This window comes from Ctenopharyngodon idella, chromosome 3, assembly GCF_019924925.1.
Source record: "Ctenopharyngodon idella isolate HZGC_01 chromosome 3, HZGC01, whole genome shotgun sequence".
In the NCBI taxonomy this organism is placed as follows: Eukaryota; Metazoa; Chordata; class Actinopteri; order Cypriniformes; family Xenocyprididae; genus Ctenopharyngodon; species Ctenopharyngodon idella.
In genome coordinates this window covers 52,369,356-52,513,534 of record NC_067222.1, presented here as the reverse complement: position 1 = coordinate 52,513,534, position 144,179 = coordinate 52,369,356, and the positions used below count along the sequence as shown (strand labels likewise).

General features: G+C 40.3%; 2 protein-coding genes and 1 long non-coding RNA gene across 5 annotated transcripts; all 3 read left to right on the top strand.

The window, feature by feature from the left end:
- Positions 1-20,652: 20,652 nt before the first annotated feature.
- LOC127508819 (nuclear factor 7, ovary-like) lies at positions 20,653-30,622 on the top strand. Its single transcript, XM_051887196.1, has 6 exons — positions 20,653-21,255; positions 21,333-21,428; positions 23,185-23,415; positions 23,493-23,515; positions 23,597-23,715; positions 28,839-30,622. The coding sequence occupies exons 1-6, from the start codon at positions 20,860-20,862 to the stop codon at positions 29,333-29,335; spliced, it is 1,362 nt and encodes a 453-aa protein (XP_051743156.1). The 5' UTR covers positions 20,653-20,859; the 3' UTR covers positions 29,336-30,622.
- Positions 30,623-45,464: 14,842 nt separating this feature from the next.
- LOC127508937 (uncharacterized) lies at positions 45,465-48,587 on the top strand. Of its 3 annotated transcripts, XR_007929009.1 has the most exons (7): positions 45,465-45,634; positions 45,765-45,843; positions 45,927-46,132; positions 46,568-46,807; positions 46,885-47,039; positions 47,166-47,404; positions 48,173-48,587. It is a non-coding gene; the product is annotated as an uncharacterized LOC127508937 (long non-coding RNA). The 3 variants fall into 3 exon arrangements; XR_007929008.1 differs by having other exon boundaries at positions 45,466-45,843; XR_007929007.1 differs by having other exon boundaries at positions 45,468-46,132.
- Positions 48,588-56,070: 7,483 nt separating this feature from the next.
- Positions 56,071-118,665, top strand: LOC127508735 (NACHT, LRR and PYD domains-containing protein 3-like). The gene is made up of 11 exons (XM_051887039.1): positions 56,071-56,198; positions 63,522-63,593; positions 63,667-63,804; positions 64,456-64,503; positions 73,022-74,807; positions 74,984-75,157; positions 81,279-81,452; positions 83,069-83,239; positions 97,392-97,565; positions 102,200-102,246; positions 114,798-118,665. The coding sequence occupies exons 2-11, from the start codon at positions 63,563-63,565 to the stop codon at positions 115,394-115,396; spliced, it is 3,342 nt and encodes a 1,113-aa protein (XP_051742999.1). The 5' UTR covers positions 56,071-56,198; positions 63,522-63,562; the 3' UTR covers positions 115,397-118,665.
- Positions 118,666-144,179: the final 25,514 nt, after the last annotated feature.

Below are 144,179 nucleotides of genomic sequence, written 5' to 3'. Positions count from 1 at the left end.
GAAGAGGATTCATCCCTAAGGCATGCATTTTGTGAATCTGTAATCACATGGGAAAAACATTACTCAGACATTAATAGGAAAATGCTGAATGTAAAATATTACTTTTAATGAAATTAATAAGGCAGTGTAAATCTTTTTTTTTGGCAGAAGCAATTATAAGCAAAATATAAAGACGCTATTTGTTTCATCACACGCACAAATACATACACATGTGCACACACTTAAAGGGATAGTTCACCGAAAAATGAAAATTCTGTCATTTACTCACCCTCAAGATCCTGTGATAAACAACAAGCACACATTTTTACATGAGCAAACATGAAGTCATTCACTGCAATGTTGTTTTTATGCTTCTAAAAAGTAGCATAGACCAATACGATTCCCATGCTGGTTAACGCTGCTGGTGTGGTGCTGTGGTTTGAAACACGTCATAAATTGGTTATAAACAGGTCGAAGTTGGTCCAAGCTGTTTCAAGATGGTCATAAACTGATCAAAGCTGGTCCAAGAAGGAAATGAGCTGATCTAAGCAAATCCAAGCCTGGACCTGCTGGTCATTGGAAGATGAACTCAGACTCAGACTTGTGGCAAATATGTATGTACTTGTAAATATCACCATTTAGTACAGTAAAACATTATCCTCTCTGACGTAATCTGATCTCATAAAACATCTGAATTACAGTTTTTTCCAACTGCTTATACACAAAATCTGTTCATGTCACACGGTTTTGGACAAAAATCTGTTTTCAATTGCATAAAATACTTTTTTAAAACACTACACACAATTCTCTACCTAAAACACAACAATCTAACAGCAAGTGACTTGCTTTCATTTTCCAAACACAACCAATCAAAATGCTACACTTATTCATCAGGTCACACACACACACACACACACACACACACACACACACACACACACACACACCCGTTTGTCGGGCTAGAGGGACAATTTTTGAAAATTTTCGCAAATCAGACTAGGCACTGGGCTGTGGGGACACCGGGTTCCAGTGGTGCTAGAGCTACAAAAAACATATCAAAAATCATGAAAAAAAATCAGCGAACCTATACACGACTTAAAAATAAAAGATTTTCTTTGCACAACTGAGATATAAAAAAGGGCTCTTTTTTATATCTTTCTGGTGGTTTGTAAAGACTTTTCTGTAACACGGTCTATAAGGACAGTGTGGTGTACAAGGCCAGTGATGTCACCATACACACACACCGAGTATAACCTGCTTTGAAAGGACACAAGGATTATAAGACCAAAGTGACTGAGGCACACCATTATAATTATATGGAATATATTAAGAGTTCATTTTTGTTTTCTCTGTTGACCTCTGTTGTGCATTACAATTTGGCACATAAGTTGTAAATAACTCATCACATCGGGACATACTTTTCAGATAAGAGCATATCCACTAAGCATGGATAAGAGCAGGGAGAGCAGCAATAACCCCCCTAAGGGTAAACAGAACAGAACCAACATAATGTATTGCAGATATCATTAATGTTGGTATTAAATGTACAAAATAATTCAGGAATTTAGTCTGATTCAAGGGGAATTAGAATACCAAATCCTGACTGGACGAGAGGAGGAGCTGGGGATGGAGGAGGGTAAATGAGCTCTGGAGAACGCGATAGCAGCTGATAATACTGAGGAGCTATATTATATATGTATGCTGTGATAGACGTCAGATTCCTATAAGTAGATGTGATCAGCTGACAGTCAGCTGATGCAAGCTTGACTAACGTTACCTGCCAGAACTGACGCTATACGCTTGATTTATGCTTGCTCTTTTGTTGTTTTGTGGAAATTGCGAATAGGATCGCAACTTGCTGAGGTCTCATAGTATATTTAGCTCATTAGTTGATTTCATTATGTTTGCCTACTAAACTTAACTCATCTGCATTTAAGCTAAAAATGTTGAAATAAATAATCTAGGTTTGTCATTATTAACACACAACATTTGTTGAATCACTGAACTATATTTGATTTAGTCACCTCAAGAATCAATTCCTTAACAAAGGACAGCATTGTAAAAATTAAGGAAAATAAAAGTGAATCCTGACATTAAAAGGCCCAGGCTAACCACATAGCAGAACAAACAAAACAAAACACTGCCTGTGAGCAAAATAAATGAAGTTACCTAAACCATTTCTGAACAAGGTAAAGGCTCAGGCTGTCCAAAAGTGCATTTAGTGTTTAGCATTTGACTGCCTTTTAAAGGCCAAGCCTCTATTGCGTACAAAATCTCTAATGTTTCGAATGGATCTTGTCTCCAAGATAGGTTGTTCCTTTTCCTTGCACTTCAGGCACTGCTCACTGGTGACAGTGACACCGTTTTCAATAAAAGGCCTCATATGTTTCATCACAGCTTGTATCTCCTCAGACTTGATGAAACACGGAAACCTGAACAATTAAAAAAAGATTAAAAGATAAAAGATCCTGCGAGATGTACTTGCAGGTAGGGATGTTGCTGTTCAAAATTGCCAAACAAGCTGGAACTTGTGTAGACAAAATGTGTGTGAAAATAAATTGACTTTAGATCTGCTGAAAATCAAGTTTGATTGTTTTCATTAACATGACATTTCATTACACTGCTTGTTAAAAACAAAATACATGCAGCTTCTTTATATGCTTTATATGTCTAACCAAACATAATGTAAGTGTTGACTGCACATTAGCAAGTGTGCCTAGTGATGGACATGACACCGCATTTAAATAATGCCTTGAGTAACTGAGTCAGGGAGATGAGGTGAACCAGAAGTTACACAGGCAGCGTTCCCCTGGTCATCTAAAAAAATACTGCAAGGTATAAATGTATGGGCTTAAAGAGCCTGTCTGCCTACCAATCAAACACCATGGGCATGGAGGGGATACATGTAAAACTGCAGACAGCCAATAACTATACTCATGGCAAAGTTGTTGAACCGGATGAAGTCAGGAGAGCATGAATATGTGCAACAATACCTTGAGTGATTATTTTACTAGGAAATGATGTAGATTTTACACAGGCCATGTCTTCCCTGTTGTTTTAAAATGATCATGCAAACTACTGAACACATCAAAATACTAGCCACAAAGCATATGCGTCACAATTAGGGATGGAACGATTACCGGTTTCACGATAAACCACAGTAAAAGTTACTGAAGGTTAGTAATATCGTTTAAAATTTAATTATCATTAAAACTGTGTTTGATTATCACGATTTTGAAAACTTGCAGTAAATCCTATCCAGCCAGCATCAGTCTGATGCAGACGCAGCGCGCAACGTTTTTTAAATGAGAAGAAATGGCAGAAGGCTGTGACAGCGCCAGGAGATTTCAGCCTTCTAAAAGGACCAAATCTGAGGTGTGGTCATATTTTGGTTTTTACAAAAGTCCTGAGGGAAACTTAATAGAGTATGATCATCCTGTCTGCAGAACATGCAAGAAGAAAGTCGCTGCTATAATGGCAAACACTTCAAATCTGCAAACACAAGGCAAGTGGACTTTGACCTCAATACTAAAACTACATCTGGGAAATAATAATGTGAAGCTTCCACGAAGAAAAGTTTGCAGCAAATGGCTTTGAGCCAAAGACGAACTAACAGGTTCAGACAAGACTAGGGTGACATTTAAGGGATAATAATGTATATTCATTGTGCACTTATTACACAGATTTTCTTTACCACATAAATAATTACAGGGACATACTGAATTGAGATTAATGTTTTATATCTAACCTGCTTATAAATCCATTTTGTACAGTGTACAAAACAATCGTCCAGACAAGATGATCACAACAAGTTATAGTAATAATTATAGTATAGTAGTCAACATTTGAAGTGAATCAAAAAATTTAATCAAATTTGTCCTAAGAACTAAGTTGTCCTAAGAAGGTTTTAGGACAACTTTGATGAAAGGTTTTGATCCACTTCAAATGTTGAGTACTGTAGTATTAATAGTAAAGTCTGATTTCATTTTCAATACAACCAAAAACAGAGTGGCATTAATGAAACGAGAGAGCGTGTCCGTTGTGATACGTGGATGTGCGCTGTTATAATGCATTATTGCGTTATTGACGACGGTCATCATAAGGAAGGAAATGCCACAGAATAGAATCTTGCTTAAAGTGCATAGAGCTGCTTGATTTATTTGTCGTTTGTTGATTTTGAAATATAAAAGTTGTTGAAATGTTTTCAGTGTGTACATCTGTTCTTTTTGAACACTTTCATCTCATTTTAACAAAACCATAATAATATTGATAATCGTGATAATTTGGGTCACTATAATCATGATATGAAATTTTCATACCGTTCCATCTCTAGTCACAATAAAGACAGATGACACAAAGTTAAGCTTCTAACAAAGTTTCTAACCATCGTACTACTGGAAAATTCCTGACTAAAACATTTTTAATACACTCTAATGAACCCACAGATCCCAGCTCATTACATGAGATATGTTGGGCAAACTTTGGGTCCATCATTGAGATTATACCTTGAGCTGCAGACTCAGAGAGGTGAGGCGATCCAAAAGTCACAGAAGCCAACATTTCTTCATTGTCTAAAAACAAGACAATGGTATCAACTACACAGCAAGGAGGGTAGGCAATAAAAAGTTCATACATGTTTGAAATAACAGTAGGCTGTTATCTAAATGTATAACAAAAAGCCCATTTTAAATATTTCACCAATACAATTGCAAAATCCGCAACACAGAATACAACAATTTCAGTAGCCTTGGGAGCCAATTTTAACAGTACGTTGCAATGTGGAAACATTAGGGAGTTGCTGTGATCCAGTATCCATATCGTCTATGTCATCTATTAAATGACATTGTAAAAATGTTATCAAATGTTATTACACCAACCATATACACATACACCAAGTAGATTTAACAACATGTAAATGATGCATACCACCAAAATTGAACTTATGAACTGTGGGAAAAAAAAAAAAAAAAAAAAAAAAATTCAAAACATGAAATAAATAACACACCTTTACACAGACAAATTAAATCATGAATTAAAAAAAAAAAACATTTGGCTGTTTTACTTTCACACAACCTTTTCTACAAATCCTTCAGGAGAAATGAAAAGGGGGAAAGAAGTTACTTTTGAGATATAATGGCGACACATATCTATTCAGTTCCTGTGACTTATGTTAAGCTTGGCTAACTGTTTGGGCATCACTCATCACACACAGAAGAGAAAGATATGCTTCTACTTGGAACTCTTGTGATGATGGCAAAGACAATTCCTCTAAATGAAGTAAACCTTCATCTGGCATTTAAAAAACACAACATCTAGTTTCTGAACCTGTGTCCAAAGCCAAATTTAGATTTACCCTGCTTAACTTCTATTATCTGTAAAAAAGAAAAGAAAAATGGCAACATGGATCTCTACCAATCAAAGGCTTTGCTTAACACTAAAAGTTAAACTCCAGGTCCAGGGTAAATCAACCTATAGCCCTGTTGTTTGAAGACAGAGAGTGCTGTAGGTAGGAAGAAGAATGAGACCATTTTCTACAATACAGACCACTAGTGAAACAGCAGGTAACTAACTGATAGGGGCAAGGAAAATGATTATTCTCTTCTTCCTAGCCACAGCACTACATAACCTCTAACTGCAAGGAAATACGTTGATTAACCCTAATCTATTTAAGTAAAGCAAAAGTAAAAACAATTCTAAGAAACTAAAGTAATTTTGTGAAAAAAAAGGTAAAGATCTGTGTACGTGTGTGTGACACAGACAAACTCAAGGTATGCAAGGACACTGTCCTTCGGACTTGTAATGACATCCATGCTCAAACCCTGTGTCACGAATATGGCTCCTTCGGCCCTTCCTCCGGACCACCGGAGGGAGCCATCACCGGAATACTGATCAGTTCTCATTCGGACTACGTTTCCCATGGGCCCTCACTCCTGGGACTGATTGCACACACACCTGCACCGCATCACACTCACACTATATAAGACACACTCACACACACACACATCGCGAAGTCTTGATTTGCCGAGGTGATCATTTCTGAGCGTTTTTCTGTGGACTGTTTATCTGTTACCGACTGGACTGTTTATTCCCTGCGACCCTTTGCTGCCTACCCTGATCTTTGCCTGTTTCCTGGACTGTGATTGTTTGCCGCCTGCCCTGATCCTTGCCTGTACCCTGACTCTGTTTGTCTGCCGCCTGCCCCGACCATTGCCTGTTATTGTTTATGTCTCTGCCTTTGCCCTGTCTACTCTGTAAGTACTTTTAATAAACTAGCTGCAAATGGATCCACATTCTGTCGACCCAGCGGTGCATCAACATCAGCTTAACCGCTTAACTTCTCTTACCGAAGAACTGGTGAAAACGCTCCAAGGCCTCCGATTTAGCCCTGCTGAAATCGCCACACCGCCGCCCGTTGTTCCCGCCAATCCAGGCTTCGCGGCCTCCCCTGCGGTCAACCCTCGCCTAGCGCTCCCAGAAAAGTTCGACGGCAGTCCCGCCAGATGTAAGGGGTTCCTTCTCCAATGCTCCCTGTTCATCAACCAACAACCGTCTCTGTATCCCACCGAATCCAGTCGGATATCGTTTGTGTGTTCCCTGCTCACTGGCAAAGCACTGGATTGGGCCACCGCGGTGTGGAGAGATGACAGTCCTGCGTTCCCCACCTTCCAGGACTTCTTGCGAAGCTTTAAAGAGGTCTTCGAACATCCCGAAGGAGGCAAGAGCGTCGGCGATCAGCTATTGTCTCTCAGCCAAGGTAAACAAACAGCAGCTGAGTACGCGCTCAACTTTCGCACTCTCGCCGCTCAGACGAACTGGGTTGAGGACACATTAAAACTGCTTTTCCGAAGGGGTCTATCACTGGAATTACAAGCCGAACTCGCGTGCCGGGATGAGGGAAGCTCGCTCAACGCTTTCATCGAACTGGCCATTCACATTGACAATCTGCTACGCACCCGACGACCCGTTCGGCTATCCGCCTCAGCCGGACCCGCTTTGGAACCCATGCAACTCGGCTACACTCCGCTACTTCCCGAAGAGAGAGAAAGGAGACGACAACTACATCTGTGTCTCTACTGCGGCCAGGCCGGCCATATCAAGATTAACTGCCCCGTACGACCTCAGTCTTCCAATCCCAAAGCGGTGAGTTCTGCACCGCACTCCAACTGCTTTAAAATTCCCATTCAGATTACCGTAAATGGCCAACGTCTATCCACTCACGCCTTGCTGGATTCTGGAGCCGCCGGGAACTTCATGTCTGATGCTTTCATCAAAAGTCATAACATCTCACTAACAGACTGTAATTCCCTGTTGACAGTGGAGGCGCTAGATGGGAAGCCCATCGGCGGAGGCAAAGTGATCCATATCACAGACGAACTCGCTTTACAAGTAGGGGCCCTTCACCATGAGCTCATTCGCTTCTACGTTATCCACTCACCCAACAACCCCGTGATCCTTGGTCTGCCGTGGCTCAGAACCCATAACCCACACATTTCCTGGAAGGAGGGCCAGATTGTACAATGGGACGCCAACTGCCATGCAAACTGCTTGAAACAAATCACTCCCCTGCCAGTTCAAGCCGCTGCACTCCACGATTCTGACACCGAGAAATTAAACATACCCGAAGAATACTCCGATCTGGCTGTGGCCTTCAGTAAGAACAAGTCCACCGAACTTCCTCCTCATCGCTGTGCCATCGACCTGTTGCCTGGAACCACACCTCCCAAGGGCAGGATCTTTCCCCTGTCACAACCCGAGTCAGCAGCCATGAAAGCCTACATCGAGGAGGAACTAGCCAAAGGATTTATCCGCCCGTCCACATCACCGGCAGCCTCAGGATTCTTCTTCGTCAAGAAAAAGGACGGCGGATTAAGACCTTGTATCGACTACCGTGGACTCAATGACATCACCATCAAGTTCCGGTACCCCTTACCGCTAGTTCCTCCAGCCCTTGAACAACTCAGGCAGGCCACATACTTTACCAAGTTGGACCTTCGCTGTGCGTACAACCTGATTCGCATCCGAGAAGGGGACGAATGGAAGACAGCTTTTTCCACCACCACTGGTCACTACGAGACCCTCGTCATGCCGTTCGGGCTAGCCAACAGTCCCTCTGTCTTCCAGTCCTTTATTAACGACGTCTTCCGTGACATGCTTAATCGCTGGGTCATAGTCTACATAGATGACATCCTCATCTACTCCAACTCTCTCAAGGAACATGTTCAGCACGTACGGGCGGTACTCCAAAGACTGATACAACACAAACTTTATGCAAAAGCAGAGAAATGCGAATTTCACCAAACCTCCACAACCTTTCTGGGTTACATTATCAGCCGTGAGGGCGTGGCCATGGATGACAGTAAGGTGAGGGCGGTACAGGACTGGCCACAACCTCGCACACTGAAGGAGTTACAACGGTTCCTGGGGTTTGCCAACTTCTACAGGCGATTCATACGGAACTTCAGCGGTGTTGCAGCCCCGTTAACGTCCATGACCAAGCGGCAGTCCTCATGTCTCATCTGGTCCTCTGAGGCAATACAGGCTTTCCAAGAGCTAAAGGAGCGTTTCACGTCAGCACCCATTCTCCGTCACCCAGATCCTGAACTTCCCTTCATTGTAGAAGTGGACGCCTCCAGCACGGGCATAGGGGCCGTTCTTTCTCAGCGCCAAGGTAACCCAGAGAAGATGTACCCGTGTGCTTTTTATTCCCGGAAAATGTCGGCGGCTGAACGTAATTACGATGTGGGCAATCGGGAATTACTGGCTATGAAGGCAGCACTGGAGGAGTGGCGTCACTGGCTGGAGGGAGCAAAACATCCGTTCACCATTCTCACAGACCATAAAAACCTGGAATACCTGCGTTCCGCCAAGCGTCTAAATCCACGGCAAGCTAGGTGGGCCTTGTTCTTCACGCGCTTCCAGTTCTCTGTAACTTATAGACCAGGCTCTAAGAACACCAAGGCAGACGCGCTGTCACGGCAGCGGGAGGAGGTGGAACGGACAGAAATCGCAGAGAACATAATCCCTGACACCTTACTGCTGGCTCCAGTTCAATGGGACATTATCACAGAGATCACACATGCCAACGAACAGACCACTCCTCCTCCAACATGCCCGCCGGACCGCACCTACGTCCCAGCACAGCTTCGGGACAGACTACTTCATCACGTGCACGACTTCCCAAGCTCTGGTCATCCGGGTGTTACAGCCACTCTCCATCTGCTACAAAATCAGTTCTGGTGGGACTCCATGTTATCCGACACTACCCGCTTCATCACTAACTGTACACCCTGTCAAACCACCAAGGCTTCACACCAAGCGCCAGCTGGACTGTTACAACCATTACCCATTCCTCAACGTCCCTGGTCTCACATAGCCATTGATTTTGTCACGGATCTCCCAGAATCCCAGGGCCACACCACCATACTCACAGTCATCGACCGTTTCTCAAAAGCATGCAGACTCATACCACTGGCCAAGCTACCCACAGCATTCGAAACAGCTGAGCTTCTATGCAATTATGTGTTCCGTTTCTATGGACTACCTGAGGACATTGTATCAGACAGGGGCCCACAGTTTACATCTCGAGTCTGGTCATCCTTCTTCAAGAGTCTCAATATCAACGTCAGCCTCACTTCAGGGTACCATCCAGAATCCAATGGCCAAACAGAGCGCATGAACCAAGAATTAACACGATTCTTACGCACCTACTGCCAGCGCAACCAGACTGACTGGAGCCGTTATCTGCTCTGGGCGGAGTACGCCCAAAACTCCCTACAGAAACCTGCCACTGGTGTCACGCCCTTTCAGTGCATCTTGGGCTTCCAACCTCCATTATTTCCTTGGTCTGGTGAACCATCCAATCTACCGTCTGTTACTGAATGGATGCAAAGAAGCGAAGAAACCTGGGACCAAGCTCACCATCACCTACAACGCGCCGTAAGAAGGCAGGAGATGCAGGCCAATCGTCACCGACGTCCCAATCCCCAGTACGCCGTGGGACAATGGGTTTGGCTGTCCACCAGAGACCTCCGGCTAAGACTTCCATGCAGGAAACTCAGTCCCAGGTTTGTAGGGCCCTTTCAAATTATCAAACAAATCACCCCAGTATCATTTCGTTTAGACTTGCCTGCTAATTACCGTGTCTCTCCCACTTTTCATGTTTCGCTGCTGAAACCCTCCGGGGGTCCGAGAGGGGAGCCAGAGGGAGCCGAGGTCCGCTCCCCCCCACCCTTGATGATTGAAGGCGAGGAAGCCTATCAAGTACGAGAGCTGCTCGACTCCAGGCGCCGGGGTAGGAGACTACAATACTTAGCCGACTGGGAGGGGTACGGCCCGGAGGAGCGATCCTGGGTCAATGCGGATGATATCCTGGACCCCTCACTCACAGAGGAATTTCATCGGACGCACCCGGAGAGACCGGCCCCTCGACCACGTGGTAGACCCCGGCGTCCGCTTCCTCGCGTCTGGAGCCGCTCACAGGGGGGGGGCTCTGTCACGAATATGGCTCCTTCGGCCCTTCCTCCGGACCACCGGAGGGAGCCATCACCGGAATACTGATCAGTTCTCATTCGGACTACGTTTCCCATGGGCCCTCACTCCTGGGACTGATTGCACACACACCTGCACCGCATCACACTCACACTATATAAGACACACTCACACACACACACATCGCGAAGTCTTGATTTGCCGAGGTGATCATTTCTGAGCGTTTTTCTGTGGACTGTTTATCTGTTACCGATTGGACTGTTTATTCCCTGCGACCCTTTGCTGCCTACCCTGATCCTTGCCTGTACCCTGACTCTGTTTGTCTGCCGCCTGCCCCGACCATTGCCTGTTATTGTTTATGTCTCTGCCTTTGCCCTGTCTACTCTGTAAGTACTTTTAATAAACTAGCTGCAAATGGATCCACATTCTGTCGACCCATCATTACACCCTGAGTCCTCCACTGTTGAACTCCCAGTGTGGCACACTCAGAAAAACACCAGTGTTGGGGGGACACCGTGGTTAGAGAAGACCATCCATACTGAATAGAGGACATTTCCACCACAGCTGCAAAATGTGAGAAATCATTCCTCACTACCCCTGCTGTCATTTTATTGGAACAAAACATCTCTACAGGTGCGAAGGAACTACATGATGTTTGCTATAAAAATGAAAATGGCAACAGGAATCTCTACCTATCAAAGGCTTTGCGTAACACTAAAAGCTAAACTTCAGGGTAAATCAACTTATAGACCTGTTGTTTGAGGTTACCGAGTGCTGTCAATAGGAAGAACAAGAACATTTTTACACCACAGACTAAAAGCAAAACAGCAGGTAACACAATCTGATAGGGGAAGGAAACTCCATTTCAGTGTCATTTCCCTGCCCGGTTCAGTTAGCTTTAGCCTACAATTTCAATGCTGTACTGACAACATTCTCCTTCTTCTTCCTAGCCACAGCACTGCCACCCCTAACAGCAAGGGAAGGGTTTATTAACTCAATACCGTGGTCCTGCCTCTTTAATACCCTCACAGGTCTCTGTTCACCCTAAAAGATCGTTCAACACATTGAAGTAGAAACTTCACCCACTTTATTAACACTGAGGACCAGTGTTAACCCTCCACAGCAACATGGGGACTGGTCTTTTGATAATGATGAGGAAAATAATCATTTAGACCCCAAGGAAATTCTTAGGCCCATACAGGCCTCACCTCCTTCCTCAAAACCACAAAGATCAGCCCAACCTCCCAGAGTCCAGATCACTCTCCCTGATAATGCACCCACAACCCCTGCAGAAACATCAGACCATGAGGAGGTCGGTGATTCTCCACAGCATCAGGGGAATCAGGATGTAGAATTGGACTTCTCTGAGGAGGAAGTTAATAATGGGGAAAGCGAACAGTGAACAGTGTGTAGCCAGTACCTCATACCAGATTCTGGTCTACAATTGTCTTGAGTTACAGATTAACAGCTTCCCAGGGGCGAAACTGCAGCATGCAGCTAATTTAATCAAGAAGGCAACAACTGCAGTTGAGTCCGAAAAAATTATTCTGTCCTTTGGCTTCAACAACCGCCAACAGAGATACAGAATAGCGGCCATCACTGAACTGCAAAAGGCCCATCAAGCTGCTGCTAAGAGGCTGCCCAATATACAAGTGTTATTTCCATTTATCAATTTTGTGAAAACACTACAACTCTATGAGTAAATTATGATCAAACACTTGAACACTCACATCAAGAAAAAAAAATACCAGCTATATCCCACCACTCCCTGCGACAGTTTCTAGTCGAGAACGGTGGGACACACTGTAGGTCTCTTATGGACAAACCAATGCTACAACACTGGAGAGCTCATTTAAACTGTTAAGAGTTGTAAATCCCACACAGGAACCAAGTAAATTAATTGTGAACCTCTCAAAGAAGTTTCAATTATCCAAGGAACAGCGGGCAGTCTTACTCAGGGGCCTTTCTATCATCCCCACACCCAAGGGAGTAAAAACACGGAAAATCCAACTGGAAAAGATTTACAGGCCTATCACCACCGTATAAAATCAGAAACTTTCTTTGAGGGCAAAAAGAATCAAAAGCAAAAAGTACCTTTTTACAAGTGCCTCTGAATGGTCCCCACCTTTGTCCAGCCTCCCTAAACAAATCACACAATTAATCAGGGCAGATCAATATGCACACAAACAATTACATTGGGGTCTTGACATTACAGATAACCTCACTAAAGGAGAGAGAAAGGCACTCACAGAACTCCAAAGAAACAGGGACATTATCATAACCTGCTGATAAGGGGAATGCAGCTGTTATTATGGATAAAGATCAGTACATTTGGGAGGGACAGAGACAGTTGGCAGTAGAGGAGCACTACTGCACACTGGAAGAACCAATATATCCACAAACTAGAATTATGGTGGAAGAGATATTAAATGAAATGGTGGAGCAAAAATAATCAGTGGGGCTCAAAAGGAATATTTATTAGGTGACAGCCTACCTAGGCCTAGAAGATTTTATTTATTACCTAAAATCCACAAAGAGCCAGAAAAATGGAGCATCCCAGGAGAAATCCCACCAGGAAGACCTATAGTCTCAGACTGCAATAGTGACACATACTACACAGCAGAATATATAGAATACTTTTGAACCCCACATCCATACTCCACCCTAGTTATTTAAAAGACACATATGATTTCATATCTAAAATTAAAAAAACCTAATAATGCATTTCTCTTCACAATAGATAGATAGCATATATACAAATATTGAGCCTGAGGTCAGCTTAAAAGCTGGTCAAAAATTAATGAAAAAATACCCATAACTCGAGACCCAATACATATATTCTCAAATTATTAGAGATCAATCTCACAAGGAACGATTTTGACTCTAAATTTTACTTGCAAACTAAGGGGACAGCAATGGGCAAGAAATTTGCGCCCTCATATGACAATATTTTTATGGTGGACTGGGAAGAATCAGCTTTGGCCTCAGCTCCTAAAAAACCACATGCATACTACAGGTTCCTCGACGGCATATGGGGAGTTTGGATATACTAAGGAAGATTTCATCGCATTCACTAACCACCTGAACACACATCAAAAGTCAATTAAAATCAAATACACGTTTGACCCCATAGAGGTCAACTTTTTGGATGTGGTGTCCTACAAGGGCCCTGAATTTTTGAAAACTGGTTTCTTTTCACAGCCCTTAAACACAGGAGATACTTGCGCTCTTTCCTCAGGAGAATACACAAAACTTTTGAAAGACCACGGGCCCCTCCTGAGGAAAAGATAGCCCAGAGAGACAAAATCGTTCCTCTGGTAGCACACTTCTCGCCACAAAGCACACAGCTGAACCTTGAATTGAAAGGCAATTTCCAAAAACTCTTGGATTATTTAAAAAGGCACAGGTGTGGCGGTCCTCTGGGCCCGTTCTGCTTTATTGTGATTATTTGTTTGCTTTATTTATTAGTTTAGTTTGGGGGTTTTATGTTTTGCAGGCCTGTTTGTTAAGTTGGAATGTGTTTATTATTTTGTGTTACTTAGTCTTTATGTACTTTTCCTTAGCAGTGCTTTCCATGTTAAGTTGTAAACTTAATTTTTGTAAATAAATATTTTTGATTCACTTTCGTTCTCGTTGCCTCCCTCATTTGCCGCGGCTCTGAGCCGGCCGTGACACAGGCCAATGGCGGCCTACAGGAGGAACACCGTTTTATTCGATAAATTAGTACAGAGCAAAATATACACAGCACCTCCAAAAGGCCGGGTCAGTAAATGCAAATACTAGACCCCGGCCCAATTAGTGGTCAGTAGATTTTCCAAGAAAGTATTCCAGCTCCCCAGGTCTCTGCCCCATGAAACCCGCAACTGTGTGTACCTGTTCTACTGCACCAAATGTCACAAACAGTATGTTGGTCAAACCAAAAATGAATTTCAGGTACGCATATACCAGCACGCACACATCATCACACTTAAGATAGAGAAAAGAAGATATGTGGTGCAACACTTTTTGGTACACAGATTACAGGCCCCTAAAGTCACAGGTATACAGGCCAATCCATCCTGGACACTTAGAGACCATCTTAAGGCAGAAGCACAGTGGAACAAACGCTTGGACACGCATTTAGAGAATATCACATTACAAACATTTACACTTGAGCATAAATACATAAATATTACACAAGCACAATTACGGCACACATTAGAGATAATTCGGTCAGACAGGAGAAACAGTACATCACTAACCCCACACAGGCCCCTAAAACCTACCCAGTTGAACCCTGGGTAAAACAGCCCTACATAAAATAACCTGAGGCCAAACAGCCCACCTCAGTACAGCCCGGACACTAAGACGCTTTTATCATTGTCCTTGTTTTTCTAAATAAATAAACAAATAAATAGCACTTAAATTACACATAAATATACAATATATAACATTTTTATGTTCTCAGTTCAATCACGGATAGGTTAACCTTTTGACCTGTTAGTGTACTGTTTTGGGTGTTGGTCTAGGGCCTTGAAATTATACATGGGTGGCCAAAATTGTTCTGGCCACCTACCTATGACCCCCACCTAGGCTTACAAATTCATCATGACCCACCAGACCCCTTGGGGTTCTCCCAGGTGGTGTGCAGTCTTCATAGTTACACATTTGTGAGTTTTTTTCTGTGTGGGGCCAGACAGGCCTTAGTGATGTCCAGTTTGTGAACAAATCGTTCTTTTGAACCTGTTATTTTTAGTGAACCAGTCGAACCAGTTCACCAAGTCGGACTAAATCGTTCCAAACAGTTCGCGTCTCAAGTCAGCAGTGATCCACAATTTTTTAAAGTTACTTACTTTCGGACATGCCTGACAGTCCCTCTGACCCGAAATAAACTAATATCCCAGAGTATATAGTTACTCAAACACACAGAATGAACAGACATGCTGTGCTGAGAGAACTGATGAGAACGAGTAGCTGATACTGAGCATGCGTGTACAACTGAATGTACTGTTCTCGAGTCACCAGTACAGAACCAAGAACTGTTTCTTTCGGACACGTTCGATACTGAGAGCCGATGAGCTGGAAATACTGAGCATGCGTGGTAGAACCGCATCTGAACTGAACGGTTTCATTCGGACAACTGATGCTGTGCTGATCATACTATGAGCACGGGTGAACTGAGGACATGAATGAGGGGGTGAATTTGGCGAAATGTAAGTTTGTTATTAAATAAATAAAACATACTGGAAAATACAAATGCAACTAGTTTTATTAAACAACATTTTAACTTGAACATGCAACTGTTCATTCAAAACGTAAATTGATTTTACTATTGTGTATGTTATATTTTAAGCTTTATGAGCTGGATGGTTTCTGTAAAAAGTTGATGAAGACTAGTTTATTTACTTTATATCTTTAAGACATGTAAAACATTGTGTTTGCAAACCATGTGCCTGTATTATGTGCTTTTGCAAAACGTAAATGCAAGAAACTTATCCAAGATGATAAAAATGATGACTAATATTATTATTATTATTATTATTTAAATTAAGTTTAATGATTACAAATTACTTTATGTGAATGCATCTGAATGTATTTTCATCCACCAGGAAGACAGAAATGACGACATAAGAACCGGTGATCCAATATTTTTAACCGGTTCATTGAAATAAACTGTCCGAAAGAACCGGTTTATGAAAAAGAACCGGACTTCCCATCACTACTGTTTCAGTAAGTCCCTGTAAAGTCATTTTAAGAACATTTAATGGAAAAACCTATTTAACAACCACACGCAGCACCACCATCATCATTCAACATACCACAACAATTCTGGTCAGCACCACATCACACACAAGCGAATCGACACCACAAACACAGACACACACACACACACACACACACACACACACTTAAAGGCACAACAATTATTATCAAAAAAGTCTGCCCCAAATGTCACACCACACAACACACAATCAACACAAAAGAAACATTTCATAGATGCAGCACATGTAAAATACTACAAAAGCAAACCAGCCACATTACAAAATGTAACGGGACACTAATCTTCTCAACCGACAAACAGGAGCTTTCACTAGCAATCCCAAATACAGTTTTGACAAAATTCATTAAACAAAAAAGAGACATCTCATACCTCGATGCACAAGATATTAAGGAATATCTACTGACTTGCGGTCCAGTCACTGTCAAAGACGCATCTGATAACCATGTGATTGAAATAACGAAACACACCTGCACAACTGATGACACACCTGACATTAATAATGGGTTATGCAGAGTTACTGATCAGGTGTCATTGTCCACAAATGCCGACCAAACAAACCCTGGTGAAAAAAGGCATGCTGCACCGGAGAGACACACAGAACCAAAGCAAACACGGCCATCAGAACCACAGTATCATGACAAGACAAATAAAGTCTGCTTATTGTTCTGTACATTGTGATAATGATGGCATGTAAAGTCTTACTAATCCATTATTCTTTAGAATAAATACCTGCAGAACTGTTTTAAAAGTCATTATCATCTTGAAAGATGTGATTTCTCTTGTTTTGACATGTAAATGGACACCAAGCCCATAAGGAGTTAATTTTTTTTTTTTTTTTTTGTAAAGATACAGTTTTGTTTTGCTTTTTATTTTATTAAATTGTACTTCACCTACGTATATGGATGTTCATTGTTTTTCATGTTAACTGATAATTAAAAATCTGACTTCATTTTTAATAGTGTTAAAATGTTTTTATTTACAACTGTTAAAAAGATGTTACATACATAGTTCCGTAGACTAAAACACCCGTCAAAATAAGAGTCCCGCCTTAGTAAAGGAGATAGTGCAGATCTCATTTATATTTAACTTACAAAAAATATTAAAATGTATACAAAAACAAATGAGAAGATTAATCATAATAAAGTCTGTTACAATAAAGGATTAATATTTAATTTATACAGTGAAGAATATGCTGTGCTATTTTACATTTGTTTACTTTATTTGTGTACCTGAAAACTATTAAACCTACCTAAAAAGCACTGTTTATTTCATATTTCATTATTTCATTTTTGTTCTGTTGTATTTATCTTGGCCTGCTGAATGTTAAATGGATCCAATCCATGTTCATTATAAATTATTTGATGATACAGCAATAAACCTGCTAGTATAATTTAATGCAGGTGTTTTGAACTTTGCTAATTTAAAACATGATCTATTTTGATGACAACATTTCAAAACACAGTAAGTGACAAATATCGGTATCAGCCAATAATTGTTTGTTAAAATCAGTATCTGCCCTAAAAAAATCCTATTTGCGCTCCGAAGATGAACGGGTGTGGAACGACACGAGGGTGAGTAATTATTTTCATTTTGGGTGAACTAACCCTTTAAGATTGACTGAATTCTAAGGATTTTTGTTGGCTACTAGTAATTTCACAGTACAGATCTGAATGACCATGCCAATTTGACCTCTGAACTTTCACCTTCTGAACAAAGATATAGCAAAGTCATTTATAAACTATAAACTGAAAATAATAAGCTTTAAATTGATATAAAACACATGAGAATTTCAGTGCCCTTCTCAATGACCTCTTGTGTGTGTGTTTACATGGGTGCAAGCAATTCAATTTATGCAGGTTTGTTTCTCAGACACACGCAGAGATGGTGCGCTTATTTGATTTGCGATCGTGCCATGCTAATTCTATTCATTCATATCGTGCAAGCTTTACATCAATTACATACACATATTGAACAGTAGAACGTGTATGATATAGTATTTTAGTCGATATTACTCCTGTCAAGCTCTGATTTCAGACAGACGCAACAGCAGTGCAGTTATTTGATTTGCGCTCATTTCATTCGCTTCACACTCATATTATTGCGTAGTGATTTTAGAGGTTTATGTATCGCACTATGATCCCCTGCCTCACCTGTTATCCAGCAAACACGAGGAGTGACTGTTTCAGTCTCAGCCGAATATTATTCGGCAGAATTATTCGTTATTCGTTGTGAAGCCATTATCCGTGCCTTTCCAAATAAGGTATTCGGCTTCAGGCACACCCCTATTAACAATCATTAGGATATACTATATATGTACAGGCTTGGGAGGGTTACTTTAAAAATGTATTCCACTACAATAACAAATTACTTCATAAAAAAAGTATTCAGTAACTTAATCCAAGTACCATGTGAAGGTCTCATGTTACCCCTAATATCTCCTATTTCTTGTGTGCATACCCTGTTTATTTTGATTTATATTTGTTTGGTTTATTTGCATAAATGTTTGCTGTTTAAAAATGACTTTGGGTTATTTTTCCTAGTCTAAGGTGCACATTAGACAAAAGGAAAAGGACGCCAAGAGTTTTCTTTATTTATTTTATTTATAGTTTACCAACTTAATTTTCTTAACTTTTGTCTCTGTGTTCATGGCTGCAGCATGGTTACGGGGGTGGGGGTTTAAGAGGAAGTGTGGCCTTTCTGTTTCCTTTTTTTATGCAATGCAAAGGAATTATGGGTAGTGCAGGCATAGTCTACTTAACAGTACCAGCAGGGGGGTCATAGTTTCATTGTGTTTATTTGAATGTATGTATAAATGTATTGTTTTGTTTATTTCTTGTATTTATTTGGGTAGTATTGATTGTTAAAATTTATTTTGAATTTGATATTCAATTGTTGAGTTTATTTTATGTGTTTATGTATGTGTATGATTTTTCTATTTTCCCTGTGATTAAGATTTGGTTTGAAAGCGCTCACTGTGCTTGTCAGTAGTGATGGGAATCCGAGGCTTTCTGAAGCATTTGAGGCTTTCATCAAATTGTGCCGAAAAACGGTTCATTACTCGAAGCTTTTAACACAGTGCGCATTAGTGACATCTGGTGGTCAGACTTGTTTTCTTCACCATATCTAAATCATCGCGGAGCAGATCTGCGGTTTGAAAAAGCACGTGACCAAAGCTTCGTCTGTGTATACTGAATCACCATTGTCTTGAATCAGTTCTATCAAATCTAAACTAATCTCATCTAAATTATTTTGTGACAATGAGACCACAACTCATGGTCAACGGATTCACACATTGATCAATAATATAAAATATACAATGATGTGATCATAACTGACGTTAGTAGTTAAAAAAATATTTTGGGTGAGCTGTTTAACCCTTATGTTCTGTTCAAGGTCTGAGACCCCAGCAATAAAACATGATTAAATGCATTTTCCTTTATGTATCAGGCTAATGTTTTCAAACCAGCTGTCTCGATTTTCCGATACTGCATGACGTATGAAGCTTCAAACGTCATCAATCACGTGGTATTGTCATTTCGATACAAGCATCGGTACAGTGTGTGATACAATAGTGCTTTGAAGCTTCGGAGCATCGGAGCCCCAGTATCAACCGTCCCATCGCTACTTGTCAGAGTCAGTTCTGTTTGGGGCCTCCGTGAGTAGGGTCAACACTAGTGTCCCGGGTTTAATGTGTTTTTTTTTTTTTTTTTTGGTGAAATACAAGTTTTGAGTCAATAAACTCTTTATACTGACTTCAAGCAGTGTCTCCCCGCCTTTACTTTAATATTGTGGTATGTGGGGACATAACCAGAGTAATGTAAAATCTGATCAATTATCTATTGCAATATTATTATCGTTGTTGTTGTTTAGAGCTTAAAAATATAAAAGTGACATCAGATCTGAACAAGCTCGGATCAAACATTTCTGTGTATGTTTGTTCTGCTTTAATTTTAATGTTTAGCAATTTGGTTAATTTTAAAACCTATTAAAACTAAGCAATCATGTCTCTTTCCACAACTTGGGAATACACAGCCCTGAATATATATATATATATATATATAAAGGGCTATTCAGACATCTAGTGGCTACAGTATGGCAACAGAACCAGGAACTACTGTATAATCAAGCAGCGCTTAATATATGTTATTATGGAAAATAATTATTTATTTAGTTTTAAATGAAACGATTGTAATCCTGATAGTATCCCCCCTTTTTTCAACATGTAACTGTAATCTGATTACTACGTTTTTTGACGTAACATTGGGTTAATTATTGTCAATAGGTGTGTTCTCTCATGTGTTCATTTGGGTTAACCCTTGAGAGAGTTTCAATTAATTTGAATGCAATTTGTTGAGATTAACAAAGTAACTTTAATATTTGTGTGACCTTCTTTCAGCAAAGAACACTTCACACCAGGAAGAGGCTCTCATTTCCTGTCAAACCGACACATTTCTCAATGTCTTGACAAGTCAGCGATTATTACGAAATAAAGAAAGCTGCTTTAAAGAAGGATTTTTGAGAACTTTTTCTGAAACAGAAGATCCTTGTGATTCATGTGGTTATTTTTGAAACCATTTTTCAGAAAATAATAAAAATACAACGTTTGGTCTGCAGGAGCTCAAACAGTGAAAATGGCATCACTATCTGCAGAAGAACTTTCTTGTCCTGTGTGTTATGAAATCTTCAAGACTCCTGTCGTTTTGTTGTGTAGTCACAGTTTCTGTAAAGAGTGTCTTCAACAGTTCTGGAGAATCAAGAAAACTCAGGAGTGCCCTGTCTGCAGGAGAAGATCCTCAAATGAACATCCTCCAGTTAATCTTGTGTTAAAAAACTTGTGTGAGTCGTTCCTGAAGGAAAAAAATGAGAGGCGTTCATCAGGGTCTGAGGAGATCTGCAGTTTACACAGTGAGAAACTCAAACTCTTCTGTCTGGAGGACAAACAGCCTGTGTGTGTAGTGTGCAGAGATTCACAGAAACACATCAGTCACACATTCAGACCCATCAATGAAGTGGCTTCATCATATAAGGTAAGACTGATTTTTTATTTGAGAATAAAAGCTTGCCATAAACAAGCTCAAACTGTGTATTTCACTTTAATTTCTAGGAGGAGCTCAATACAGCACTGAAGTCCATACGTGGAAAACTTAAACACAAAGAAAACATTAAGGGAGAGTTTGAGAAAACTGTTCAACACATCAGGGTGAGGACTGATTCTTTTGACACGATTACATATTTCAATGCTTTTGCATTTTCTTGCAATTATATAGTTGTATATAATTTGCAGGCATCGGGGGTCACTATGAATATGCTGGGTATTGAAATCCCTTTTGAATGTGCACTTGCTTTTCACTTTCATTTTCAAAATCACACATACTCTTGTGTATAGGAAGCTGTGGTACTGACCGCCAATTTTACAAAATATTGAGTCAGTGACACTCAGGATCTGTTGTTCACCAAGAAGTTCATCGTCCTGTCAGTTATCTCTCCTTCCTCTCTTCTGCGATAAGTGAAATGCTGTATGGAGCAGAGCAGACAAAGTGGACAGCAGACAGTTAATATCTGAAGCCATTGTCCACCTGAACTAAATAGTATTTATTTTTAAAGCAAAATGACAGTAGGGGTTGTGCTGTAGTGGCCAAGTAATGTAATCGCTGTATGGCTGAACACTGTGCAATACTGTTACTGCAGCAAGCCTAGCCATGTCCCCTTTTTATGGTTGCTGCATAGAATACGTTATTCCTTGTTTGTGCCTTTCTGAATAAGGTATTTTGGAAAGTGAGTCCTATAACGTCTCAAGCACCACCATCCCATAAATATGAGACATATGTATTTTCATTCAGACTTAGTTGGCATGCTTTAGTTCTAACAATCATAAGATTAAATAAAAATGCTTTGAGTACACTTTTTTTAAACAATTCAAGTGTGAATGATTGAGGAGTGAAGAGTAAAGTGCGGGGTTGCTTGTGAGAACAGAAGTAGTATTTGTTCTGAGAAGATATTCATTCTTCCGTGTTGTTGTTTTTGGGGGGCTAAGACACCTCCTGATACCTGTGTTTAGGCTGTAAAATTACAGGCAATAAACTATGGCCCATTTGGGTGCTTGTGACTACCTTCGCCTCCTGACTATGTCTTCTGGGAGGTTAAAGGAACACTCCACTTTTTTTGAAAATAGGCTAATTTTCCAACTCCCCTAGAGTTAAACAGTTGAGTTTAACAGTTTTAGAATCCATTCAGCCGATCTCCGGGTCTAACGGTACCACTTTTAGCATAGCTTAGCATAGTTCATTGAATCTGATTAGACCGTTAGCATCTCACTCAAAAATGACCAAAGAGTTTCGATATTTTTCCTATTTAAAACTTGACTCTTCTGTAGTTACATTGTGTACTAAGACTGCAGAAAATGAAAAGTTGTGATTTTCTAGGCCGATATTGCTAGGAACTATACTCTCATTCTGGCGTAATAATCAAGGAACTTTGCTGCCATACCATGGGTGCAGCAGACGCAATGATATTACGCACCGAAACTCTTTGGTCATTTGCTAACGGTCTAATCAAATTCAACTATGCTAAGCTATGCTAAAAGTGGTACCGCCAGACCCGGAGATCGACTGAATGGTTTTGAAAATGGTGAAACTGAACTGTTTAACTCTAGGGGAGTTGGAAAATTAGCCTATTTTCAAAAAAAGTGGAGTGTTCCTTTAACATGCCATAACAATATATTATATATGAATGTATCTTCTTAAGCCATTGAAAATAAAGCCATACAATAAAACTGTTTGTGAAGAGAGGCTGATGAGATTAGTGTATTTTTTTCAGAGACTGCACATCTACAGTACTTGTACTTCAGAAAGTTAAAGTTGTAGTTTACTAACCCACATTTACTCATTCACTCTTCATGCTGCTCCAGAATCAGTTGTGTCTTTGAGATGACTGAAGTGAATGTGATTTGATTTCAGTCTCAAGCTGAGCACACAGAGCTTCAGATTAAACAGCAGTTTGAGAAGCTTCACCAGTTTCTCAGAGATGAAGAAGAAGCTACAATCACTGCACTGAGGGAGGAAGAGGAGCAGAAGAAGCGGATGATGAAGGAGAAGCTGGAGGAGATGAAAAGACACATCTCAGCTCTTTCACACACAATCAGAGACATGGAGGAGATGATGAAAGCCAATGACGTCTGCTTTCTGAAGGTCTGATTTCAGATCATTGGTTGATCATTGGTTCATTGATTGAGTTCTTGATGATAAATGGTGTGTTTGTTCTGCAGGAGTTTACAGTCTCAATGGAAAGGTGAGTGATCTGCTCCTGTCTCTGGTCTCTCTGGTTCTGATCCAAAGCCACTGCAGTTCTGACTCCTGAATGTTCTTCCAGAGTCCAGAGCTCACAACCGGATCCACAGATGGCTTCTGGAGCTTTGATTCATGTGCCACGTTATTTGGGCAACCTGCCGTTCAGAGTCTGGAAGAAAATGCAGGACATCGTCCAAAACAGTGAGTCTGGAGAAAATCTGTACTTTTACACACATACTGGAAATGGCGGATGGGTGAAAGTTTTTCCACAACTCAATAGTGCATACTAAATTATTTGAGTTTTTTAATAAGTGTATAAAGCCCAAGTGCTAACCTAACATTATATATATTAGGTTAGGTTGTTAGGTTAGCACTTGGGCTTTAAACTGAGACCATAACCCGGCCCGTACCCAAGATCGTTTGACCCGACCCGAACGGTCCTATTATAGTTTAACCTGAACCCGACCCAAACCTGAAATCTGTCGCTATAGAGATGTACCATTCTTGCTATCATAAGCCAAGACAGCTTTTATGACCTATATTGCACATAATCGCTTAGCTATTTATTGGTTGAACGACAAGATCATATCATACAACGTTTAAATAGACGGAAACATCAGGCTAAGTAGAAAAAACACCATTCCAGTCCATTTGACATGCTATCGCGCTTCATTTCATTCATATAGTTTGCACTCCTGACATACAGTCATGTAGCCTATCATATCTTTCAATGTTTTAAACAGGTAAATACACATATCGAATAATACAAAATGTGTATTATGTAGTGTTTTAGGTGACACCTTGCTGACGCCAAACAAATACCTAGCATGCTAAATATCTGGAGCTGTCGGCCAACTCGATATCCTGTGGTGTCACGTGTCGCAACGCAACAGCCAATGAAATATACACTGATGTCTATGGAAGCAGCAATAACAATCCATTCAAATAGCCTATAATTTGCCGACAGTTATTCATATCAGATACACACATTGTGTAAGTAACTATAAAGCTCACTCTATTCTTTTCTCAGTTCACCGGCCACATGTATTTCGGTACATATGGATGAATTCACGTGCTGTAGTTTATAAATCCGACCGACAGGACTCTCTGAACTAAAGCGCAAACAAACAAGGCAGCGCCCATCTCGCGTTATAGATTAAGATCAAGATCATGATGTAGGTTTTTAAATGACAAAACACTCACTTGCAAATATATGAGAATCGGAATATCAGATAGTTGATGACATGGTGAGAAAAGTGATACATCTGTCATACAGTGTGACCAGCTGACTGTGGTGTGTCACTTGACAAGCATGACGCGTCGTCATGAAAACAATAAAGGAAACGCTCTAATGGTGGCCTGAACTCTGGGAGGTCAGCCAGAATATTTTAAACTTATGTGTGAAAGGGCTCATTTCATTTTAATTAAATTTAATTCAGAGTTTCCTCCCAACATCCATCTTCAAATAGAGTCGTTGGGTGACAGAGTTGTCAGCTCATGTAGTGTGTAACCCCCTGTTGTGGACCATTTCCGTAGTGTCATGTAGTGTGAACAACACAACGGCTTCAAAACTCCACAGCAAGTCATTGTAGCATCTGGACAGGATCAGTTTAGCCAACCAACAGAATTTTGAGAATGCTTTTAGCGTCTTGAACTCTGCATGTAAATCACGAATCGGCCCCAGCAGGTCTGGATCAGATTGACCCATTGGCATCTTTGTTGTCTCATAGAAGCTAAGCAGAAGACATTCTCACCAGCTCCAGAGATTTCAAAAGAGTCACCTAAATCAACCCATGTTGGGCTAATGGCCATGTGGCCCACACAGACACTGGCCAAAATCCCAATACACATCACACACACATACAGACACACACAAACACGCATGGAGACTGTATTTACATTTAGCCTTAAAATATGACTATGCTGAAGTGTACCCCTTTTTGTATTCAGTGTGTATGCATGTATCCATATTATATAAGCTTAGTTACAACTGTAGTTGTGTCAGTTTTACCCTAAGACTTTATATTCAAGTGGGAAAACTGTATCTCGGTTTTTCAAACATAGACTTCTTGGAGTCAAAATGTTCCTCTCAGAATATCTCTACCAACTATGTATGTTATGTTACTATAAAATGTTTTATTATACTATTTTTAAAGTATGTTTGAAGAAAATGTACCCAGAACTGACACCTCCATAAATTATGCAAATTAAGTCGTAAAAAAAGACAAAGACGTTTTTCCCGCCTCAGAATTCACGCTGGCTATTGGCCAGTCCAACCCCGGAGGAGTGTAGCTGTGTTTTTCTATATAAAACCAACTCGAGCGCCCCGGTTGTCATGTCTTCCTCACCCGCCGTCCTCAACGGTTGTCTTCTTCATCCATCGCCAGAAGTTTTCACTCTTCATTACCTACGAGACGGACTCTTTCTTTCTCATTTTCTGGCCATCTTACTCTTAAGTTAAAACCTTGTTTGAAAATCCCGCCAAAGACCCTTCCTCGTGAAAAGGACCGATCCCTCCAGATTGCACGCACTGAAACTCCGCCAGAAAGGCAAAGTAACCACAGCACCTAAACCTATGCAAGTACAGAACCATTCCTTTCGACACGCTTTAAGCTCCATGTGTTTTAACTGGTTTTAACTGTCTGTAATTTGTCATTTCTTTGATCACCTCTGTTTTCTTGACTTTACTTTCGTTTTATTCTATGTATGTTTTCTTTGTTATATTTTAGTCATTTTCGTAGTTCGTATCTATTAAATCCATTATAGTTATACTTTTATTGTCTCTGTTGCTGCTCATTTATAAATCCAAGTCCCTTCAGCATTTGATTTTGCTTGTTATATGCTTTTGTAAGTAGTTAGATCTGAGATTTCTTCATGGCCAGAAGAAAATTATATATATATATATATATATCACCCATAATTTGAGCGAATTCGTTAAATTGTTACATCATGTAGTCTGAACAGCACAGCGATCTGCCGATGTTTAAAGTCCTGTAGTGTAAACATTATTCACCTTATTTTCTGTGACAACAAGGGTGACGCCATTGCATTCATTGTCATCTTACTTCCGGCTGAGAGGGACCTAAACTAGTCGCTAGCCATAATCCTATAGCTGTGACGGCAGATGATAACAGAAAGCAAATACGTTAAGTATTATGTTACGAACACAATGTGAAGCGGTCGGAGTGTTGCGGTGCACTTTACAATTTACACCCACCACCTTAAGACGAGGAGCACATAAGGCAATGGCTGAAGGCGCTAAACTTGAAGTGCCCAACCAAGCGGCCTTATGTGTGTTCATACCATTTCATGGACAGGAGGCCGACTGACAAACACTCACGATGTTCCGGTAAAGAAGTCACGCCGGGTGCTGAACAGGTTGTCAGATTCAGGTAAGCTAACTTAGCTAGCCATGTGCTTGTTAGTCTAACATTAGATTTGTGAAGTCCGTTCTATAAATACATTTGAGATTAGTAATGAGCAGTTCACAAAATACAACTAATTTTGCATTATTACCATTGCCACCTATATATTTCATATGTAAGATAGTACAATGGTACATATTTACGATAGTATTATGGTACATTATAGTCTAACAATAGCTTACATTATTCCTGTAAGTTAGAGATGACAGCAGGCCAGCTTGCTACATCTCTCATATTGATATTGAGCTAAGTATTAACACTAGAGTTAGAGATTGTGTATATACTGTCTTGTTTTTAATGCATCCCTCTCTCACACTGTTCTGTTAAAGTATGGGTGCAATCATATATTGATTTTCATGAAAATATGTTTATGGTTATATAATTTCCACAGATTCATCGATGAGCGTCAGTGATGCAGTGGACAACTGTGAAGATGATCACATCCACATGCCCCTGAACTGTGATGCAGAAATACAATAAAAATCCATCCGTCTCTGACCACAACTACACTTCAAAATCACATCTCAATCTGAAGCCACCTACATCTGATATGAGAACACAATGCGTTGAGCCGGCGCCATTGTACACAACTCTGCTGAGAAACAACCACCATTCATTCAGTCATTTGCCGAGCACCTTACTAATACATACACCAACAGCTTCCAGCTACACACATGGGATCTGCTCCTGATAACTCTGATGAAGCTGTGTCTTAATTTAATTCAGGGTTCCTGGAATACCTTCTTCCAGGTGATGAAGTAATTGCAGACAGAGGCTTCACCATTACCGATCTCCTCTATGAAAGGAAGGTGAAACTTGTCATTCCAGCATTCACCAAGAGAGGCATGCAACTCTCCGAAGAAGACACCAACACCAGGTGCATCGCCAATGTACGCGTCCATGTCGAGCGGGTCATATGACTGAAAAACTTCAAAATCCTTTCTTACAACAGTTCCAATTAACCTCACCCCTAAAATTGATAAAATTTAGAGAATTTGCCCTGTTTAACCTTCTAAACAACATAATTTCTGATGTAGAGGATGAATAAGTGTTGATTTGTAGGTTGATTTGATACATTTTACTGTGGCTTTGCTTTAAATAATGAATTGTATATAATAGTGTATGTAATTATTTTTATAAACCTTTACAATGTGACGAGATGTTATCTGTTGTGAAGTTTTTTTTTAATCTTTACAATGTGGCCAGATGTTAGCTGTCAGTAATTTCTTATAAAACCATATAATGTGAGCTCTGTGGATTCCCCTTAAAACTTAAAGGAATTAAGTCTTCTGATTTAAATGGAGTAAGTCATGTCAAGTTTGCAAATTAATTCTATCTTGGTTTATTACATATGAAAATTAAATGGTGAAATATTACCTCTATATTAAGGTCAGTAAAAGGTGTCTCTAGCTTCCTGATAACAACAAACACTCTTACAACTGATTTTATACAACTTATATTAAATTATTTTCTAAAACACAAATCACAAAGTTATCTTGTTTAACAAAACTGATTTAAAATAATTCCAGTCTTCATCTACAATCTCTACATGCTGCTCCATCAACTCCTGACAGTCATCATAGGTTTCCTCTGCCACTTCTTCATATCGTCTACCCACGTTAACAATGATGATGAATGGGACAATATGAGACCATCTGATCATCGTATAAAGTTTTCTCCATGCTCCCAATTTAAAACATTTACTGCATTAACATTTTTTGTCATTTCGCTAAAGTTATAGCTAGCTATAAACAAATTTCTACTTAACTTGCTACCGGATGTGCCGCATCAGTTTAGCAGAAGTCGGATGACAAAATGCGGAAGACTGTAGTAAGTATTAAAGTGAGTATTAAGAGTATTAAAAGTGGGTGGTTAAAAGTGTTGATTGTGTCTCATCAGCTCCTGTGATTCTGGATCCAAACACGGCTCATCCAGATCTCGTCATGTCTGATGATCTGACCAGTGTGAGACACAGCGGGAACAAACAACCTTTTCCTGATAATCCAGAGAGATTTGACTGGTATCACTGTATTCTGGGTTCAGAGGGTTTTACCTCAGGAACACACTGCTGGGATGTGGAGGTTAATGGCAGTTCACCCTGGGGTCTTGGAGTAACTACAGCATCAAACCAGAGGAAGGGATATGATTTCTTTGACACTGATATCTGGAGTGTGGAGTACGAGCTGCCTTTAGGTTCTGGTTTTCCTGTTGAACAGGATCTTGATTGTGTGAGAGTGAATCTGGACTATGACAGAGGAACGGTGTCATTTTCTGATCCTGTAACTAACACACATCTACACACATTCACAACCAACTTCACTGACAAACTCTTTCCATTCTTCTGGTGTTATGACAGATTTACCTCTTTCAGGATTTTACCAGATAAACTGATGTAACTTGTACTATCTTACATATTTAGTCTGTGGTAGTGTTGTCACGGTACCAAAATTCCAGTAGTGGGTACCAATACCATTAAAAATTTACGGTTCTCAGTACCAATTTCGGTACCACAGGAAAATCCAACTAGTGCTCGCTGCAGAGCATAATGACCTCCAGCTCCACCTCTCTGGAGCTCAAGGGTGGAGTTTAACCTGTTTAATGGGTGGAGAGATAGGGTTATGGGTAGGGTTAGGGTGTGGTTGGGGGATGCAGCTCCACCCATCATGCCCACAGTAGGTCAAGAGAGGGGGAGCTGGAGGTTATGGCTCTGCAGTGTGTTTTTCTTCTCGGAAAATCTGTTGGAACTTTTTTTTTTTTTTAACTAGCCTATTTTAAAAACATATTAAATATTATAATATTACATTATAAAATATATACATATAAATATTTGGAGTGTGTGCATAGATACCTCAATGAAATAAATTATGAAATATAAAAAATAAATAAATAAATAAACAAATGCTCAAACATCCATTTTGTAATAGACGTGCGTTTATTTGAGATATTCCGTCAGTGAAACGACACACTACAGCCTGTAAAAACTATGAAATAAATATCAGTAAATAATGGTAACCTAAATAATAAGAAAGTTAAGTATTATTCTAAAAAACATTCGTTTTATTTCCACACAAAGATGCGTCATATAGACTACCGCTCTGTTCTTTGAGAGGGATGTGGGGCACGAGCAGGAAAGGATCATTTCTCTTTAATAATATCTTCATGTTATCTCCTGATGTTACAAGCAACTGACACTTGTTGTAAAAGGTCTGAAGAGCTAGTTTTATCTTCAGCAGGGGCAAGACATTCAGGCTATGTTTGATTTTGCGCTGCCAGACAAAGCTAAACTAAAAATCACCAGCGTGTGTGAAGCGCTATACAAATAAACTTGACACGCCTTATAAAGTCTAATAACAAGCACAAACTGTGTTAAATAGAAATTGACGTGCAAGCAAAAAGATTTCTGTCCTACGGTGTTTTTTCTACTTTACCTCAGTAAATAATGCGAATATAATAGGCCTTAAAGCGAACGAAAGAAATGTTTATAATCCCCTGCGTGAGTGGAGATTTGGGTAAAGAAACAGAGATTCCATGTTCAGTGGAATAACTAATGGAATATTGTTAAATTCTCTCATCGGTTGACCAGATCGCGATTCGCAAAGCTTGAATGTATGGACTCGTACCTCTCTCATTCGGCATGAACTAAAATGTTTCCATGGCTGCGATGTCACATTTAATTGCTAACCTATTATTTCTTCTGTAAACAAAGCTTTGCGCTTCACTCATGTCATATTCAAGTAAATACTGACACAGCACTATCAGTGGGTACCGAATATATGCGGATTATCGGTACTACCGGTACTACAGAAATGCTGGTATCGTCACAATTTTAAAATTTCAGTACCGACTTGGTACCGAAGTACCAGTACTTTTGACAACACTAGTCTGTGGAAATAAGAAAATATGTAACATGAAGCTCAAAATATTCCCACTGTACAAATAAGATTCAACTGGTAAGACTGCCATTAAAAGTACAGTTCAAGAAGAGCAAGAAACAAAAAACCTCTGTTGTCTGATTTTCAGACACTCTTCAGGACTTTCTCTTGAGTTTAGTCTGAATATTCTCTCATTTCTCATCATAACCTTCTTAATTATTATTATTTCTAAGAAAGCAACATTATTCTGATTTGATCCGTGAGCTCCTGCTTAGATCTCTCAGCATCAGATCATTTGTTAGGTTTGTCTGTCTGTCAGATGTTCAGTGTACCGGTACCTAGGGCTGGGTGGTATATCGAGTTTGTACGATATACCGAAATATTTTTAATATACGATACGGAATGAGCTGATACCCTTTATAAATATTGATATACAGTAGTTTTATACAGGCGCATCTGAAAAACAGCCGTGGACGTCACAGAGTGCTGCTGTGGGGGAAATGCATATACAATTTGGCTTAAACATGAGACACGCTTACTATTAAGGGATTTAAAAATAACTCATAATATTAAGATATAGTTAACACGTAGGTCTATCGTTTAAAGTGGCTTTCCCCGTCAGATGCTCTGACAGATTCATGTGCTGACAGATATTTGCGCTGTTTAATGCTTTTGTGTGTGGTGTTTTCCTAAGCGCATAACTTACATTTCACAGGTATATTCTGCATCTGTAAATGTTAGAAAGTCATTCAAATATTTCCATTTTGCCGTCAGGAGTGGACAAGACTTCTGGTAGCGAATCTCATTCTCCTCTAAACTTCATAGACTTCCTTGAACGCGTGCCGCCGCGTGCATTCGCACCAAACAAACGGAGCTCGATAGAGTCCGGGAACGTGACGTCAGCAACGCAATGCATTCTGGGACTTTAGGTCACCGACAGTACAGTAGAGACTGGAAAATAATGGAAGTAGATGTTAAAATTTATATTAAACAGTTAAAAACATATTAGAATGGTGAACGCTGGCTGTGTTATGAACTATCTGCATATACTGACAGCGTGGAAAACGGATGTGAAATGGAGCGCCATTTTGTCCCATTTTCGGGACATTATAAAGTGCTTAATGTGGCTTAATGTAAGTAAACATCATACTAATAAACCATGATATGTACAGAAAAGCAGTTGAGCCCAGAATTTGAACGCAACACGTTTAATTTCACGTTAAACTTTTTCCTCTCATAGAAACTATGTACAGCAAAACAGATGAGCTCAGAATATGAACAAAACACATCTTATTACACGTTAAGTTTTCATCCATATAAAACCATTATAAAGAAAATGCTTAGCGTCACTTAATGTAGCCTACTAAGTGATATTAAATGATCAAATTCTGCACACACCAATTTTTCTGTATAGTATTCTTTATTAGTATAGTGTTTAAGTTTGGTCTTTAATGTCACTCTCATCTGGCAGATATATCGGTGCCACTTAGTTATTAAAAACTGCAATAGAGAAATTACTCCTGTGTGTGGTCCGATAGAAGGCAGCAGTATGTTTTCTATGCGTGCGTATATCGTTTCCTGGACACACGACTGAGAGATCGAATGAACACGAGATTCAAATATTAGTCCATTTATTCTAAGCAAGTGCAAGCAGCTCTTAAAAAAATTATTTTTTCTCTGTTATTTTTTGAGGACTTTCTCATCTGGAGTTTTTGCTTCAAGATCTTTTGAATCTTTGGATTGTTTCTTGTGGAATGCCCATTTGGACAGTTTTTGTTTTTTGAGAACTTCTTTTACTGTTTTTGCTTCAGCTGTGGATTTTTTGTTGCTTGAACTTTTATTAAAGTCGGCATGAAATCAAAATTGACCCTGTTTACTTTATTAGTGCATATTACTAGTATTGTGCTGAACAATTAATCCGTGCAAGTTAATACACAGAAAAAAATATTTTGTCGCGGTAATCTTTAATCAAAATCTGAAAAGTTACTTCCGGTCTGGAATGGTGTTCCTTCTCTGATGACGTCAGTTTGGCGGCTTGGGTTGAAAACGCTTAAACCACTCCCCTCCAACCGTTCGTCTGTTATGAGCCAGAGATGGAGAGGAGGAGCGCTAAAGTAAAACTCTGCCCTCTATTTAATATTCTGTTTCACTTGGAAATACATCACAACACTGGAGAAAAGACGTTTGCAACTTCCGGTTCACGCTGACTTTAAAAACATATTCTGCATCTCAGCTTCTCCAAAGTGCGTCTTACTCTTGGGTTCACCATTCTCCAGTGGCTCAAGGATTGGGGCGGTACTTGACCTGAGGTCAAGTACCGCCTCTGACAGTAATATGCAGTAATTGTCTTTTTCAATGAGAAGACTGGATCTGAAATCCGTAAGTTAACATGTGGGTCTTATTTTACATAATGCACACCAAAACTGAATAGTTGTACAGTGCATCCTTTAACAATAATTAGTATTTTTTTTTTTTTTTTACCTCATAGACAATATGGCACAGTCACCATAGCAAAACCTTCTGAATGAACTGACAGACAAATTACCAAGGAGGAATTGTGCTCTCCACAAGGTCTCTCCACAACATCATCATCATCATATCTCACTTTTAAGCCACTCCCTGAAGTTTCCTGATAAAAAAAATAAATAAATAAATAAAAAAAAGTTAAAAAATAACTTCACGGTAACTTATCAATATTATCACGAGTAACATATTGTTCTTTTACATTTTAGAAGGTACATTCATAAACACTTTTAAGTACATTAAAGAGTTTAGAAACTATTTAATTCTTGACTTTGTCATTATTACACAAGCAGAAACAGAGCAGTTTTGTTGAAATAAATATATTTTACTACCTTTTCACCTAGAGATTCAGCATGAGGACTAACATCCTTTAAACCTGCTGTCAAAATCTCCCAGGAGCCCTGAAAATAGACATGATCAGCAAAACAATGTAAACCTTACTAATAATAAAATGGCATTTGAATGTTTTGTTTATTTTTTACCAGAAGATAAAATACCTTCCAAAGATGAGCAGTGGCTTTACGAATTTTTAGCCGATTCACAAAGGTATTGGGCACTTCCCAAGACACAGGTATCTTTGCAGACATCTCCCCATAGATCAGCTTCACTATAAACACTAGAGTCCTTTATATTGGCCCCAGGTCTAGCAAATTTTTGAATGCTGTGTAATATTTGGTCCAGGCTTTTGGAAATTCTTCTCAACTTTGAAATGACATAAAATTGAAAAAAAAAAAAATTAAAAAATAAAAATAAACATTTTAGGAAACCCACAAATCTATGACATTATAGTATATAAATTAAAAGTGTAATACTGGCCTTTCCAAAGGTGCAGGTTCTGAAATAAACACACACACACACACACACACACACATACAAATGTTTAAACAAATCACAAAATCCATGCAATCCATGGTGCATGCCTATTGTAATGACGGGTCGACAGAATGAGGATCCATTTGCAGCTTTATTAAGATAATCACCAAAGCAGACAGGGCCAAAGGCAGAGACACAAACAGGGACAGGCAATGGTCGAGGCAGGCGGCAGACAAACAGAGTAAAGTCACAGGCAATGGTCAGGGCAGGCGGCTAACAAACACAGTCCAAATAACAGGCAAGGATTAGGGCAGGCGGCAAACAAACACAGTCCAATAAACAGTCCAACGGCAACAGAAATACAATCCACAAGAAAACGCTCAGTAGTGATCACCGGGGCAAATCAAGACTTCGCAAAGGGTGTGTGTGTGTGTGTGTGTGTGTGTCTTAAATAGTGTGAGTATAATGAGGTGCAGGTGTGTGCGCAATCAGTCCCAGGAATGAGGGCCTATGGGAAACGTAGTCCGAATGTAAACCAGGAGTAATTTGCTTGGTAATTTGAAAAGGCCCTACAAACCTGGGACTGAGCTTTTTGCATGGAAGTCTTAGACGCAGGTCCCTGGTTGACAGCCAGACCCACTGCCCCACGGTGTATTCGGGATTGGGACGACGATGTCGATTGGCCTGTAGCTCCTGTCGTCTTACAGCTCGTTGGAGGTGATGGTGGGCCAGGTCCCAGGTCTCCTCGCTGCGTTGCATCCACTCGGTTACTGAGGGCAGGTTGGATGGTTCCCCGGACCAGGGGAAGAGTGGAGGCTGGAAACCCAGGACGCATTGGAAGGGCGTGATGCCAGTGGCAGGTTTTGGTAGCGAGTTCTGGGCATATTCGGCCCACAGCAGATAGCGGCTCCACTCTGACTGGTTCTGCTGACAGTACGTGCGTAGGAACCTGGTGAGTTCTTGGTTCAGGCGTTCAGTTTGTCCATTGGACTCGGGGTGGTACCCGGAGGTGAGGCTGATATTGACGTTTAAGTGTTTGAAGAAAGCTGTCCATACCCGGGATGTAAACTGTGGGCCCCTGTCAGACACAATGTCCTCTGGAAGACCATAGAATCAAAACACGTAGTTGCATAAGATTTCGGCGGTTTCAAATGCGGTGGGTAGCTTGGGGAGTGGTATGAGACGGCATGCTTTGGAGAACCGGTCAATTACAGTGAGGATGGTGGTGTGACCACGGGACTCAGGAAGGTCAGTGACAAAGTCAACGGCAATATGGGACCACGGACGTTGGGGAATGGGCAGTGGTTGCAACAGACCCGCTGGGGCTTGATGAGATGCTTTAGAAGTTTGGCAGGCTGAGCACTGGTTGATGAATTGGGTGGTGTCTAGTACCATGGTGTCCCACCAAAACCGGTTCTGTAGTAGGTGTAGTGTGGCTGTGATACCAGGGTGGCCAGAGCTGGGGAAATTGTGAACTTGGTGTAACACTTTGTCGCGGAGGTGTGCAGGTACGAAGGTGCGATCCGGTGGGCAGTTTGGTGGTGGTGCTGTATGTTCATTCGCTTGGGTGATTTCGGTCATGACGTCCCACTGAACCGGAGCGAGCAGCAGTTTGACTGGGATTATATTTTCTTCGTTCTCTGACCGTTCCCTCTCCTCTGTCTGACGAGATAGGGCATCTGCCTTGACGTTCTTTGACCCGGGTCTGTAGGTTACCGTGAATTGAAACCGGGTGAAGAACATGGCCCACCGGTTCAGACGTTTAGCAGACCGGAGGTATTCTAGGTTCTTATGATCGGTGAGTACAGTGAATGGATGTTGCGCTCCCTCCAACCAATGGCGCCATTCCTCTAGCGCCGCTTTCATTGCCAGTAGTTCTCGATCTCCCACGTTGTAATTTCGTTCTGCCGCCGTTAGCTTTCTGGAGTAGAAGGCGCAAGGAAACATTTTCTCAGGGGTGCCCTGGCGCTGAGACAGAATAGCTCCGATGCCTGTGCTGGAGGCGTCCACCTCCACGATGAAAGGCCGTTCAGGGTCAGGGTGACGGAGAATGGGTGCAGTCGTGAATCATTGCTTTAACCCCTCGAATGCCTCGACAGCCTCGGGGAACCAGTGTAAGTGCGACGTCTGACGTTTGGTCATGGAGGTTAGGGGTGCTGCAATGCTGCTGAAATTGCGAATGAACCACCTGTAGAAGTTAGCAAAGCCCAGAAACCTCTGTAATTCTTTGAGTGTGCGTGGTTTAGGCCAATTGAGTACGGCTTGCACCTTGCTGTCATCCATGGCGACCCCTTCTCTACTGATAACATACCCCAGGAATGATGTGGAGGTCCGGTGAAACTCGCACTTCTCTGCTTTTGCATATAACTGGTGCTGAATGAGTCTCTGTAGGACGGCTCGAACGTGCTGGACGTGCTCCTCCAAGGACCTGGAGTATATAAGAATGTCATCGATATATACAATTATCCAGCGGTTCAGCATGTCCCTGAACACGTCGTTAATGTAGGACTGGAATACTGACGGACTATTGGACAGCCCGAACGGCATGACGAGGGTCTCGTAGTGGCCGGTGGTTGTAGAGAAGGCAGTCTTCCACTCATCCCCTTCTCTAATACGGATGAGATTATATGCACAGCGGAGATCGAGCTTGGTGAAATATTCAGCCTGTCGTAACTGTTCCAGAGCGGCCGGCACTAAGGGCAAAGGATAGCGAAATTTGATGGTGATGTCGTTCAGGCCTCGGTAATCGATACAGGGTCTCAGGCCCCCGTCCTTCTTTTTGACAAAGAAGAATCCCGACGATGCTGGTGATGTGGATGGCCGGATGAACCCCTTGGCTAATTCTTCTTCAATGTAGGCTTTCATAGCGGCTGATTCAGGCTGTGACAAAGGAAAAATTCTACCTTTAGGAGGTGTGGTACCTGGTATTAGATTGATGGCACAGTCCCTGGGTCGGTGAGGGGGTAATTCGGTAGCCTTCAGTTTGCTGAATGCCACAGCTAAGTCGGCGTATTCGGCGGGGATGTCGAGTTTCCCGGGGTTGGATTCTTGCAGCTCAGCAGTTTGAATTGGTAATGGAGTGACTTGCTGTAAGCAGTTCTTATGGCAGACGGCGTCCCATTGCAGTATCTGTCCCTCTTTCCAGGAGATCTGTGGGTTATGAGGACGAAGCCATGGCAGACCAAGGATTATGGGGTTGTTTGGTGAGTGAATGACGTAGAAACGGATGCGTTCGCGGTGCAGAATTCCGATTCGTAACTTGAGTTCGTCGGTGATGTAAGCCACCTTTCCTCCTCCGATGGGCTTTCCATCTAACGCCTCCACTGTAAACGGAGAATGGCAGTCGGTTAGTGATATATTGTATTCTTTGATGAAAGTGTCAGACATGAAATTACCGGCAGCGCCAGAGTCCAGTAGAGCCTGGGTGACAATACTTTGATTGTTGATGGTGACTTGAACGGGAATTTTGAGACAGTTGGTTGAGTAATCGGATTGCATGAGGGAACTCACCGCTTTTGAACTGACGGGCGTGGGTCGAACCGGGCAGTATTTTCGTATTTACGTACGTATTTTCTAGCGCCACCCAATGGGCAGCGCGAGCTAATCTCACCAGCGCAGCGCTAACCAATTTAAACTGATACAAGTTTATTTGGCGCCAGTCGTTTACATTTTACCCACAATCCTCTGCTATTATTAATGTACATGGTTGAGGTCAAATGGCTAGGCGCATTGTAGAAACGATTTTAACTAATCCTGACATTTTGAACAGAATTGAGGAGGCTCTAGGGGACAGAGACATTAATTCAGAAAATGAAACACAAAGACTTTTTAATCGTATGCCACAAACCAGACCAACTCCAGCATTACAGTTTGCACGTAACTTCAGTGGTGAGGCCTCACGGGGAACTGTAAACATGAGAAGAACGTAAAATAGTGAATAACAATGTGCTATTCGTCTAGCAAAGTATTTGCATTTAGCCTAGTCATAGACAAACTTATAATTGAGTATTTAACTCTCTGAAGTCAAGTAAGATATGTTAGATAATAAAAACGCAAGTGCACAATTGCATTTTCTTATTTTCTTTAGGTGCCAAAGAAACACTGGCGGTCCCTTCATTAGAGAAGTGTGTCTATTGACCTCCCCTGAAACCGCAGCTGTCCCTAAGGGAATGGCTAGAGTCCAGCTCCTGAGTAATGGTTACATTATTAGTGGAGTACAATTCCAAAAACGTTGGAATGCTCAGCAGGTGTTGCAGCATATTCGTTCTATATATGAATCAAAACTTCAACTCGACACTGTAACAAACTCTGAAATTAGTTGTTTAAATGTTTTAATACTGCATTTTAATAATATATTTGTTACAACAGATCCCTTACAAAAATTATACGAATAAAAAATGAGATTTATAAATATCACCATATTTCCCCATCTAATTGATTGCATTAAAAATTCGAAAACATTTTTTGTATTACAAGTTTTCTAAAATGTTATGTTTAAATATGCATGATGCAAATGATGCATTGTCTAATTAAATATGTACTAATTTAAATACATTTCTACAACAAAAATCTAAATATTTGATGATGTCAGGTTCAAAATTCTCATTTAATTTTTTGGACATATTAAATTCAAAGGTGTGAATTTTGGATATCTCTTTGTATCACTCCATGAATGAGAAAATACTATCAACAGCAAGAAAAAAAATAGCCTTTAAAGATATTTACAGTTATTGAAATCTACAGACGCAATGCAAATATACACTTAAATGTGTATTTTGGATGTTTTCTATTCATCAGTACAGAAAAAAAATGTATGAAAAGCAAAAAAGTGCAATATCTCAAAATTGAAAGGTGCCTGAAAATACAGTGTTTTTGCCTGTGTCTCGCCTTAAGTAACCAATTTTCAGCATAATTCTCAGAATTTGTCAGTATCTGGCCCTTTTGACATTATTACACAAGTAATTTCCCCTCTTTTTTAAATGTAAGATTGGAGATACTGAGAGCTTTAAACACACAGCTGGTCAAACCTACGCTGGAACCTGGAGTTGAACTGACTGGAAGCGGCCTCTGCATGCTTTTTAAAGACAGAGTCATCTATGTACGCCCTTCTGTTTACCTGTCTCAGCCTGATCAGGTAGGGTCACTTATTCTAGGAGGACACACTGTTAAGCACAGAAAGTGTGAAATTTTGTTTAATATATATTGCTGTACTAAAATCATATTTGTTTGCATATCTATGAATTACATTATAGAAATTATATTTGACTATGTACAAACTGTCAATTAATGGGCTTTTAAAACATATTTGTAGAGCATATAGTGATAGCCATGCTAAAATCATAGGTTTGATTCTCATGTAATGCATGAATGTAGTCAAACCTTTATTGCATTGTAAGCTGCTTTGGACAAATGTGACAAATTAATAATAATGTAAATGTTTTCTTTAGAATTTATCACAGGTTCAAACTTTAGCTGAAGCACCATTACAAGCCCAGACAACTGCTGCCCATCCAACACATGCTCAGCCACCTTCATCAGGACAGAGACCTGAGATCAGAGATCACATCCCAACTGCAAGAAACATCTCCTGTATTGTGTCAGGCAACAACTAGTATGCCTTTGGAAACTGAACCAGTTTCTATAACTCGGCCACTTTCTGAAGCTGCAGCTGTTCCCACACGACAGTTCCACTCTACAGCCACTACATCATCATGGGAGCAAAGCACACCCCAGTGCTCTCATAGTACTACAGAATCACCATTGGTCCCACTGACATCTACCTCTCCACTTCCAGTCCAAGTAACTGTGTGTTAACTTTGTAGCATTTCTTTTTGTAATGACGCGTCTAATAATGTTATGTAACAATTAAAATATTTATTAATGAAAAATTGTGATATTTTCATTATCAAATTTTAAAAGTACATACATTTTTTAGGACAATGATAGCCCTGTGATCTATGAATGGTTGAATGCTGGAACTCCAGATGTGAGTATTGTATATTTTAATTTTGCACAAATGAAAATCTGGTTCCCTCGTAGTCCTTTGTATAAATATAATACATACATACATACATATTGTCACAGACACGCCAGGCTCCACCGCTCACCAATCACAACGCACTGACTCTCCAGAGTACTGATCACCAGCACCTGCACCTCATTATCACCGCAATCACCACCAGCATAAAGAGCACTCACACACACAGCCACATTGTCCGGTCTCGTTTGCATTACGTCTTACCTGAATGCTTACCTCAAGGACTCCAACCGAACTACTTACCTGTCTCCAGCGTCTCCTGTTCTCCTCGTGTGATTCCCATCTGTGTGTGAGTGTTCCTGGTCTCCAGTGTCACGTTTCTCCAGCGTCTTCCGAATCGACCCGTGTCTACAATCAACAAGGACAGTATCACTTCTCTGCACTCTCTACTTCATCCATCTCATCACATTGTATTCACCTGCACTACTGTTTGCTTCGTGCTGGTATCAATAAACATCTCTACCTGTTATATCTGCCTCGGTCCCTTCTGTACTGTTACAGAAGACCGGACCATAACAGCTAGATACCAGCATGAACCACCCGGACGCGTTTCAAGAGCTCGTGGACGCCCTGCGCCGAGCACTCACCTCCAGTTCACCGTCACCCGCTCAGCGATCACGTCCGCTAACACCGTCTCCACTCCTTCACCGCCGGTTCACGCCAGTCCCATGGCCAAACCAGCGCCCTACTCTGGCTCGGCGGAGGACTGCAGCGGATTCCTCCTGCAGTGCGCACTGGTCCTGGAGATGCAACCGCACCTCTACCCCACCGATACCACCAAGGTAGCGTTTATAATTTCTCACCTGCAAGGCAAAGCGCTGCAGTGGGCCGACTCAATCTGGTCCCAGAACAGTCCAGTCACTCAATCCTATTCCAGTTTTGTCACTCATTTCCGGGAGGTCTTCGGAACACCCACGTCTGATTCTTCGATCGGTGAGAAATTATATAACTTGAAACAAGGCTCAATGACTGTGAATGAGTATGCTTTGCAGTTTAGAACGCTAGCTGCCTCCAGTGGTTGGAATGAACAGGCGTTAATTACCACCTTTCGTCAAGGATTGGATCCTCGCGTGCGGTTGCATCTCGCTGCATTCGAGGATTCCATCGGCCTCGAGCGCTTCATCCAGCTTTCCATCCGCTTCGCCACCCGTATGCAGTCGTGTATTGAAGAACACCAGGGCCAGTCGCTATTCAACACTCCCCTCCGTCGACCAGAGTCCGTCAGCCCTCCAGAACCAGCCAACGAGCCTATGCAAGTGGAAAACTCTCGTTTATCGTCTGCAGAGAGACAACGGCGGCTGACCCTGAATCTTTGTTTGTACTGTGGTTTACCTGGGCATGTACTCTCCTCATGCCCAACACGTCCTCCACGTCCCATGGTGAGTGCAATCCTTCCCTCCATGAATAAATTGAAGCCACTCACCACTATTGTAAACCTTACTGCCGCTGATGTGTCTCTTCCAGTGGTGGCGCTCCTCGACTCAGGGTCAGCCGGCAACTTCATCTCCGGCGCCCTCTGCAGACAACTCAAGCTCAAGACCACGCCTTCTCCGACTATCTACCAGATCCACTCTGTAACGGGAAAACTTCTCACCAAAAAGCGTGCGAGTCGCTGTGCTGGCCCTCTCCAGCTGCGGATCGGCGTGTTGCACCAAGAAACCATCTATCTGCTGGTTCTGGAGGATTCCACCTCTGACGTGATCCTAGGGCGTCCCTGGTTGGAGCAACATAACCCTGTCATCTCCTGGGGCAGCGGCGAGATCCTGAAGTGGGGCGAAACCTGTTTCTCCTCCTGTATCTCCAGAGTTCCCGTTCCATCGCCTCCTCGCTCCGAAGAAATCTCCCTCTGCGCCACATCCATCGAGAGCCCTGTGGAGAAACGCTCTGTGGAGATACCATCCTGTTACGCCCCCTTCAGCGACGTCTTCTGCCCACAGCGAGCCTCCAAGCTGCCTCCTCATCGGCCATGGGACTGTGCTATTGATCTGCTTCCGGGTGAGCCAGTGCCCAGGGGAAGGATCTACCCCCTGTCCATCCCGGAGGAGAAGGCCATGGAAGAATACATCAAGGAAGCTCTAGACCAGGTACACATTCGTCCGTCTACTTCCCCTGCTGCTTCGAGCTTCTTTTTCGTAGCAAAGAAGGACGGAGGCTTGCGGCCCTGTATTGACTACCGCTCACTCAACAAGATTACAGTCAAGTTCTGTTATCCCCTTCCTCTCGTCCCAGCGGCCCTGGAACATCTCCGTGGTGCCACTGTGTTCACGAAGCTGGACCTCCGCAGCGCGTACAACCTCATCCGGATACATGAGGGGGACGAGTGGAAGACCGCCTTCGTGACACCTACTGGCCACTATGAATATCTCGTTATGCCGTATGGCCTGGTCAACGCCCCCTCCGTATTCCAGGATTTCATCCACGAGGTGCTCCGGGAGTTCCTCAATCGATTTGTCCTGGTCTACATCGACAACATCCTGATATACTCCCGGAGCTTGGCCGAACATCGCCACCACGTTGCGGAGGTCCTCAAACAGCTCAGGAAATTCCACCTCTTCCTCAAGGCCGAGAAGTGCTCATTCCATCAGTCCTCTGTGCACTTCTTAGGCTACATCATTGACCACAGTGGCATCCGGATGGACGAGGGGAAGGTGGAAGTCATCAAAACCTGGCCCACTCCATCCACTATAAAAGAACTCCAACGTTTCCTCGGATTTGCAAACTTCTATTGCCGGTTTATCAAAGATTACAGCTCCATCGCCCATCCACTCACCAACCTCCTCAAGAATAAGCCCAAGTCTCTGTCCTGGACTCCAGCTGCCACCAACGCCTTCGAAGCTCTGAAGGAAGCCTTCACCACTGCTCCCCTCCTCGTCCACCCTAACCCAGACCTGCCCTTCGTGGTAGAGGTGGACGCTTCCACCACCGGAGTGGGGGCGGTACTCTCCCAGCAGCAGGGGAATCCAAGTAGACTTCACCCATGCGCCTTCTTCTCCCGCAAGCTCAACCCGGCGGAGGCCAATTACGACATTGGAAACCGCGAGCTGCTGGCCGTGAAGTTGGCTCTTGAAGAGTGGAGGCATTGGTTGGAGGGAGCCAAACACCCCTTCCTGGTTCTCACCGACCACAAGAATTTGGAGTATCTCAAGGCTGCTAAGAGATTGAACCCACGACAAGCCCGCTGGGCTTTATTCTTCACCCGCTTTGACTTTTCTATCTCCTACCGACCAGGTTCCAAAAATGCCAAAGCGGATGCCCTCTCTCGACTCCATGCTCCTGACGAACCTCCAGAGGAACCAGAAACCATCCTCCCAAAATCCATCCTCGTAAGCCCCATCACCTGGTCGGAGGAGACTTTACCCTCCTCCAATGCCTCCACCAACGCTCCGTCGGGTTGTCCACCAGGACACAACGCACTCCACTGATTCACTCTGCCCACACGTCACTTGGCACTGGCCACCCGGGGGTCAATGAAACCCTCTCGTTGCTCAAAGAACGCTTCTGGTGGCCCAACATGGCATCGGACGTCAGAAGGTACGTGCAGGGCTGTAGGGAGTGCGCCATCTCCAAGAGCCCACGCCATCTTCCATCCGGCAAGCTCCATCCTCTGCCCGTTCCCAATCGACCCTGGTCACACCTAGGAGTGGATTTTATCACCGACCCGCCAGTATCCGATGGTTTCACCTGCATCCTCGTCATCGTAGATCGTTTCTCCAAATCATGTCGTTTGATTCCCCTGAGGGGTTTACCCACTGCAATGGAGACCGCTGAACTGATGTTCAATCACGTGTTCAGATACTTCGGAATCCCCGAGGACATCGTCTCTGACAGGGGACCCCAATTCACCTCACGGGTGTGGAAGGCCTTCTTCTCGCTCCTAGGTGTGGCCGTCAGTCTCTCATCGGGCTACCATCCCCAATCGAACGGGCAGACGGAGAGGAAGATCCAGGAGATCGGCCGCTTCTTCTGTACCTTCTGTCACGGCCACCAGAACTCTTGGAGCCAGTACCTGGGTTGGGCCGAGTACGCGCAAAACTTCCTGCGTCAGCCATCTACTGGACTCACCCCTTTTCAGTGCGTACTCGGTTTCCAACCCCCTCTGTTCCCCTGGACCGGGGAACCATCGGGCGTTCCAGCAGTGGATTACTGGTTCCGAGAGAGCGAGAGGGTCTGGGACTCAGCTCACCACCAACTACAGCGGGCCCTGCGCAGACGCAGGATGACAGCCGACCTTCGTCGTTCCAAAGCTCCCTCCTACCAACCGGGACAGAAGGTCTGGCTGTCAACACAGGACATCAGACTGCGTCTGCCCTGCAAAAAATGGAGTCCCAAATTCATTGGCCCATTCACCATCACCAAGCAGATCAACCCTGTCACTTACCAGCTCTAACTACCTCCACAATACAGAATTCATCCCACATTCCACGTCTCACTCCTCAAACCTCACCACCCTTTTGTTCCTCTCTCCACAGGGCCTGGCGTAGCAGCTGACGAACCCCCCCTTCCACTCATCCTGGAGGACGGAGCTGCGTATGAGGTTCGCGAGATCTTGGACTCCCGACGCCGTGGTGGTCTACTAGAATATCTTGTGGACTGGGAAGGCTACGGCCCTAAGGGACACTCTTGGGTCCCCAGAAACGACATACTGGACCCCAACCTGCTTCACACCTTCCACTCCAATCATCCCGACAGACCTGCCCCACGTGGAAGAGGACGGCCACCATGACGTCGGGGTCCTCGGCCCTCAGGAGCAGGCCGTGGGGGGGGGGTACTGTCACAGACACGCCAGGCTCCACCGCTCACCAATCACAACGCACTGACTCTCCAGAGTACTGATCACCCGCACCTGCACCTCATTATCACCGCAATCACCACCAGCATAAAGAGCACTCACACACACAGCCACATTGTCCGGTCTCGTTTGCATTACGTCTTACCTGAATGCTTACCTCAAGGACTCCAACCGAACTACTTACCTGTCTCCAGTGTCTCCTGTTCTCCTCGTGTGATTCCCATCTGTGTGTGAGTGTTCCTGGTCTCCAGCGTCTTCCGAATCCACCCGTGTCTACAATCAACAAGGACAGTATCACTTCTCTGCACTCTCTACTTCATCCATCTCATCACATTGTATTCACCTGCACTACTGTTTGCTTTGTGCTGGTATCAATAAACATCTCTACCTGTTATATCTGCCTCGGTCCCTTCTGTACTGTAACACATATATGTGTGTGTGTATATATATATATATATATATATATATAATATACACACACACATTTTGTATATTTTTTGTCTATTTTTTTTTTTTTTTTTTTTTTTTTAAGGTGATCGCACAATGTCTCTGCTGTGTCTTTAAAAACAATAATAATTTTTATAGCATTTTTTTTGTAGGTGTACTACAGGGTTAACCCATCAGCAAATGAAGAACATTCAAACTCTGAAGTTCAGATTGGGTTTGTTATTATTATTATTATTATTGCATGTTGGTATGGAATACTTAATTCTGATTGTCAATTATAGCATCTAGCAGTCAAAAATTCAGAAAAGTAAAGGGTTTTTTTTTTTTTTTTTTTTTTTTTTAAGGGAGGACTTTGTGGTTGTAACAGACACAGAGGAAGAACCGGTTATGTTGGGCTCTCCTGATTACACCAATACAGACTCTGTGAGTACATACTAACCAGGCACTTTAGATGAAATGTATAGCTAACAATAACAATTATGTTACATTTCTCAACCTTTATTTAGGAAGAAGCAGATTTGGCTGACATTCTGAGATCATTCCAGAAAGACACTGAAAATTGTGCCATTGTTGTTGCAAGACGGTCAAAAATTCTTCACAGTGCCTGTCAAGCTCTGTCAAAGAGCTACTTTGCTTGGCACAGAACTCCACGAATTGAGTTTGTTGGAGAGTCTGCTGAAGATCATGGTGGGCCACAAAGAGAGTTCTTTAGGTTTGTATAAACACTTGTACTGCTAGTCTGGGTGGTACAAATGTTGCATCTTGAAAAACTGAAACAAAATATTAAAGGCTAAACTCATGGGTACAAGTCATACTTGATATTGTGAGGTATGATACTAGGTATAATCAGCTTGGGGGGAAGTTTTGTGTTCTGAAAGTTACAGTACATTTTTATAGTAAAATTAACTTTTATCTCAAAGATCAAGAAATATTAAATTGCCTTTCTAATAGTCATAAATGCTAACTAAAATAAATGTACTATTCTGTGTACTTTGTCCACTAACATTTGTACTTGGTACATACATTTTAACCTAATTCTAACTTTATTTGAAGTAATAAACTGAATCAACTATTGACTACTTTAAGTTGAAAATGTATACAATGTTTATTTACTGCTCCCTAACAAATATTATTTTCCTTCCATCAGGCTCTTAATGATCGCAAGCAAGCAAGGCCAGGTTTTTTTTGCCTACAACCAGTCAGCCTTAGAACAGAACCGGTTTTACACATGTGGAAAACTCATTGCTTGGTCACTGATTCATGGAGGCCAAGCATTAAAGCCCTTCATCCAGCTTTGTATTTGTTGATGTGTGGACAGGAAGGGCAGTTGGATAGGTTTGATTTTCAGGACTTGCCTGATGATGAAGTGCAGTTAAAGTTGCAACAGGTAACTTATCACCTATATGTTTAATCTGATGAACAATTAAATGGTAATCTAATATTGTCTAAAACTCGTCTTTTTAGATCAAGCAGTGCAAAAGTGTGGGAGACCTAATTTCACTGAAGGCCTCTCTTGGAGACTGGATTGCAGAATGTGGGGTACCCTGGATCTACAATGCTGGCCTTCCTGAAATGCCCAGAGTTTACAGCATGGTCATTAAACACTTCATTTATCTTAGGTAAAAGAAGCCAACATATCTTAAGTCAATATCAAACTGTAATGTTGTCATCAAACCTAAAACAATTTTATAACAGTGCAGTTATAAAACACCTTTATTTTGTTTGTTATCTGTTTGTTACCCCAGGCCTGCTAGCATGATTTTACAGTTTAAGGCAGGAATTAATTCATGTGGATCCCTTTGGCAGACAGTGGAAAACAACTGGATGGCATTCAAGCCTCTGTTCACTAACACACAGAAGCCACTGACGAGAAATGAGTTCAAAGACCTTCTTGTTGTGAACTGGAGTGATGAAGGCAGCAACCACAGACAGATTGAAGAGGACACCATCTTTGCTTGGGAATGTTTACTCAACAGCATTCAGGGTAGGTTGTAATATAATTAATGTTTTTTCATTAATAATGTTGGTTTAAGAGCTTGGTTATTTCACTTGGGCTTGGCTTCATAGACAGGGTTTAGATCAGGAGTAGGGAACATTGATCCTGGAGGGCCACTGTCTTGCAGAGTTTAGCTCCCACCCATAAAAAAAAAAACACTCACCTGCCTGTAACTTCAGTAATCCTGAAGACCTTGATTAGCTTCAGGTGTGTTTAGTTAGAGTTGGAGCTAAACACTGCAGGACAGTGGCCCTCCAGGGTCAACGTTCCCCACCTCTGATTTATATTAAGCCAGGATTAGGCCTTAGTTCCATTAGGACATTAATTCAATTCAATTCAATTTAATTCAATTTTATTTGCATAGCGCTTTTCACAATACATGTCAACATTACATTTTAGAGTAATCTGTTATCAAAGGTGACTGTCCAATGTAAGCAATTTCAGAAATGTACATATATAATGTAATTAGCTAATAATAATGATTACATTTTAACAATAATCAGGGTATAGAATGTTAAGTAGATTTAAAGGGTTAGTTCACCCAAAAATGAAAATAATGTAATTTATTACTCACCCTTTAATAAATGTGCCTTAGAAAAAAAAATACTGTTGTGCATCTAAAGACAAAACAATGACTGACATATTTTAAAAGATGTCAATTCGAGTTGATTTCAGTTAAAACAGCACATAGTCCAGGACTAGGCTTAAACCTTGTCTGTGAAACCGGGAATTGATGTTTTATAATGTGCTTAACAGAAAAAGAGACCTCTCTGATGTTTGAGGATCTTCATGACCGGTGCTGATGCTGTCCCTCCTCTTGGCTTTCCCAAAAAAGCTGAAATTGACTTCTACACTCAAGAAGACGGATGCCGGAGACTGCCTTATGCATCAACATGCTCAATGGTGGTTTTCCTTCCAAGAGGGGTACTTGATGAATCAGAGTTACAAAACCTGCTGATAGATGCAGTAAAAGGCTCAGTTGGGTTTGGAAAAATTTAGATCTGTTATAATATTCTTTATTATTTTGCTCTGGATCATGTTCTTCATCATGCTGCCCTGATTTTCCAAATGTTCAATATATTAGAGAGTAATAGTTAACCGTAAAATGAAAATGATCCCATAATTTATTCATCCTAGTTGTATAGGACTTTCTTCTTTCAGCCGAACACAATCAAAGTTATATTAAATAATACCCTAGCTCTTCCTAGCTTTGTAATGGCATTGGATAGTGCCAGAGTTTTTAAAGCTCCAAAAAGCACATCCATTCATCAAAAAAGAAATCCATACGACTCCAGGGAGTTAATAAACCTCGTATGGATTTCTTTTATGATGAATGGATGTGCTTTTTGGAGCTTCAAAAACTCTGGCACTATCCAATGCCATTACAAAGCTAGGAAGAGCTAGGGTATTATTTAATATAACTTTGATTGTGTTCGGCTGAAAGAAGAAAGTCCTATACAACTAGGATGGCTTGAGGATGAATAAATTTTGGGATCATTTTCAATTCACGGTTTACTGTTCTTTACAAATATAGACGCGTTTGTCCAAAGGCTAAAGTTCACCTCTATCTAAAATAGACATTTTTCAATTCAGTTTTAACTTTAAAATGTAGTTTTAGTGACTGTTTGTTCTGATGAAAAAAAGAAAGAAAAAACGACTACAAAATACAAAACACTTCAATAGTTTATTGTTATACAGTTTACAGAGGACATACTAAGAACACAATTGTATTTTTCTATAAAGTACTTGAACTAAATTGACTGTTTTATGGATTAATTTTACTAAGCTAAAAGGTTCAAATATATATATATAATGGATTTTGAAAATTTAAGTATAAAATTAAAGTTTGTATATGAATTCTTGTGTCGTGTGTGCAAATTTTTTATTATGTGTAGTGTGATGACAGATAGTTAAATACAAATGAGTAGTGCTGTATTCCATAGTTTCCATCATCTGATAGAGGATCCAGCAATGTTTGCAGGTTGTCAGTATCTGCAACACTAACTCTAAATGTGCTTTCCGGAACTGTGATGGCCTGTGTGTCAGTCTCATATTCCCCTACAAAGTCAATGCCATACTCTTCTATGTCAGATGCATTAAGGACAAGGTTTGGCTCAATTATCATGCCAGAATTCCACAATGCCAGTGGACTCATGGCACCCTCCGTTCTTAGACTGTGGTAATTCCATTGACTGACAAACTGATCACAGGACCGCTGAATTCTACCAAGAAAGACATAGTGCAAGGACCATAAGTCCATTTCATTTTCTGGGTGTAGAATGCCCACATGCTCCATGTATAGAAAAAGCTGCCTGTAAAAGTCCGATACTACCCTGTTTACATCCCCCCAGAGACGTTCAATCCTTTGATTGTGCACACTTCTTCCCACAAGAAAACTCCCTCGGTCTGCACCTCTTCTGTCTATCATGTACTGTGCTACTTGTACATTTTCCATACCTCTGTCTCCCCTTACTCTTAAAGGTAAACCAAACTGACAGACACCACTTTGAAAAAATGACAGCACTGTGTTGGCACGATTGTTTGTGGCACATCTCAAATAAATGACGGTTCTGCTGAATCCATCGATGCAGCCATGAAGAACAAATCTCCATGCAATCAGTTTGTGGTTAGAGTCAATATGCCTTGAAAAGAAATAAGAGGTTTAATTTGACAATTGAAGAAACTGAAGCATAGGTACCATGTACAGATAGCTCTTTAAGGTAATAATTGCAGGTTACCTCTTTTTACACTGAATAAAAAACATGATTTTATAACCAAGCTCTTGGCTGCCTAAAATTTTGAGACTCAGTAACTTTTTCTGTTAAAATTTTATTCACATGTTGTTGGCATAGTAATGATGTGTTAATTATTTCACCTCCTATAACTTAATACTTACATAAATGTAAACAACATTATTTGTCAGGCAACTTTTATTATTAACAACCAATTATTTATTGGTTGTCCGTAATAAAAGTTGCCTGACAAATTATGTTGTTTATAAATGAAATTGAGAAAAATACTGGTACACACCGCAATATAAACAATTTAAAAATATATATATTCTTGTTACTGATTTGTTAGTGTCCCAAAATTGCATTGTCGAGCTTACATACCATAAATGATTTGATCCTCTCACATTGTACACTCTTCTTCTAATGAGCCGTCTTCTGCGAATCAAAGTTCCTGCTGGGTCCATAAGACGGATCCTCTCTCTAACCCGATGCCTTTGGACTCTAAACCCCCTTGCTCTAATGCTTCCTTGAGATTAAACAAAGAAAATTAACACATAAAAATAAAATACAGTTCTGAAATATAATTTTCTAAAAATGTTATTGAAAACAGATTATTTAAAATATTATAAGTACATAATGTGTACTTAGTCTTTCACCAACATTAGAATTATGGGCAGTGATGTCTTGAATAATGTCATCCAACTGACTATTTGGAATGGCATCATAATTGTTGAGTAGTCCAAAGACAGCTCGTCTTCGAGAAAGAGTGGACATACCAATGCCAAGGACATTTGCTATGGAAACCCAGGACATACCAGTTGTCCTCAACTGTAAAAGTTGTTCAGCTGTGATGTGATATCTGTAAGTTAGAATTAAAAATGTTTTATGGGTTAACTTTTATTAAGACGAGAAGATTTTTTTCCCCTCTGATGAACAGTGGACACAGAAGATATTTCATAGAAGAATGTTGGTTACTAAAAATTTGATGGGTCTTAATGACTTCCATAGCATTAAAAAAAAACCTATGGAAGTCAAAGGGACCCATCAACTGACAGATTCCCCTGTGCCACTGTACAGCAGATTATGATTTACATGAGCCTAAAGAAAAAGCCTTGAAAAATTAATAATTGCAAAATTGCAACATCAAACTTAAAATTAACATTACCTTGGCCGTCCCCTGGTCTGTAAAATTGGTAGTGAATATGGGGCATTCACAGGAGGGTTGAAAATATGGTCCACCAGAAGACATAAGTCTTTTATAGCCTCTTGAAGTTCATTGATTGTGGTGATGAGGTCAAGGTCGTTCTAAAACATTATATTATATATATATATATATATATATATATAATGGGTTTATAGTACATTGTGTATGTCTACGAGTACAATGGATTAATGAACATACTAAATTATGTTTTTTTTTTTGTTTGTTTGTTTGTTTATTTTTTTTTGATGCAGAACGTTTCCTGTGATGGGTAGGTTTAGGGTAGTGTAGGGGGATAGAACTAAGGAATGTCTCCAATAAGATAGCAAAACAAACGTGTGTGCGTGTATGAATTCAGGTTGATTGGGAGACTTTTTCCAATTCATCTCAATGGCAAAAAAGTGTCAACAAATGCAGATGATCATTTTAATTATGAAATTCAGATATAAAAACCTTAAAGTCTATAAATAAATACTTTATAAAGTAATAAATTACCTGAACATGTAAACTGTCCGATATAATTACCAGGAGGTTGGCGTGCTCCTCAAGACGACTACGATATTGAAAGTCATTGAAGTTTCTGCTTTGTACAGCTCTTTCCGTAGCCTCTATACATATGTGCAGTTCTTCGAAGTATCGACGCACAACACTACTGTTTACTTGTAACACTATTAAAGATAATAAACAAAAGAAATTTATGAGTTTCATCCTGATTTCCTTTGTCTTCCTAAACTTCAGCAGAGAAACAATGTTTGTAAGGAATGAGGGGTTTCTTTATAGTACATTTGAGTGTATGTATGGTCTGCGCTGCGCTGTTTAAACTGGACCGCGCCGCGCTGCCCATTGGGTGGCGCTAGAAAACACGTCCGCGCTGCGCTGGTGAGATTAGCTCGCGCCGCGCTGCCCATTGGGTGGCGCTAGGAAGCACGTCCGCGCTGCGCTGACGAGTCGGTTGCGCGGCTCGGTCCATTGATCCGCGCAGATGACATGTCAGCGCGGCGCAAGCTTTGTAACACCCCGCTGCCTCGTAGCACTTTTGGTGTGTTTGGCTTCCCATAGTTTTGTGTGTTTTTCGCGGCATTCACGCTAAAAACCAACGCTGTCGCTCAGTCTTTGTGCCACTCAGTGGGCGTGACCGCAGTCCTAACGGTCGACGGTGACGTCACGTGCATACACTCTAATCTGATTTCACATAACTGTGCAGATGTGAATCGTCATTTGCTTTTTAGCAAAAGAATATGCCATAATACGAATAAACGTGTCCAGTTTGTATTTATTACCAGTTCATACTTGATTCTATGACAATCATTTATTTTGATAACATATGCCAACGCTTGCCTATTTTTCCCCCCAAATTTCAGGCTCATTTAGTCAAACTGTGTAAGTAAAATGACACGAGAAGACTTTATTTAATGTATAATAATAATAATTTACATTGTTTTATACACTTTTCATAGCACAAACTGATTTATTACATGAAACAGTCCAAAAATAGCTGGGTCGTGGGACACAAAGGCAGTGTTTTTCCACCTTTTGACCACAAGATGTCGTTAGTGTGCACCGTGTTGAAAAGCTTCGAACCTTTTTACGATACACTTGAGGGGAAAGCCTCGGTGCTTCGCAAAGCTTCATTTCGCCATCACTAGCCTTCAGCCATTGCCTCATGTGCTCCTCGTCTTAAGGTGGTGAATTGTAAATTGTAAAGTGCACCGCAACACTCCGACCGCTTAATCTAATCTACCGTTACAGCTATAGGATTACGGCTAGCGACTAGCATTAGGTCCCTCTCAGCCATAAGTAAGATAACTAAACGAACGCAATAGCGTCATTTGTTGTCGCGAAAGTAAGGTGAATAACACGCGAGAGTTGTCACTAAAGCCAGAGTAATCGATCAAGCGCTTCAATCAATGATGAACCAATGGTAAGCAAGACCAACCCACCTCATTATCATACATGACAAAGAAATGTAAGAATAAATATGAAAATTTTAAAAAAAGTTGAAATAAATGTTAAAATAAATAAATCTGGAAATAAATACATATTGGAATAAGTAAATATAAAATAAATGGAAAAATAAAAGAATAAATAAATAAAATAATTAAAACATAAAATCAGAAAATAATAAATTAAGGGGAAAAATTATTTTATTAAAAATGAATATTTATACTTTTACTAAAAATCCATTATTACTGCATACATTTTCTGCATGGTTAGAATCGCATAAGTTATGCTGCTCTAACATTGTTCTGCTTAGATATTTACCACTTTGGGAAAACCCTATTATACCTCCTGGTATTGCTGATAATTCTCTAAAAGCTTGGGTGAATAAAGGTATAAAGACATTGGAAGACTTGTATGACAATGATTAGTTAATGAGTTTTGAATTACTATCCAAGACATACAAAATACCAAAACACGGCTTCTTTAAAAATTTGCAAGTCAGACATTGGGTCAAAGAGATCACCCCCCAGACTTTTCCTATGATTCCTACACTATCACCATTTGAAAATGTTATGTTGAATACTGTGTCGTCCCCAAGAGGCATTGCTTCTGTGGGGTACAGCACAATAACAAATAACTTTAAGCCATTTGACAATGTAAGCTTGAAGCAGAGATGGGAAGTAGATCTTAACTGTACATATGACCTGGAAGAATGGGAGTTATGGAAAGTATGCAAACTATTTTAATATCCACCAAACATAGACAAATTCAATTCAATATTTTGCATCGAACATATTATACTCCTCAAAAACTTCATACGCTAAATACCGGTATATCTTCAAAATGTCAAAGGTGTAAAACATCTGAAGGCAATTTACTTCATATGCTTTGGAATTGTCCTGTACTGAATGACTTTTGGGAATATATAATTGGTACCACTTCAAAGATTATAGGTATCCCAATTAGTAAAGATCCTAGAATTTGGATATTAGGGAATATTGATTTTATTAGGCTCTTCTCATCATAAAAAGTATTTTTCACTGTTAGCAGGAACTGTGGGGAAAAATGTATATTAGTGAATTGGAAGTCGATTCACTCCCCATCCAGACGACAATGGATCAATGAACTCATTTCATTCTGCAGCCCTGAGAAAATCCTTTTCAATATTAGGAAATCTCCAAGGACTTTTGAAAAAATTTGGGGCTCCTTTTTGGAACATTTACCTTCTCTTTCTGCAAACTAAATGCAATGTCATCTGTTGCCTTTTTTTTTTTTTTTTTTTTGTATAAGAAAAATTAAGGTTGTAATATTATGTGTATGTGTATGTTTTCATGCATTATAAATGAAAATAAAACCATAAATATATATATATATATATATATATTTATTTTATCAAGTCGTTTATTCATTTATTTATTTTCCTATTACCACATTTATTTTCCCTTTTTATCTATTTATCTATTTATTCGTTTATATATTCATTCATTCATTCATTTATTCATTTTTAATTTCTGCAGGTTTGGTATACCATGAGTCTGTAGCCTTTGTGGTATATCTCAGACAGAATTAGCTGGGTGCTAGCGCCATCTAACGGTCAACGTGTCAATTTATCTGTCAAAAAAGATCAAGTTAATCAAATACAATTAGAAAAATTTGGGTAGAATAAAAGAGAAACATATTATTTTGTGGAACTTTAGTTCGCTGAAAAAACTATTGTGCGTTTCTATGCGCAAGTTCGGACCCCAGCAGATGTTGGACAGCGCTAGATCGTCACAGGGAATTTTCCACGGAGGAGATTTAAAGGCTTTCCACATTATTTGTGAATGTTTGTGTTATTATTGGACTTTGTTGTTTCCCCTGCATGTATCAGACGCCGTTTAAGGGAAGTTTAATGCGTTTTCATGACACGCCTCTCAGACCATGCCCAGATTATTTTGTTCACATTCGTTTCAATGGAGTTCGTTTCTGACAATTTTGCATTAAATAAAGTAGCTATTTACGTTTCTATAAAGCACTTGTGTATATGTTTTTATTTATTTTTTAAATATTGCTTAATTTGCCTCTTAATTTCAGCAGCAATATTTCTATGGTTTAAAAAGGACGTCAAGCATTTTAAAAGACAATATTGCTAATGAAGGAGTTACAAAACTAAACAGAGTTCTGTTCTGCTATTTGAATCATTTAGAAAAAAATAAAACTTTTTTTTTTTTAAACAATGTGTTTTTATAATTCCTAAGACAATGCAAATGTTGAGTTTAAATCAGTCATGAATCCAGAATGAAACATAGTTGTTTTAGGATACAGAGGTTGTACTTGAAACCTTGAAATAAAATCAACAAAATCAGTAAAATCACCTAGAACAAACACAAGCCACAGTGTCTGTTTTTTCTTTTTTCTTAATATATGTAATCGCTCATACAAGAAATAATTTGATTATGAACTATAGTAAACAACAGATCAATTAACAAGACTTGTTAATAAAACATTAATCTGTCTGTTGTAATTTGTGTTTAGAAAACATGGCAGCACACTACAGACACAATATGATACACTAATGTTGAAAATAAATACTTATACTTTACTTCATTTCGTTGACAAGTTTGACATTCATTGAAACTAGTGTACACAGGGCCGTAACCACCATAGACATTGAGGGGGACAAGTCCCCCCCAATAATTAGAAATGGCCAAATCGTCTACGGTCTTGGTGTCCCATGTTAACGTGGGCGTGGTTTGTGAGCGTGTCATGACAGCATGATAAACTTCCTTAAACCTGCTCCAAAAACGCAGGACCAAACACCGCGCAATCGGGGCGCTTGTGAACTGGTGAAACATACGTTTTTAAATCTATGATCCCTGGAATATCGCATGACGAAACTGTGTCCGTATAACATCTGCTGGAAATCCAGGTAAAACTATCAGCGTGCTCGCGCGCGTCCCCAGTTGATCCGTATCACCGGCTTCATTCTTCAGCGGTTTTGCCCCTGAATGTGCGCGCATCCAGTGTTGCTTTTATACAGGAAACCCGTCTATAATGAACTGCACTTCTACAGCATTTATTAATCTTTGTTAATATTAATTTCAACATTTATTTATACGTTACTAAAATCTTGTTAACATTAGTTAATGCACTGTGAACTAACATGAACAAAATGCCCTGTTTTAAAAACAGCATATACTGATAAGGTAGGTTTTGAACTAGGTCCTGGTTTTGAAATAGGACCAGTATAAACCAGCTCAAACCAGCTTCAGAACCTTATCAGCATATGCTGGTTTTGATGATCAAGTGTGTCTTTGTAAATGAATCACAGAAAGCTGCACATTCTGATATTGTGTCGCATGGTGTGAAATCTCATTTTACTGTGTTTATTAGAATCTGTGAGTATTTCTGATCATGCGCTCTTCACTCTTTGAGAGAGAGAAACTATCACTCAACAGCTTCATGTGTCTGCAGACAGATTTGATGTAATACTGTGTCTATATGGTAAACGCTATGAAAGACATTTAATAAAAATGGCAGCAAGTTCACTGTAAGTATTGAACACAACACAGTTCTAGAAATATATACAACTCCCAAATATTGAAAGCTCCCATTACAAAAGTAAAGTGTCCATAAATGCATATAGTTTGTTCAGTTTTCAGTGTAGATCCATGAAGTGTGAGACTGGAAAGACTGAATAACTTTATATCATCATAATAATGATTTATAATGAATTCACACATAATCTGTGCTTTCATGCTTGTGCTGAAAACCTCTGAATCTTAGAGACTTTTATCTGAAGTAAAGTAACCCTGAAACATGATCTAGACACATAAAGTTTTTTTTTCTGGAAACCCCTGCAGCTGTAAACAGACTTTCAGCACAAACCGGTTTCATTTGTTTTCCTGAAACGGCCCTGCTTTAACTGGTTCTGAAGATGAACATATTTCTGCAGTTATAAACTATCACAGTAAATAATTTATCTTCCCTCATAAGTAAATAGAAATATCAGAAGCAGGAAGAACATATTCATGGATCATTTCTACTCATTGTTTCCATTTCACCATGTTTCACTATGTTGAGCTACTGTTCTTCACACTGTAAACTGTAAAGTTAAATGCTGTTGAACTGCAGTACATCAGTAGTACAGTACAGTACATGTGAGTAAAGTGTACAGCTGCAGTCAGTGCAGTATAATTATCTTGGATTTCACAGACACACAAGAAAGAAAATGGCTCATTTCGGCTCAGACTCCAGCTGCACAAACTGCCACAGACTCCTAGAAACGATCTCAGACACAGGAGAGCTTCATGCTGAGTCTAGATGAACCATCAGCACAGCTGTCAAATCTAACTAGCTCAAATCAAGGAGATAAACTGGTATCTGAAGACTCAGCTGCAGAATCACACAGATGCAGTTACTCGTATGTCCACTAGAGGACTGCAACGATGTTGTTGATGTGACAGTGCATATTATTACTAGTACAGGTAATGGTTACCACTAATGCATCATGGAATAATATCTTTGTCAATGAAACAGAAGGTAGGTACTTAATAAAACACACAATTGAACATTTCTTCAGGGAAAAGAGTCATTTGTTTACTTTGATACCAGCAAGTGATTGTCCTCAAAGAACTGAATATTCAAACATATTATGAAACAAAACCTGAAAGATGTAGAGCCAGTTTACTGCAGTAAACACAGAAAGACGAGAGCGAACACTATATCATGATACCGAGATATCTCTCTTTATCTCTCTTCACTGTCTATGGGTCACCATTTTACACAAAAAGTCACCAAATATAAAATATAGTATAAACAGGTCTGCATATGTGTATAAAAAAAAAATCCCCATTTTAGGGACACCCATTAATGACAACTCAACAGCTCAACAGTAAAGTGTGTGAACTTGAGCACATTTTATTTTATATTATTTTACATTTGATTAATTATGTCTAAACAAAAAACTCCTTCAGGAGTGTGTATTAAGTTGTCACTCTGTAAACAAGTTAACTCTTTTCTAAAACTTTTTTTTATGTCATAAACATTTTATGTTCTTATATATTCTTTTATCATTTATTGATAATAACAAACTTTTTTAAACATTTAAATGCTGTATATAGGCAACATCATGTGCAATATAATAGGTTGTAATATATTAATATAATAATTTCTTAATTCCTCCCCTATTTTGTCATTCTTAATTAAAAATAAATATTATTATAGGCCTATCTATTTCTGATAATTCCAGTTCACTATGGTCAAGCAGGTTGTTTTTAACTCGTGGCCACGATAAAATGTCGTTCCCTGAACATAGGATCTCGAGGCCACGACTTTACATCGACTTTACATTAACTTATCACGTCCCCACAAGTTAATGTGTTGCGGCTATGACAAAACTAAGTGAACCGCACATGTCCCTTCCTGGTCACCGTACGTATTATCTCAATATGAAAAAAAAAAAATTGCCCTGATATCTTGAATTTTAGGGACTTTCTGACTGCATTCTGTAGCCATCGTGTGGAGAATTGTTGCTCATCATAGTCATCATATTTCAGTCATTTTGAGTCCTTGAGTCCATCGTTCATGAACTTCTGGGTGGAGAACGCTGTGCTTCGCACCTGGACTGTTTGTATGTTTTGCTACATGTTTTTCCATAGGTCTGTTCGGATTATTTTTTTATCGGAATTCTGTCTGGATTACTCCATTACTCACTGTTGATCTTTGAACTGGACTGTTGTCATTATCAAACTCTTGTTGTCTGTGAGCTTGCCACCGGGCTGCTGCAAGCCCACCCTGTTAACGCCTCCACCACGTTCGGCTCTTTTGATGGGTGAGTAACTGCTCTCTCAGTTGGTTGCGCTGTTCGTTTAATGCTTGCTATCTGGGTGTGTTGTCTCCTATTTAGTCTGCTGTTTTTGGTTTAGTGGCGTTCAGGGTCTGGCTAATGTGGTTTTCGCCTGTGATTGGCTCACATTTGCTCAGTACTAACATGCCTCGGGCAAAGGTTTTTCTTTTTTCTTCTCTTATCTGCCTCATTTTTTATCTCACTTCAGTAATGGATATTGGACATTTACCATCGCAGCTAAGGGCCTTGAATTGCCACCCGCGTCTTGATTCTGTGACGTATGAATGCTGTCTGGAGTCTAGGGATTCTCCGGCGCCCACGATACATTCACCGCTCACGGCGTGTCTTCAGGAGTTCCTTTTGCTCTAAGCCTGATGCCCTTCCGTGCATCTGGACTAACCATAGATTGTTGTCCATGCCCAGACAATTACCCGCCGGATATACTATGCATCGCTCTTTAATCTATCTCAATGATGCCCAGCAACGACTCACGCAACTTAATTTTCATGATACCAATTTATTTGAATATATGGTATTAAAGGCTGACTCTCTTATCTTGCTCTGTCGTCTTCTTTTTTCTGAACTCAGTGAACTGTTAACCCTTGCCTGTTCATTGTCATTTCCCATTCTCCTGATTGGTGACTTCAATATTCATGTCGATACTGTTTGCTCTAACACTAATCAATTACTGTCTGTTGTTGAATGTTTTAATCTGACTCAGCATGTTCATTTTCCTACCCATACTCGTGGTCATATCCTTGATCTTATATGTACATCAAGGGTTGAAATCTCTTCCATCTCTTCTTCTGACACTGGTATCTCTGATCACAAACTTCTTGATATTAGCTTAAGTCTGCCTATGCGTAAGAAATGCCTTAAGACTGTTCTTTCATACCGCAATCTGAAAGCTATTGGTACTGCATCATTCTGTACCTCTATTGTTTCTTCGAACCTCTCTGATGTCTTTGATATTTCTTCTCCCTCCATGATATTATCTAACTATCACTCCATAATTTCTGAAATCTTACAGCAGCATACTCCTATTAAGACCAGAAGTGTCCCTTCCTCCTACTCTTTTCCTTGGTATTCTTAAGGCTACTGGTAGACAGCTTGAGCGTCTCTACAGAAAAAAACGGTCTTACTGTACATTATTTAGCTTTTCTTGATCATCTCAAAATATACAAATCTGCTCTCATCTCGGCTCGCTTTAGTTTTGTCTCTGCCACAATTAATAAATCAAGTAACAGGCCAAAAGCATTATTCAATACAATAAATAAGCTTACTAAACCTCCACCCCAAGACGCCATAGCTTCTAATGAGCTTTGCTGTTCTTTTCTGGATTATTTGCTTGAAAAGACTGATGCCGTCCACCAATGCTTCTCTACTGATACAAAGCTCAACTATCCACCAAATCTATCCAGTCAAACTCTGTCTTGTTTTTCTTTGACGACCCCATCTTCTGTCTCTAAATTGATCTTGAAATCCAACTCTTCATCCTGTCAACTTGATCCTGCTCCAACTTCTCTCCTGAAACTTTGCCATTCTTCCATCTCTGCACCTATCTCTCACTTCATCAATACATCTCTTACCTCTGCTTCATTTCCTCTACCTCTCAAAACTGCTGCAGTTACCCCTGTTCTCAAAAAACCCAACCTTCGACCCCTCAGTTCTATCTAATTACTGTCCTATTTCAAATTTACCCTTCATAGCTAAATTACTGGAAAGCACTATTGCCTCCCAACTCCAGTCTTTTCTAGTTGAAACTAATCTCTTCGATCCCTTTCAATCTGGTTTTCACCCCCTCCATAGTACTGAAACTGCACTTGTAAAGGTAGTGAATGATCTACTGCTTTCTGGTGACTCTGGTTCTCTGTCTATACTTTTGCTACTTGACCTCAGCTCTGCCTTCAATACCGTCTCCCATGAATTACTTATTTCTCGTCTCTCAGATTTGGGTATTTCTGCTACTGCTCTTTCTTGGTTTTCTTCCTATCTCTCTGACAGACAATTCTACATCTCAGTTAAGGATTTTTGATCACCTACTGTCCCCCTGAAGCGAGGTGTTCCCCAGGGATCTGTTCTCGGGCCTTTATTATTCATAATTTACATAATACCATTTGGTCAGATTTTACAACGTCATGGTCTTAACTCACTTTTACGCTGATGACATTCAATTACACTCTATCTGCACACCTGCTCTATCTGCCCAAACAGACACAATTTCTGCTTGTGTGAAAGACATAAAAGATTGGCTTAATTCAAATTTTCTGAAACTTAACATGGACAAAACTGAGATTATTTTCATTGGAACTCCCTCACTTACCAGCAATATTTCTACCAATTTCACCTGTGAGATTGCTGGTTCTCACATCAAATCATCTAGTATTGTTAAAAATTTAGGTGTAATCTTTGACTCCACCCTTTCCTTTTAGTCTCATATTACCTCTATTACCAAATCTGCATTCTTTCATCTACGTCGCATTGCCCAACTCTGTCCCTTCATCAGTACCAGAGACGCTGAAACTGTCATCCATGCATTTGTCTCATCACGCCTTGATTACTGTAATGCCCTTTACATTGGTCTACCTGCCAGCTCCATTTCCAGATTACAATACATTCAAAACTCTGCTGCTAGAATACTCACCCATACAAAATCACCACAATTTTGTATGATCTATACTGGCTTCCAGTTGCCTACCGTATTAAATTCAAAATTCTCCTGTTCGCTTTTAATTCTTTGCATGGCTTGGCTCCCCCTTTTGTAACATGCTCATCCCCTACACCCCGACTCGCTCACTACATTCCTCTGACTCTGGCCTTCTCGTTGTCCCTCGGCATCGCCTCTTTAATGGGGGGCAGATCATTCGGTGTTATTGCACCCAAACTCTGGAATTCTCTCCCCCGCTCACTCTGTTGTGTTAATAATATCTCTGAATTTAAATAATTTCTCAAAACTCACTTGTTTTCTGAATGTTGTACCTCTGATTTGATGGATTAATTGCTCTGCTTAATTAACTAATAGTTCTCTGAATGTTATGGTATGTCTCTTAAGTCCTGTTTTGTATTTTATTGTGCTTGATTCTATTCTTCTGTATGCTTCCCTGTCCATATAATGTTCCTTTACTGTATCTTCAAACTATCGTTTTTCATCATTGTCTACTCATATTATCTCTTCCTTGTTAAATGTACATTGTAAAGCATCCTTGAGCCCTGGAAAGGTGCTATATAAAAATAACTTAATAATAATAATAATAATAATAATATTATTCATCATCAGTCAACTGTATGAATTGTCATATGACATACAATAGTCTGGGGCAGGGCACGTACGTTAAATGTGTTTTATGAATCATAAAAATAATAAATAATATAATCAATTAAAAATATGTCTAATATTGTCTTACAATATAATAATTATCTGTCTGCCAAAGATTGAGGATTCAGTGTGAATGTGAGATTACAGCAGGGTGTGGCCAACCAGTACAAGAGTTTCATTGCCCAAAATAAAAAATCTCCAAAAAAAAATCGATAATTTTATTTAAATATATCCAAAATAGCTCCTTGTCACAAAACATTAATAAAAGTTGCAGGAATAATGAGAAAGTAGCTAAATTTGGCAACAAAATCCCCAGATCGGCAACACTGCTGCTCGCATCAATTTCAGGGCATTCAGGGTTTCTTTTCTTCACAAAAGCTGTTTTCTGTTATCCACTAAATGAAAACTACACTACACTTAACTTCTAAACCTTAGGGCTAAAAAACTATCAGAACTATACTATCAGAAAACAAATGCAAACAAACAGTGTAATGTATTATGTTAACACAAAATAGCAAACTGTCACTCCGAAACTATTCACTCATTCAGCCGTATAGGCTATGCATAGGAAACAGAAATGATTAGTTCACCTCTCGAGTCCCTACACCGGTCTGAGTCTTTCGGTCTTTTGTCATGGTTTAGGCACAGAATGACCCTCCGAGGTCACAGAACTGCTCTTCTAGGCACCAGCTTGTCAAGAAAAACAAGTCATTCCATCATCTAGGGTGCCAGTTGTTCATCTTTCACCAATACTGATTTGCAACCAGAATACCAACACACATACAGATACAAAGGATGCGTAGCTTCTCCAGGGTTGAAGTTTATTGAGCTGGATATTTCCCCAAAACATATAGATAAGTTGAGATGTGCAGACAATATTCATCATTATTCTCTAGTATTTGAAGATGAAAAGGAAAATAAATGCTTTAACATATAATTCCATGATTAAGTAACATTTCATAAGCTTGAAGAAGTATTTAAAAAATAATGTAATGTGTAGAAGGATAATGATTCTTCACATTCTCCACCCCCTTCACATTTAATAACTCATATTTTATTTACCTGTTTTTTTGTTTTATTTTTTGAAGCACCTTGATCTGTTGATCAGCATTGTGACACACGAGATGAGATGGAAGAAGACAAGCTGAAACACAAGGAAGGTAATGAAGAAAAGAATATCAGTAATGTTAAAGTTGTCATTTAGGAAATGTAATTAATCTCTGTCTCTTCCAGTCCAGATGAGCAGCAGCGCTCACACTGGAGTCAGTGTTGATCTGAATGCTCAGATGGGAGCAACTGTAAATGTTCCTGTACTCCTTGGAAACACCATCACAGGACCAGTGACCTTCATCACGAACCCTGCAGGAAACGGTACTATCACTATAGCTGTGCTCACTGAGACACATTAGCATTCAGTTAATAGCTTGTTAAGTGAAATAATGCTCCGTGATTGTGAAGCCTTTTCCTATAAAGGTCATGTAAGAATTAGATTTCTCTTACTACTCAGTTAAGCTTCAGTCCCTCTGAATTATAAATGGTCAGCGGCCGTGGGAAGAATCATCACACGAACAGAGTTATGTCACAAATCTTCAATCTTTATTGAGCAGTTTACACAATTTATACCTTCCATAGAAAATGTATCTGTAAAATGAATCATTTCATAGTCCGAAATTACAAATATGGAACATAAATGTGAACAAAGAAAAACAGGAACAAGGTGGCTAGAAATAAGAGGAAAAGAAACATATCACTTGAAAAACAACTCCTTATAAGGCAATTATGGAAACATACAAAAGAGGCTATGTGACATTTCTTCACTCATGCATATTCTCTATGGTGACTGAACATAAAGGAAGTGAATGGTGACATATTACATTCACGAAAAGAGAATAAAAGGGCTGTAAGAGGCCTCTAAATCTCACAGTTCATTTTGAAGTCATATTGTTCACAGGCAGACATACTTTAGTTACAGGATTTTCTTTTGTGTATCTGTAAAAATTATACATTTTTCTCTCCTCACAGAGCCACAAAATATCACAGAGACAGCAGAGAAACACAAAGAAGAGAAAGGTACCATCTTAACAGTCATATTCTCTTTAGGCTAGTTCACACTGCATCATCAGATGTCGAACAACACCAATAGACAGATATTGTCAGATAAGTCTTTTCCCTGTTGGCATCTGTTAGTGTTAGTCGGTGTTTGTTTTTACCTACAGAGCATGTTCATTCACTACTTGTCAGGAGCAGGAATGTGATCTGGTGATTGATCAGCATCAGTCTGTACAGTGTGAACTAGTCTTTTTAAAGTGTTTCAGAAGTGATTTAAACATGTCAGATGTATTTTGAATTTGGACACTAGCCCAGGGGCCTAATGTATAGAAAATCTGTGTGTTTTATCCTAAATGTCTATGTACACACAAAACGTCTCAGTTACGTATGTAACCTTAGTTCCCTGAATAGGGAACGAGACACTGCGTCAATCGCTATGGGAACGCCTCTGCGTGATTGCGTCGTGAAGCACGTATGAAATCAGTCCAATAGGGTGACGGAACGTCATTGGCGGGTGACGTCACTGACCAGGAACTATAAAGCCTACCCAAAAACACACTCATTCAGCTTCTGAATTCTGAAGCAAAGCGCTTACGGGCATGCTAGGAGTATGGCAGGGCGACGCAGCGTCTCGTTCCCTATTCAGGGAACTACGGTTACATACGTAACCGAGACATTCCCTTTCAAGGGAACTCGCACTGTGTCAATCGCTATGGGAACGACAATCCCAACATCGCCATATCAGCAAGTGACTGTTCATGTGAAGCCGAAGCACACAACTCACGATAACACCTATGCCCCTAGAGTGGAGCCGAGGTCTAGCTCGTAGAACCTCACGAATGTGTGCGGTGAGGACAAGCCTGCCGCATCACAAACATGAAAGCCTTAGAGGCAGCCATACTCCTTGTAGAGTGGGCTCGAACAGCCAAAGGTGAAGGCTGACCAGCCGACTCATAAGCAAGTGATATGGCCTCGACCACCCACTTGCTCATTCTCTGCTTGGATGCAGGGAGACCTTTCCTAGGTGACCCGAAACAAAAATAATTGATCTGATTTTCTCCACATGGCTTTAGCTCTGTGGACATAGGCATCCAATGCCCTAACCGGGCACAGCAGATTAAGCTTTTCCTGGTCCTACGTCATAAAAGGAGGAGGACAGAAGGCCTGCAGTGCAAAAGGTCTCACAGTATTAGTGAGGACCCTTGGAATGTATCCCGGTCTAGGATGCAAGGAAGCCTTGACCATACCGGGCACAAATTCCAGGCACGATAGAGATACCGAGAGTGCTTGAATGTCTCCAATTCTTTTAAGAGACGTAATAGCAGGGAGAAACACTGTTATGAGTGTGGAAGTGAGAAAGGCCTCATAATACAACGGCCAAATCCCAAGCTGGTACTCTCGTGCAAACTGCAGGTCTAAGCCTCAAAGTACCACGGAGGAAACGAGTGATAAGCGGGTGTCTCCCCAAAGATACCCCACTCAAAGGGGCGTGGTAAGCAGCTAAGGTCACCACATACATCTTTAGTGTGGAGGGGGATAACCCTGCAGGAACTCCAGTACTGCGCTAACCGGGCAGTTAACTGGATCCCACTGGTGATTTTCACACCATGAAGTGAATAATCTCCACTTCAAGGAGAAAAGTTTCCTCGTGGAGGGAGCTCTGGATTGGAGAATGGTCTCAACAACCTCGGTTGAGAGACCGGAGCTTATGAGCTGTGCCCCCTCAGAGGCCACGCCCACAGCTTCCATAACTCCGAGCGGGGGTGAAGGATCGACCCGCTTGCCTGAGAGAGAAGGTCCCTCCTGATCGGAATCTCCATAGGAGACCCGTCGAGAAGGGATACCAGGTCCGAGAACCATACTCGGGCTGGTCAGAACGGGGCTACTAATAATAAACGGGCTCCGTCCCGGCGTACTCTCTCCAGAACTCCTGGGAGCAGCGCAATCGGGGGAAATGCATACTGTTGTACCATAGCATCCAGCCCAAGAGGTGCTGGGTTTTGACATTGAGAACCACAGTGGACAGTGAGTGATCTCTCGAGACGCAAACATATCCACTTGGGCTTGCCGTAGTTCTCCCATAAGAGCTTCACCACCTCTGGGTGAAGTCTCCATTCCCCGAGCCTTGGCCCCTGCCTCGACAGGATGTCTGCTCCCACATTGAGGTACCCCGGGATGTATACTGCTCTGAGGGAGAGCAGTTTCCCCTGGGACCACAGGAGGATCTGATTCGCCAGCTTGTATAACGAGCGTGATCTCAAACTCCCTTGGTGATTTATATATGAGACCACCGATGTGTTGTCTGATCGAACTAGCACATGATGGTCCCTGAGGTCTGGAAGGAAGTGTTTCAAAGCTAGAAACACCACCAACATCTCCAGGCAGTTTTGTGCCACAAAAGATGATGGTCCTGCCACAGACCTCGAGTCGAGCGACCACTCATGTCCGCCCCCCAGCCCGTGAGGGATGCATCTGTCGTTAGCGTGACATGACGACTGAGAGCCCCCAGCACAGGTCCCTGGGACAGAAACCAAGTTTGCTTCCATATAACTAGAGCACGTAAGCATCACCGCGTGACTCTGATTATATGAAAACGAATCCCCCCTCTGTGAGAACCCCTTGGTTTTGAGCCACCACTGTAGTGGTCTCATGTTCAGCAGGCCAAAAGGTATACGTTGGACGCTGCTGCCATAAGACCTAACAGTCTCTGGAACTGTTTGACAGTAAGTGACTGGCCTAGCTTTATGTCTGAGATGGTCGAGATACACCACGCCTAGATAAGTGGTCCTCTGAGCTGGAGAAAGCACACTTTTCTCTGCATTTAGTCTCAACCCCAACATTCTCAGGTGAGCGAGAACAACATCTCGATGTTGAACCGCTATCTTCTCTGATTGAGCCATAATCAACCAATTGTCTATGTAGTTCAGAATGCGGATGCCCTGCATACGCAAGGGCATCAGCCACATCTACAAATTTGGTGAAAGGTGCGGGGTGACAGTGCTAGGCCGAAAGGAAGAACCCAATATTGGAATGCTTCGCCCCCGAAAGCAAACCTTAAGAACTTCCTGTGTTGCGGGAGGATTGATATATGGAAGTACGCGTCTTTTAGATCTATCGTGACAAACCAGTTCTCGGATCTGATTTGTGACACAATGTTTTATTGTCAGCATCTTGAACTTGAGCTTTGCTACTGTTCGATTTAACTGATGCAGATCTAAAATCGCACACAATACCCTGTCTTTCTTTGGCACAATGAAATAGTGTCTGTAAAACCCTGACTTCCTGCTGGGAGGAGGAACCCTTTCTATAACCTCCTTTTGCAAGAGAGTTTCTACTTCTTGTGCCATCACCAGAGCCTGCTCAGGACCTACCACTGAGGGCAGGACCCCGTTGAATCGGGGTGGACGTGTTAATCGCATACCCCTTTTCTACTGTGTGCAGGACCCATATTTGACAGACTTTTCCACTCTGTCAAAAAATCTACTAAGGGAACCAGCCTCTCGAGGCTGGCCTCTGGTGGAATATGGGCAGCTTGCCCTGAAGCGGAACCCCGGCAGGGAATGACTGGCTTGGCTGCACCAGAGAGCGTGTGCCACCCTCGGGTGACACACGGGGAACCACTGCGCCCCGGCATTGCGGCGGGGTTGGCAGAGCGCCTCCCTGAGGGCACCGAAAGGCAGACGGGCACCATATAATGAGGTGAACGCCATCTGGCTTCGGAGGGGTAAAAACTACACAGGGAACCAGCTTCTCAAGGCTGGCCCCTGGTGTGTTTTGGGCAGCCAGCACAATGCCCTGAAGCAGTGCACCGGCAGGGAACAACTGGCTTGGCTGCCTCAGAGAGCGCGAGCCACACTCGGGTGACTGCGCCCCGATATTGCGGCGGGGTTGGCAGAGCACCCCCCTGAGGGTACCAAAAGGCAGACAGGCACCATATAATGAGGTGAATGCCGTCTGGCTTCGGAGGGGACGAAGCTCTTAGCAGCAATGTTGGTCTTCAGATCCGTCTTGCCCTTCGAGGATTTCGCCTGCAAGCGTTCGCCTGCAAGCGTTGCGGAGGGGGAGTACGGGTAGCAACGCTCTGTCTGGTGTTGTCTGTGTGAGAAGTTCGTACTTGGCCTCGGCTGCCTGCCCAGCAGCCACCATAACCATGCCTTCTCATACCTAACACATCACTATGATGTAAAATATATGGTATGAGACAGGCTTATTCCACGACCCCGACACCTCAGTGTGGAGGTCGGGAAAAATGGTAAGCCGCGATGTGGAGGTTGAGCTTATCTAGATGGAAAAAACTTTCATCTAATTTGTCTTTTGACTTTCAGCTCTTGTTTCTCGGTTGGTTTCAATATTAAAATCAAGCACGAGTGAACACCTCCACGAACTCCTCACTAACAAGAAAACTGAAGTGGCGAGTCTTCAGCTTCACCTGTTTACACACTAACAACATCCAACTCCTCAGAACTGGATGTCATCAGTGCAGCGCATGCTTCCTGACTCTGAAAAGAGACATTAAATCCAACAGGTGAGGGCTGAGATAGGGCAGCGCCCGTCTCAAGACCCTCTGTTAGATTCATTTGCGAACCCCACGACATCAGGCGCCGGTCTGCCTCGGCAGAAGCGGAACCCAAGCCGCGAGGAACACGAGCCGAGCCACCCTCCTCAAAGAGGGCTTGGCGGGAGCGCAGCCTGATGAAGAAAATCACAATGCTCACAAGCAACTTCCTCAAAAGCTGCCTGGGCATGCTGCACTCCCAAACAAACAACACACATCTGGTGTGTATCTCTGCCTGAAGTGCAGGAAAAACACACTTTCTGAAATGCTGTTCGTTCGCTATAATATATAGATGGTAGACAGACAACAAATAAAAAGGACAAACGATTTCACATGTAGCGCTTGCTGAAGACACAGAAGCTGAATGAGTGTGTTTTTGCGTAGGCTTTATAGTTCCTGGTCAGTGACGTCACCCGTCTATAACGTTCCGTCACCCTATTGGACTGATTTCATACGTGCTTCACGATGCAATCACACAGAGGCATTCCCATAGCGATTGACGCAGTGCAAGTTCCCTTGAAAGGGAACTTACTCTCTTGATAAATCAGAGTCAGTGTAACATTATTTATGACTTTTTAAATCTAAACACTGCCATGTAGTGGTTGGACAGGTCAGAGTGGGATCATTATTAATATTGGAACAAAGGTTAACTGTGAGAAGTGGTATACTGTATCACCAGAACGTCCCAGGTAACCATGGTTCCCTGAGAACAGGGAACGAGACTCTGCGTTCAAAAATGCTATAGGGAACGCCTCTGCGTGAACCGGTGTCTGAAAACAATACCAACTCATGACAATCCTATTGGCCGGCGACAGCCTATGACGTCATCATAGCGTGACCTGGAAGTATATAAGGAGCACCTAGAGAACCAGTCAGTATCTTATCGTCTGAAGGGACTGTTCAGCAGGCAGCCCCGATGCATGGCTAGGAAACGCAGTGTCTCGTTCCCTGTTCTCAGGGAACCATGGTTACATACGTAACCTGAGACGTTCCCTTTCGAAAGGGAACTCTACACTGCATTTAAAAATGCTATGGGGAACGATATACCCACGCCGCCATGCTTGAGGGGAGTGCATGCCACAAATGGCTAGACAAACGTCAGAACTAGCAGCTTCAACTGAAGTGCCAGAACCATTCCCCCTACGGGTCATACATAGGCTGCCAGTGACAGCATTCCCTATGGCCAACAGCCCAAGCTAAAAGCCTCAAAGAGACCTTTCGCAGAAGGCCTACCAAGGCCACTCAAAGGCTTCTGGAACCAAGCTTCTTTTCAAAGAAAAGAGGGTACCTTTAAGGGAATGTGGCCAGGGGGCCCGAGGGAACCCTAGCCAGTCACTTTCCAGTGAGGTTGACTAGTTTAGCTCAACCTGAGCACACCTTCCAACCGGCAATGTACTCAGTAAAAACACTTTTACTCTTAAGCAAGAGGAGTACAAACTTAAACCATCATGCTCTGAAGGAGGTCCAAACAGAACCTGTGACTTCAGAATGACACGGGTGTCAACCTGTGGCAGTGCTAGTTTCCAAGTGAGCAAACTCTAACTGAAACATCTACCAACAAGCCTTGTAATACAACAAGCTATTGCGCTCTGAAGGAGGCCCAAACAGCCTTCTACTTCACACAACACGAGCGCCAGCTTGTGGCAGTGTTCAAGCTCTAAGGGAGCCATATATGAAAACCAAACTATGTAGTAAGGTTAGCTTTATTAAACTCAACCTGAGCTTATACATTCCAACAGGCAATATACTCAGTAAAAACACTTTTTACCCTTACAGCAAGGGGAGTAAAAACTACGTCAACATACTCTAAAGGAGGCCAAAGTCAAGCCTACTACTCCAGAACACACGGGTGCTAGCCTGTGGCAGTATTAGAGTTACTGAGCTCACAAAGAGTAGGGCAGGAATCAGAACTAATATATTAAAGTACAATAGCCTTGAACAACAAGGGAGTACTATTAATCCAACCCTGAAAAATACAGGGTGGGTACTTAACATCAGAAATTCTCACCAAAAACAGATACAATCTGTACTGAACCCTAGGGAACAGGAGCTTTCATAAAAATCTACAACCATATCACTCAAGCTTGAACATAGTTCAAGGGGTTCAGGGGAAAAACTGAAGTCAAAGTACCACTAGATAGTTCTGGGGGAGCGGGGCCACAGCAACAAAGTTTCTATTCACATAGTGAAAAGGGGCCTACACCACCTGAGACAACGGCACCAGGGAGACTTAGCAATAGTGTGCTACCTTAGCTGCTATCTATTTTGGACCTACACCGAAGGGACAATGGGCCTTGGCCTGACAACTCTGATAAGAGGAGGCCAGAACTAGGAAAAACTACACTCACATAATAGGGGTAGTATAAAAAGGGTGTAAATGCTACTAGCAGACCGCCTAAACCCTAGTTCTAGCCTAGGCCAGCTATAGCTGTTGGCCTATAAGGCCAACACATAAGCATAGATCTGCCTGGGGCTAAGAAACAACAGCCTCTAAAGCACACAATGTCAGGCAGCCTGAAAGGCCGACGTTAAACATAGATCTATCTGAAGTTAGTGAAAGCTAATCTAAAAACTCTAGCATTTACCAGAGGAGAAAGCTAGTTAACCAAAAGGTGGCTAACAGTGCGGCTTAGTTAAAGCTGACATCTGAATACATATGAACGGTGGCTTCATTATCTGAAGCCAACACATCCAAAAAAGGGGACAAACAAAGTACTACTCTAATAATACATCGTTCCAGCCAACCTAATGAAACTTCAGGGCCCTTAGTCCGCATCCTATACAGGAAACTGATTATAAATATAAAAAAACTTACCAAGTCAATTTCAGCAGGTCTAACTGATATGCTTACAAACAGACATTGTGTGTAAGCAACACCCGCCTGACCTGCTGCCGCGTATAGAGCGTTGGAGCCTACCTATATCACGAGATAGTTGCACTCATCTCGTCAGTAGGAGGCATCGACGCGTACCCATACTCCATCAACATGAGCAAATTAACTAGCAGATGTTGATGAATGCGAGCTGAATACAGGTCGTTCCATGCCTTTTCGATCTCGGTATGAAGATCAAGAAAGAATGGAAAGCTTATGGTGGCTGGAGAATTATGGCAAAAAAGAAACCGTTCGACGAACCGTCCACGAGCGGTTTCTTTCTTAACCAGCTCCAATGGTAACAAACAGACCGATCCCACAAGAACTGCCTGTACGTGCTCTTTTGTTTTCATAAAAGACAACGTTATAAGTTATGTATGTGATCAGATGTCAACATTATGGGACATGGATGCACACACTTCCTGAAACGTTTGTCAGACATAAATTGTCTTACCTTAATATCGGTTTGATATCGTTTCAAACAAAACAGTCCTTGAAGACGAAAAAGATACTGACTGGTTCTCTAGGTGCTCCTTATATACTTCCGGGTCGCGCTATGATACGTCATAGGCTGTTGCCGGCCAATAGGATTGTTGTGAGTTGATATTGTTTTCAGACACCGGTTCACGTGGAGGCGTTCCCCATAGTGTTTTCGAACGCAGAGTTGAGTTCCCTTTCGAAAGGGAACTAACTAGACAGCACCACTGACCTTTTCAACAGCCAAATACTCCAATCAACCAGCGGATGTGACTGCCAATGACCATGCCAGTATACCTTACATACAAGAACTAGAGCATTCACTGCCAGATGTTCTTCAAACCCTATTCTCTGTACTGAGTTTACACATTAGGCATTAAAAAAATGTATATATGCCTGGATGACAGTTCTGTTTTGAATGCTAAAGGGTATTCCCTTCCATGAGTGTAATATATTTATCAAAATGTAGTGAATTAAATGGAAGATCTGAGGCCTCTGAGCTGTAATAACTTCAACAGTAATATGTTGAATGAATTCTGATCAGATCATGCTGATGTGAAAGCTCTGACATGTTTCTTTTTTTAATAAAATAAGTTTTTGCTTTCCCTCATGTTTCATTTATTTACACCAAACAGAGGATTTGATTCTGAAAAAATTCTTGGGAACTCACAAAACAGACATGAAGAAGAAAGCAGAGCGTATTTTTGAAGGCAAGAAAGAAAATGAAGCACAGCTCAAGGCTGTTTACACAGAACTCTTCATCACAGAGGGAGATATGAAAGATGTCAATCAGGAGCATGAGATTCTGAAGATTGATGATGCTTTCAAGTACAAAAAAACACAGGACAAACCAATCAAATGCAATGATATATTTATTGAACTGAGGAGAAACAATGAGGAAAAGATTGTGCTCACCAAAGGAGTCGCTGGCATCGGAAAAACTGTCTCTGTGCAAAAGTTCATCCTAGACTGGGCAGAAGGAAAAGCCAATCAGGATATACACTGTGTGTTCCTGCTTCCATTCCGAGATATTAACAGCATCAAAGACATTAAAGACAGAGAGTTCAATCTTCATGAGTTCCTGCTGAAATTTTATCCTCAATTAAAGGACCTGGAAAAATCAAAGTTATATAAGGAATGTAAACTTTCATTTATATTTGATGGACTTGATGAGAGTCGCCTGGATTTGAAGTTTGAACATGGAACATTGAACAATGTTGAGGAAAGATCATCTGTAGATGTGCTGTTCACAAGTCTGGTCAAAGGGAAGCTGCTTCCATCAGCTCTCATCTGGATGACCTCACGACCAGCAGCAGCCAATCAGATCCCTCCTGAGTATGTGGGTTTGTCCACAGAAGTGCGAGGATTCACTGACCAACGGAAGGAGGAGTACTTCAGAAAGAGAATCACGGATGAGACTCAGGCCTCCAGAATCATCTTACACATTAAGACGTCTCGTAGTCTCTACATCATGTGTCATATTCCTGTGTTCTGCTGGATCACAGCCACAGTACTTCTGAAAATTCTCAAGAACAACACTGAGACCATCAGCACAACACTCACTGAAATGTACATTCACTTCCTGCTGATACAGATGAAAATGAAGAGCCAGAAATATGATGGAAAAACAGAAAGACAACGTAAAAAGCTCTTACAGGCAAATAGAGAAATGATTTTAAAGTTAGCCAAGCTAGCGTTTGAACAGTTGAAGGAGGAAAATGTTGTGTTCTATGAGGAAGATCTGGAAGCATGTGGTATTGATGTGAGTGAAGACACTGAGTTCACAGGAATGATCGCTGAGATCTTTAAGCAGGAAGATGGACTTCATGAAGAAAAGGTCTTCTGCTTTGTGCATCTGAGTGTTCAAGAGTTCCTCGCTGCAGTGCATGTGTTCCTCTGCTACCTGGACAAGAAAATGGAGGAGCTTCAGTTTTTCTTTGAGAAGCCAAAAGAAAACATCACATTGCAGGAGCTACTAGAGAAGGCTGTTGATAAAGCCATGAAGAGTGAGAGAGGACATCTGGACCTGTTCCTGCGGTTTCTGATGGGAAATTCGCTGGGATCCAGTCAAAACCTTCTCAAAGGCCTGATCACACACACTGAAGACACTACAGAGAGCATCACACAAACAACTGAATACATTAAACAAGTACAAAACAAGAATATCTCAGATGAATCTTCAGTCAACCTGTTTTACTGCTTACTTGAGCTCAAGGATCATTCATTATATGAGGAAATCCAGAGATACCTCAGTTCAGATGAAGATCCAGGGAAAAAACTCTCATCTTCAATGTGCACAGTGCTTAACTACATACTGCTGATGTCAGAGAAGGTGCTGGATGAGTTCAACCCAAAGAGGTTCACGTCATCTTCAAACTACAAGAGACTCATTCCAGCTGTGAGATGCTGCAGAAAAGCCTTGTGAGTAATTTCACTGATCGCTGTTTAATTAAAGGTTTTGTTCTATCACTAAACAGCTAAATGTAAAAATACTGAATAATAAAATATCTGTCTGTCCTGATTTTGAAGGGTACAATGTGTTATTGGAAAACACTGAACATCAGAAAGTAATATGGTTAAACTTTCTGTTTTGGCAGATTTGATGGCTGTGATCTTGATGAAACTTGCTGTGAAACTGTATCTTCTTTTCTACAATCATCAAACTCCCATCTGAGAGAGTTGGACCTGAGTAGCAATCACCTGAAGGATTCAGGAGTGAAGCTGCTTTCTGATGGACTGAAGAGTTCAAACTGTAAACTGAACATACTGAGGTTTGACATTCACATTCACTCATTTTCTATATTCAAAAATGTGGACAAATAGCTGTTTTCATAACTATGACTAACACATATTTTATCTTGTCTATATTGTTGTATGAATGTATCAGTGGTGTTTTCTCCAAGCATACAAGGCAGAAAACCTGATTTCGGTTTTCACAAAAAGATTCCTGTCTCAGACAGCATACAATCTGAAATGCAGTTCTCTTTAGTGTTGTATTGTGCTCGAATGGTTAGATACACAGAATTATTTCAAAATATCTGTCTTGAGGAATATTCATGTAAACATAATCAGTTATGTCTTAAGTGAACGCAAAGAGTTGGGGGTAAATCTGATGTGTAACTATAATGATTGTGAAACTCAGAAACGAGAGAGAGCTGGATCCAAATGCAGGGTGAGATTTAATAAAAATAAGAGCCAAAATAAAACAAAAACACCAGGAAACACAACACGTCCCCTTGAAATTATAAGGTTCTATCTGTGTTCTGAGCAGCTTTGAGATATTGAGCTTCAAAGATTTTGCATTACATATAGCAAAACCTATATAGGGAACAAGTTTCTTTCAAACATGAAAATGACAGGGACCCTTAATGTATTCTAAATATACAATATCAAAATCCTCTCAAATTTGTAAATGGGGATTTTGGGAATGGGTCAAATGCAGATAGAACCTTCTTTAAAAAAAAAACACGTTTTGTTTGGAATTATAAGGTTCTATCTGCCAAAAAATGAATTGAAGCAATAATTTTCAAGAAACACCTACATGCTTGTAATTTGTTTTAAAACATAAGATTAGTGTTGTAACAATGTGTTGACATGCATGAGAAAGTTCAATTTAATGGTTTTTATGACATTTATTTCATATTTTAAATGAATATTTTTTTTTTCTTGTTCAAGATAAGCATAAAAGGCAGTGCTAAATCTTTTGTCCAGTGCAGATGTTAAATTTAGGTAGGAATATAACGGGTAATTTAACACATTATTCCAGGAACCATTTAAGTTTAAGTTTCCTTTTGTTTAGACAGAAAGCAGCTACTGTAATACATCTGAGCAGGACTTTATTCCATAGAAAGAGGGACAGGTGAAATGGCTTTCTCTCTAGACATCAGTATGGCTGCAATAGCATGCTAAAGTTCATTGTTGTAATTAAGACCCCATCAATAAATTATTTACTATTTGACCTTTAAGGCTTAATATTGTAAAATTTAGGACATTTTAAGACTAAAAAACTGCAAGAAAACAGACAATGCTTCAGCAAAGCATTTTTTAAACAAAATGTAATAAACACTGAAAAATGTTTCACTGACTATATATAATTTAAAATATTTAAATTATTTAAACTATGCAACAACTTAGTTTTTGCCAACAATGTAAAATTTAACATTTCATCTCGTTTAATCTAGAGAACCAAAATGTACACAACTTAAAAAAAGAAACCTCACATAATGTAAATAAGTTGTCACAGAATATGAATATGTGAATAACTCAATTTTGACAAAAATGTCAGATAGAACCTTATAATTCCAAGGGGATGAAAAAGCGAAACTGAACACCAGGAGCAGAACTGAGATCACCAACAAAAACACCCATACAAGGACATGACCTGACCAAGAATACAGAAAACACTGGGGTTTAAATACACAAGGGCTAACAGGCTGACAAAAAAAACAAAAAAAACCTGGAAACAATCAGGGAACTAATCGACAAGAAAAACTACAAAAGGACTACAAATGAAACAGGAAACCGGAACAAAACAGGGCAGAATGCATCCTAAAAGTCCAAATAACAAAAACACATGGTACACAAAACTGGGAATGCATAACAGTAGCATTATATTAGGTCTGTGCATTAGGTCTTAATATAATAAACCTGCTGCTGTCTGTGTCAGTAATGTTAATCAAACAACAAAAGATAAGAGGGAATCACTCACTGCTCTTGACTTAATAACTTTTTTTCAGCTTTAATAACAATCAATTTATTTATAATTAATACACTGAATTAATACACTTAACCCTCTGGGGTCTGAGGATTTTTGGGGCCCTGGAGAAGTTTTGACATGCCCTGACATTTGTGCTTTTTTCAGTTGTTCATAAACATATTAATGGAAAAAGTGTCATTACACTGTATTCAGCATGAACTTGGCTACCATAATATGTGAGCAACATGCATGTATATGTTTGTATTTTTGAAGGAATAACGTTTATGCGTGGTTACTGAAAAAACAAAAACTTAACTCACTGAAATAAGGCCACAAAACTAATATATATGTGTTCATCAGTGGTGGACGAAGTACACAAATCAAGTACCTGAGTAAAAGTACAGATATGTATAATAAAATTTTACTCAAGTGAAAGTATTTAGTGCTCCTTTTCAATTTTACTTGAGTGAAAGTACAAAAGTACTTGATTTTTATTGTACTTAAGTAAAAAAGTACTGATTGATGAATGTTTATTTTGTAATTTTATATATAGGCTACTTATATAATTTTATATAATCCTATTGCTCAAAGTAATTATAAATGATTATGAATTGTCAAATAGCCAGCACTAGTCAGTATGGATGGAATATTAGTGGATGCAGATACATAATATGCAACGTGTGTTGACAAACAAAATAAAAACAGGCAAAACATATAGGGCTAAATACATAACATTGTAAAATTGTTACAGCAGCGGGGAAGATGAACATGCATGTGTTATTTTTATTTGTGTTAGAGTTGCACGATTCTGGATAAAATGAGAATCAAGATTTTTTTTGTTTGTTTCTTTCAAATAGAAATCATGATTCTCCCATGATTCCGAATAGACTAAACAAACTAAACAAAACTGTGTATAATTATTTACTAGAGGACAAAATATTAATTGCTGTAGTCTATTTAAAAATATTAAATTAATTAATTTAGTAAAATGGGTTAGAATGAATGATTTAATAACTCACTCATAACTACCTTACTTGTTTTATTACTGGATGAATCAATGTTTTTGAACAAATCTTTTGAATGAATCACTCAATGTCAAATACATTTTAACAGTCACTTGTCGCCTCCTAGTGCCGTAACGCTGTAATCGATACAACCGTTATTTGAAGCGGCAAGTTTTAAAATGTCATTTGATCTGATTGATTCGAGATCGCAATCTGTAGACACATTGACATTGACCTGTCCGCATTAAAGCATTTCAGTGGGCTTAAACAGATCGCCCTTTACAGCAGATTTAGTTCAAAAACAACTGACCTAAATATGATTTCCAGTTACAATAATTCATCCTAAAATTCAACATTAGTAGGCTGACTTACTTTTCAACATCAGTCGCGCACGCAGAGGATCCTCCAGTTCTTGGCTAATTTTCAGTCAGACTTGTAAATTCATTCACTGGAGAGTTGCTTGAACGGATCATTGAATCAGTGATTTGTTCACTCGAGAATAACTGCAATACGATTAGTCCAATTCGCGAAAGAAATTGTTGATGTGATTTGTGAACCGATTTAACAGGATGATTGAAAAGAATCAGTTTTTGCGTCTCTGAGCATGCGACGATTTCTTCATTTTAAAATAAGGAGTAACGATATGTATTATAAAATGTAGTGGAGTAAAAAGTACGATCTTATGCTTTGGAATGTAGTGAAGTAAAAGTAAAAGTTGCTCAAAATAAAAATACTCGAGTAAAGTACAGATACTTGAAAAGTGTACTCAAGTACAGTAATGAAAAGACCCGCATAATGAGCCCTTTCAGTCAGGTAGGCTATGTGAAAAAACCCTCTGATAACAGGATCATATCAGCTGTACTAACATAAATATAATGTCCACTCTTGACAAAAAAAAACATGATTTTTGTGATTTCATGCATGCACGTATTATTGCACATGTGAAGAAAATTTTGTATAGGCCTATTATAGTTTAAATTACAGTACCAGTCAAAAGATTGGACGCGTTACTATTATGTTTTTAAAAGAAGTCTCAAGTCTCAAACCAAATAATCGTTTTCTATTTTAATATACTTTAAAATATAATGTATTTCTGTGATGCAAAGCATCTGAACATTGATTTTACCTCTATGGCATTTCATATAGGCTATTATATTTGTTATACTATATAGCATAAATGTTAATGTGACAAACTATACATCATTAAAAAGATCTAAGACTCAAGCTTCACATTTTGACCTCTGTTTTACTCTTATAGTGACCGTAATTTGTTAATAGCCTATGCGTCAGGAGTTATGAATATGAAAAACGGAGTCCTTACCTTTGACAAAACAATATCCATCAGGGCTTTTATCTTAAAATTATGCACATTTGGAGAAATATTGATGGATTCTCATATGTTTATGTCAGTTTTCTATACAGAGGAGTAATATTTATTCAATATTTATTGTCATCACTATGAGCGCTGGATGCTGTGATGTACTCTGATGTTTTCAATTCATCCAATGCAGCTGGAGGGCGCTCTGTGCAGATTTAGTCCACAAATGACTCCTAATGAAGAACAGGCATACCATGTGACATTCAAGGAACTAACAGAGGCTTCCAGAGATCGCTAACCATGGCTATAACATGCAGATAGACACTTTTGAAGATGATAAATACACGATTGCGACGATGTATACATGTATTGCCTCAGAATTTGTGTCTGAATAGCGCTCACTCTGCGGGCGTGGCCGAATTAGCGGATAATGAGCTGACTCACGGACGTCTGACATGTCTCTCTTTTCATTCAGATTACATAAACAGAGAATTTTTGTTTTCGATTTGACTTACGTGATTTAAACCTGACATTTCAACGTTTCTTTAGACATAAGTCATTTTTTTGTGATTAGTATTCTCTAAGTTACAGTTCATTTTCTGAGAACTATCAGATTGGACTTTGTTCAGAGGGAGACGACAGATCACACATCATGTTTGTTTTCTTTATTTTGCAAAAAGCACAACATTTTGTTTTTACTCTGGGTGTACACAAATAAAAGAAGATATTTCACAGATTAAAATGGTGTATACCTCTTAATTGTATGTGCAACATTGTGCAATGGAGTATTTTGAGTCTCTTACATACTGATAAGAAAAAAAGCAAGGTGGTATCGCCGATGCGACCAGCCGACCTCTGAGTGTTAATACGCTTTGGGCCACCATTGACTTCCATAGAATTTTTTTTTTTCCTATTATGGAAGTCAATGGTGGCCCAAAGCAGCCTGGTTACAAACTTTCTTCAAAATATCTTCCTTTGCGTTCAGCAGTACAAAGAAACTTATACAGGTTTGGAACAACCTGAGGGTGAGTAAATGATGACAGAATTTTCATTTTTGGGTGAACTATCATTTTAATTTCTGTAACATTTCTTAAATAGATGTAAAATGAAAAAAGTGAAGCACAATTTCATTGTTAATTTCATGTTTCTTTCTTATATTGTATTTGTTCTACTCATTGTCATTTGCATTTTCAAACTATATTGTGATTATTAATATAATAATTATTATTAATCAAAGAATTGGAGAAAAAGATGTATTGTGAATTGCTTTATAATCTAATCGTTACCCTCTGAATCATAATCAAATTGTGAGGCAAGTGAAGACTGACCCTTCTATTGGAAAACCTGGAATTTTTTAATGCAGTTTTCCAATTACAATTATTTCCAATGAAATAATATTCCAATAAATAATAATATGTTTTCATTAAGTGGTTCTTATGAAGAGTTTGTTTCAATGAACTGTTTCGTCATAATAACAATTTAAAACATGTTCCCTTTCCTTGTGCATTTGATTATTACAGTAGCTTTATTTTCATTTCATCAGTCAAATCCTCTGCACACCATGCCCCGAGGATCCTATTACTCCTGGTTCTTGCCTCATTTTAGTATGACATATTCAGTGTGTTGATAACTTGGGAACCGCTGTGACCAGACTATTGAGTCAGTGAGTTGAACTGTATCAGTTGTATTCATGTAAAATTTGCTGCAGTGATGAGCACAAATGCACAGATGAGTTATAAACTTAACCCTCAAGAGTAACATTACATTTAAACTAAAGTCTCATTACACTGAATTTAGCACAAACATGCAGTTCAGATTATAAACCCTTCCTGATAATCACACTGATATCACTGTTTGTTTTGTTCTCTACACAGGCTATGTGGGTGTAATCTCACTGGTCAGTCCTGTGAAGGTTTGTCTTCAGCTCTACAGTCATCAAACTCTGTCCTGGAAGAACTAGACCTGAGTAACAATGGCCTGCAGGATTCTGGAGTGAAGCTTCTTTCTGATGGACTGAAGAGTCCAAACTGTCAGCTGCAAATACTGAGGTATTTAAGAACATATAAGAGATAATTTACAAACCCAATTCCAAAAAAGTTGGGACACTGTACAAATTGTGAATAAAAACAGAATGTGGAAGTTTCAAATTTCAATATTTTATTCAGAATACAACATAGGTGACATATCAAATGTTTAAACTGAGAAAATGTATCATTTTAAGGGAAAAATAAGTTGATTTTAAATTTCATGGCATCAACACATGTCAAAAAAGTTGAGACAAGGCCATGTTTACCACTGTGTGGCATCCCCTCTTCTTTTTATAACAGTCTGCAAACATCTGGGGACTGAGGAGACAAGTTGCTCAAGTTTAGGAATAGGAATGTTGTCCCATTCTTGTCTAATACAGGCTTCTAGTTGCTCAACTGTCTTAGGTCTTCTTTGTCGCGTTTTCCTCTTTATGATGTGCCAAATGTTTTCTATGGGTGAAAGATCTGGACTGCAGGCTGGCCATTTCAGTACCCGGATCCTTCTTCTACGCAGCCATGATGTTGTAATTGATGCAGTATGTGGTCTGGCATTGTCTTGTTGGAAAATGCAAGGTCTTCCCTGAAAGAGACGACGTCTGGATGGGAGCATATGTTGTTCTAGAACTTGGATATACCTTACAGCATTGATGGTGCCTTTCCAGATGTATAAGCTGCCCATGCCACACGCACTCATGCAACCCCATACCATCAGAGATGCAGGCTTCTGAACTGAGCGCTGATAACAACTTGGGTTGTCCATGTCCTCTTTAGTCCGGATGACATGGCGTCCCAGTTTTCCAAAAAGAACTTCAAATTTTGATTTGTCTGACCACAGAACAGTTTTCCACTTTGCCACAGTCCATTTTAAATGAGCCTTGGCCCAGAGAAAATGCCTGCGCTTCTGGATCATGTTTAGATATGGCTTCTTTTTTGACCTATAGAGTTTTAGCCGGCAACTGCGAATGGCACGGTGGATTGTGTTCACCGACAATGTTTTCTGGATGTATTCCTGAGACCATGTTGTGACAGTATGGTTTTCCGGCCTTGACCCTTACGCACAGAGATTGTTCCAGATTCTCTGAATCTTTGGATGATATTATGCACTGTAGATGATGATAACTTCAAACTCTTTGTAATTTTTCTCTGAGAAACTCCTTTCTGATATTGCTCCACTATTTTTCGCTGCAGCATTGGGGGAATTGGTGATCCTCTGCCCATCTTGACTTCTGAGAGACATTGCCACTCTGAGAGGCTCTTTTTATACCCAATCATGTTGCAATTGACCTAATAAGTTGCAAATTGGTCCTCCAGCTGTTCCTTATATGTACATTTAACTTTTCTGGCCTCTTATTGCTACCTGTCCCAACTTTTTTGGAATGTGTAGCTCTCATGAAATCCAAAATGAGCCAGTATTTGGCATGACATTTCAAAATGTCTCACTTTCAACATTTGATATGTTATCTATATTCTATTGTGAATAAAATATAAGTTTATGAGATTTGTAAATTATTGCATTCCTTTTTTAGTCACAATTTGTACAGTGTCCCAACTTTTTTGGAATCAGGTTAGTACAGTCAGCCAGTCATAGTGTTTGTAGATGATCTGACTGTTGATGTATGTATTCTGCTCTCTTTCAGCCTTACTCACTGTAATCTCACTGTTCAGTCTTGTGAGAGTTTTTCATCAGTTCTACAATCCTCAAACTCTGTCCTGAAAGAACTGGACCTGAGTAACAATGACCTGCACGATTCTGGAGTGAAGCTTCTTTCTGCTGGACTGAAGAGAAACTGTAAGCTGGAGATTTTGAGGTAAATGGTTTTCCTTAAAATAATTAACAAAATGCTACCATAATACAGTTTTTCTCAATCGATTTGATACATTTGTCTAAACTCAGGTCACTGTTCTCCAATAGTTAACACAGTGATTTGAACACTTTGTAATGAGTGAAATGTGAAGGCCAAGTATTCTAACCATACTTCAAATTTGTCCTCTGCATTTTAATCCATCCAAGTTAGTGCACATACACTAGAAGCAGTGATTATAATAATATTGTGGTCAATAAAACAAAATTCTTTTGATTATAATTAACATGACAATGTGCACAAAACTAAACTAGCCTAAATTCCTGTTTATTTTTATTTATTTTGATCCAACTATCACTTACAGTCTATTATGTGAAGAACATGCAAAATGGTAATGTGAAAGGACTTTATTATATTACCATTTTTGATAATTATACATTATCAGCGTAACAGTGAAAACTAACACCATACTTCATAATGACATCACCCAAGGGTAGCATGTACAGGGTGAAACGCAACGGTCCTAGTATTGAGCCTTGCAGTACTCCATACTGAACTTGTGATTGGTATGACATCTCTTCATTTACTGCTACAAACTGATAACGTTCAGATAAGTATTATTTAAACCATGCCAATGCAATTCCACTAATGCAACATAATTTTTGAGTGTATTCAAAAGAATGTTGTGGTCGATAGTGTCAAATGCGGCCCTAAGATCTAGTAACACTTACAGAGAGATACAACCACGATCTGATGATAAGAGCAAATCATTTGTATCTCTAATGAGAGCAGTCTCAGTATTACGATACGGTCTAAATCCTGACTGGAAATCCTCACAGATACCATTTCATTTTAAAAAAGTAATATTGTTGTGAGGATATTGGCTTTTCTAGTATTTTTGAGAGAAAGGTTAGATTCGAGATCAGCCTGCAATTGACTAATTCTCTACATATTTGTAACAGGGAGTTGGTTTTGCAGCCTTGGCTAAATGTAGTACATGCAAGACTAGATAATGATCTAAGATGTCATCGCTCTGCTGCAGAATTTCAATGGCATCAACATCGATTCCATGTGACAATATTAGATCTAAAATATGATTACGACAATGAGTGGGTCCTGACACGTGTTGTCTAACTCCAATAGAGTTTAGAATGTCTGTAAATGTTAATCCCAATGCATCTTTTTCACCATCTACATAGATATTAAAATGACCATCAATTTAGACTTTATCCGCAGCCAGTACTACCTCTGATAGACAATCAGCAAATTATGTATGGTGGCCTGTATACAGTAGCCAGCACAAATGTCAAACGGGGTTTATCACTTACACTAGATAGTGTTACAATATCACTTACACTAGATAGTGTTATATATTTGAAACTAGACCTCTGAGTAATACTGAAGATATTAGTATGAATTACAGCATAACCATCGCCTTTTCCTTACAGACAAGGCTTGTGTTTATAACAGTATTCTTGGGGAGTAATTTATTTGTCTGATTTTAGCCAGGTTTCTGTCAAACACAGCACATCTAGGTTATAATCTGTGGTCATATAATTTACAATAAGTGCATTTAAAGAAAGGGATCTAATATTCAACAACCTGAGCTTCATCATTTGTTCATCTGTATTATATCTGTTTTTTGAGCATCAATTAAATTTTTACCCTTAATCCCTTGGGGTCTGAGGTGTTTTGGGGTCCCTAGCGATGTTTTGACATGCCCTGACATTTTTGCTTATTTCAGCTACTTATAACATGCTATTGGCCAACATGTAATTTTGCTGTATTCAGCACAATCTCTGCTACAATAATATGTGAACAAAATGACGTACATGTTTGCATTTTTTTATTTTTTTAAGAAAATAAAGATAATGCATGGTTTGTAAGTTTTTGGGGAAAAAATGTCACCGCAATAAGGCAGTAATGCACATACTGAATAGCTGTTCACCTCACCGCGTCTCAAAACAATGGACAGTACATGAATCTGACTTGATGCATTTTTTTCTTTTGAGTTGATGCAGGCATTGACTGTTTGCATGGATCGCCTCAGAATTTGCCTTTGAATAGTGCACGCTCTCCGTGGGCATGGCCGTATTAGCAGATAATGAGCTGACACGCGAACGACTGACATCTCTCTCTTTTCAAACAGATTAAATAAACGGAATATAGAACATACATAATATATATTTGTCTTCAATTTGACTTAGATTATTTAAAACCTGGTTTCTTTAGATATGTCTCATGTTTGTGTGACAAGTATTCGCTAAGTTACAGTTCATCTTCTGACAAGTATCAGAATGGATTTCATTGAGAGAGAGATCACACATCATGTTAGATTTCTTTATTTAGCAAAAAGCACATTTTGTTTTTATTGTGAGTGCTCCCAAATAAAAGTAGACACTTAACAGTTTCAAATGATGTATAACAGTTATCTGTATAACTGTTTTATTCTGAGTCTTTTTTGCACTGATAAGGAAAAAAAGAGAGGTGATATCACCGGCGCGACCACCGACCCCAGGGGGTTAAAAGGTATTAGGAGTTTTTTGTATTTACTAATTTTGGGGAATAGACACAGTCTCTATGTAGTGATATCTAGGTGAAAGTGTCAGGTATTGGTGGTGGAAGGATGAGGACTCAGTTGCAGTGAGGATGGGTTTTTTATTTAATATATAAAAATAAAACAAAATCAAACAAAATTACCCCGAGAGGGAAAACAGACTTGAACTTGACTTGACTTGACTAAACTGGGAAGAAACACACAAGGTAACATTGAACGACAACGATCCAGCACAGGACTGCAAACACAAGGAGAATAAATAGGAGAGCAAACAAGGCAGGTAACGAGGGAGGACAGGTGGGGCAAATCAACCAATAATGAGGTAACCAGATGGGCGGGGTCAAGACAATAGACATGAGCACATGGCACAAATAAACACATGACAAGCCATGTGCTCACACCAAACAAAAACACAAGCACATGGCCAATGAAAACAAAATCACAAGCCATGTGCTTACACAAAACGAGACATGAACACGCAACTATGAAAACTCATAAGCTACGTGTTCACACAAAACAAGACAACATGAGAGCACGCAGCCCGTGAAACACAGACTGCGTGCTACACAACACGAGACAAAAACACAACATGAAAGCACGCGGCAGGTGGAAACAAACTGCGTGCTACACAAGACAAAACAAGAGACAAGAACGCACGGCAAGTGAAACTACACTCAACCGTGCGCTCACAATAAAGACAGGACAGGGAGCGCGAGTGTCCGAATCCCGACACAAAACCGAAACCAAACTAGACATGAGTGCTGGGATCCGAACGCCACGCCCCCAACATGAAACAAGGCACGGAGACAAGAGAGCGCACGGCTCGAGAACTCTCGAGACCTGTACGCTCACACAAAAGACAGGACAAGAACAGGAGTGTCAGAGCTCTGTCACAAAACCAAGAAATAAACTAGACAGAAGTGACAGAACCCTGACAGAAAGAGTGTCTATGTGTTGGGATTTATCTGACTTTTGTGAAGTGAGACAGCTGGCAATGAGTGATTTACGCCTCAGAGATTATGTTGGGATTAAAGGTGTAACCCTTAAAGGATTAGTTCACTTTCAAATAAAATTTTCCTGATAATTTCCTCACCTCCATGTCATCCAAGATGTCCATGTCGTTCTTTCTTCAGTCGAAAAGAAATTAAGGTTTTTGATGAAAACATTCTAGGATTATTCTCCTTATAGTGGACTTCAGTGGCCTCTAAACGGTTGAAGGTCAAAATTACAGTTTCAGTGCAGCGTCAAAGGGCTTTAAACGATACCAGACGAGGAATAAGGGTCTTATCTAGCGAAAAAAGATTGGTCATTTTCTAAAAAAAATGTAAATGTATATGCTTTATTATAAACAAATGATCGCCTTCCAAGTGCTTCCACCAAAACCGCACTTTCGTATTCTTCAAAAAGCTTACGCTGTATGTCCTACACCTTCCCTATTCTACTTACAGAATGAACGCAGTGCCAGTTTCGTTTTTTTTTCCATAAGTAGAATAGGGAAGGTGTAGGACATACAGCGTAAGCTTTTTGAAGAATATGGAAAGCGGTCATCTGTTTATATAAAGCATATACAGTTGTATTTTTTTCGAAAATGACTGATCGTTTTGCTAGATAAAACCCTTATTCCTCGTTTAAAGCCCTTTAAAGCTGCACTGAAACTGTAATTTTGACGTTCAACCGGTTGGAGGCCATTGAAGTCCACTATAAGGAGAATAATCCTGGAATGTTTTCATCAAAAACCATAATTTCTTTTTGACTGAAGAAAGAAAGACATGAACATCTTGGATGACATGGGGGTGAGTAAATTATCAGGAAAAAATTTATTTGAAAGTGGACTAATCCTTTAAGCTCATAATCGTAGTAACCATAATCACGTCAAACTATGTGGCGTATTCTGATTTTAATCGAAATAAACAGGCATGTAAATACCTTAATTGCATTATTCCCGCTCTGACCAAAGTGTGCAAGTGCTTGGACATACACGGATGCCGTGTGTTGTTCACACAACTCATGAATGAAATCTGTGACATTATTCTGAAGTGTTCTCTTGTCCAAATCACTAAACTCTGTCAAAACAACTCAGCACACAGTCTGCTCTATATCTTCATCCAAACGGGGTAAAGAACACCGAATGATATCTAGTACGTCCATAAAAATGTATTTTAAATTTGATGTGAGTAGTTAAAAACAGTGGCCCGTAACATGTATACTACATGCCTATCTGAGTCTGGTATAACCTTATTTATTAGCGAATAATCAGAACAATGAAAATTGCATTTACAGTCAAACCAAACATTATTTAGACATTTTTGATATATTTCTACTAGATGGTGCAGGACACTATAGTTCATTTCTGTAAGTAAGGATAGCAAAATAAAGTGTGACATATTATACCCAAAATTTCTTCATACAGTGGACTACCAGTAAAATGTATAAAAAAAATTGGGACCAAGAAGTACTGACACTTTGACCTGACCATGTTTTACTTAAGTGTTATCTGACATAATTAAGTTTTTTTTTTTCTGACACAGTTTAACTCTGAGATCTTGTCATATTTTATTACCAGTTTTTAACTAGAGTGAATAAACTGTATTAATGAATGAAAGGTTCAAGGTGTCTGAATAAATTTTGGCTTGACTGTAAACTGGAGTGAAGAGTTCTGCTCGTGTCATGTAAACACCTTACTGCAATTAAGACCTTACTCGGATTATTAGAAATAATCCCATTTTTGGTGCACATGTATATGTAGTCAATGGTCAGTTTAGCCAGTCTGTCTGCTTTCTGACTTGGGCTCCAGTTAGTTAAGGTTCAACTCTAAGACTATGTGCCATATTACTAGAGAGAAGAGTGGCACCATCACAGGAGGGTTAGATACCATCTCTTTTCAACAGGTCAGGTCTGCCCCAAAAACTTTTCCAATTGTCTGTGAACTCTATATTATTCTGCGGACACCACTGAGACAGCCAGCCATTGAGTGATGGCAGTGTCTCATCACTCCGACAGAGAGAGGGCCAGAGAAAATTTGTGTCTGACATGGTACATGCAAGTTCACACATCTCTTTAATGTTAATTTTAGTGATCTCCGACTGGTTAGTTCACCCAAAAATAACATTTCTGTCATTAATTACTCCCTTTGTCATCTCAAACCCGCAAGACCTTCATTTATCTTCAGAACACAAATTAAGATATTTTTTCATGAAATCCAAGAGTCTTTTTTATCTTCCATTGAAAACAACGAAATTACCACACGCCAGATCACTGACTCTGTATTGGCTCCTGCGACACGCGTCATGCGTTGTGGTGCTCACATGAACATGTCAGCAAATTCTGAGCCGGCGTTCGGACGTGAACAAGGAAGCCTGCACTGCGTTCAATGCGCCAACTGCGTAGGAGACTGACAGGGAAGACAAAAATTGTTGAATTAAGTCATTATTTTTGTTTGATTTTTTTTTTTTTTTTTTTTGATTATTTAAACAATGTTTTTACTACTTCTCTGGACCTTGGATGTGGTAATTTCATTGCTTTTGAAGGGAGATAAAAAAAAACCCTCTCGGATTTCATCAAAAATATCTTGTGTTCCAAAGATGAACAAAGGTCTTGCAGGTTTTTTGGGTGAAATAACCCATTAAATTTGCTTTGATGTCAGGTGCTCTGGCTCCCGGCAAACATGTGACTATGGTGGCTGGTGTCTCTATTTTCACGTTCCTTGTAATAGAATCACCAATATCTAGGGCACTTTCAAAATGCTGTGTGTTGTGTTAAGAGATTTAGATTAAAGCTAGTGATGTCAGATTAATGTAATATTAGACAATATCAGATATATGGTAATGAGTAAGTTATATTTAGCAATATAAACAACAAGGAATGATAGTAAATAGAGATTCAAAACAAAGCTATATGGAGCTACAGATGCAAGACACTCAGCAGTGAGGCCACCTTTGCTTGTGAATTATTTGAATAAAAGATCAAAAGAATAAACAATGCAGAATTATTTTCACAGCAGCTGTTACGTACTACACCTTCAAAGCAACTGAGCGTAACATAGAGAGCGACACCTGTTAATGAATTTTGCCCAGAGTTCCGTCTCCTGCTCCCACAAACACACAACGCAACGAAGTGTCGAAAATGGATAATGTTTATTTTAAATAAGGGTACGTTTTCTCTTGTTTGTGAACGGAAATAAGTAGCTCAGGATCAGTGGGTTTAGTCAGCCAGAACAACAAACAGAAGAGGTTTTCTAACTAATTTTTAGACGTCTTTCCTAGAAGTAAAAGAGTAAAATAAGAATTACAATTCTTACCTCACTGCTGACCAATAAACAGGAAAAAATGTATAATTAAACAAATAGACAATCAGGGGTGTGTTTCCCAAAAGCATTGTTAGCCAACTATGGTCCAAAGTTCTATTGAATTCTATTAGTAATGCTGGAACTTGCGATGATGGTTGGCTTTGGGAAACACACCCCAGTCCGTTTAAAAAGAAAATTGCAACTCATACATTTACGGGCCTTTACCTCTAACAATTCAGTCTCCTCACAACGAGCTTTAACAAGAATAGGAGCAGAACACAGCAAGCCGGCAATGGCACACACCAGTCTGGGAAAACACATACACAGGCGGTACAGCATGAGGAAGCAAGAGAGAGAATTCTATGAGCAGGCTTCCCACTCCGCTCATATCCACACACTGCATCTCATTTCGGAGGCTGCATCCTCCAGAGGTCGCATTTGAAGGCTGCATACGTTATCAAGGGTGTCTTATTTCAGAAAAATAACCGTAATAAAATTGACTGTTTATTCCTCATGAGGTGTAAAATACTGTAATTTCTTTCTTACCTTAAATGAGACCACCACAATGACGTATGCAACCTTCAAATGCGACCTCTGGAGGACGCAGCCTTCAAAATGAGACGCAGCTATAGAATCACTTTGGCTCCGCCCATGAAAACAGCGGCACCTGATTCACTCAAATGAGTGTGGAGCGACAGGGGGCGAGAGAGAGAAAGAGAAAGAGAGAGTAACTACACATGCACACACACAACTTGCTCCAAACAATATATGAATGAAACCCAAAAGTTACTTTCAGACGCCTTTGGTCATGTTTACCATATTTGACTACCTATATACAATTTATTTTAATTCCCTAACACTCACAATTGTTTCATACTCAACAGATTTCTATGAAATAATCAGTTCACACAGAGAACATGGTCTTCTTTAGTATTCACTAGGTTCATCACAAGAGCAGGGAACAGCAAAGAAATCTATGCCACAATGTGCATGTGTTCTATGCTACTAGTTTTAAATATATATTTAGAATAAATGACTGCACCAAGGAGAGCGACATGGTTTCAATAAAAAAAGCATCAAGTCATTTTGGCAAAGATGGTGATGCCTTTGGTGCAGAGACTGAAGCTTGATGATCAATGGACTTTCCTGCAGGACCGCCGTCCCAAAATATACATCCAAATCTACTTAAGCTTGGTTCAGGGATCAGTCGTAGTATGTTCTTGAGTGGCCTGTACTCTACCTTTTCAGGGCATCCCTTGTAGCAAATCAGCATGCAGTATATCTGGTTGCCATGACAACTAGACATGGAGAATCAAGCTCAAATGGATCAGTTGTCATTTTTAAAGCTCATTCTACAGAAATGACCACTTCTGGAGTAGCAATATGTCTTAAAACTAATTTCCTTTTAAACATTTATGTCATGATATGAGAAATTTAATTTTCCATCTTTTGTCTTACCATTAAACAATCCTGCAAGTTTCCTAGCTTAAAACGTCCTTCTCAAAGCCTTTGTTTAATCAAGCTCCAAATGCATATGATCACCTCCTGAGAAGATATCAGGTGTGTTCGACATCGGCTGCGGCTGGATGTAACCGATCGGCGAGAGTAGCCACGTGTAGGCGGGGAGGAGCTGAAAACAGACGTGAAGTCGGACACTTTCTGCTTCTCGTAGTGACGCTCGCACTGCGTTTTCATACTTTATCACAGCTGAAGTGAAATAAATGCAATATTTGACTAATACACTGATGTTTCAGAGACATTTTCATTCAATACTTTATGTACTGCTTACAGCGTCTGTTTTTACAAGAATAAAGTTCAACATAAGCATATATTATTTAAATACCAATGTAGTGGATTCTACATTTTTTTCAGTTTTATTTTGATAAACATGACACAATATAGCATCACGACTACATGAAGAGAGCTTTAACTTATAAAAACAGATTTGTGAGCATTAGTGGAACTGAAGGCGTGACAATAAACACGAAACACACTTGATCGTTGTCATGTGGTGAATCTGGCCAATCGTGAATCAGCTGTGTCGTCATCAGAGCTTGTGCAGCTCCTCTTGAGAAACTGCACTGGCTGACTCAGGCGGCTGATCTCGAATCGCTCTCGCGGTACTTTGAAGCGATACATCACAGTCACATGGCGTCGCCGCTGTCTCAAGTCAGACAAAATTTCTTACCGGCATGCACTGCATCAAGTCAGCCGCCGAGCGGTCTGTCCGTCTACACCAGTGTTGTGAAATATTCAATTCCTGTGAGAAACTGTTCTAATTGTTGGAGTATACATGAACATTCATAAATTCATAAATGTTTTGAACTATGAACAAATGAACGGAATGGAATTTGTTGGTTGCTCTTCTGATCACAGCTTGTTTTATAGATTATTTCGATCAGGTGATAAAGCCGAAGGGATGTACGCCCCATTTATACATCTGTTCATATACTCTATATAATTCATTGAATGACTTTCTTTCCACATGCTTTTATGAGAATGATGGTTTTTGCTGTGTGTAACGTTAGGGATAAAAAAGATCAAGCCAGAGCACAACAAATCATCAAAAAGTCAGATGTATCCAACTATATGTTCAAATAAAGATTTTGCAAGAAACTGCAAGATTTTGATTCTTAACATTTGCTTGCATCAATTCATGTTTTCTGTATGTTTAAGAATATATATTTACACAATTATGGCTGCACACTGAGGACAAATATATATTTATAATATATATATAATTTGCAAGTTATGCAAATACAATTTCCATTAAAGCTCTAATTGTCATATTATTGATTTCTGTGAAGCTGCTTTGAGACCATGTGCATTAAGAAAAGTACCATATATAAAAAATTACTTTATTTCAAATTTAAATAGAACTTGCTTAAGGAAATTCAGCAAGCTTTAAAGTTTAACTTTCTTTAAATAAAACCTTTGTGAGAAGTGAGTTGGCACTGAATTTTTTCAATAGTATTTATATACGGTATTCAGTGTCTTTCTTTGATATAGCATATGGTGAAAATGTTCAGTTTTACCTTGACATAAACGTTGGGGGCAAATTGATTCAAGAAGCAACTTATTTATTTTTTGGAATGTCATATTAAGGAAAAAAGTTTTCAACACTCAAGCTTAAGATGCTTGACAAAGCCTTTTTTACTGGCCTGGAAACTCAAAAGTATCTTTGTCTTCTGGTCTCTCTCCTCTTGATTTGTGTTTAATGCACAGGAGAACAACTGTAAAAAACATCTCTCAGCTGCTCAGAACACACAGTTGACAAATGTTTTCAGCTTTTGTAGTTCTGGTATTTGTTCTTGTATTTTAACTATTTAAAGTTCAAATATTGTAATATGCTAAAATATTTTATTACTTTAACAGAACTATGTTCATAGAAGGAATCCTGTCTTAATACAGTAACCTTGCATATCATTACTTTCTATGGTCCTAGCTATTAAACGGTTATTTCACCCAAAAATGAACCACTGATTCAAAACAAAAGATTCGTAAAGCTTCGAAGCTTCATGAATCAATGTTTTGAAATTGCCCATCACTAGATATTGTTGAGCAAAGTTGCTATTTTGTTTTGTTTTTGTGCACAAAAAGTATTCTCGTCTCTTCATAACATTAAAGTTGAACCACTGTAGTCACATGAACTGTTTTAAATGTTTTTAGTGCCTTTCTGGGCATTTGAAAGTGTAAATTAACAAACGTCTTACAGGTGTGGAACAAAATAATGACGTTAATGATGTAATTAATGACAGAATTTTCATTTTTGGGTGAACTAACCCTTTAACCCTCATAATGTGTTTGGTTCTTGTTTACACTCATGGGGTTTGGGGGTCAATATGACCCCAAGCATTTATAGAGTGATTGTATAAAAAATTCTCATTTTAATGAGACATATTATATATCTTTTTTGTTTGTTTGTTTACTTCTCATCTATACATTTATGATGTGTTTTGGGGGAAATGAAGTACTTTTTTTACCTATTTACTGAAAAATTCCTCAACACCATTAAGGCCAAAGTATACTTCAGGCATCCACATCCACGCACCGTCTGCATTATGTAATTTTCGTCATCAGGAGAGTTTGCAGTGCACTTACAACGATGCATGCGCAAGATAAAGACAGCAGAGATGGAAGAATCCATTAGGTGGTAATATGCAAAGTACTTTGTGCAGTTGTCGAAGAAGAGTGCAGAAGAGCGATACAAACAGTATGTTCCAAACGGGATATATCGCCCTCCAAAGGGCACTTCGGAGTGAAAACAATCATGGCCGCCATATTGAAGGGTCGTCCCAAACCGAAGTGCTCAACACTTTGGGCCACCAGTTGTTTGCCGTCACAGAATGGGTACAGGAGGCTCGGAGTTCAATTTTACATATAAATGTATGTATAGTATTTTTCTATAGTACTGTAATATTTATACGAGTTAGATTTGGTACATTATTATGGTCAAAACGACATTGTACTTCAACAAAAATACTTTACAGCTCCCTTTATCAGTCCATTCAAATGTTTCAAATACAGAGACACAATAGGCCTACTATATGGTGCAATAAACCAACAATAAATAAATAAATAAATAAACTAACGTTAAACAAAAGACGCAGCTTGCACCATCTACTCCTCCTCGATTGTCTCGTTAAGATGAAATAGTTTTTTGACCCCTTCACCCTTCATGCCTTCGAAGCTCTCACTCCGGAGGGTAAACCCTTTGAAGGGATTAGGGCATAGAGATGAGCCCTTCCAAATGGAGCGCAGGGAATACCAACATGCTTGAAATAGAAGGAAGAAAACACTATAATGGACATTACAGTGCTGCCCTCTGATGTCTGGTAGAGTGAAAAAAAACAATTGTACTGCACATGTGTGATCAGCTTTGGCCAATACTGAGCCGGCATTCTGACGTAAACACTGAAGCCTTCACTGTGCTTACTACGGCAACTTTGTTAGGATAATGACAGGGAAGAGAAGAGATTGTTGAATAAAGTCGTTATTTTTGTTTTGTTGTTGCGCACAAAAAGTATTCTCGTCTCTTCATAACATTAAGGTTGAACCACTGCAGTCACATGACTGTTTTAACAATGTCTTTAGTACCTTTCTGGACCTTCAAAGTGTTGATTATATTACTGTCTTTGGACGAGTCATATACCGCTCGGATTTCATCAAAAATATCTTAATTTGTGTTCTGAAGATGAACAAAGATCTTACGGGTGTGGAACAACATGAGGGTGAGTAATTAAAGACAGACATTTTTGGGTGAACTAACCCTTTAAAGCGTTTTTTCAACTACATTTTCAAAAACACTGATTCACTCAATGATGGATGTAATGAAACAAGCTGCTGAAATCATTTCTACTTTGAGTGCCACTTTAAAAGGCTCAGCTGACCAGCAATGCATTGCAGGGGTAATGCTGAAGCTGATGCTTAACCTCATAGAGATCAGTGGCATTGATTTAATGCATTTACCAGCGCTGATGCCATTCATTGGAAATCCCCTTGAACATTAAAAGGATGCTAAGACAGAGATTTCACTTTCCTTGAACATGACAACATTTTTTAACAAACATTAATGACTTACCTTGAAGGACAGATGCAGGTAATCGCATGCGATCAGTCGATCTCTCTCTCTCTCTCTCATTCACTGTCTGTTTAGGCTTGTTAAGTGCTACGGAGCCTCTGTACAAATCACCATGGTACATATTATGTTATCATTACAAACTTATTTAATATTTGGCACACATGCACGAAGTGAAAAGACAAGAAGGGCATAACCTTACGAGAAAAGATAACATGCAAATATCATGGTTGCTGTGTTTCTTGCATTCCTCTGTGGTTGTCTTGTCAGTAGGGCAGTATTAAGGATATTGCAGTTATCATGACAGCCCTATGCTGCAGAATAAAAAACAAGGAAGGGACACAGTTTACAATAAAAGACAAACAACAATCAAGAGTAACAGAAATATGTGCTCAATTTGTTGTGCTCAACTCATTCTAGGAATTAAATGAAGCATGGTGTAATGGAAAGTTTGGAAAGAAACTGATATTGAAAGATGAAGCAGCAAACTGTATTGGGTCTGACAGCAGCTGCATCACAAACTGCAAGTAAACAATTTCATAATGCTCTGTAAATGACAGTTCTCTCACTGTCGGTCATATTCAACGTTGTGTCGAACCAAGACTAGAGGTCACTCTTAAGATTACCTATCACCTTTGATCTCTTCAAAACCAACTCTGCCATGGAGTTCCTCAAGGGTCTGTTTTAGGCCCTTTATTATTCAGTATTTATATGCTACACCTTGGTAGGAGTCATGGATTGGGGTATCACTGCTACGCTGATGATACACACATTTACATCAGCACTACACCTGATTATTATTATTTCTGTTCAGCAGAATAATAACAACATTATTATAGTCTTTGCATCTTTGCTGACAGTCTCTCTGTGCCTTGCATTGAGCTCTCTTCTGTCTTCCATTTTCGTTTTCTTTTTTTGTCTCAATATCTCTGGCACAGTCCTGTTTCCTTTTCTGCTCTGTGTTCAGGTTCTGCATGCCTACACTGCCTGTAAAGTCGCTGCTTCTCAGCTGCACTCAGTTACTTGACTAATATGGAATTAGATTTGTGCCAAATATTTTGAATGTAACTTTTCAAAAAACTAATAAAAATATGAATTAAATGTTAATGAAAAAACTCTTTGAAAAAAAATAATTCACTGTGCCATACTGGTACAAATCCCTCATGTGGCCGGGGTTGACAGCAAGTTTTTGATTGACAGTGAGTTTTTGATTGACAGCTTCTTGAACTGAAATTGAAGATTTCATTGTTATGTTTCAAAGTGCGTGCGTGAGAGTTAGAAATGTTGGAAAGTTAGAAATGTTGTTTTTAAATGTTATTTTTATATTCTTTCTTTCACTACTTTGTAGTGTAAGGTGCAGTAATGTGCCACTGTTGTCTGGTTGAGATCAAATGCCTTATTTACTTTACATTTAAATGCAAGATATAATGTCCAATGTTTTGGGGGAATATTTCTTTCTTTCTGATAATGCTAATTGAACACGAAATTATTTTTTATGAAATGACAGTGAGATCAATTAAAAACGACCACTGGTGTCCAGTGACAATGTAGAAATACTTTATTCCTGTTCTTAAGTATATTTCTACTTTACTGGAGTATAAATGTTTCTATTGACTTCACTTTTGTTACTTTTGTGACTGAAGCTACAGAAAATAACAGCTACCACCCAAATGACTGTGTGTTACTGATGTCTGACTGCTAAACTAATGTGATGTGGATTGTTGTTGTGTGTTTGTAGGTTGTCTGGCTGTATGGTGACAGAGGAAGGCTGTGGTTATGTGTCTTCAGCTCTGAGTTCAAACCCCTCACACCTGAGAGAGCTGGATCTGAGCTGCAATCACCCAGGAGACTCAGGAGTGAAGCTACTCACTGATACGCTCAACCATCCAAACTACAGACTGAACAAACTCAAGTATGTTAAGCATGGATGACTTCTACTATGTTGTAGTGCACTTCCACAATTTACTGAAATCTAATTTACATATATGTAATATAATAATAAACCTGGTAATAATGGTACAAGATACTTCTTGAGTACTGGATGATATACTATTGCAGTTCAACTTGCCTAATCTTTACTGGACAATGATTCACTTAACCGATTGGCACAATAGGGGTATTTTGATGACATACATACATACGGATCAGTAACACTACAGCTGTACTTGGTATACTCAGTTGTCATGTGTCAAAAACCTTGCTTAAAAGGACTACTTGATAAGTATTAACACTATGAAGTGCTGTATAGTTACTGCAGTGTATCATTTTGGTGAGCCACATTTGTTTCACAGTAGTTAAGTAAGTGTCCGTTATGTGTCCACACTTGTCTGTGAGTACAACATAGTTACCATGTATATACCACTAGTAAGTACAGTAATGTGTCATACTAGTTACCACGCATAAGTGCCTGTTATTACCCACAATTGTCTGTGAGTGCTACAGTTACTGTGTATATACAATTAGTAAGTACAGTAATGTGTCTTACAAGTTACCACACATAAGTGCCTGTTATTACCCACACTTGTCCATAAGTACAACATAGTTACCATGTACATACCATTAGTAAGTACAGTAATGTGTCTGTTAGTTACCATATACGGACACTATGAGTAAGTGCCTGTTATTACCCAACACTTGTCTATAGGTACAAAGTACAGCAGTGTTTCTTATTAGTTTCCATGTACATACATGTCAGGTAAGTACCTTGTGTACCTTGTTAGTACCTTCTTTTACCTGTATGTACAGCATAATTACTATATATGTACCAGGAAAGTACACGTACTGTAAAATAAAGTGCTACCAGCCTATTTACAGGATAAAGAAATGACAGTAAGAGGTGATTGTGTCGAGTGAATGTGTGTGTTCCTGCTGAACATTTATCTTGCCTGCTACACTGAGTTTGTATTTTTCTTTATTATCTTTATTACTATCTTCATTTTTAATATAGAGATTTAAACTATATTCATTATATACAGTGCTAAAGTTATTAGACATCTGATACCCATTGTATGGTTTGTGCCACAGGTCAGGGCAGCCTAAACTATCAGTATTGGAGCTAAAATCATTTTTCATGTTTCTGTAATGATTAATCCACCAGTATGTGTAAGCTCTTTAGTTACAGCAGTATTTCTAAAGCTACAATATATTTATTGTTGTCATCCATGAATTTTTGATTTTACTGTTTTACAAGAAAGGCAGGAAAAAGTAAAACACTTCATAGTTGGTTTTTTTTTTCAGATGCTCAATTACAGTCAATAATAACAGAGACTGTTATTAAGTTGTTGTTGTTGTTTTTTTTTTTGGATATTATGTGTGAATATTATTTAGAAACTATTTAGTTGTTTCAGTTTTTTTCCTAATAAATGACAGTACCATTTTTAGCTTTAAACAAGTTTTTGATAGAATCCTAAAATATTTGTGTTAAACAGGGATGCACACAACGTTTTAAGCCTGGTTCTCATGAGAGTACTTAGAGATTGGAATTGGTACTCACCCTGTGCACAGCGAAACTTAACATCATTTTCCTCACTGCCCTCCTCACTGTCCTCAATTTCAACTGTAGTACAGGACGATCTTGCTGCCTCCTGGATGGTGGAAATGGATGCACTTCCCTGGTTAAGTCTATAATGGGCTGTCTGCATCCATAGCTCTACTGCTGCCTCTGGGTCAAATGTATCTGTAGTCATCTTTGACAAGTGAATGTGCATCAGGGCTGAAAAACGATAACGGGATCTGTACTTGTTTTTTATTATATTGAGGTGTGAGAAACCTCTCTCACAAGCTGCACTGCTCAAAGGAAGCTTAAAGGGCAATTTAAGAATCTTGTAAATGTTGCAGTAACAATCTGGATTGCTTGTATTAACTATCTTGACCAAGTCATACACAGCCAACCGCTTTCCTGCTTGCTTTAAACGCATCCATTCCCTTATAGTAGATTCTCTGTCCAAAGGCAAGATGGCTTCATTCTTCTGGAGAATCGTGCTGATTACTGTGTTTTCAAAACGGTGGAGGTCTTGCATTTCTTGGGGCCAGGTTGATGCATCAAAAACCAAACAGTGTGATCACATGACTTCAGAGGTTCATATCTGCTTTCAAACTCTCCAATTAAACCTCTGAGTATTTCAGCTTTGTCTCTGTCAGCATCAGCATTGTGAAATGTGTGTGTTGACCTTCTCCATCAAGCAAATGGTGAACTGTCCAATGGCTAGCATGAGTTCATCTTTACATTCTCCTATGGTTAGTTTTTCCTGCTGAATCCTTTGGGAAGTCAGCTATAGAATGTTGCCAGTGTCAAGCATGTTAGCCAGAAAGTTCTGAAAACGTTCTGTGCAGTTCTGCTTTAAGTCGCTGTCATCTGTATTAGACAATTGAAACCAAACTTTTTTTTTTTTTTTTTTTTTTTTTTTACTGTAAGCATTTGTGGTTGTGAATACAGTATTGCACAGTATGAAACAAAATAAATACATCAACCATGTGTAGTTGGACAAAAACAAAACAAAACAAAAACTAGCAACCAAAAAAAACTAACATATTTTTGAAAAAGGTGAATATTCCAAAGGAATGATGTGTATGTGTGTCCTGGAAGGGGACCAAATGTCCCCACAGGTAAAGTAATACCAGTGCATTTTGACTTTGTGGGGACAAACAAGCTTATACATAAATCATACAGAATTATGTTTTCTGAACATCTAAAATAGCAGAATGTTTTCTGTCATGGGTAGGTCTAGTGGTAGGGTTAGTGTAGGGGGATAGAACATACAGTTTGTACAGTATAAAAACCATTACGCCTATGGAATGTCCCCATAAAACATGGAAACCCAACATGTGTGTGTTGTGTGTGTGTGTGTGTTTGTTGGTGGGCGAGATGGTTGGGTGTATCTAGACTCCATCTCTCCTCCTGGCTGGGTCCGGCCACAATACTTCATCCACGTCACATGCTATGTTCTCTCTTGCGTATCCAACCTTGGATGGAGGCAGCGTCAGTGTCTCCACATGCCTCCTCCATTCCCTGGAGAAGTGTTATGTTGACATAGGGACCACGATCATGCACTTTCCAGCACCATGTGGAGAAAAATTCCTCAATAGGGTAACAGAAAAATTGTTCAAAACCTATAACTTGACCTTTGGCCTATTTATAGGCCTATTCTAAAGCCATGATTGGTTGGTGTTAAGTAAAGTAATGAGTGTTTGCACATGTGAGGAGTTAGTGTGAGGCACTGATGAATTAGTGTGGCATTTTGATTGGTTGCGTTTGAAAAAGGAAATCAAGATACTTCCTGTTAGATTTTTGTGTGTTACATAGAGAACTGTGTGTTGTGTTTTGTTTATGAAATTGAAAAATGAGTCAAAGGCCGAGAATTAGTGTGTGGTTTTGCGGATTTGGTGTGTGGTTCTGCTGTTTGAGTGCCAGGTTTCAAAAATTGTGTGACCTGAAAAGTTTTTGTGTGTAAGTAGTTGAAAAAAACTATATAAAAATGTTTTTGTGTTTGGGGAAACTGCACGCTTTTTACACATTAGAAAAAGAAGATTCACGTAATCGTATCAGCATGATGAATAAATTATATTAACTGGAATAAACTGTATATAGAAAGAGAGCAGAGAATGTGACCGATCGTGAAGCTGTCCATAACTTAAGTCTAGCATGAGTTTAAACACTCTCACAAACACTCCTGTTAAAATCTCAGAAGCTGACTACACTGTGACATGAATCTCTGACATCGAATCTGCACTTTGTTGTTTATGATGGGAGAATTCTCGAGTTTCAGAATTCTACATACAGTTTCAGAATTCAGTCAGAGAGCATAGACTGAACAAAACTCTTCATTTCAATGACTGATCTGAACACTTCTGATTGGCCATCACATTCATAAACTCAATAAGAACACGCGTGTGATTGGTTATAATGCTCAACGCTACAAAACTAAATCTGTTGGAATGTCGCAGTTGGATGGTTCGAATGAACGTTAAGTGTTGTAGTTTGTTTAAACAATATTATCATTAAACATATATTCTATTATATAAATATTTTGAAACTAATTTCCATGACTTTTCCAAAACTTTCTGGGTTTATTTTTTTTTTTTTCCTATTAATTTCCTATTAACTTTCCCATGCCTAGAAATTATATAAAAGCTATTTTAAAATGCCATGACTTTTCCAGGTTTTTCATGACCGTACAAACTATAGAATATTACTAGTATGTTTAAAGCATGTTTTACCATGTCCAATGCCCAAATTGTAATTCAAAATGACAATTAAACAATTAATTTGATTAATCATTTGATTAATCACCCTGTGTGTGTATGTGGGTTTGTGTGTTAATGTGTATAGTGATTGAATGTGAGTGTATGTGTAGTGAGTGAATGCAATTGTGTTAGTGTGTGTAGTGAGTGAGTTTTAGTGTGTGTAGTGTGTAAATGTATGTGTTAGTGTGTTTGTAGTGAATGTGTGTAGTGAGTGAGTGAGTGTGTGTGTGTGTGTGTGTGTGTGTGTGTGTGCACATTTACTGATTAAATGTGTATTTACTGACACTATATGTTTTTTTGCAGTGTGAATCATGGAGGAGAGTTCAGGATTACAGCAGGACTGCACAAATGTATGTCTACACACACACACACACACACACACACACATATATATATATATTTATATACATTAGGGCTGTCAATAGATAAATATTTTTAATCGTGATTAATTGCGCATCCTTTCACTTAGCGTGAAATTAAGCATACACAATTTATCTTGTTTAACACATCCTTTTTGCCATCATTGCCTATATCCAGCAAAGTAAACCATCAGATATATATATATATATATATATATATATATATGTATTTCGTGTTAAACAGCTTGTTTTTTTTTTTGTTTTTTTTAAAGTTGGTGCTTAAAGTAGCCTAAGCTACTAAGCGACTGTTAATAATTTTAATTATAGGTCTAATTCATTGTATAATAGACCTAAAAAAATGTTTAAAACATTTTCAAAGAGGAGCTGATAGCATTTTTATTATCCTCACAGCAAGTCAGTTATGCGGTGATGCGCTGTGAAATTATTGCGGGGCAAATTTATTATAATATTAATTTAATAATAAAAGTAGCTTTACCTAATAGTAATAATAATAGACTAGAAGAATGTAACAGGCTTACATTAATTGGAAATGCCAAATCCTCTTAATATTGACAATATTTGTCGGAGTAACGTAGCCCTCAATCACGCTGCAGTGTTTGTGAGAGCTGCCGCCTTCTCCACCCCAAGAACAGAGTGAAATTCTCCGACTCCGATACAGGAAAAATAAAACAGAACTTATAACATTGGGGCTAATATGTTAGCAAGCAAGCTGCTGGTAGTTTTGGACAAGTTTAAGTGAAGTCCTTAAAGTTAACTACAAGTAAGCAAACCTTCAAACAGCTGTAGCATTATGCCAGTTCCTGACGGTTTTATGCTATCCGTTGTTTGTGGAGCAACACTTCATAGTTTACTAGTAATATATAGTAAATATATGGCCATAGGACTTGGAAATATCAGAATTTTTGCCTTAGGCTACCTTTATCTCCCAGGACTGTTGTTGAAACTTTTGGAAATTTACATGTGGCAGCAGCACATTCCACCGCACCAATAACACAGGGATGCCCGCGGACGTGCCTGGCTTTAAATCGGCGCTACTAAACACGGATATCGGCCGATGCTTATATATTAAAAAAAGACAAATATCGGCCCGATATATCGGTCGACCTCTAGTTTCATGCATTGGTATTTTGATTGGTATTGGTTATCTGAAAACCAAACCACTAGGGATGTAACAATTCACTCAATTCACAATTCGATTTTCTCAAGATTTTTTTTAACAAAATGATATTTAAATGAGAATGTCTTAAGTATTATTTCTCAGACAAAATGCTGCATATTTCTTTGTGAAATTGAAATATCTTTGTAACAACTAAATTTAAATTTACACGTTTATTTTTAGTATTTTTGATTGAAAATTTACATATATGGTTTCAACAACCAGATGCATTTAGACTTGTTTCGTCTGGAATGTGTCCCAGACCTCCTCCTGCAGTGGTTTGCATGTCCGCTGGCGTGGAGCGAGCGTTTTCAGATCATTCCTATGGAAGTTGAGCCTCACGCTAAGTTAAGTGTGACACTCAACTTCCATAGGAATGAATCTAAAAACGCTCTGGTCGCTTGCTCTGCTCCAGTGGAATATTTCACTCTTGGTCGTGTGATGTTGCTTAACATACACAAAGCAATAGTGTCACCAGCATAGAAATAGGGTGATATAAATGTTCAAGGTCTCTTGTATTTCCAACTATGGTTTTAAGGATATGTTTTTTTAATATACAGAGATTAAAAAATGTTAGGTGCCCATGTTTATCTGATAGACACAAGTGAGCACATTTATAAAAAAAAGTTTGTTTGCAATTGTTCACAAAATTTCTCAAAGCCATGGTTCCTCTCTGCCGCCTGTATTTTGAAATACCTCCTCCCTCATTCGTAACACGACGACATTATCATGTGACCATAGATAGCGCTGACATGCAACTGCGTACTATGGTACGTTTGATGGCACTTCACATTTATATGCATTATTCAGTAATGACATGTCCTTAGGTAGATATTTATGTCACTATTATATGTTTAATTAATTTTATGCAAAATTTCAAGTCTCGCCATGTGACTGTGACGTATTGCTTCAAAGTACCGCGAGAGCGATTCGAGATCAGCCGCCTGAGTCAGCCAGTGCAGCATCTTATGCCAAGTTTACACTACAGAACTATAACTTGAAAAATGGTGTGTATTTACGTCTTTCCGCATTTGAAATAACATTCCTTCTGATGTTCATTCATGTTTATGTGATGCTATAAATTTCCGTATTTTCCGCTATAAATTTCTGTATTTTTCAACCTGGGAGCGACGTGAGCTGTATTTACCCTACTGTGTGACGAAACTGCCGCAAACAATTACTAAACAAACGGCAGATCATACATTAGGCTTGTTTGAGATGCGCCTCGGAGTAGGCGGCAGCAGTGAGGGGAGGAGTGAAAAAAGTGCAGGCAAATCGGACAGTTCTCTGTTCTCGTAGTGGATCAGACACCTACAAGATCAAAGGCAGATACCGCGGGATTCACACTCGTGCGCTGTGTTGCTGATAAATGTGCGTTCCGTGTCGGAATGTCTGTCTTTGTTTTGGTCTGTGCGAAACCGTGTGATGCCAGTTTATCCAATAGTATTTCGACATCACAGGTTGCCAGTTGGCGGAAAACACCGCGTATTGCAGCCATGGAAACCAGCAAACAAACTGGGTCAGAGAATCGCAGATTCTACCTGACCTAAAAAGCCTCTGCATCCATCTAAAAATCTCTATGAACGACAGCATATTAAAACACAGATAAATCAACTATCAGCTTACAGTGTGTAAGTCTCCTCAGCTTTCATTGTCAATTGCGCTCCCTTTTGTTGCGTGTCTTTGGCCACCCAAGTCTTTGAACGAGGGGGCGGGGCAAACAATATTTTGAATTTAGACTGCAGTACCTATTTCGACCACTAGGTGTCATTCCTACATAGAGCCCCTTTAAATGTTTGAATATCAATCTCAGTCAGATCAACTTCATCATGTTCCTCTAGGGGGCAGTAATACACACACTCTTTAGGAGGCTTTGAGAGATTTTTCACCAGTGTTGGGTAAGCGTCACAGACACGCCAGGCTCTACACTCACCCAATCACATCGCACTCCCTCTCCTGAGTACTGACAAGCCACACCTGACGCTCATTCACAATCATCACCACAGCCACATAAAAGTCACGCCAGTTCACTCAGTCACTGTCCGGTCTCGTTAACACATACCAGTGTTCACTTACCTCCAGGACTCCCTTACTCGACTACTTACCTGTCTCCAGCGTCTACAGTGATTCCCAGTGTCTCCTCGTCTCCTGTGCTTCTCCTGTGTGTTCGTCTGTTCCACGTCTCCCGGCATCCACGCTCCCTAAGAGAACACAGACAAGTATCAGTTCCAGTTCATCGGCTCATCGACCCATTCATCTGCCATCACTCACCTGCACTCTTCTCACGCTCTGCTTTACCTGAAATAAACCTGTTAATCCTTACCTGTGTCTCCGCTCCCTTCTGTCTTGTAACAGAAGACCGGACCAACACCGTCCAGGTAACAGCATGAGCACCCCGGATCCCATTCAAGAGCTGGTCGATGCACTTCGTCGCACCTTCACCAGCACCTCCATGACAACGACACCAGCGAACACTTCCGCATCCACCGCCACAGCTCCTTCACCTCCCGTGGTCGCCAGTCCCATGGCCAAACCGGCGCCCTTCTCTGGTCTGGCGGAGGATTGCAACGGTTTCCTCCTGCAATGTTCGCTGGTCCTGGAGATGCAACCGCACTTATATCCTGACGATCGTTCAAAAGTGGCTTTCATAATCTCTCAGCTTCACGGGAAAGCACTGCGATGGGCTGAACCTCTCTGGAGCCTAAACAACCCCGTTGTATCATCCTTGTCAAGTTTTACAACCCACTTCAAGGAAGTTTTTGGAAAACCCGCCTGGGACTCGTCGATTGGTGAGAGATTATGCAATTTAAAGCAAGGTACACTAACTGTGTCTGATTATGCCCTCCAGTTTCGTACCCTCGCTGCTGCTAGTGGCTGGAATGAGCAGGCTTTGATTACCACGTATCGTCAAGGCCTCGATCCCCGTGTGCGGTTGCATCTCGCTGCATACGAGGATTCCATCGGGCTCGAGAAATTCATTCAGTTGTCTATCAGATTCGCCACTCGTATGCAGCTGTGCTTAGAAGAGCACCAGGGCCAGCCGCTATTCCCCTCCATTTCCCGCCAGCCAGAGTCCGTCAGCTCCCCAGAACCAGCAAACGACAACATGCAAATTGAGCACTCACGCCTTTCAGCAGCTGAGCGACAGAGGAGGCTGACCCAGAATCTCTGTTTGTATTGTGGTGGTGCCGGGCATTATATCGCTGAATGCCCTCTACGTCCTGCCCGGTCTTTGGTGAGTGCCATCCTGCCCACTCTGAATAAAATGAAACCACTCACAATTGTAGTAACACTTACTGCTGCTGAACTTTGTCTTTCAGCCAGTGCGCTCCTCGATTCTGGGTCAGCTGGAAACTTCATCTCCGGAGCCCTCTGTCACCAGCTGCGTGATCCACCAGATCTACCAGATCCACGCGATAACAGGAAAACCCTTACGGAAGGTACGTTACAGCGTGGGACCCCTCCGTCTCCAAGTGGGAGTGCTCCACACCGAGGAGATTCAGCTGCTGGTTCTGGAGGAGTCTACATCTGACGTGATCCTAGGGCGCCCATGGCTTGAGCAGCACAACCCCACCATCTCCTGGAGGACAGGAGAGATCCTGAAGTGGGGTAACCAATGTTTCCAGGACTGTTTCCCCGAACTCCCTGCGTCCAGTTCCCCAAGTTCCCATGAAATCCAAGTCGGGGCTACTACAGTGGAAAGCCCTCTCGAGAAACGTTCCACGGACATCCCAGCCTGTTACTCCCACTTCAGAGATGTCTTCTGTCCTAAGCAAGCCTCCAAGCTGCCTCCTCACCGGCCATGGGACTGTGCCATTGACCTCATCCCAGGTGAGCCAGTGCCCAGAGGGAAGATATACTCCCTATCCGTCCCGGAGGAGAAAGCCATGGAGGAGTACATCGACGAGGCTCTCAAGCAAGGTTACATCCGACCGTCCACTTCCCCTGCTGCTTCTAGTTTTTTCTTCGTGGCTAAAAAGGACGGAGGCTTGCGGCCCTGCATTGATTATCGAGCACTCAACCAAATCACCGTAAAGTTCCGTTACCCCCTTCCTCTCGTCCCAGCAGCCCTGGAACATCTACGCGGCGCCACTGTGTTCACCAAGCTGGACCTCCGCAGCGCGTACAACCTCATCAGAATACGTGAGGGGGACGAGTGGAAGACCGCCTTCGTGACACCTACCGGCCACTATGAATATCTTGTTATGCCGTATGGCCTGGTCAACGCCCCCTCCGTATTCCAAGACTTCATGCATGAGGTGCTCCGGGAGTTCCTGCACCGGTCTGTCCTGGTCTACATTGACGACATTTTGATCTACTCCCGGAGCCTTGCCGAACATCGCCGACACGTTGCGGAGGTCCTCCAACGCCTGAGAGATTACCACCTCTTCCTGAAAGCCGAGAAGTGCACCTTCCATCAGCCTTCCGTGCAATTCCTCGGCTACAACATCGACCACAGTGGCGTCCGCATGGACGAGAGGAAGGTCACAGCAGTGAAAGAATGGCCCATTCCCTCCACTATTAAAGAGTTACAAAGATTCCTAGGATTTGCCAACTTCTACCGCCGTTTCATCCAGCACTACAGTTCCATCACCGGTCCACTCACCAACCTCCTCCGTGGTAAGCCCAAGTCTCTGTCCTGGACCCCAGCAGCCACCCAAGCCTTTGAGGCCCTCAAGACTGCCTTCACGACCGCTCCCCTCCTGGCTCACCCTGACCCAGAGCTCCCCTTCATCGTCGAGGTTGACGCCTCAACCACCGGAGTGGGAGCGGTATTATCCCAGCAGCAGGGGAATCCCAGCAGACTCCATCCATGCGCTTTCTTCTCCAGGAAACTCAACCCGGCGGAAGTTAATTATGACATCGGCAACCGCGAACTCCTCGCCATCAAGCTTGCCCTAGAGGAATGGAGGCATTGGCTTGAGGGAGCCAAACACCCTTTTGTAGTCTTAACAGACCACAAGAACCTAGGATACTTACGAGAGGCCAAGAGACTAAACCCCCGCCAGGCCAGATGGGCTCTGTTCTTCACGAGATTTAATTTCACCATCTCCTACCGCCCCGGATCGAAGAATGTGAAAGCCGATGCCCTATCTCGTATCCACAGCCTCGATGAGAGCAACGAGGATCCAGAGCCCATCATCCCCGAAAGACTCGTAGTGAGTCCCATCTCCTGGTCGGAAGAGACGCTCCCCGAGTCCAATGCCTCCACCAGCATTCCGCCGGGTTGTCCCCCCGGATTGAAGTATGTACCCCGGTCACGACGCACACCCCTCATCCATTCAACCCATACTTCACTGGGCACTGGCCACCCCGGGGTCAACGAAACCCTCTCGCTGTTAAAACAGCGCTTCTGGTGGCCCAACATGACATCCAACGTCAGAAGGTACGTGCAAGGGTGCAGGGAATGTGCCGTCTCCAAGAGTCCACGCCATCTTCCCTCCGGAAAACTCCAGCCTCTGCCCGTTCCCACTCGTCCCTGGTCGCACCTAGGAGTGGATTTCATTACCGACCTTCCCGTCTCCGATGGATGCACATGTGTGCTGGTAATCGTCGACCGCTTTTCCAAGTCCTGTCGTTTAATTCCCCTGCCTGGACTCCCCACTGCCATGGAAACGGCAGAACTATTATTCAACCATGTATTTCGCTACTTTGGATTACCTGAAGACATTGTATCAGACCGTGGATCCCAATTCACCTCCCGAGTCTGGAAGGCCTTTTTCAAACTCCTAGGTGTGACCATAAGTCTCTCCTCCGGATACCATCCACAGACGAACGGGCAGACGGAGAGGAAGATACAGGAGATCGGCCGTTTCCTACGTACCTTCTGTCACGGCCACCAGGACTCCTGGAACCAGTTCCTGGGCTGGGCCGAGTACGCCCAGAACTCAATTCGTCAACCCACTACAGGCCTTACACCTTTCCAATGCGTGCTCGGTTACCAGCCCCCACTTTTCCCCTGGGATGGGGAACCATCAGACGTTCCGGCGGTGGATTACTGGTTCCGGGAGAGCGAGAGGGTCTGGGACTCAGCACATCTGCAACTCCAGCGAGCCCTACGCAGGCGCAGGTTGACAGCCGACCTTCGACGCTCCCACGCACCCAACTTCCAACCAGGGCAGAAGGTTTGGCTGTCAACCCGGGACATCAAGATGCGCCTGCCCTGTAGGAAGCTGAGTCCTAGGTTCGTTGGCCCCTTCACCATCATCCGGCAAGTCAACCCCGTCACCTATCACCTGCAACTCCCACCTGAGTATCGCATTCACCCAGTTTTCCATGTGTCACTCCTGAAGCCTCACCATCCCTCTGTTCTTCCCTCCACAGAGCCTGGCGACCCCGAAGATCCCCCTCCTCCACTCATCGCAGAAGACGGGGTAGCCTACCAGGTGAAAGATATCCTGGACTCCCGACGTCGTGGTGGGTCCCTTGAATACCTGGTCGACTGGGAAGGCTATGGTCCCGAAGAACGCTCATGGGTCCCGAGGAATGATATCCTAGATCCCAGCCTCCTTGACGACTTCCACGCCAGACACCCCAGCAAGCCAGCCCCCCGAGGCAGAGGTCGACCACCACGACGTCGGGGTCCGCGGTCCTCAGGAGCGGACCGTGGAGGGGGGGGTAATGTCACAGACACGCCAGGCTCTACACTCACCCAATCACATCGCACTCCCTCTCCTGAGTACTGACAAGCCACACCTGACGCTCATTCACAATCATCACCACAGCCACATAAAAGTCACGCCAGTTCACTCAGTCACTGTCCGGTCTCGTTAACACATACCAGTGTTCACTTACCTCCAGGACTCCCTTACTCGACTACTTACCTGTCTCCAGCGTCTACAGTGATTCCCAGTGTCTCCTCGTCTCCTGTGCTTCTCCTGTGTGTTCGTCTGTTCCACGTCTCCCGGCATCCACGCTCCCTAAGAGAACACAGACAAGTATCAGTTCCAGTTCATCGGCTCATCGACCCATTCATCTGCCATCACTCACCTGCACTCTTCTCACGCTCTGCTTTACCTGAAATAAACCTGTTAATCCTTACCTGTGTCTCCGCTCCCTTCTGTCTTGTAACAGTAAGTTACTTAAAAAAAGTAATTAATTACTAATTACATCAATGTTGTATTTAAAATACTTTTCTAATTACTCTGTCTGAAAAGTAATTTAATTACTCAATAAGTAACTTACTAATTACTTCTTAAAATCCCTATAACCCTTGACCGGATAGACAATAGAAAGGAAACTCTTTTAATAATTTAGTCAAACATGGAATAGTTTAGCCTTTTATAGCTTTTTAAAACATTTTAACTTTATTATAACATATACTATAATACTTTTATTTACTTTATAATACTTACATTTTTTTTAGTAACAAATAGGGATGTTACTATACCAAAAATCTAGTAGTCGGTACTGATACCACCAAAAGTGCACAATGCTCGATACCAAAGTTGATACCACGGTAAAAATATATAAAAATACAAATAGAACAATGCTATATATTTTTCCAGGTAGGTCTAATAGTAAGTAAAAATACCACAGAAATTGAAAAATCAAATATAAAATAACTCTACATAGTCATAACCATATAAATTAAATATAGATTAATCCTTATTAAAGCTTTTCTTTTGTTGTTTGATTATCATTTATAATACAGAGAGCCAATAGTAGACAGTAGCATGTTTTAAAGGCTGTGTCACTAAGACCTAATGGACGGAGACAATATGCTGTTACACATGCTGTTCACATTCACATAACCAACGCGAATATACACCAAGACGGGCATTTTCACATAACTGTGTGTGTATTTGAACGTTTATGTGTAATAAACCGCGAAACTCTTGCGAGAGGCGGCTATGTGTGTGCTTTGGTCGAGAGCGCACTGACTGAAGACCGTCTCTCAGAGAGCGCGCACAGTTTTTTTCTCTCTAGGATATAGCTTACATTTTACCGTAATGTTCTTGCCTACCTGTGTCAAAAAGTGAAGTAATTAGAATATTTCCATTCTGCAAAACAGCCACTCGCTTCTGCCGACATCTTCAGACAGCGACTACACAGCCAACTGGTGCGCTCAACTGCTCTACAGCTAACGATTTTAAAGAGACAGTGTTCACTTTTACCTTTAGACGACAAATTTAGATTTTAAATTCAATATTGATTTAAACAGCACTGTTGAACTAATTTACAGTATGTAACGCAAGTACATAAGTAACTATAATTAAATTACCTAAAAATGAACAGTAATCCTTTACTTTACTTTTTCAGTGGATAAGTAATTTAATTACAATAATGTGTTACTTAGTAACACGTTACGCCCAACACTGTTTCTCACAATAGTTGAGTTTCAATAACATCTTCAGCATCACTTTTGACTCTTAAACCAACATCAGAACATCTTTTTCTCAATGCCACTGTGATCTTGAGCTTGGTTGGAGTTTAAAAGATTCTTACATTTATCTTAGTAATATCAGTGACGGTTCAGAAGAGCTTATTCAGATTTGTTTGATGACTGATGAACTCCATCAATCCTGATATTGAACTGAATGAACATTGAACTGAGCTGAATAATGTCAGTTTCTTTCTGTAGAGCTGCTCACAGCTGAATGAAGCTGGGCATTGATTAACTTTGAGGATCATTCAATGATTTCACAACTGAACTGAACTGAGCTGAATGATGACACAGTTGTGCTTTATGATGCTTTATTGTTGAATTCAGCATGTTTCCCACTGATGAACTTTGACCCCTTACACTCTTATTGAACACATTAAATTAACATTGATTTAAGTAATTACTTTATTGTCTTTTTAGAGCTGCTTCACAGCTGAATTAGCACTTGATTCATAACTGAAGAAATAAAGGTTTCTTAATCGCCTTGAATCATAACAAGACAAAAACCAAAATCAAAATGTGTTTATAGAAAGACACTCCCTGTGAACCAGTAAGACACACTATGGTGTTAAATAATTTTAATGGTTTTCATTTTAATAACACTTAATTTTCACAATAGGAAGAGTCTTTAGATTCAAGATGAAACGAGAAATGTTTGTAATTATCTTTTAAATCAAGAAAAGATTGTATTAGTAGCAATAACATAATAATAACCAATTACATATTTTGTGTACAGTATAGCTTATTGAAATTATTTATTCTGTTAGTGTGTGTGTGTGTGTGTGTGTGAGAGTGTTCACCAGACTGCTTTAAAGTGAACAAAATCAGATTAATCATTTTTTCTTCCTCGTGTTGTTTGTAGACAGTCTCTATCTGGGCTAAGCGCTAGTGCTACATGTTTCTACACATTAAAGAGGATTAAAACTCATAAACTGTGACGAGTGTTCAGTTCTATGTTATAATACTTTTCAAACAAGACCATTATAAATATTAATTAAGATGAGATTCTGTGAGAGAGGAGAAGATCCTAAATCAAGTTCAGATCTGAGACAAATCCTACATGAACTTGTCAGATCTGAACTCGAGATTCTGGAATAGATCCAGACCAGAGCAAAGCATGCTGGGAACTGAAAATCCACTGCCCAGTTTCAGTTCATTGAACACAAATATGGAGGGCCAAACCTGCAAAAACAATAAATAAATAAATGCATAAATAAATATACAAGGAAATGAGAAAAAAGAAAAAGAAAAGAGTATTTATACCTTTAAATCAGGGGTGTCAAACATACGGCCCACAAAGGTGTCCATTCGGCCCGGGGATCATTTTGAACTATAATATAAAATAGAGATGCAGTAGTCCACTGGTCATAAATCCAAATGTTTTTTAGTTTTATTTTGGTCAATCTTTATTCCAGGCTTGCAAACAAAGTGCTTTGTAATAATTTCCCAAAATGTCATTTGTGTGAAAAATTTACTAAGTCTGTAAACAGGACATTAATACAGCGGTAACCATGGAAACGCTTTATCACTGCTGTTCATTAAGCGCCACCTGCTGTCAGAGAGTGAATTTGCATTTTCATTTTGTTTTCTGCAAGTGTCTTATGTCGCATAATTTCACAAAGCTAAACTGTTTTTGCTGTTAATCTTGAAATTATACAATAATTTAAATTAAAAACAACTGCTCATGCTCATGTGCATAACATCTTTGTTGGGACTGTGATAAAAATGCAGTGTTTGACTCTAATATAAATAAACAAATAAATTAGCTTTAAAAAAAAAAAAAAAAAGCTGCAACCAGTATCAGAATCGACCAATTTGCTTCTAAAAAAATTGGAATTGGCCACGAAAAATCAAATCAGTGACGGTTCATAAGAGCTTATTCAGATTTGATTGATAACTGATGAACTCCATCAATCCTGATATTGAACTGAATGAAGATTGAACTGAGCTGAATAATGACAGTTTCTTTCTGTAGAGCTGCTCACAGCTGAATGAAGCTGGGCATTGATTAACTTTGAGGATCATTCAATGATTTCACAACTGAACTGAACTGAGCTGAATGATGACACAGTTGTGCTTTATGATGCTTTATTGTTGAATTCAGCATGTTTCCAACTGATGAACTTTGACCCCTTACACTCTTATTGAACACATTAAATTAACATTGATATAATTAATTACTTTATTGTCTTTTTAGAGCTGCTTCACAGCTGAATTAGCACTTGATTCATAACTGAAGAAATAAAGGTTTCTTACTCGCCTTGAATCATAACAAGACAAAAACCAAAATAGGTTCATCACTAATAAAAAAATATTACATAAATTTAAAAAATCTAATAGTCGTTTCGCTGTAAAAACAAATGCAGTTTTAAAGAGCAGTGTACTAGTTTTCTTACAAATTAATTTGTTGTTTATATGGTTAATATTAATGCAACAATCAGCGCACTAAAGTTTTTTTATTATTATTATTATTAATTCGGCCGTACATGGTTATTTTTTTCCAATCCGGCCCTCAACCTAAAATGAGTTTTACACCCCTGATTTAAATAAATGTGGAAATAAATAAATGCATAAATAAATAAATGAAAAAAATAAATAAGGAATGAAACATAAATAAGGAAATAAAGGTATAAATACTCATTCATTTATATTTTTCCACATTTCCTTGTATGTTTATGCATTTATTCATGTTTTTTTTTTTAAACATTTCTTCATATATTTATTTATTTATTAATGTATGTATTAATGTATTGTTTTTGCAGGTTTGGTCCTCCACACACAAATGATGAAGTGAACTTCAGTTTGACGTGTTTAAATGGATTTTACTCAATTAAATCAGGACAGAATGTCAGTAATTGTGTGGTTTTAACTCATTTTAATGAAGTTCATTTAACAAGCAGCAGAAATCATGTTTACAGTGTAGATTAAAAGATGGACAGATTGATAATTCCTGATTGTGATGTGTTTTATCTCCATCAGATTCCCATTGGCTCACTCCGGATCTGAACACAGTGAATAAAGCCCTTCGTCTGTCTGAGAGCAACACAGTGATTACAGGCACTCGCACACCGCTGTTGTATCCTGATCATCCAGACAGATTTGATTATAGTCCTCAGGTGTTGTGTAGAGAGAGTGTGTGTGATCGACGCTGTTACTGGGAGATTGAGTGCAGTGGACCTGTGTTAATATCAGTGTCATATAAGAGCATCAGCAGGAAGGGACGGGGTCATGAGTGTCGGTTTGGATATAATGATCAGTCCTGGAGTTTGAACTGTTCTTCCTCCAGTTACTCATTCAGATACGATAAGATAGGGACTGATCGCACTGTAAAGTCCATCATCAGTAGAACAGGAGTGGATGATGATGATGATGATTTAGAGTCCATCAGCAGGAGAACAGGAGAGTATGTGAAACACTATAGAGTAGGAGTGTATGTGGATCACAGTGCAGGAACTCTGTCCTTCTACGGCGTCTTTGGAGACACAATGATCCTCATCCACACAGTCCAGACCACATTCACTCAACCGCTCTATCCTGGGTTTATGGTTTGGTCTGGATCATCAGTGAAACTGTGTTGATGAATCAGAACAGACTGACGAGAGATTCTACCCATAATGCTTTAAGCTCATGATGAATGAGTGTGTGTGTGAGTGTGTGTCTTTGTTTGAGTGTGTGTGTGAGTGTACTTGTCTACCTATCTAACAGGGGACCACTGAGCAAAGAGGGGACGTTTTTCAAGTCCCCTGTAGGTCATGCTTTAAATCATGTTAAAATCAAGTAAAAAATGCTCTGCTGAATTTTTTTTTCATTTTTTTATACTACTAGGCCAATTATTGATTTTTTTTTTAATTATCTTCATTATTATTTTACTGTAATGCTAATACATTCCAAGATAATTACCATATAAATTGCCAAAATATTCAAATGTTTATATATATATAACCCTAACCCATACCAGAAATCATTTATGCATCGTTCTACATCTGGGTGGAAGCCTATAACTTACTAGTTTCAAACTTTGCATTACATTAATATAAAACTTTATTTAAAATTGAAATTTTAAACAGTAAATATTTCAAAATATATACTCATCCAGTATAAAATTAAATACAACTGCCATCAATAGAGGGAACAAACAAAAAAACAAAGCAACTGAACAGGTGTTGCACTATATCAGGTAAAGATTCAAAATTTTATATCGACTTGATGCACTGAAAATGTTCAGCTGGCTTAATCAAATTATGCGAACTGAATGTCTATTCACACAGGCACTTTAGTTGAACCAACTGAAGATTTTCAATAGAACAGTCAACTCATAATTTTGAACTTTGATCTTGACATAGAAGGCCTTTAAGTGCTTTTAAGTGTCTGGGTTTGTATGGATGGCATTATAATTAGTTATATGAGGTACAACAGTAAACTTTGAGTTGCAAGAAAAAATACTTGTCTGCTTAAACTGCTCATTTAGCATGTAGAGTTTAACTAGTGTGGAAGTTGGCATGGAATATGATTAAACAAAATGCCTTTGATCCCCTGTTAGATGGTAAAGTGTGGCTCATGTTTGGTTGCTTTGCCATTTCTTACCATCAATGTATGTATATATATATATATGGGCAAGAACTGGTGTTTAGTGTTACTATGAACATTGCTGCTATATTCAGAGATATTCAGAATATGAAATATTGCTAATTGCACTTTACCATCTAACAGGGGACCAATGTCCTTTTGTGTAGTGAAATTACTGCTGCTGCTGCTGCTGCTGCTTAACTTTAGCATGAACACTTTTGCTTGTGTGGAATTGGGCATTGAATGATGAATAAAAATGGTAACATCTAAATTAACGTATTTTGTTCGTCAAAAATATTATTTAACATCAATGAACCAAACTAAATACATCAGTTTATACCAACAAAACTAAGTTTTGTTTTAAATCAAGCAGAAATAGCTCTTTAAGGTAACAGTTGCGGGCTATCACTTTATACAGTGAATTTTGTTTTGATTAAACAAAATGCCTTTAGTCCCCTGTTAGATGGTAAATTGCGACATCTGTTTGGTTGCTTTGCCATTTCTTACCATCACAAACACACTGTAAAGATTTTGTAGGTCAGATCTTAATTTTATGTTGACTTGCTGCAAAATTGTCAATTATTTTAATTAAATTATGTGAACAATGTCTTTTAACACTGGCACATTAGTTGAATCAACTGAAGATTTTCTATGCAACAATCAACATAAAACTGAGTTTTGACCTTTAAAATATTTCTACAGTTTTTTTTTTTTAATCGCAAGAACTGGTGTTTTTAGTTTTATTACGAACATTGATTAGCTCTGAATGTAGCAGCATATTATGAAAATGTAAAGGCAACCAAACAGGTGTCAAACTTTACCATCTAACAGGGGACCAGTGTCCTTTTGTGTAATGAAATCACTATAACATGCACATGTTGCTATAACATGCACACGATGGCTTTTAACCGATCATTATCTGTTAACTGAAATGATTAGAAGGTTAAATTAGAATTAAATTATTATGGATAAGTGTCTGTGACCCATTAAAATACCACAAAGGTTTAGTTTTACATGTGAAAATAGCAGCATAAAGCAGCACTTTTTTATCTTTTTTTATTTTATAAAATAGCATATTATGTTTGGTTTTCATTTGTAAACATTGCATATTTTATATTTCTGAATGTTAAAATAAAATATGATATACACAACTTACCTGTTTTTTTTCCTCTCTAGCATATTACTTTACTTTAAAAATACTTAAATTTTTTACTACAGGTATTAATTGGTCAAAAGGCTTACAGTCTTTTAATTATGGTCATCCTTAATATGAACTAAAATTTTTAACACGGGGACTTTAATTGAACCAACTGAAGATTTTCAATTAAATAATCACCATAAACTGAGTTTTGATCCAAAATAAAGGCAAGGTTATAAAGGTTGTAAAGGCAACTAAACAGGTGTAGCACTTTATCATCTAACAGGGGACCAGTGTCCATTTGTGTAGTGAAATCACTACAACATGCACATGCTGCTGCTTCTGAACTTTACCATGTACACTTTAACTTGTGTGGAATTGGGCATGGAATGATGAATAAAAAAGGGTAACCTGAAAAGGTAAATTAACTTATTTTGTTCAAGTCAAAAATATTATTTAACATCAATAAACCAACCATGGTCAATAAACCAATGTACATACATCAGTATATACCAAAAAAGTTTTATGGGTTAAATCAAGCAGAAATAGCACTTTAACCCTCTGGGGTCTGAGGATTTTCGGGGCCCTGGAGAAGTTTTGACATGCCCTGACATTTGTGCTTTTTTCAGTTGTTCATAAACATATTAATGGAAAAAGTGTCATTACACTGTATTCAGCACAACCTAGGCTACCATAATATGTGAGGAACATGTATGTACATGTTTGTGTTTTTGAAGGAATAACGTTTATGCGTGGTTATTGAAAAAACAAAAAACTTAAGTCACTGAAATAAAGCCAAAAAATTTATATTAAATCTGTGTTCACAAGACTTCTGGGTATTGGAGGTTGTAGACTAGAGTTTTTGCTTCAAAATTATGTAAAAATTATCCTGCATACTCGTTCATTTATAACAATATATTGATTTAGTTTTTGTAAGACACTTTTTGTCAAGAAACACAGTATGCGTGGAGGCGTGAATCATCATGAATAATGGGTGATTTACACCTGAGAAGACAAAAGAATCGCATAAAGAACCTCTAATGAGCTGCATATTAATGAGGCCTTTCAGTCAGGTAGGCTGTGAAAAAACCCTCTGTGATCATGTCTCAAGCTCATCATGGTGTATATCAAACATACAGAAAAAACAGCAATACTGTGAAATATTACAATTTAAAATAATGGTATTCTATTATATACTTTAAAATATAATGTATTTCTGTGATGCAAAGCGTCTGAACATTCATGTTACCTCTATGGCATTTCATATAGTCTTTTAGCTTAAAAGCATGCACATTTGGAGAAATGTTGATGGATTCTCATATGTTTATGTCAATTTTCTATACAGAGGAGTAATATTTATTCAATATTTATTGTCATCACTATGAACGCTGGATACTGTGTTTTCAATTCATACTTGCAGCCGGAGGGCGCTCTGTACACCTTTAGTCCACAAATTACTCTAAAGAAGAACAGGACATTCAGGAACTAACGGCATGTCTTCCAGAGATCGCTAACCGTGGCTTTAACATCCAGATAAACACTTTTCAAGACAATAAATGCACGATTGAGATGATATATACATGTATTGCCTCAGAATTTGCGTCTGAATAGCGCTCGCTCCGTGGGCGTGGCCGCATTAGCGGATAATGAGCTGAATCACGGGCGTCTGACATGTGTCTCTTTTCATACAGATTACATAAACACAGAATATTTGTTTTCAGTTTGACTTACACGATTTAAAACCTGACATTTCAACGTTTTTTTAGACATAAGTCTCATTTTTGTGTCATTAGTATTCACTAAGTTACAGTTCATTTTCTGAGAACTATCAGATTAAACTTCGTTCAGAGGGAGACGAGAGATCACGCATCATGTTAGTTTTCTTTATTTTGCAAAAAGTACATCATTTTGTTTTTACTCTGAGTGTACACAAATAAAAGAAGATATTCCACAAATTTTAATGGTGTATAACTCTTAATTATATGTGCAACATTGACAAAGTATTTTGAGTCTCTTTCACACTGGTAAGAAAAAAACCGAGGTGGTATCGCCGGCGTGACCGCCGACCCGAGGGAGTTAAGGTAACAATTGCAGGTCATCACTTTATATAATGAACAGTCATTCTGTTAAACAAAGTCCCCTGTTAGATGGTAAAGTGTGACAACTGTTTGATTGCTTTGTCATTTCTTGCCATCACAAACACACTGTAAAGATTTTGGAGGTCAGATCTCAAAATTGTATATTGACTTGCTGCATTGCTGCAAAATTCTCAGTTGGCTCAATTAACTTTTAGTTTCAGGTCAACTTTAAAATTTTAATTTAAGTTGAGCCAACTGCTTAATATTTAGATGCAATGAATTTTGATTTTCAAACAGGCTTTTTTTATTGTCTTGTTTTATGACAATTTAGATAAACTAAATATTATCAGATTATCACTGAGAACATGAGTACATTATCACTGATGTTCAGCGACATATAATTGTTTTGATAGTATTTCGATAGATCATTTTTTAGATTTTGAAAATATTTCAATATAATAATACTGTAGAAATATAGCAAATTTATGTCTTATTTAATGTAATATTATGTTCAGTTTTGAACTTAAGTTGAACAGTTTTGAAAAGAGCATGTAAAATTGGCCTGTATTTATAGACAGGGCCCAAAATGAATACTTGACATCCGCCAAATGTGAGTAAAAATTGGTGTTGGTGAGCATATAAAAACGTATAACAAAGCATGAACGTGAACAATCATAAACAACGATTGGGACAGTTGACGGGCCAGCACTGCATCATCAAGAGACTTTAAGCCTTGAAACTTTAAGTATTCAAGTGCAAGAAGGCACAAAAGGGAGCTCATTTTGTGTGCTGTGAGGAAAGTTTTGTGTGCGCAAACAAGCGCATGCCCAAAAATCAGCATCTCTTAACAGCGCGCAAACTGAGCTGTCTTTCGTGACATTTTGTTCTTAAGTGGACAAATTAACTTTTCCTTTCAGTCGGTCACATTCGACGTACGTCAGTAGTGACCGACGAATTGGGATATCGCTAGAGAGCCCTATCAGCTTCGAGTGAACTACAACAGGCCAATGGAGTTGGCGTGCTATATTTGCATAATGAGCACCGCCCCCGCCAGGTGGTATAAATAGGGGAGCAGATGCCATCGCACTCTGTCTTTCGCTTCAGAGCCATCTAGTTGTGTTCCAGCTTTCAGACTTCTGAGTGAATTCTTCAAGCCAAGGAAGAAAGGAAAATTACTTCTTGTGTTGGTGTGACGGCACTTCAGCGAGGTTGCGAGCTTCCCGAGGATCCTGAGCTTAAGCTCTCAACTGCTGTTTTTACAGCATAGAATTTCCAAATTCCCAGCTGTTGTCTGTTGCGATTTGGGCCGGTTCCTCCGTTGTGTTTGGGGAGTGGTGTACCCGAACACATCGTGACACTCCCTGTGTGCTTCAGCACAAGAGAGCTGAATTTTCCCCTCCTAAAAGAGCTTCATAGATAAACCCTGCATCTTTTTCAAGATGTCATTTCGTCTGTGCGTTACTAGATGCGGTCGTTCATTGGTCCCCGCTGACGGCCACAATCGCTGCATCACGTGCCTGGGCGTTCAGCACGCTGAAGCAGCTTTTGTGGATAGTTCATGTTCTCATTGTGGGAACATGACTATTGCAGTGTTGAGCTCGAGACTCTCGTTCCTTGGTTCTCGGGGAGTGGGGGTCCCTTCCCCTATGCCCCGTGCCGCCATTTTCTCTGGCTTCGGCCGGGGTGACGGTGCGTCGGCGTGTAGGCAGGGTGATCTGAGGATCACGGTCAGGGCTTCCCCGCCGAGCGCCGCTCCACGGGCCCCTGTCCCCTCTACCTCACTGCAACCGGTGGTGTTGCCGACTGAGCGTGCTGGTTCCTCTACGAAGCAACCAGCCGTTTCTTTCGGAGCACCGGCGGATGACCGCATGTCGATCGCGGCATCGGAAGGTGAGCAAGAGTCCTCAGGAGATGAGGACTCAGCTGCGTTACCTCCCTCCGGGACCGTAGCGTTGTCCGAGCCCGATCCTGAGTTGACAGCTATGCTTTCCCGGGCTGCTGAGAACCATCCACCGTGTCCCAAACCTTCTCGGCTCGATGATTGGTACCTCGGGGCGGCCCGCGCTGGTCCCCAGCGCCCCGCCCCGATGCCATTCTTCCCGGAGGTGCATGATGAGGTGACCAGGTCCTGGCGGACGCCCTATAGCGTTCGTGAGAGACCTGGTCCCTCGTCCGCCTTCACCAACCTGGATGGCGGGGAGGCTAGGGGATATACGCGGATTCCCCCAGTCGAGAGGTCTGTTGCGATGCAACTGTGCCCAACGGCCTCCGGCTGGCGCGGTGAGCCGCGTCTCCCATCCCGGGCCTGTAAATTCTCATCAGGCTTGACAGAGAAAGCTTACAGAGCCTGCGGACAGGCTGCCTCCGCCCTGCATGCCATGGCCCTTTTGCAAGTTCATCAGGCAAAAGCGTTGATGGAAATGCCCCAGGGAGGTCTTGACCAGCAGCTGCTTGGGGAGCTGCGTGCCGCCACGGACCTCGCCCTCCGGGCGACTAAGGTGACGGCACGTTCTGTTGGTCAGGCAATGGCCACGCTTGTGGTCCAGCAACTCCACCTGTGGCTGACACTTGCTGATATGAGGGATACTGACATGTATCGGTTCCTGGACTCCCCCATATCACAGGTCGGCCTTTTCGGCGACGCGGTAGAGAGCTTCGCCCAGCAGTTCTCTGCCGCCCAGAAGCAGGCTGAGGCTATTAAACACGTCCTGCCCCGGCGGACCGCTGCTGCCTCCACCCCGCCGCCGGCCGCACAGCCTCAGCCCGCTCGTCGCTGAGGGCGCCCGCCTGCGTCGTCCTCCGCCCCTGCTAAGACGGCAAAGCAGCAGCCAACACCAGCCAAACAGCAGGGTGCCGGTCGCGGACGCGGCGCCCAGTCCGCTCAGGCCAAGCCAGGTGGCAAGAGGTCGAGGAAGACGTGACCCTGAGACGGGCGACCTGGAGGGGAAGGTTCCTGCTCTTCGGGAGAGGACTCCATCGTCTCTCCCACCCCCGGAGGAGGGCCGGGGGGAATTTGTGAATTTGTCTGTCCCGCCGCTGGCTCTCCGGAGTCCAGCGGTACCCACTTCATCACAAAAAGAGCAGTTTCCCAATCCTCCAGGTCACAAGAGACTGCGGCTGTCAGTGCGCAAGGCCCCGCCTTGCCACTCGCAGCCCACTCTCACTTCGCCAGCAGGTCCCAGTGTGGTGGTCGAGGCCGCCCCCCAGCCGTCTCCCATTCACACTGTCACCTCACAGAGTCTGATCCCACTTCGGGCCGCTGCGCCGTCCGAGTCGGGTTCCAGCACTCTGCTTCGCTGCCCCACCCCCGGTGCGTCTGTGGTGCCTTTGGTCCCGCTGGCTCGGTGTCTGGAAGCCTGGATAGCGCTCCCCAGCCCGTCCCGCTGGCTCATTCGCACTATCAGACTCGGCTATGCGATTCAGTTCGCCCGACGTCCCCCGGTCTTCAGGGGTGTCCACTACACTCAGGTGTCCCTGGACAATGAACCTGTTCTCCGGGCGGAGATTGCGGTCCTCCTGGCGAAGGATGCAATCGAGCCGGTCCCTCCAGCCGATATGAAGTCAGGGTTCTACAGCCCCTACTTCATTGTACCAAAGAACGGCAGTGGGCTACGGCCAATCCTGGATCTGTGTGTCCTCAACCGGTCCCTTCACAGGCTACCGTTCAAGATGCTTACGCAGAAGCGCATTTTCGAATGCGTCCGTCCCCAGGATTGGTTTGCAGCGATCGACCTGAAGGACGCGTACTTTCATGTCTCGATTCTGCCTCGTCACAGACCCTTCCTACGGTTTGCGTTCGAGGGTTGGGCATATCAGTACAAAGTCCTACCCTTCGGGCTGGCCCTGTCGCCCCGCGTCTTCACGAAGGTTGCGGAGGCGGCCATTGTTCCCCTCAAGGAACAGGGCGTTCACATCCTCAACTACCTTGACGACTGGCTCATCCTGGCCAGCTCGTGGGAGCAGTTGTGCGAACACAGGGACATGGTGTTAGCTCACCTCAGTCGTTTGGGTCTTCGGGTCAACTGGGACAAGAGCAAACTCTCCCCCGGGCAGAGGATCTCTTATCTCGGTATGGAACTGGATTCGGTCGCCCGGACTGCACGCCTCACTGAGGAGCGCGTCCAGTCAGTATTGACCTGCCTGAGTACGCTCAAGCGCAGGACAGCGGCCCCACTGAAACTCTTTCAGAGGCTCCTGGGGCATATGGCATCCGCAGCCGCAGTCACGCCGCTCGGATTGCTTCATATGAGGCCGCTTCAACACTGGCTCCGCGGCCGGGTCCCGAGATGGGCGTGGCAGCGCGGTACATTCCGTGTCCCCGTGACACCGAACTGCCGTCGCACCCTCACCAAGTGGTCAGACCCTTCGTTCCTGCGGGCGGGAGTTCCCCTCGAACAAGTGTCCAGGCATGCTGTGGTCCACACCGATGCCTCCTCCACAGGGTGGGGAGCCACGTACAACGGGCATGCAGCTTGGCGAACTCTGTCGAGTTCCTCCGCCTCCCCCTTCGGCTCGGACATTGCGGAGTGTCTGATGCCAGGCCAAACCTCCGTCACCGACGTTGACGTTTGGCTGGGTTCCACATGTCGCGACCCCTCCACATGAGTGGTCCCATGTGTGTATTTGTCCACGGTCAACTCCCTACGGCGAGCCCGGTAGCTAGAGCTTGCACTGGGCACTGGAAGGGGTTCATACTGTGCCGCTTTATTTGGGATCCCAATTCGTCGGTCACTATTGACGTACGTCGAACGTGACCGACTGAAAGGGAACGTCTTGGTTACGTATGTAACCCTCGTTCCCTGAAGGAAGGAACGGAGACGTATGTCCCGTCGCGACAGTTGCTGTACCCTCGCTGTAGTGCGGACTAGATTGTCTCCTCAGTGAAAAACAGAGTGCAATGGCATCTGCTCCCATCCTATTTATACCACCTGGCAGGGGCGGTGCGCATTATGCAAATATCGCACGCCAACTCCATTGGCCTGTTGTAGTTCACTCAAAGCTGATAGGGCTCTCTAGCGATATCCCAATTCGTCGGTCACTACTGACGTACGTCTCCGTTCCCTCCTTCAGGGAACGAGGGTTACATACGTAACCGAGACGTTTTTTTCTAGTAACTTTAATAAGTATTCATTAATAAGGATGTTTAATTTACAGTGAAGGCTATGCAGTGTTATATTACATTTCCTTACTTTATTTAATATCTGTATCTGAAAACTACTGTTAGACCTACCTGAAAAACCTGAAACGTACGGTTCATTTTATTTGTATCATTTGGATAATGTAATTTGTATTTATTGGTGCTTTTGCTTGTTATTTGATTATTTGTTATTTTATTACTTATTTATCTTTAATAATGTTTTACATTTATATTAGTTAGGCTAGTGGTTTTAGATGTGGTCTTGAAATTGGAATAGAGAATTGTGAATCTTCACTGGTATCTAAAATGTTGGTGTCATCACTGCTTGTTTTGGCAAAAACAGTTTCATGGCCAGTAAAAAAAAATATATATTGCTGGAAAATGTTCTTAAGTCACCGGCCATAGGCAGATGTGGCAAAAGTAAGTTTTAGGCTTTGAATATAGTTTTGGCAGTGGTTGTGTCTGTGAAAGATGTATTCACGTAGTTTATAAGATTGAACACATTATTACGACATTGAAAAAGACAATTTTCTACAGTAATACCATATTGAAATATATTCCAAATCTAAAAAATAAAATACTATCAAAACAATTAGATGTAGCTGAACACCTACACAGGTATTCATCTTTCAGTTTCATTACTATCTATACACAAGGGAAAACTTGGGAGGAAAAATTGTACTGTAACACAAACATGGACCATGTAACAAATTGCAGTGAATTCTGAACAGCAGACAACAGCAAAAAAAAAATAAAAAAATAAATAAACTTTTGCTAGTGTTCTGGAAGAATGACTTGATTTGAGAAATGAATTATGTGTTTTGGTAGTTTTAGTGCATTTTGAATATGAAATTAACTGCTGTGAAGCTAAAAAAAAGTTGGTTTGGTGAACTGGGTGAATAAGAATAAGCAAGGTTTCTTTATGAAATAGCAGACATGAGAGCAACCCCCACTGGCAATTTACATTTCAATACAGGAAGGCTTCAAAAAAGGCCAGTTTATCACAGATCAAGTACAGACAAACGAGCTCACTAACTACCAATACTGTTACCAATGTCTAAAGGCCCTGATATACTTCAAACGAAATCGAAGAACGAACTGATGTGACGTCATTTCGAACAAAATCTGGCCAAAACAAAGTTCGTTTTGTGTTCTTTTTGGAAGTTCAAAACGGCTGGCCAAAGCGAACATTCAGGAAAAGTTCGCTCCAGCTGCAAAACACCTCCGTACTACCATAGGTCCGTGACAATAACGTAATAGGAGGTGTATGCTGAGGCTCTGCCTTCACTCGCGTGGAATGGGTCTTTGACTCATTTTGTGTGGTGAAGAGTTTTGAAAAATTACGTAACAACTTTCAGCTTCACAACAGTTAATTTCACATTCAAAATGCACTAAAACTACTAAAATACTTAATTCATGTGTCAAATCAAGTCATTCTTCACAAGAAGCATTAGACCACCCCTTTAAGGAGTTCTGATTGCTCCTTCCAAATATCATTCTTCCCCACATGAATGATGAGTCAGTTTGCAGTCTTATGTTTCATCAGAATGTTCTGAAGTTCCCTGTTTACATCAGAAACAGTTGCTTGTGGAAGGCAGCACATAGTTGTAGTCCTGCTACTAATGTTTCTGATTATGAAGTCACCCACTATCAGAGTCCTGGGCTCGGCTGCACCCTGAGCTGAGTGCTGCTGTCTGCATGAACTTGAGCGCCAGGTACCATCAGTGTTAGCTGCTGGCTGATTTGATCTGTGTCCGATCATGTCTGGGGATTCCTCACCCACATTCATCACGTCTGGGGATTCCTCCCCCACATTCATTAATACTTCAAATCTGTTCTCAAGATGTATAGGGAGTAGTGAGATACCGGTGTTTACAATCCTTGTCATAGCCAGATCTGGGGCAGAGGATGCTACTGTGGCAATATGTGATACAAGTGACAATCGATTCTGATTGTGCCATCGATTATTGTGAGCACTAGATTCATGGGACTCACCGGCTATATGCTGAGGGGGTCCATGACGAAGCTCTACTGTGTGTTCTGTCTGGTTTGTTAGTCCTGCAAGTAACTTTGTTTAAAGAACTGCAATCCTTTGTAGAAGTCTATGGCAAGTTGTGCAGCAAGTAGATTCTTGAACCAGAAGAGGCATTTTCTTTCTTATCCTTTTGAATGTAGGCAGCTGTGTTTTCCCTTCTCCGGAATGTTAGCTGATGGCTGCTGTCAGTGGGAGACTGGTCAGATAAAAATTCCCCTTTTTCATAGTAATCTTCCAGTCACAAAAGCTTCTAGTGTTAGAATTGGTGCCAAACTTTATTGTTTGAGCACTGTGCTGATTTGCTGAAGTTTGAACTAGGAGATAAAATATAAAAGCGAGCAAAGCGCAGAGCAGTAAGCAAGAGCGTCCGAACAGTAGCTAAGCAGGAAGTATGTGTAGAGCTGCGGACTGTGTGACACCCAACACATTTGCTAGATTCTATAGCCTTTGTGTAGAGCCAGAATCCTCCCGTGGATTCTGTTGCTTGCTGTTGGCTTGCTGTGCCATTCCCCTCCTATGGACCAGATACGTTCACTTATTTGCTCCAGTAGAGTTACCCAGTTGGCAAACCCTGTTGAGTTCCTCCATCACTCTCGGCAGTTGGACGTGACGGAGCGTCCAACGGCAGGCCTAACACTCGTATGCATTGATGAAATACAGGCTTCTAGTTGCTCAACTGTCTTAGGTCTTCTTTGTTGCATCTTCCTCTTTATGATGCACCAAATGTTTTCTATGTGTGAAAGATCTGGACTGCAGTCTGGCCATTTCACTACCCGGATCCTTCTTCTACGCAGCCATGATGTTGTAAATGATGCAGTATGTGGTCTGGCATTGTCATGTTGAAAATGCAAGGTCTTCCCTGAAAGAAACGATGTCTGGATGGGAGCATATGTTGTTCTAGAACTTGGATATACCTTTCAGCATTGATGTTGCCTTTCCAGATGTGTAAGCTGCCCATGCCACACGCACTCATGCAACCCCATACCATCAGAGATGCAGGCTTCTGAACTGAGCGCTGATAACAACTTGGGTTGTCCTTGTCCTCTTTAGTCCGGATGACATGGCGTCCCAGTTTTCCAAAGAGAACTTCAAATTTTGATTCGTCTGACCACAGAACAGTTTTCCACTTTGCCACAGTCCATTTTAAATGAGCCTTGGCCCAGAGAAAACGCCTGCGCTTCTAGACCATGTTTAGATATGGCTTCTTTTTTGACCTATAGAGTTTTAGCCGGCAACGGCGAATGGCACGGTGGATTGTATTCCTGGAAGTATTCCTGAGCCCATGTTGTGATTTCCATTACAGTAGCATTCCTGTATGTGATGCAGTGCCGTCTAAGGGCCCGAAGATCACGGGCATCCAGTATGGTTTTCCGGCCTTGACCCTTACTCACAGAGATTGTTCCAGATTTTCTGAATCTTTGGATGATATTATGCACTGTAGATGATGATAACTTCAAACTCTTTGCAATTTTTCTCTGAGAAACTCCTTTCTGATGTTGCTCCACTATTTTTCGCTGTAGCATTGGGGGAATTGGTGATCCTCTGCCCATCTTGACTTCTGAGAGACACTGCCACTCTGAGAGGCTCTTTTTATACCCAATCACGTTGCCAATTGACCTAATAAGTTGCAAATTGGTCCTCCAGCTGTTCCTTATATGTACATTTAACTTTTCCGGCCTCTTATTGCTACCTGTCCCAACTTTTTTGGAATGTGTAGCTCTCATGAAATCCAAAATGAGCCAATATTTGGCATGACATTTCAAAATGTCTCACTTTCAACATTTGATATGTTATCTATATTCTATTGTGAATACAATATAAGTTTATGAGATTTGTAAATTATTGCATTCCTTTTTTATTCACAATTTGTACAGTGTCCCAACTTTTTTGGAATCGGGTTTGTATAAATTCTTCAAGTTAGTTAAAATGTACCACAATAAATACAATAGAACGTGATAAATTCTAGTAAAGGTGGTCATGAGAAGTTTAAAAAGCTTGCAGGATAATCATCATGTTTCGAACTGGAACGCTGTCTCCCCTTGAAATTCACTCCCCAGACGCCGTCCCCCCGCGTTACCCCCCATTTCCACCCCTGGTTAGGCTACAATGCATTACCAGCTCAGACTAACCTTTGTTTTCCCACCTTTCATCACAGACTGTTGGAGGCCAGTCATTTGTTGTAAAAGTGTGTTTAAATACTTTTGTGATACCTTAACATCATCTGCAATGCTGATCATTGTTCTAATGTTGTGAGGGGAACCTGTATAACAGTGTCACTCAAAGCTTCCTGTTCCTCTGCTGAGCTGCTCTCCTACTTCCTGCTGCACTGAATCCAGCAGCTCTACTGATTCTATTATGTGAGACATGCTGTACAGAGTTATAGAGAGACGAATAGAGGAAAACCTAATCAATTGAGGTAGCAAATTCCACAGCTTAGGGGCAAATACGGAAAATGCGTTTAATAGTTTGTCAGAGGATGATCTAAGATTCTTTGGGTAGAGTATGGACAAATAAGGTCTGAGATATACAGTAAACTGGAGCCAGACCGTGCAAGAGTTTAAACACAAAAACTAAAACCTTGTAATCAGTTCTAAATTTGCCTGGTAACCAATGTAAGTGTGCCAAAATAGGGGTGATATGCTCACGTTTTTTCTTCCCCGTCAAGAAGCGAGCTGCAGCATTTTGCACTAATTGCAAACATGATAGGGAAAACTGGTTGATACCAGCATATAAAGCATTACAATAATAAATACTTGTTGAAATGAAGGCAAGAATAACTGTCTCTAGGTCCCAAAGAGGTTCAATTTCCATAAACCCCTAAGCTGAAAAAAACCTGGCTTTAACAACAGAGTTTATTTGCTTGTCGAATTTGAACTCTGAATCAACAACAGGTTCTTTACATGAGTGTGGATATTTGCTTGCAGAGGCCCTAAACTGGAAGTCTTCTTTTCATTGAACTGAAGAAAATTATCACCCATCCAACTTTTAATGTCATTTACACAGGCTAACAAATCAGATAAGGACTTAGACCCAGGTTTTATTGACATGTACAACTGGGTATCATACGCATAAATTTGATATGGAACCTTATGAAATTCAGAAATGTAACATAGGGGGGAGCATATATAAGGAAAATAAAAATGGGCCTAAAATGGAGCCCTGCGGTACCCCGCCCGTAACAGAAGCAGGTGATGAATGAAACTGACCTATCTCCACAGAGAAACTCCTCTCAGTAAAATAGGACTCAAACCACTCTAAGGCTGAATCACAGATACCAACCTCAGTTTTTAACCAGTTAAAAAGAATGCAGTGATCCACTGTATATACACTTAAATCCAATTATACCAAAACTGCAGCTTCCAGAATCTACAAATAATAACAAGTCGTTAACCACTCTTAACAAGGCCGATTCATGCTTAGATTTAAAACCGGACTGAAAGGGATCCAATATATTATTCTCAATTAAGTAAGGGGATAACTGATTTAAAACAGCTTTCTCCAATACTTTCGATAAGTATGGCAGTTTCGAGATAGGTCTATAGTTATTAAGATCAGATGGATCCAGATGGATGCTTTTTTAAGGAGCGGATGAACCACTGCATGTTTAAAAAAAAAAAAAGATGGAACAGAACTTGTCTGTAAGGAACTGTTGATAACAGAAATAATATTTGGTGCAACTGAGTCCAACACTTCCTTTAGTAATGTAGTTGGTGTAATGTCAAGAGAGCAAGTGGTCGATCTTAAACTGGACACAATTCAGAATGCGAGATGGGCTGGAAATGTGAAAATTTAGCTGGACTTGAAGGTAAATACCAGACTTTTTGGGATGGATTCATTACAATCTGAGATTTAATGCAAATGATTTTGTTTATGAAGAAGCTCCAAAACTTCTCACACACTCTGGGCTATAACCAACACCAATCTCAGAGGGAGGATTTAATATAGAATTTATAGTAGAAAACAAATGCTTTGCAGAGTGGGAATTTTGAGAAATCAGATTTTAAAAATATTTAGGCCTTTGCAAGTCAACTGCCTCTTGAAATTTGACCAAAGAATTTTGCAATAGTTGATGAGAGATTTGTAATTTGTCCTTTCTCCACTTTCTTTCTGCCCTTTTACACTCCTTCCTTTAATCCAAGGCTGTTTTATAGATTAAAATTTTTCTAACTTTGAGGGGAGCAATTTCATTTAAAATCCCAGTACATGAAGTAGTAAAACTATCAACTAAATCATCAACACCAGAATTCTGTGACGAGACACCTGCTGGAAGTTAAGTAAAAACCTTTAAAACAACCATGTGCACACAATACATCCAAAATGGGTCAAAGAAAGAACATGAGAAACACTGGGGTGTAAATACACAAGATAACAATGGGCTGATGAAGGACAGGTGTTGGTGATTTGTTGGCATGGAAAATAACAAGGAATGCTTACCGTCAAGCAATCCTAGATGTAATCTTCTTTCAGACAAACACAATCAAAGTTATATCAAAAAAATGTCCTGGCTCTTCCAAGCTTTTTATGATGGTAGTGAATGGGTGTTGGCTTTGTAGTACAAAAAAGTGCATCCATCCACCATAAAAGTAATCGACACGGCTCCAGGGGGTTAATAAAGACTATAATATCTAGCTTCCAGTGTGGTGGTGTGTTTGCTGCATTGTGTCGAAATTAAAGACAGACTGCGAAAATTTTTGCCATCAGGTCCTCGTTTATTCTAGATAAAACAAATGGAAATATACACTATATTGCCAAAAGTTTTGGGATGCCTGCCTTTATGTGCACATGACATCCCATTCTTAATCCGTAGGGTTTAATATGGAGTTGGCCCACCCTTTGCAGCTATAACAGCTTCAACTCTTCTGGGAAGGCTTTCCACAAGGTTTAGGAGTGTGTTTATGGGAATTTTTGACCATTCTTCTAGAAGCACATTTGTGAGGTCAGGCAGTGATGTTGAACGAGAAGGCCTGGCTCGCAGTCTCCGCTCTAATTCATCCCAAACCTGTTCTATCAGATTGTAATCGGTTTATGTCACGTTGTCGTAACATAGACATCTCAAACAATGTCATCTTTGCATTAAAAATGACATCATTGAGTGAATGACACTTAATGACAGTTGTCATAAACATGCAAAAACCTCCTTCATATTCATGACATTTGTCATGTGTCATGTCATGATTATGAAGGTGTGATGTCAGTCTTATACACACCCCTTCAAGTAAAGTGTTACCCTTTAAAATGTAATTTCGTGTATGACTACCAAATATGGAGGACAAATATGATATACAATATACTTGATAAATAGGATAATGCATTGTTAATATACCAAGCAATAAACCTACTGCAAGTAGATTTAAAATCAGAAATAGCATGCATATGTAACTTAGAGCAAAATAATAAAAACAACTGTTGGCCTTAAGTATTTAAGGATCCAGTGTGAAGAGTTGAAATTGTTATCATTGTCAGCGTTCATGACAGTCTGAATAAATGTGGGATCAATCTGGGTCTTGTTCTCTCATTGCTGATTGTTTGGGTTTCCACTGAATCAGTCTTAGTTTCCATCACGTCACTCCTACCAGCCTCCTGATCTTGATTCAGTAGAGGATTCACTTGATAAAATTCTATTGCATTTTGATTTTGGTTTGATTCATTGGCTGGAGTCTCATCAGACCCTGCTGCATTCTGGGTTTAGGATAAAGACACGTTTTTAACAATATTTATAAAACAGCCATTTTTTGTAGACCAAAAATGTATCTTCAACAAAAATGTCTATGAGAGATTCAAAAATTGGCAACATTTCACAATAAGTTAACTACATTAATAATGAACAGATGTATTTTTATTATATTGTTTTATTGTGAATGCTTTAACTTTAACTGATGGGACCTTATTGTAAAGTGTTAGAGTAAATCTAAGACAAATGTAGTGACACTAACCTGACAGCACTGCAGACGCTTCATGTCTAAAATCACTGTGTTAAGAGTAGCAATAGAAAATATATTTTTAGTGAAATTTCAAAGCACTGATTTACTGATTAAAAGGACTGAACATTCAAATAATTAAAACACTACTGATGCACTGAACTACTGCAAAAATAAATAAATAAATAAATAAATAAATATTAAATTTATTTTATAAATTTAATTTATTATTAAAATAAGTTAATGAGTTTAAAAGTCAGACAAACATTTTGATAGAAATATCTGCCCTAGAATTTGAGTGTTATTCTTTCTGATCTGCAATATCTTCATTTGTGTAAACTGACCAGCTCTCAGTGAATTACTAAGTCTATTTAAATTGTCACATCAAATTAAAGACATTTCAAACAAGAAAGAAATTATCAGTGGTCAGATACTAAGAGAGTCATGAAATGGGAAAACAAAATCAATCTCTACTATACAACAAAAACACTCTGCAAGTTTCATACCTCCAAGCTAACTCAGTTTAAAAGTTGGTTTCCACCCTTCTGAAATGCCAGGATTTGAAATTGCTAAAGTCGAGACGTCACAATTTTCCTCAACACACCACTTAACTTGCGATATCAAGTGCATCTTTTAAGAAAACAATCCAGTTGTGCTTAAAAGTTTACATACCCTTGCTGCCACAGAATGGTGTGTATCCAAAGGCACGCCGAAGAGATAGAGTAGGAAACAGGATTTTAATATCAAAACTCAGGAGAGAATACCAGAATACATATCACACACGCTAAACATAGACGAGAATGGACGAAGGCTGAGGGAGAACACAGGGACTACATACATGAAGCAAACAAGGGAGCACATCAGGCAATTAACAGGGGAAAACTAGATCAAACTAAGAAACACTAGATAGAACATACATGTAACAGTTTGCCCCCTCCCGGGAAGGCGCTGCCTCACGCCGTTTAGAGTCCAGTAGAGGAGGAAGGGGGCTCTGGAGGAGGGCGAGAAACTAGAGAGGAGAAAAACAAAAACAAGTCCAAAGTATAAGTCCATGGGGAAGTGGAGGGTGGGGGGAGCCAGGCGGAAGCCAGGAGCAGGAGAAGCCAGATGTAAGGCCAGAGGCCAGCCAGGATGAGGCTCCAGGGCGGAGTCGAAGGCGGGAGGAGCCATGGTGTTGACGACTTGGAGTGCACCCTGGGAACGACCGACGAAGGTACCGCCACCAAAGATGGAGACCCTGGTGGAGCTGACAGGTCGATGAGCCCACGTGAGACCGATGGCACTAGAGACCGAGGTGGAGCCGCGGCGACGAGCACCCGAGGTGGAGCCGGATAACCAGAGAACAGAGGCTGAGCTGGTGGGACAGAGGACGGAGGCGGAGCTGGGGGGAAGGCAGAGCTAGACGGAGCCGAAGGCACAGGCAGGTCGACAGCTGACCAAGGCAGAGCCGGAAGGACGAGGGAGCCTGGAGAAGCCGTATGGCCAATGGTTTCAGGTGAAGCCGTGGGAGGGAGGAGCCATGGTGGAGCCGATGTGTCTACAGGCCGAGGTGGAGTGATGGGCACACAGGCTGGAGGTGGAGACAGGGGATCCTCTGTGCTGGATGGAGCTGGTGTTCTGAAGACACTGGGCAGGTCTTCACCACATGTGGGAGATGCAGAAGGGCAGAAGGACAGCAGCGGAGGCAGGGCTGAGGAACTGGTTTATTGAGGAGGTGGGCAAGGGAGGCTGGGCAGGAATTCTGGGAACACAGGGAGCGCTGGATATACAGGAAGCTCTGGGGAAACTTTGGGATTGGGAACAACCTCCCCAAAAAAAGTCAATCAGATTTACCTCAAAAATGTCCTTCAGTTCCTCTAAATATGTGCCAGAGAATGCTGATATCTCATCCACAGCGGTGGGGTAGCCAGTCCTCGAACTCCACAAACTCTCCCTCGGTTACGCACAATGTTACCGGCTCACACACCTGGTCAGACCATAGCAGTAGTCCAGGCTCTGGGGCGATGACTCCTTCCGACCTCTTCTCTGGTTCGGGCTCGTCCATCACGGCAGGCCGGTCTCCACGGTCTGCGGTGGGCACAGGACTACATGCTGGTCACGGTCAGTGGTATATGGCTGGTCTCTGGCGGTGGTGGAGTGGGACTGGTAATGCTGTCATCTTCAGCAGGGCCGATGGTAAATGGCGAGTTGTTGTTTACCAGCACCCACTCCAGGAAGGCGCCAAAATCCTCCTTTGGACCGTCCGCTAGAATGCGTGCCTTCGACTGCTCGCTCAGGCTGGTGTGGTAAAATACACAGAGCGAGCGGTCTGGGTAGTGCGTCTGGCATGCAAGATATAGAAAGTGCCGTGTATAAGCTTCTAGCGGATGGTCAACCTGCTCCAGGCAGAGTAGCTGAACTGTGGGAGGTCCATGAAAGAAAAAACAAAAGAAACAAAACGGGAAAACGCCGCAAAAAATAAACACTGTTATGGTCCGTTATTCTGTCACAGAATGGTGTGTATCCAAAACGCACAATGAAGAGATAGAGCAGGAAACAGGATTTTAATAACAAAACTCAAGAGAGAATACCAGAATACATATCAGACACGCTAAACATAGACGAGAACGGACAAAGACTGAGGGAGAACACAGGGACTAAGGCTACATCCACACGAAGCCAGAGCTTTCCCTATCCGATCTTTTTTTTCCCCTAGTCTCAAGAAATATCTGCGTACACACGAAACCACTGAAAGGACTCAAAACAATGTAATATACATGCCAGATCAGTATGTGGCGCTGTAATTCTGCAAAGAGATACACTAAAAACAAAGAATAAGACTTGGAGCATGCGCATAAACCTTGTGCGCTCTAGACAAACTTTAGTAAAGCTTTGAAATAAAGCTTTATTTTAGTAAAGCTAATAGGCTCAGTAGCTTCTGCAGCACGAACACAAGCATGTAGTCCACTATTGTTGTTGTTGTTGCTGTTTTGTGCTGTTAGCGGCGTCTGACTAGGGTCGACACATGGGGTGATGACATCATCGTTTCACAAAATATACAGATTGTCTGTACACACGAAAATGCAAAGGGCGTCACTTTCAGATTTATCTACTCTGGGACCCGGTTTCAAAAAATAGCGGTTTCACCTTCTGAAAACGCCGGATCTGTCTGGACGAAACCCCTATACAATACAAAATTTTTGCATATACAGCTTAACTCATCTCTGTGTGGACGGGGCCTAAATACATGAAGCAAACAAGCGAGCAAATCAGGTAATTAACAGGACACAGGTGAAAGAAATGACTAATCAAACTAAGAAACACAAGACAGAGCATACATGTAAAGCCCAGGATACACTGCAAGATTTTAGCAATCCTTTAAGATCATTACAAATCACACTGTGCGACATGGATCTACTAAACTTGGGTACGACAATGGGTTCGATGATGACACCTATTGACTCGTAGGCTACGATGCAAGTTTCTATAGAAGAATAAAACTTCATCAGCATGCGCTAGTGGTAAACAAGAAGACCATGTTGAATCACACTTTGGCAGTTGAAGTTTTTATGTGTGCTGACAATAAAAAGGAAGCGGCGAAAGAAGTAGGGAAAAGAGCTTGAGGTCAGCAGTTTTAAGTTTTAGCGCTGTGTCGCATTGATTTTCACACTCACACACTCTCACACACACACTCACTCACTCACATTAATTTCATAGCAACCGCCCAGAACACCCTAGCAACCGTATAGCAACCACACAGAACATCAGAGCAACGCCCCAGAATACCCTAGCAACCGTATAGCAACACCCTAGCAACCACACTGAGTACCCTAACAACCACATAGCAACACCTTAGCAACCACTCAGGGTACCCTAGCTACCACATAGCAACACCCTAGCAACCACCCAGAATACCTTAGCAATGGCACAGCATACACTCTTATTTTGAAATGTCTATACAATTGCGGGCTGATTCTTCAAAAGAGTATTCAGATAAAATATGCATTCTTACAACCGTCTCTAAAACATATAAAGGCCATAAAGTTGACATTGTCATAATTCATCAACTGGAGTTCATTAGCAATCGCTTGTCATAAATGTGCGCTATTCATTGATTGGGAATCACTTTGAAGCAGTCTGAAGCGCTGTTGAACGCGTCTTTGTGAACGCGAGCTCTATCTTGTGATGAACACACTCCTGAACACTAAATGTTCCTCTTATTTTCAATCTCCCCCATTCATTTTCAATGGAATGTCATTTTTGACCAGTATAAGCTCAGATCAATGAGGTCTGCAGCGCACGTGGGAACGTCAGACAGTTCTCGCGCACACAGAACAAGCAGGTAAGAAATTCGTAGGGCGAGGGGAGATTTTCCACTAGTTATTCAATCGTGGATGGTTTCACTCTCTCGGGCGGATAAAAGAAGTATAAAACGATAAAAATAATAAAAGCAAAAATGTGTCTCCAAATACACTTGGGAGGCCATTAATATACCTGGGCGGCCCGCTCAAGTAAAGTCTATGTGTGGGAAGCACTGGTGGCTACCTGGATAATCCATGACTGTTTGTTTGTTGTGTGATGGTTGTTCATGAGTCTCTTGTTTGTCCTGAACAGTTAAACTGAGCTCTGTTCTTCAGAAAAATCCTCCAGGTCCCGCAAATGCTTTGGTTTTCCAGCATCTTTTGCATATTTGAACCCTTTACAGCAGTGACTGTATGATTCTGAGATCCGTCTTTTCACACTGAGGACAACTGAGGGACTCCAACACAACGTTTAAAAAAGGTTCAAACATTCACTGATGCTCCAGAAGGAAACATGATGCATTAAGAGACAAACTTTTGAACAGGATGATGATGATGTGTAAGTTTTTCTTATTTTGTTTAAAGATCATATTTTTTCATTTAGTACTGCCCTTCAGAAGCTACAGAAGACACTTAAATGGTACTAAATATTAAATAACATGCAATTTTTTCAATCCTTCTCATTTTGTTAAAAATTCTCCAGATTGTTGCAGATTCTGCAAGGGTATGTAAACTTTTGAGCACAACTAGATGTATGTAGATATGTGACTATGCTTTTGCTTTTACAGGTGATTAACCTTAAATGCTTTGAATAATTGTCTGCAACGTTTTTTTTGGTGGGGGACATGGATGTGAAGAAGTTTGCCAATCACAGCAGTGGGTTCTTACTTGCATTTCTGAAAGATGTAATGCCCCTTAAAACAAAGTCGTTTTGACAGAGTGGAAATGAGGATGGAAAATTATCGTTTTTACAAATATCTGAACTCTCTTGGTGAGGGGGAAAAAACACTTTGCTAACTTTTAAAACTAACCTCCAGAAACGATATAAAAGTCTGCATTTCATGACCCCTTTGAGGCATATTAAAAATGCATTAAGCTGAAGTTTAAAACATTCCACTTTGAACAACACATTTGAGGAAAACAAGGAAGCAATTCCAGTTGTACTTACAGTGTCCAAACATGAGCAAAATCAGCACAGAAAGAGTGAAGATGCTGTCAGAGGAAAAGACAACAACTCTCAGATCGCCAACTGCACGCTTACCATTAACTGAGGAAAAAAATTATTAAAATCAATCTTTATGACAGCTTTGTTAAAGAATGTCAAAGTGATATAAGTGTTGTTCACTGACCTGATTTTAGTATCACTTCTGTTATCAGTGCAACAGTGTTCAGTAAAACAACACCAACTGATCCAAATGCATACAAAATCTTTTTAAAGGTGAGGGTTAGATCTGTAAATAAAAGATATAAATGCAAATTGATTCCAGGAACATTAAATGTTTTAAGCATTATCGTCTTGTGGTAAAAAAGGTGATCTGCAAAAAAAATAATAATTGAAAAAACATCCCATGTTCTACATCCTCAGATGCTTGTCCAATTAGTTTTGATTGGTTTTAATTATGCACACTAGTTGTTTAAACATGTAGATTTACCCTCACTCTTTGAAAATGAAGTGTACTGAGACGCAGAAAAACTTAATTGTGGTTGTAAACTCAACTTAATTTACTTTTTACCAATATAACCAAAGATCTGTCAAAATGAACATTTACTTTTTTAAACCCTTTAAGTCGGCCCTTTGTATTGTACACACTTTAAGAGTTGATGTTCATCATATTTTATATTTTATTTGGGGTATTTACACACGTTTGAAGTGTGCATCGCTTTGACCTTTGAAGTGAACCACAACAATCATACAAAAGGGTCATTCCGTGTCAAATCAAACAAATAACGGAAACTTGCCGGCTCAAATTTGATTTTGTTAATATTTTTTCTGTTGAAAGACAAACATAAATAGTGATGAAAACCAAAATATTAAATGTCACAGATGTATATTTACTGAGTAATCCACTATTTTGTAGAGGAGGGTAATTTTCACCTGAGATTTGGAGCCAATTTACAGGGGTGTATGACTTTATAAAGATGGCAGCATCATTATTATTATTTTACACAGAGATTGGTAGGTCTATTAGTAAAGTCTGTTGACTTTAGCAATCTTGGTTTCATTATATGCCAAGAGTGACAGTTAAAATATGGCAAAAAGTTTGTGTTTTTTGCCTCGGGTTTGCATGCCTGCAACTCAAGAAGTAAAGATATCTTAATATCCTTAGATTCTGGATCTTAAGAAACATTATTTGTTCTTCAGATATTACTCTTTACATATAAAACGTATCAGCGGTGTGCAAAATGACTCACATTTGGTTTTCAACCACTGAAAATGTGTACAATTTACTCATGGAGCCACATTAAGATCTCCGTATCTCCGGGATTGAACCATCGAGGGCCTTTAAAATGAAGATACCAAAAGGAAAGTTTGATAAGAACCTGATTCTAAATGGATATTAAGATATCTTTAATACTTCTTGAGTTACAGGCATATAAATTTGAGGATCATTTTTGAACTGTCACTGTTGGCATATAATGAAACAAAGATGGCGAAAGTAAACAGACTTTACTAATAGACCTACCAATCTCTGTGTGAAAATAAAATAATGATGCTGCCATCTTTCTAAAGTCATTTTGACCCCCTTCTACAAAATAGTGGATTACTCAGTAAATATACATCTGTGACATTTAAAGGTGGACTCAGTATTATTTCATCTACACTGTTTGGAAGTTAGTCGGGCCGATACCAACAACAAACGTCTAACCAATCAGCATTAGGGGGCGTATGACGGACGAGGAGAGAGAACGAGCAAGAGGGAGATTTGAAAATAAGAAGAAAAAAAAAAAAAAATGCAGAATGAGAGATGGGACACAATACAAAAGCTCAAAAGAATATCACTGGAATTAATGTTTATGCCTGGGCAAGCACTTTAGGACCTGTGTTTATATTAGAAAAGCTTTCCAGTGCTGCAGAGAGCTAAGCAGGAAGGCCTGAAAACAGACGCGTCAACAGTGTTCAACAACGAATTTGAGAAATCGTATACAGCACCTTTAATATTTTGGCTTTCATAACTACTTATGTGTGTCTTTCTACAGAAAAAAATATTAGCAAAATCAAAAATTTGAGCTGGGGACCCCTGGTTGAGTTGACACAGAATGACCCAAAAGTGTTTTTTTAAGCAAGACACTGAATGTGGATATTGAACAGATTCGAAAGATGACTGAATCAAATAATCAATACTGTACCCAGATCTTTATTATTGTCATTATATATTGCAATCATCCACAGCACTTGCTGAAAAACAGTCGTACAGATCCATCCCGCAGCATCTGTACACAGATGAATCTATTACAGAAATTCTTCGAAAGGTGAAACTTGTTCAACATTTATTCATATTCAACATTTATTGTTCTTCAACCAGAAGTTATAATACTCTCCAGTTTTAGAAATATATGATTGTACCTCTTTCATGTTCCATTGTTCTAATGCAGAAACAGATAATTACTGCAATCATCAGAAATGTGAAGATTATCCATGCTGTCTTATTGAGTAAAACTGAACCTGAAAAAGATTTTGTTAAATTAACTGTTTACAAGAAGTTCATTTGGATTTTTTTTTTTTAACTATCAAAGTTGAAAAGTCTACACATGAAGATTATCAAGTAAAAGGCAAAAGATATCACAACCAAACCACAAATCATGAACATACATTTTTTTTTAAAATTTTGATTCAGTAAGACTGAAAACTGACGCGCAAAAACAGATTCAATGGGACTGCCTTTGATACATTAACATTAATTGGAAAAAAGATTTCAGAATGAAACACTTTAGAAGGGATAGCTCACCCAAAAATGAAATTATTCACCATTCACTCACCCTGGTGTTGTTCTAATGTCGTATGAACTTCTTTCTTTTTCAGATGAGAAAAAGAGAAATTAAAAAAGAAATTCCTGCGTTTTCTTGTTCATATAATGGCAGTGAACAGTAAGCAGCTTCAAAGTGTAAAAAAAAAAAAAAAAAAAAAGATGTAAAAGACCCTGCACAGCAGACCAACGACATGAATAATAAATTAAATTAATTCAATTTGTCACTGTTCACTGCCATTATATGAATGAGTGCGAGCAGGACATTTTTCATTATATGGTCCAAAAAAGAAAGAAGATTATACGTATAACTGTCCCTTTAAGGATCTATAAGCACAAATGATCAAACAGAACTATAGACACCAAAGATACAGTTTACATACTTACAGCTTTTCCCTTTGCTTGGGTCAACCAAACAGAAAAATGACAGAAAAAACATTACTGGGAATATTATGGCAACAAAAACCCCTGAAAACAGAAAAATGACAAAGTAAAATTTATCAAACAAAAACGTGAACATATTTAAGTCTCATCATAAAGACAATGAAGTCATATTTTTTCATCAATCTTTAAACTGTGTCAGTGTGTCGACCGTTCTCTAAAATGTGATCTGATTTAGTTACTACCTAACTTAATATTGACAGGTTTATTAATTTGATACATGAAATACATATTTGATAAAGGGTCACTAACCTCCTACAGCAGCTCCAAAAGCAACGTACAGGAGGGTGACGTGTAATGAAGGCAGAATAAAAAAGCTGAATGCAGCTACAGTGGTTAATTTCCCCCATAACCATTCTGATATCTCTCCACGGCATGGCATCTTCTTTTCAGTCCATACTACAATATTTACAAATTTATCAGATCCCATCAGAACATATCCGTTTTGTCTAGTATTAATTGGAAAATTACTGCTTCACAACATCATTTTACTGAACTACTGCTTCACAATCACATGACGTTTAAAGTATGAGAGGGAGACATTCCCTTATCTATTACATTCTTCTGAAAGCAACACAGCACACAAGATTAAAATTATATGAAGAATCCCTAGATCCTTTAACAAGACAATTATGAGCATAAAGACTTACAGTAAATGATGTAGATGACACAAAGCAGAATCATGACTCCAAATCCGACCGTTATCAGGTCTTTGTCAAACGGATAATAATACACCATTTTTTCCAAAGCCCGGCTGAAAATAACTGAAACAAAGTAATAATCAACTCAGGAGAAATTAGACGCATGTAGAATCATACTAATATAAATCATGATTTTTGAGTGCAGACATACTTGCAATACCAGCTACATTGAAGCAATCATCTGGGCCCAGTTGTTCAAAAGTAATCTGATCGGATTTCGGCTATCGGATTGGATCAAATTTTGAAAATGGGTTGTTAAAAAGGATTCTGAAATCAGATTAGATCACAAAATCCAATCTTGGTTTTGATCTGGATAAAATCATCAGTTTGTGTTGGTCAAAACTTTGGGATACCTTTGATCCAAAAAATCTGGATTATATTAATCCCATCAGAAGGGTGGATTTCAGGAACAAAAATGTAATAAAACTTTAAAAATGGTCAAAATACAACATTTATCATCATATAATAGGCCTATACATAAACACATTTTTTATTTAGTTTAACTGTTAAAGTAATAAATTAGAAGTGGACATTTGGTAACCTATGTTAAAGTAAAAAAGAGATTTTGGTGTCATAAAACAATCCCCAAACAGCTGTAAATATCAAACAAAAATATTGTATTTAATTCCAAGTGTTTGATTATATTTAATTCCAATGACATTTTAATTTTCTGTTAACAGCTTTACTGATATGAAAGGAGCTTTGTTGTAGTATGCTTGAGTAAAGTTCATAAAATGTACATTAAAAATGTGTACATTTTAAGGTTAAATGCATCAATCTGGTGCACTTTGAAAGCTCAAAATTAAGAGCTTCAACCCATGTGCAGTGTGCACATTGACCAAAGAAACAGCATTGTACCTGGACATGAAAGAGGGTTCAAACATATTTTTAGGTTGTGATATAGAGTCTCAGTCTACATTGTGTTTTAGGATGGCAAACAATTATTACAATAAAATAATAATATAATAATGATTTAGGCCTTTATTGTAACAAATGCACTGTAAAATAAGTAGTTACTTTACACAACAGTATAGGGAAATTACAGTACTTTTGTACTAATTTCTACACTTGCAAAAGACGAATCCTTGAGCTTTTATTTTGATCACCAGCTGATCGCGTGAGCAAAAGTGCGCACTTCTATTTAAAACACGCAGCACAAACAGGCTGTATATATACTTAATCGCTGTCTTTTGCTGTTTTATAAAGGCACAAAGCCACGGTTTCGATTTTAGTTCGTTGGCAAAATACAACGTTAGAGACCATTTTGGCTATGTTTCAAATTTTCGGTTCATTATGAAACAGTGGCGGCGGCACCGGGTCATTAATGGGAAACACTGAATGAATGTTTAGCTGACAAATGTGCTAAAGTTGTCATATCATTTGTTATATCATAACAAAAACCCTTCAACCGGACCGAACGAGAGTCTTGAGGCCTGCCGCTGCTCTGAGTGAGTGACGGGGGCGTGGCTCTGTACAACTGCGGTGTGCGTAAACCGCGCGAACTCGCTGTCGGAGAGATGAGAAAGCGCTGTCGGTGGATACTGTAGAAAAGCAGTATTGAACTGTTTAACATATTTTAATAGAGAGATATGTTTAGAAAAATGTATATTTTGACAGCACTGTTAAGAAACCTCAAACCTGAAAGATTTAGGGCTTTTGGAAAAACATTCGGGGCTCCAGCCCCTTTAGCCCACCCCTAGCGCCGCCCCTGCCGCCACCTACTGGCGGTTTTAGTATGTAAAATAATCACTTTTTATATATATATATATATTTATCATCATTGCATGTTTCTCTATTGAACATTTTTTTTTTTATTTAAAACATTATTAATGTTGTAAAGGTATTTATAAAGATAATAAATGCACTGCAAAGTCAATTTGGGGGCAAATATTGTCCCTTAATGGAAAAGGTGCAGTCTAAGTGGAAGAGAGGGGGTACGCAGAAGGATGGTAAATGCCTCAGGGGGTACTCCACTCTAAAAGGTTTGGGAACCACTGCTTTAGGGGCTCCGTAGAGCACTAGTAATCCAGATGTGGTAATCTGAAAAAGTGTGTATTTGGATCAGGGTGATCCAATCCAATTTTGCTTTGATAAACCAGCAC

Bases quoted from the DNA above. Each gene is read 5' to 3' on its own strand.
- LOC127508819 (XM_051887196.1), top strand. From the start codon at position 20,860: ATGGCATCACTATCTGCAGAAGAACTTTCTTGTCCTGTGTGTTATGAA. The intron at 21,256-21,332 runs GTAAGACTGATT...TTTAATTTCTAG, and splicing joins AAGTGGCTTCATCATATAAG to GAGGAGCTCAATACAGCACT. The intron at 23,516-23,596 runs GTGAGTGATCTG...ATGTTCTTCCAG, and splicing joins TTTACAGTCTCAATGGAAAG to AGTCCAGAGCTCACAACCGG.
- LOC127508735 (XM_051887039.1), top strand. From the start codon at position 63,563: ATGGAAGAAGACAAGCTGAAACACAAGGAAG. The intron at 63,805-64,455 runs GTACTATCACTA...CTCTCCTCACAG, and splicing joins CACGAACCCTGCAGGAAACG to AGCCACAAAATATCACAGAG. The intron at 83,240-97,391 runs GTAAATGGTTTT...GTGTGTTTGTAG, and splicing joins TGTAAGCTGGAGATTTTGAG to GTTGTCTGGCTGTATGGTGA.